Genomic DNA, 107,345 nt, shown 5'->3' with positions numbered 1-107,345 from the left:
ACATTGAGGTGTTTTGTAGTGGCTAATACATAATTCATTAAGGTTTGAAGGGGATTTAATCCAAATGTTTGTAAAAAAAAAAAAAAAAAAGCGTATTTTCTAGGCATGTGCTAAAATATTTGTCAAAAAAATGTGTTTTCAGTCGTAAAATAAATAAATATAGAATACTACTAAGAAGCAGAAAACACCTTATGCATAGCAATCACTCTACATGTCCTAAAAAATTGCCGACTATTACCGAAAGATTAAAAATATAGATTGAAGTAGAGTCGTAATTTGCAATATAGCAATAGCAAATCCTTTCATGTATCTTTTCAAAATCTTCGAGGTCTGCGAACCGAAATCCTCCGTAACCAAGCTCTGCCTGATACCTGCATGAATAGTGCCCCCATTAAAATTAAGGGACAAGGATTGTCTGCCCTCCACTTCCGGTGCCCTTTCCGTGCCCTCCTTTTTGTGTGGTTACGATTAAGCCACGTTAACATTTTATATTACTATTCATTTTTGTCTTATTATATCTATAAAAAAAACAATATAAAATGTTGACGTGGCTTAACCGTGATCACACAAAACAGGAGGTCACAGAAAAAGCACCGGAAGTGGAGGGCAGATAATCCTGGTCCAAAATTAAGAGACTAATGTTAGATCAAACTAATTGTAGAATTTGCCAGAAAAAAGAAAACAATTTTTCTGGTCAAACAACTGTTTGAACAAATTAATTATTCTTGAATTTTTAAACCACACACATATAGGACCAGCTTTGTAGCAGGTACAGCGTTTTTTCAATTTATTATTATTATGGTGAATTTTACTCAACAATCTCAAGTAGTATAATAATCATCATCTTATTTATTATTATTAAATAAATTTAAAATTTGAGATTTGGATTTATTTACTGCACAAATATCTTAATTTAAACTCATCCAATATGAATATATATATGGTAGCAAACATCATTATCATCGAAAGGTAATGAGCAAGAATATCGTTTATTGAAAACAAAAAAAATCATTTGGTTTAGGAGTTTTGATATGGGTGGGTGTGTTGAAATAATGTAAGAGAGGGTGGGCGGGTTGAAATAATGTAAGAGAGGGTGGGTTGAAATAATGTTTTGGACGTGTTTAAAAATAGAGAAAATAATATTTAAGAAATAACTGATCGAATCACATTATTGTTAATCCAATATGAGGCTAAACCCATCTCATCCTCCTTAGTATAGATAATATCGTGTATTGAAAAAAAATAATCATTTGACAACTAATTGAATCACATTATTATGCGCATACGAAAGACCTTTTTTTATAACCGGCACTCTGTGCCTCTTAAGATGTTTTGAACGTGTTTAAAAGTAGAGAAAATAATAATAAACAACTGATTGTATCACATTATTGCTAGCTTATTGTGAGGTACTAATTAAAAAAAAGTACAAAAAAAAAAAACTGTACAAAAAAATTAATTATTAAAAAAACACTATTTATATGACAAAAATACCCCTACGTTATTTGGTGCATCATTTTGGATTGCTTTTGAAGTTTTTCGCTTGAGGGGTATTTTTGTCCAATTATTTTTGGTGAAGCTTGTGACACAAAAAATACTGTTCATTGGGCTGTTTAGGGCTGGAAAAAAATACCGAAAATCCCAAACCAAACTGAAAAAATCCCGAAAATTTTGGTACCTAATACCGAACCGATCCCGAAAATTTGGTACGGGAATCGATCTCACTTTTCATTTTGTTCGTTATTCCCGAATCGAACCGAAAAAAAATATATATATATATTATTTAATTTTAAATATATATTTGAAATTATAACAACCGTTCGATTTGGTTGAGATTTAATCTCAACCGTTGAATCCAAATAAATCCCTCACTGTCACTCTCTCGACCTCTCATCGACCTTTCCTCGACCACACTCCTCAATGTCCACCCTCACTCAGGCACTCTCTCCACACCTCACCTCACACTCCTCGATCTCACCCTCACTCAGTTACACTCCTCACCGATTTCTCTCCTCCTCCCACATCAGACAAGTGACTCACCCCTCACTGTGGAGCCTTCCTTCTCATCCCTCACCTCACTGTGCACCGATTCTCCCCCAAATTAGGTAAATTTTGGAATTAATTTAGGGTTGGAATTCTAGATTAGGGTTTGTGAAATTTAGCACTTGGAAGATAAAGTATACTGTATAATGAGGGTTTAGAGGTTGAAATTTAATTTAAGGCTTGAAATTTAGGGGTTGAAATCTAATTGCATCCGGAATTGGATTCCAGCTTTTGTTGCTTCATTACCTTATGTTGCTGTTGAAGACTGTTTATCTATTAGTTAGGCTATGAATAACCAAGTTGCATGCAATAATCACCCTGTTGAGAGCTTTACGGATCTTGCAATTTAACATTTGCATCTGGATGTGGAAAGACATTCTTTTGTGTTTTTCTTGGTAAATTATGAAACATTAGCATATATCTAGAATTTTTAGTGAAGGCTTAGACCCATAGCAAGCCTAGAATTGTAATTTACGAGAGAAAAAAAAAGCATATGTAGTCGAAATAGCAATGACCTATTGTGCTGTAATCTTGCAGTATCTTATGTCCCTTTATGACCAGTTTTATAAGCTTGTCTGATGTACAGCCGAATCAGACTTTAATTTAACATTGATATACCCATATATCACAGTTAGAATTTTTTCAGGTCAACCTTCGTTTTGTTCAATAACTCCGCCTGTGTAAGTTTATCTTACATTGTCGGTCCCAAGCCCGGGTAAAGGAGGAAGGGGAGGGCGTCAGGTAGTCGACATCCGGCACTCCTCAGTTACGTTGAATCTTTATGAAAATGAATCCAGAATGAAATCGCGCCAAAGCTAGGGCGTCACCAGTAAGTGGCGCGTTATGTGGCTCGAGCACAGTGATAAGTGTGCAAGGGTCGCTGTATCTCCAACGGCACCTCGATGCAGTGTTAAATGAGCAAGGGGGCCATAGAAACTTCTTTTCGAACGACTCCACTCAAAGTTGTTTGGGAGCATATGCTCCTATCAACTTTACACAGGACACACAAAAGAAGTACTTTGATCCTATTGGACGGAGGAGGGTGAAGAAGCTAGGACAGAAGGGTAGAGTTCAAGAGAGTAGAATGCGTTTAGGAACGTGGAATATAGGAATCTTAACGGGAAAATCTATGGAAGTAGTGGAAGTTATGGTGAGGAGAAGGATAAATATTATGTGCCTACAAGAAACTAAGTGGGTTGGTCTTAAGGCAAAGGATCTAGAAAACTCAGGGTTTAAACTTTGGTATTCGGGCACAAATAGAACGAGAAACGGTGTTGGCATCATCGTGGACAAGACCTTGACATAAGATGTTGTAGATGTCAAGAGGGTATGAGATAGAATCATGGCAATCAAGATTGTAATAGGACAATAACTCATCAATCTGATTAGTGTGTACGCACCTCAAGTAAGGTTGGATACGAGTTCGAAGGAGAAATTTTGGAAAAACCTTGGAGACTTGGTGCAAGGAATTGCCTAGACGGAGAAGTTATTTATAGGAGGAGATTTAAATGGACACGTGGGCAGGGAGACAGGCAACTATGGAGGTTTTCATGGTGGCCATGGTTTTGGGGAGAGAAACGAGGATGGGGAAGCTATCTTGGATTTTGCAATGGCATATGATCTCTTCTTAGCCAACACCTTCTTTAAGAAAAGAGAAAAACATGTGATCACCTACAAGAGTGGGTCGTCAAAAACACAAATAGATTTTCTTCTAATGAGGAAAGGGGATCGTATAACTTGTAAGGATTGCAAAGTTATACCGGGAGAGAGCTTGGCTAATCAACATCGCTTGTTGGTGATGGATGTACATATCAAAAGAGTGAGAAAAAAGAACAAGACTTGGAAGTGCCCAAGGACTAGATTGTGGAATCTAAAAGGAGAAAAACAAGCCTTTTTCAAAGAGAAAGTAATCACCCAGTGTGTGTGGGATAGAGAGGGGGAAACTAGCCAAAGGTGGGATTCCATGGCTAGTTGTATCCGAAAAGTAGCAAAAGAGGTATTAGGAGAGTCCAAGGGCTTTGCTCCACACCAAAAGGAATCTTGGTGGTGGAATGAGGAGGTACAAACAAAGGTGAAGGCTAAGAAGGAATGTTGTAAAGCCTTATACAAGGACATGACCAATGAAAATGGTGAAAGGTATAGAAGAGCGAAGCAAGAGGCGAAGAAAGCGGTGAGAGAAGCTAAGTTAGCGGCTTATGACGATATATATAAGCGACTAGATACCAAAGAAGGAGAGTTGGATATCTATAAACTAGCTAGAGCAAGGGAAAAGAAGACAATGGACCTAAACCAAGTGAGGTGCATCAAGGATGAGGATGGAAATGTTCTTGCTACAGAGAACGCGGTCAAAGACAGATGGAGAGGTTATTTTCATAATCTTTTCAATGAAGGACATGAAAGGAGTACTTCTTTAGGGGAGTTGAGTAACTCAGAAGAGTGTAGAAACTACTCATTTTATCGTCGAATTAGGAAGGAAGAAGTGGTTAGAGCTTTGAAGAAGATGATGCATAGAAAAATAGTGGGCCCAGACGATATACCGATCGAAGTGTGGAAAGTCTTGGGAGAGACAGGTATAGCATGGCTCACTGACCTTTTCAATAGGATTTTGAAAACGAAAAAGATGCCAAATAAGTGGCGAAAGAGCACTTTGGTGCCTATTTACAAGAATAAGGGCGACGTACAAAATTGCATGAATTATAGGGGTATTAAGCTAATGAGTCATACAATGAAGCTCTGGGAGAGGGTCATTGAGCATAGATTGAGGCAAGAGACACGGGTTTCGGACAACCAATTCGGGTTCATACCAGGGCGCTTAACCATGTAGGCAATCTATCTCTTACGAAGATTGATGGAAAGATATAGAGATGGGAAAAAGGATTTACACATGGTCTTTATAGATTTGGAAAAAGCGTATGATAGGGTCCTAAGAGACATTTTTGGGAGGATTTTAGAGAAGAAATGAGTACGAGTAGCATATATCCAAGCTATAAAGGATATGTATGAAGGAGCAAAGACTGCCGTAAGAACTCATGAAGGACAAACAGAAAGCTTCCCCATAACGATAGGATTACATCAAGGCTCATCCTTAAGTCCTTACCTTTTTGCGTTGGTAATAGATGAGTTAACAGGACATATTCAAGATGATATTCCTTGGTGTATGCTTTTCGCATACGATGTAGTGTTGATAGATGAAACTCAGGAAGGGGTAAATGTGAAGCTTAACCTTTAGAGAGAAGTGTTGGAATCTAAAGGTCTTCGCCTAAGCCGATCAAAGACAGAATATATGGAATGCAAGTTCAGTGCAAATGGAGGCCAAAATGAGTTAGGGGTGAGGATCAGAGATCAGGAAATACCAAAGAGCAATCGTTTTCGCTACTTATGATCTATCTTGCAAAAGAACGGAGAATTAGATGGAGATCTCAACCATAGAATATAAGCTGGATGAATGAAGTGGAAGAGTGCATCCGGCGTGTTGTGTGACCGCCGTATGCCACTGAAGCTCAAGGGAAAATTTTATAGGACGGCAATAAGGCCAGCGATGCTGTATGGCACAGAATGTTGGGCGGTGAAGCATCAACACGTACACAAAATGGGTGTAGCGGAGATGAGGATGCTTCGTTGGATGTGTGGGCACATGAGAAAGGATAAGATTAGGAATGAGGATATCCGAGGTAAAGTAGGAGTAGCCGAAATTGTAGGAAAGCTGAGAGAAAATCGGTTACGGTGGTTTGGACATGTGCAAAGAAGGCCTACTGACGCTCCGGTTAGAAGATGCGACTACAGGATAGAGGTTCAGGGCCGAAGGGGTAGAGGAAGACCTAGGAAAACTTTGGAAGAGACTCTAAGAAAAGACTTAGAGTACTTGGATCTAACGGAGGACATGACACAGGATCGAGCACAATGGCGTTCTAAGATTCATATAGCCGACCCTACTCAGTGAAGAAGGCTTTGGTATTTAACACAATACGTTGAAATAAAGCAAAGCTTATTTATTGATATCTCCGATAAGTTACAAATATGTACATATACATGAGTCAAAATAAACAAACAAGAGGAAGCCTTCATAAAGGTTGCTTAGGAGAAGTCTCAGCAGTCAGTAGAGCCCTAGAAAGAGAAGGCACCGGAAGGGGATCATTCAGAGCCTCAGTACTGGACAGAACCCTAGAAGGAGGATGCATCAGAGGTTGATCATTTGGAGCTTCATTACGCGGTACAGCCCTAGAAGACAAAGGCAATAAATGCCTTTGGAACAAACCCACAAACCGCTGATGATCAAGTAAAACCTGACCATCAGATTCCTTCATCTGGTCAAGCTTCATCTTCATGTTTGTAGCATAGTCATGTGCGAGCCGGTGCAACTGTTTATTCTCATGCTTGAGCCCTCTAATCTCCTGTTTGAGACTCATCACTTCAGCCGCCAATGATTCAACTTGGCGGGTTCGAGCAAATAGGCGTTGGGCCATATTAGACACAGAACCTGCACACTGAACACTCAGAGCCAGAGAATCCTTAACAGCCAACTCATCAGACCGTTTGGAAAGTAGTCTGTTATCTTTGGGAGTGAGAATGTTCCTGGCCACCACCGCAGCGGTCATATCATTCTTCATCACGGAATCCCCAATAGTAAGAGAACGAGTAGGGGATAAGAAGGATGGGCACCATATGTTGTCTGGATAAGGCGTGGCTGCCTCTTCAACAAGGTTCAAGTCAAAACGACGGTCGGAGGGGCCAGACATTTTCAAAGGTGTTGAAGAGAGAAGAGGTCGGACAAATCAAGATCTTAAAAGTGCAAGAAAAGAGCTTCTACTGTGGAGATTCAAGTGTTCTTTGGAACTTAATGCCAGCCTCTATAAAAATCTGCACTCAACGAAGCTTCAGAAATCGAAAAGGCGCCTGCCCAGAAATCGAAGAGGCGTTTGCTTTCTCAAAAGCTGGGCTGCTCAGAGACCATGAGGGCCGATCTCAGAAATCGAAGAGGCGTTTGCTTTCTCAAAAGTTGGGCTGCAAAGACCACGAATGCCGATCTCAGAAATCGAAGAGGTGTTTGCTTTCTCAAAAGTTGGGCTGCTCAGAGACCACGAGGGCCGATCTCAGAAATCGAAGAGGCACCTGCTCTTTTCAGCCTTGTCAGCACCTGTCACATGCACACTCAGCTTTACTGAAATTACGGGCATTCTATTGAAGTAGAAAGCACGTGAATCTTACTGTTCAATCATTCACTTTCCACACGCACCATCAGCTCATGGGTACCACAGATAAGTTTGCCAAAGATCTCTGACAAAGTTTAGACACGTGAAGCTTGCAGCTCCCACTACATCGCTATGACCAAGAAGGGTAAAAGAATAGCAAAGAAACAGCACTAACAAAGTTTAGACACATAAATTTTGAAGGTCTAGCTACCATATTATTACCCACAAGGGTAAAGGAACAACACCACTGCTGGATAATTGGAAAGTCCCTGTGAGTCAACCTCTGTGCTATGTGGTAAGATAGACTAGCAAACATGCCCAACCTTTACTCACATTCGAGAAAACACTCCCAACAAGATTGCTTGCTCCAAAATCGAAGAGGCATCGCCCTCCGAATCTCGAGAGCCAGACTCCCAACATGATTACTTTCTCAAAAATCGAAGAGACACCGCTATCTGAATCTCGAGAGCCAGACTCCCAGCAGGATTGCTTTCTCAAAAATCGAAGAGGCACTGTTCTCCGAATCTCGAGAGCCAGATCCTCGACATGATTGCTTGTTCGAAAACCGAAGTAGCACCGCTTTCTCAACTTCGAGAACCAAATCTTCTTGGATAAAGCTTGTCTGTAATCTTCACACGCAACATCAGATTTCCAGATACCATATACCACTTTTTCAAAGTGCTCTGACACACGTGAAGCTGGCAGCTCCTACTACCGTGCTATGACCAAGCAGGGTAAAGGAATAGCATTACTACTTGTTTTTAGGGAAACTCCTATATATGTCGACCTCCATCCTCAACGGATAGGCAGACCCGCAAAAATGCTCAACCCTTCTTCATATCTGAGAGGGCACTCCCAACGAAGCCTTTCGAAATACTCAACTTTCTTTCCTCCCGATAATACCTCTGCAAACAAGCTACACCAGAGCAAGAATATCTCATATCATCAGGGTTAAAAGTAAGAGTATCCCATATCATGCTTTTTCCTTGTCTTTTCCTTTGGCCTTGTTCTTACCTGCAAGACAAGGAGAAAGAGAGCAATCAGTCAGCACTTGGAATCAATCTTCCAGTCAGAAACTGACTGCCTGAAACCCTTTACCTGATTACTTACCTGGCATTGCTCTTGAGTACTCATCTTCAACATCTTATGCTTCCAGAGAAGATACCACATCTACCTGAGGAACAGATAGGGAAAGTGAGAAGGATACAAGGAAGCATGTGGAGACAAGCGTAACAGAACACGTGCCGATACATCCACTACTTTGTCAACAACAAAAGTATCCCATATCAGCAAGGTCGAACGTACTCTAGATTTGATGGACTTGTTTTGACCCTCAAGTTCTTTAGTCGGCCTTATACTCTAGAGGAAACCAGAAAACCTTCCAGCCCAGTTCAAGAATAAGCCTGTGGAAAGTTACTTCTTCAAAAGAAAAAGTATCTCATATCATCTATTCTCCTTTTTCTTCTCTTTATCCTTCATGTTGCCTGCAAGATAGGGAGAATGAGAATAATCAGTCGGAACTCGAAATCAAACTTCTGATCTGGGACTGATTGCTTGGAGCTCTGATTGCTTACCTTGTCTGTCACCTCTTTCAGCAGATCCCCTAGCTCGGCGACTTGGGGGACTCCTACTACATGGTTTGTATCGCGCTTGACCAAGCCTGAAACTACAAGTAAGCTTCAAGTGAAATTGATACATTACCTTGTGCATCTCCACCAGTTAATGATACAACCATTGGATGGAGGAAGAGTACTTCCAGAGAAGATGCCACATCTACCTATGAGACAAATAAGACAAGTGAAGACGATACCACACTTCGGTACTTAGAAGTTTCATGATTACGAGATCATTCTCCCACACTATTTCCAAATGTCATTTGTACTAAATCATTCACTTGTACTCACTAAAGGAGAGCTTGAACCTATGTATTGTGTAAACCCTTCACAATTAATGAGAACTCCTTTACTCCGTGGACGTAGCCAATCTGGGTGAACCACGTACATCTTGTGTTTGCTTTCCTGTCTCTATCCATTTGCATACTTAACCACACTAATGACCAGAGCAATCTAGCAAAGATCACAAACTTATTATTTTCTGTTGTACCAAAGTCCTCACTGATTTTGTGCATCAACAATCCTTAAGTCCTTACCGTTTTGCGTTGGTAATGGATGAGTTAACATGACATATTCAAGATGATATTCCTTGGTGTATGCTTTTCGCAAACGATATAGTGTGATAAATGAAACTCAGGAGGGGTAAATGCGAAGCTTAACCTTTGGAGAGAAGTGTTGGAATCTAAAGGTCTTCGCCTAAGCCGATCAAAGACAGAATATATGGAGTGCAAGTTCAGTGCAAATGGAGGCCAAAATGAGTTTGGGGTGAGGATCGGAGATCAGGAAATACCAAAGAGCGACCGTTTTTGCTACCTAGGATCTATTTTGCAAAAGAACGGAGAATTAGATAGAGATCTCAACCATAGAATACAAGCTGGATGGATGAAGTGGAAGAGTGCATCCAGCGTGTTGTGTGACCGTCGTAGGCCACTAAAGCTCAAGGAAAAATTTTATAGGACGACAATAAGGTCGGCGATGCTGTATGGCACAGAATGTTGGGCGGTGAAGCATCAACACGTACACAAAATGGGTTTGGACATGTGCAAAGAAGGCCTCCTGACGCTTCGGTTCGAAGATGTGACTACGTGATAGAGGTTCAGGGCCGAAGAGGTAGAGGAAGACCTAGGAAAACTTGGGAAGAGACCCTAAGAAAAGACTTAGAGTACTTGGATCTAATGGAGGACATGACACAAAACCGAGCGCAATGGCGTTCTAGGATTCATATAGCCGACCCCATTTAGCGGGAAAAGGCTTTGTTGTTGTTGTTGTTGTTGTAACCTTCGTTTTGTTCAATGATGTTCTGCCAGTGTGGTTTCTGTGTTTGGTTCTTAGAACTTAGGAATAGCTTGTGGCTGACTGCTTACCTCTAGATTCGTCTATTACTTGTCTAGATTTGTGGATAAATTATAGTCTTTGCGCCTTCTCGTGTCTGTCTGTTATCAGTCTTCGATAATTTCCTTAATTCTAGTCATAGATGTGAGAAATAAAAATGCTAATATCGAACAAAATTCTGGTCAATATAGTTTTAATTTTCAACCCCAGATAAATGCATTGGTGCTTATACATCAATTGCCATCCATGTGGTTTTGGGATTCCCGAATTGTCCCGAAATTCTGAAACTATTTTGGAATTCCCGAAAATTGGGACTTCCGAAAGTTTGGTTTGGGATCGGTCTTGAAATTGGAATTCTCGAAAACTTTGATTTGGGAATTGGGACAAAGGTTTCGGTTCGGTATCCCATACCGAACCAGCCATAGAAATTACGTGTTGTTTGTGCCCTCTCTCATTTTTCTTCCCTTGCGTGCGTGCGTGTTGTTTGGTTCCAGCAGCTTCCACTTTTCACTTTCTTCTTTTCTTCTCTTTCCGTTTCTCTCATCCTAGAATGGAAGAAAGATGGAAAAACCAAAATTCATCCAGATCGTTCCAATCGTCAACCTCAAATCGAAATCATAGAGTATTGTGCATGGCTCGCCTTCTCTATCTCAAAAACGAAAACATCTCATAAACTTAGCCTTCCCTCTCACAGCTCCCGTTCGGATTCGAAGAAAAATTTGAAACCCAGAAAAAGCTTGGGTTTCTTGGTGAGTTCTCCGATTTTAGGAAAGATTGATGGGTTTGGTTTCTGGGTTCTCTTTTATTTGTTGGAATTTTTTATGATTTTAAAATTTGAAATCTGGGTTTTGTTTGTTGATTGGGATAAATTCTGATCGGGGTGTTAAGGATAGTAATCCAATGGTAGAATATGAAGACACTTGTCAAAAGATTAGAAAGGTTGTTAGAGAGGTTGTTAGAGTTAGTTAGCAGTTTCATATAGTATATAGTCTTGATATTGTAAGATTGATGTAAAGGAAAAAAAAACATTACAAATGAAAGTATCAACTTCTCTCTCTAAATCTCTATCTCTCTCTTTCTAAATCTCTCTCTCTCTCTTTCTCTTTCTCTCTTTCTCTCGTACTGCATATTCTTCTGCTATTACAGTGTAGTTTACATGGTATCTTCGCCGAAGTAGCTAATCGCTCGGTTGAAGTTCTTTGATCTTGGACTGCTTCCGCTCATCATTTCTGATCTTTGTGTGCTCTGTTTGATTTTCTGGGGCTCGTCATCTTCTACATTTCACTGTTCTTGGCGTTGGTCTTTTGTGCACACCAAGTGTTCGATACAAGTTCTCACTCATAGTTCTTGAACAAGTTTTCTAATTTCTTGCACCAATGGTTACTGCTTCCCAATTACAGATTCTCCAGTCGCCAATTACTTCTCTCATCTCTACTGTTTCTACGTCTGTGACAGTAAAGCTTGATGAGACAAACTACTTGGTTTGGCATTTTCAGATGCAGCTTCTTCTCGAAGGGCATGGTATTTTGGGTTTTGTGGATGGATCTACCCCATGTCCTATTTGATTTACAAGGCCTACCTCTAGTGGGTCTGAGGAAGATTCTCAAGGAACTCTGTCTCACACAGAATCTGATGACTACAAGATTTGGAAGTTGCATAATCGTGCCTTAATGCAGTTGATCACTGCGACTCTTTCGCCATCTGCTATTTCTTGTGTGATCGGTAGCATTAGTGCTCAGGATATCTGGACAAGACTCAAGGAACAATTCTCGACGGTGACAAGAACCAGTATCTTTCAAATGAAGTCAGAATTGCAGAATGTCAAAAAGGGTAATGATTCTATTTCTTTGTATTTGCAAAGAATCAAGGAGGCTAGGGACTATCTTTCTGCAGCTGGGGTTAAATTTGATGATGATGATATAGTCATTCTTACGCTTAATGGCTTATCATCGGAGTATAATACCATTCGATCCATCATTCGAGGACGGGAACATGTTATTTCTATTAAAGATTTGAGATCTCAATTGCTTGCTGAAGAACCAATGATTGAGAGTGTTTCTGCCACTCCTTTTCTTACTGCAATGACTGCTGAAAATAGTAGTTCTCAGGCACGGTTCAATGGGAAATTTGGGCAAAATTCTTCTTCTATTAATCAAAGTGCTGAAGGCTCCTATGGTAATCAATATGGTTCCCAGTATAAACCATTCTACAACAAGGCTAAAGGGAAAGGGAAGTTCCAGTATGGTTCCAAATTTGGGAACACCAAGCCTTTTTATCCAAATTCGGCTCGTGGGATTCTTGGTAATTCACCAAATCAAGGTGCTTCTGGACATTGTTGTCAGATATGTGGCAAGTATGGTCATCTTGCTGATACATGTCGATTTCGGAATACTGACTGTGCAATAGCTGAAGGGTGTCAAATATGTGGTCGAAAGAACCACAGTGCTCAATTTTGTCATTTCAGGAATGCCAATACTAACTCTCCTTCTGGATCAATGACAGCTATGCATGTCAATGCATCTGCTCCTCCGATGGATTCCAATTTTTCTCAGCAAGTTTGGCTTACGGATTCGGGTGCGACAAACCACATGACTGCAGATTTGAAGAACTTGTCATTGGCAACCCCTTTTCCTTCCACTGAGATGATTCAAACTGCTAGTGGTGAAGGTTTGCACGTCTCTCATAAGGGATCTTCAATATTGCAGACTCCATTTCATAATCTCAAGTTAAATTCAGTTTTATATGTGCCCCGAATCTCTCAAAATTTACTCTCTGTGCATAAAATCTGTCTTGACAATAACTGCTGGCTGATATTTGATGCTTGGTGTTTTTGGATTCAGGACAAAGCCACAGGGAGAATATTGTTCAAAGGTCTCTGCAATGATGGATTGTATCCTATTCCCTTCACATCCTCTGCTTCTCATACACCAAAAGCCTTCTCTGCTGCTGCTTATATTGGCAAACCAGTTACCTCTAGTCTATGGCACCATAGGTTAGGCCACCCTTCCAACAAAGTTGTGTCACTCATGCTTAAGAAATCCAATGTATCTAGTATTTCTGATTCCATACCTGTGCTGTGTTCAAGTTGTATTCAGGGCAAAATTAGTAAGCTACCTTTTGATTCAGTCACATCCAAATCTGTCCAACCTTTTGATATTGTACACAGTGATGTATGGGGCCCTGCTCCATGTCTGTCTATAGAAGGTTTTAAGTACTATGTTACCTTCATAGATCAATGTACTCGATTTTGTTGGATTTTTCCCCTTGTCAATAAAGCTGATGTTTGTCCTACATTTCTTACATTCTATCAGTTTGTACTTACTCATTTCTCAGTGTCTATTAAAACACTTCAGAGTGATGGAGGGGGTGAGTATATAGGGCGCCAGTTACAAACTTTTCTTGCTGCCAAAGGCATTAGTCATCATTTATCTTGTCCATACACACCAGAACAAAATGGGTTGGCCGAGAGGAAACATCGTCACATTATTGAAACTACAATTACCTTACTTCAAACATCTCACCTACCTGCACCATTTTGGTCTTATGCCAGTCAAACATCAGTCTATCTTATTAATCGGATGCCATCTCAAACACTGAATCAGAAATCACCTTTTGAAATGTTATATGGTTCTGTCCCTGATGTCAGTCACCTTAAAGTCTTTGGTTGCTCTTGTTATCCCCTCTTACGACCTTTAACCACCACAAAGTTACAACCTAGAACAATTAAGTGCATTTTTCTGGGATATGCATCAAAGTACAAGGGCTATATTTGTTATGAAGCTAATAAACAGAAAGTTTATATTTCCAGGCATGTTTTGTTTGATGAATCTGAATTTCCCTATTCCGGTTTTGCTTCAACACATGCACCATGTCTCCATACATCGCAAGTGTTCCAACCAAGTATCCAACCATCAGTCCCAAATCTTCATAATGTCCTTGTCTCACCTCCTATTACACCATCACCATTGTCTAGTGATTCTCCTATCCATCCATCAATCCATCAATCCATTAATGCAAGTGATCAATCTTTCTCTCCACATGTCCCTGTGGCTCCTGAGGTTCCAATTGAGAATTCTGTGGTTTCTGAGTTTCAACCTGAAAGTATCCAAGCAGTGTTATCTGTTCCTCCATTCAATTTGCATCCAATGCAAACTAGATCCAAGAATGGTATTTTCAAAAAGAAGGCATTTCTTACTACAGTTCAGGACAATGGGACTGTGGATCTCTCTCTTATTGAACCTGCAACATACAAGTCGGCATTGAAGTGTAAGGTTTGGGTTGATGCCATGAAAGAAGAATTAGATGCCCTTCATTCTCAGTCTACATGGAGTTTAGTCCCTCTCCCTGCACGAAAAAAACCTTGTTGGTTGTAAATGGGTGTTTAAAATTAAAAGGAATGCTGATGGGTCTATAGGGAGATATAAGGCTCGATTGGTGGCTAAAGGATTCAATCAAGAGGAAGGCATTGATTATGGGGAAACCTTCAGTCCGGTTGTTAAGCCAACAACTGTGAGGCTTGTGTTGGCTATGGCAGCTCATTTTGCGTGGCCTTTGCGACAACTTGATGTTAAGAATGCATTTCTGCATGGAGTATTGCAGGAAGAAGTGTACATGTCCCAACCTCCAGGTTTTGGTGATCTTCATCATTCTGATTTTGTTTGCAAACTGCACAAGTCTTTATATGGTCTAAAACAGGCCCCTCGAGCCTGGAATGACATATTTACAAGCTTTCTCCCCTCACTTGGTTTTACAACAACTCCTGCAGATCCATCCTTATTTGTGAAGCACTTTGGTTCTAATGTTGTGATATTGCTTCTTTATGTGGATGACATCATTCTCACTGGTAATGATCCAAGTTTGATACATGATGTGATTGTTGCTTTGACAAAGGAGTTTGATATAAAAGATTTAGGTCCCCTGCATTTCTTTTTGGGCATTCAGGTTCTTTCCCAGGCAGATGGTTTGGTATTATCACAGGCTAAGTATGTTAAGGATCTCCTCATAAAGACTGAAATGCTTGATTCCAAGCCGTGTTCAACCCCTTGTCTGCCTTATAACCGTTTAGTTCTTGATGATGGAAAGCCTTATAACAATCCAGCGCTTTATCGCAGTGTGGTTGGTGCTTTGCAGTATCTGACTTTTACTCGGCCAGATATCGCCTTTGCCGTGCACCAAGTATGCCAGTTCATGCAATCTCCTATGGAATCCCATTTTAGTGCAGTCAAGAGGATACTAAGATATCTCAAAGGTACTGTCTCTTTGGGTATTCGGTATATTCGAGGAGGGTTGGAAGTTAATTCAGACACTGTCAGAGCATTTTCTGATGCTGATTGGGCCGGAGACCCTAATGATCGACGGTCTACTACTGGTTTTGTCGTGTTTTTGGGTTCTAATCCGATTTCCTGGTCCTCTAAGAAGCAACAAACAGTCTCCCGGTCATCAACTGAGGCCGAGTATCGTGCACTTGCTGCTACAGCAGCTGAACTGGATTGGATTAAGCAATTACTGACCTTTGTGCATCTTACTATTCCTACTTCACCAGTTTTGTTTTGTGATAATATGTCAGCAATTGCATTAACGTCAAATCCGGTTCTACATCAACGCACAAAGCACATTGAGGTTGATATTCATTTTGTTCGCGAACGAGTTGCAAAGAAGCAGTTGCTTGTTCAGTTTGTGTCTTCCAGTGAGCAATATGCAGACATACTGACCAAGGGATTATCTGCTCCTCTCTTTCAGACTCATTGTCGCAATCTCAGTTTGGATTCTACCTCTCCTGAGCTTGAGGGGGGATGTTAAGGATAGTAATCCAATGGTAGAATATGAAGACACTTGTCAAAAGATTAGAAAGGTTGTTAGAGAGGTTGTTAGAGTTAGTTAGCAGTTTCATATAGTATATAGTCTTGATATTGTAAGATTGATGTAAAGGAAAAAAAAACATTACAAATGAAAGTATCAACTTCTCTCTCTAAATCTCTATCTCTCTCTTTCTAAATCTCTCTCTCTCTCTTTCTCTTTCTCTCTTTCTCTCGTACTGCATATTCTTCTGCTATTACAATGTAGTTTACACGGGGAAGCCCCTCTGCGTTTCTCGCTTCTCATCTCTCAAATCACTTTTCTCTCTCTTCCAGAAATAGATCCTACTTGCATATTCAGAGTCCCTAATAAACTTGGCAGGGACAATGAAAATGCTTTTGTCCCACAAGTGGTTTCAATCGGGCCGTATCACCACGGAGGAAAAAAAGTTGCAAGCCATGGAACAAATTAAGCTAAGGAATTTGCAACGCCTGCTCAGTCGCAAACTAACTCCAGGCACCAGTTTGGTGAAGTTTGTCAAAGAAGTTAGAAGCAGAGAAAAGTTTCTTCGTAGCTGCTATGACGAAGAGATTGATCATCTGAGTAGCGATCAGTTTGTAAAAATGATGGTGGTCGTTGGTTGCTTTATTATACAACTTATCCGCGAATACCGTCGGGAAGACGAGGATGATGATAATGTTTTCAGTATGCCAAAGATGTGATGAATTGAATTGCAGCTGAGGCACCAATAGTCTCCAGCCATATAAAGTAATGGACACGGTGAAACAAAGTAACTATCTGTGGGATTTTCTCTCACCTTTGTGTCTGTAGGATTTCAAAATCCAATCTTTCACTTCCTTTAGTAATTATTTGTCAAATCCCCTATTGGTTTCTGATATTTTTACTCACTTGGTAATTCACGGCTTCAATAAATCCACCTTTTTTTCTTACCCCTTTGCTTATTGTGGAATCTGGGTTCTGTTTTTTTGGGTTGATTTTTTTATTGATTAATTGGTTTGTTGCAGGTTAAGAGTGGCCGAGCTTCGGAAAATAATGGTAGAACTCCGACTGGTGCGTTATGCTTATTGCTTCTCTCTGTTTCACTTACAATTTTAATAAGCTTCTTATGCTGAATTTACTTTGATTATCCTTTTACGAACTTCAAAATTGAAATTAATCTTCCTTTAAATACTAAATTTTACTAACAGAATTAAATTACATTAATATCAGATTCTAATGTACAGAGTAATCTGATGTGAAAAAGAATATCAATCTGTATAATCATTATAGTGATTTTTAATGTACAAACATAATATCAAATATATGACACTTAATATCTCACCTTTATGTGAATAGTTTTCAATTTTCAAACCATAAGATTACACAGCAATTATATTCTTTGGAAGAATAGCACCTTTGAAGGTATTCAGTGTCATATGTTGTGAGGTATTAACTTTCCATTGATTTTCATGTCGTGAGCATATATTTTTAGTTGGAGTTAGAAATTCCTTTCAGTCAGGTATTTAATTTTCTATTTTCAGACCAGATCATTTGTTCATATTTATTGTATTGTCAATGCAGTGTTTTATGTTTATAAATTTGCATGTCATTTTTTTTGTTTTTTTGTTTTTTGGTTTTTCCAGGAAAAGAAATGCAGAAATGGAAGGTTCTCCCCATCTTAAAATGAAATGAAAACGTGTGATTGAACTTGGAGCAGGGTGTGGAGTAGTTGTGTTAGGTCAGTTCCTTCTGTTTATCACAAATTATGTCAAATTTAATCTACATGGCTTTTTATGCTGTTCGTCCTTATCGATTTTTCTCTCAGGCATGGCATTACCGGAGGTGTGACGTGGTTACGACAGATCAAGTGGGGCGGGTAATATAAACTTTTATCAAAAGTTGATTTGTTATTTTTTTTTGGATGCTTAATTTCATCCGGAAACAAATAATGTTATCATCACCAAGTGGTACAAAGAGTATTTTAAAGTGTTTTTTAACCAATCTATTGTCGAGTTTTCTGGCGGGTTTCTTATTTTATTCTCTGTTGTTTTGCAAGAAACTAGAGCCTTTCCATGCTCGAGAGTTCCACAGGTATGTCACCGCTCTTTTACATATTTTTGCTTTGATTTCCAATACGAGGTTAAGGCCTTTGATTTCTAACAAATTTTAGTTAGGTAATTTGATTTCCCTCAAAAGACATAAATTATGTGTTTTCTTTTATCATTTTGTTATAATATTCAACCCATTTCAATTTAATACCAACCGAATCCTAATTTGTTCAATTTCTTTTCGTCAAGCTATTGAGTGTGGTTGTTTGCCGTTCTCTTCGAGGTGAGATAAAGTTTATATTTGTAGATATATGTATCTTATCTTAACAACAACCATGGGGTTGCTAATGACTTTTTTTTTCTCTAAATTTTTTGTTTTTTTTCAAGTGCTTCTCAAGAATTTAATCCTTTTTGTCACTATTTATATTGCAGAAATTACAAGTTATTTTTTTAAGTTGTTAACTTACTATTTAAACTTCAATTTTCCAGCCCATTACAAAAATTTGCTAGGCTTTTCAGTGTTCCTGGTGCTGTACGTCCATTGACGACCAGGGTGGACTGTGCATCAAAGATATGTATCTTTGTGTGTCCATCTACTTACCCTTTTCGAACTTTATACTTCTCGAGTGAAATGGTAATTTAATACCATTTAATTTCTTAAACTTACCGTTTATCGTTGTAAAAGACGATCTATTTTCTGAGCATTATAATGTCTGCGTTTACACATTATCCAACTTGCTTCCAAGAAATTAAGATAATTAAATGCATGTATAGAATTTTATTTAAGGGGAGAAAGAATTTTGAATTTTAGTCTTTATTTGATTCTTCGTAAATATATGTATAATTCAAGGAAAGAACATGTATGCTTCTTTGGTGGATTTGATTCAAATTGGTGGATTTCAGTAAGAAAGAAACTTTAATCTTTTCTTTCGGTTTTAAGAACTGAAATGGACATACAAGAGTATTTTTCTTTCCAAATATAGAAAGTTTGGAGTGTAGAATGAGATTTTTAAAATGTCATTAGGTTTAGGACTTGAAGATTTCTAATCATTTGACTTAATTTTGTTTTCACTTTTATAAGTTTTTCCTGTAATTTTTTGTAATAAAATGATTGTTTTGTTGCAAAAAGCAGGGCCACTCTGTTTAGGACTTGAAGATTTCTATACTAACCAGGTTTATCTTCAACTTCAGGTATTTTGTTCCATTGATGACTTACAGTCAACTATAACTACACGGTTTGGTTATGATTGTTCAAAGTTTCAAGTCATTGTACCTAAATTGAAACAATTTACTACAACACAACCTTTTTTATATTTTAAACATAATTTTTCATGCATTTTTAATCCCACAGCAACGCGCTGGTAGTACTTTCTAGTATAGGCATAAACATGCTCCAATGGCAACATTATAAACAAATCGGGCCTCACGTCTCTGTTTATAATAAGGTAATCTATGTAGAGGAAAAGAACAAAAATAAAAGATAAAAATAGATGTTAAAGATGAAATAAAATAAAAAATGTGCCTACTTGGTTTGCTTATTCCATTAAAGTGAGACACTCTTGGTACGTAGGAGGAGAAATCTGTATTTTTAGAGAAGGGCCTCACTGCCACAATTGGTACAGAGATAACTTTGAAATACTGTTCACGTGGTAATGTGATTCCGTTCGTGCTGCATGCATCCCTCACGTTTTTTATTTTTATTTTTATTTTTATTTTTAATAATAGTGAAGCCAAAGCTAGCTGCATCATGAGAGCGTGACCCTTTTTTCTTGTTCTTTTCTTAAGGGACATTTCAGACTTTTCCTTTTGGTCGACATCCCTTCTCTGCTCATGGGATTATAAATACGCATTACCTCTGATAGAAATGCTTTAGAGGAAAATCAAGAGAGACAGAGCGACAGAGAGAGAATTAATCAAGTTCAATGTAAAGATGGCGTATAACGTTTTTGGCAACCCCATCACGGATGAAACTTTGAAGGGAATGCCAGAGTATGTCAACAAGCAAATAAGAAAAGTAGACAGGGCACACGTGGCGTTGACTATGAAAAATGCCGCGGAGAAGGACTTCAACGCTCGAACATATGTGGAGAAACTGAAGGAGCAGTATGGTGGCGGAGTCTCCACACTCTGCCTTGTTTACAATGCAACTGGGGACACCATTAGCTATGCTGATAAGAAAGATTGGTATGGGCACATCGGGAAGGCACCATACCCACCACTGATTGCAAATGGTCAGTGGGGTGCGTTTCTGCACGTCAAAACTGCCATAGATTTTTATGGATCCACTGCTGCTGTTGTGTACCGAGGCCTAAATAATGTTGGCGACGAATGCGACTGGATGTTGTCTTGGAGCAACCCATTGGACAGAACTCGCTCGACCAACACGGTGAGTATGTATTAATGACTTTTTTTTATTTTTTATATATTAACGATATTATATTATTTACACTAACAACAACAACAACAACAACAAAGCCTTTTCCCACTAAGTGGGGTCGGCTATATGAATCCTAGAACGCCATTGCGCTCGGTTTTGTGTCATGTCCTCCGTTAGATCCAAGTACTCTAAGTCTTTTCTTAGAGTCTCTTCCAAAGTTTTCCTAGGTCTTCCTCTACCCCTTCGGCCCTGAACCTCTGTCCCGTAGTCACATCTTCGAACCGGAGCGTCAGTCGGCCTTCTTTGCACATGTCCAAATCACCAGAGCCGATTTTCTCTCATCTTTCCTACAATTTCGGCTACTCCTACTTTACCTCGGATATCCTCATTCCCAATCTTATCCTTTCTCGTGTGCCCACACATCCCATGAAGCATCCTCATCTCCGCTACACCCATTTTGTGTACGTGTTGATGCTTCACCACCCAACATTCTCTGCCATACACCATCGCTGGCCTTATTGTCGTCCTATAAAATTTTCCCTTGAGCTTCAGTGGCCTACGACGGTCACACAACACGCCGGATGCACTCTTTCCATCCAGCTCGTATTCTATGGTTGAGATCTCCATCTAATTCTCCGTTCTCTTGCAAGATAGATCCTAGGTAACGAAAACGGTCGCTTTTTGTGATCTTCGCTAGATTGCTCCGGTCATTAGTGTGGATAAGTATATAAATGGATAGAGATAGGAAAGCAAATACAAGATGTACGTGGTTCACCCAGATTGGCTACGTCCACGGAATAGAAGAGTTCTCATTAATTGTGAAGGGTTTACACAAGTACATAGGTTCAAGCTCTCCTTTAGTGAGTACGAGTGAATGATTTAGTACAAATGACATTAGGAAATATTGTGGGAGAATGATCTCGTAATCACGAAACTTCTAAGTATCGGAGTGTGGTGTCGTCTTGACTTGCCTTATCTGTCTCATAGGTAGATGTGGCATCTTCTCTGGAAGTACTCTTCCTCCATCCAGGGGTGGTATCTTTAACTGGTGGAGATGCACAAGGTAATGTATCAATTTCACTTGAAGCTTACTTGTAGTTTCAGGCTTGGTCAAGCGCGATACAAACCATGTAGTAGGAGTCCCCCAAGTCGCCGAGCTAGGGGGTCTGCTGAAAGAGGTGACAGACAAGGTAAGCAATCAGAGCTCCGACTGATTGTTCACCTTCTCCCCATCTTGCAGCAGCATGAAGGATAAAGAGAAGAAAAATGAGAAGAGATGATATGAGATACTTTTGCTTTTGAAGAAGTAACTTTCCACAGGCTTATTCTTGAACTGAGCTGGAGGGTTTTCTGGTTTCCTCCAGAGTATAAGGCCGACTGAAGAATTTGAGGGTCAAAACAAGTCCATCAAATCTAGAGTACGTTCCACCCTGCTGATATGGGATACTTTTGCTTTTGACAGAGTAATGGATGTATCGGCACGTGTGCTGTTACGCTTGTCTCCACATGCTTCCTTGTATCCTTCGCACTTGCCCTATCTGTTCCTCAAGCAGATGCGGAATCTTCCCTGGAAACATAAGATGTTGAAGATGAGTACTCGAGAGCAATGCCAGGTAAGTAATCAGGTAAGGGGTTCCAGGTAGTCAGTTCCTGGCTGGAAGCTTGATTCCAAGTGCTGACTGATTGCTCTCTTTCTCCTTGTCTTGCAGGTAAAAACAAGGCCAAAAGAAAAAACAGGGAAAAAGCATGATATGGGATACTCTTGCTTTTAACCCTGATGATATGAGATATTCTTGCTCTAGTATAGCTTGTTTGCAGAGGTATTATCGGGGGGAAAGAAAGCTGAATATTTCGAAAGGCTTTGTTGGGAGTGCCCTCTCAGATATGATGAAGGGTTGAGCATTTTTGCAGGTCTGCCTGTCCGTTGGGGATGGAGGTCGACATATATAGGAGTCTCCCTAACAACAAGTAGTAATGCTATTCCTTTACCCTGCTTGGTCATAGCACGGTAGTGGGAGCTGCCAGTTTCACATGTTTTAACTCTGTCAGAGCACTTTGAAAAAATGGTCTGTGGTATCTGGCTCTCGAGATTCGGAGAACAATGCCTCTTCGATTTTTGAGAAAGCAATCATGCTGGGGGTCTGACTCTCGAGATTCGGAGAGCAGTGTCTCTTCGATTTTTGAGGAAGTAATCATGTTGGGAGTCTGGCTCTCGAGATTCGGAGGGCGGTGCCTCTTCGATTTTGGAGCAAGCAATCTTGTTGGGAGTGTTGTCTCGAATGTGAGTAAAGGTTGGACATGTTTGCTAGTCTACCTTGCCACGAAGCACAAAGGTTGACACACAGGGACTTTCCAATTATCCAGCAATGGTACTGTTCCTTTACCCTCTCTTCGATTTTGAGAAAGTAGTCATGTTGGGAGTCTGGCTCTCGAGATTCGGAGGACGGTGCCTCTTCGATTTTGGAGCAAGCAATCTTGTTGGGACTGTTTTCTCGAATGTGAGTAAAGGTTGGGCATGTTTGCTAGTCTACCTTGCCACGAAGCACAGAGGTTGACACACAGGGACTTTCCAATTATCCAGCAGTGGTACTGTTCCTTTACCCTTGTGGGTAATAATATGGTAGCTAGACCTTCAAAATTTATGTGTCTAAACTTTGTTAGTGCTGTTTCTTTGCTATTCTTTTACCTTTTTTGGTCAGAGCGATGTAGTGGGAGCTGCAAGCTTCACGTGCTCAACTTTGGCAGAGAACTTTGGCAAAGTGATTTGTGGTACCCATGAGTTATTGTTGCGTGTGGGAAGTGGGTGATTGAACAGTAAGATTCATGTGCTTTCTACTTCACCAGAAGTCTTCGACAGAATGCCCATAATTTCTGCAAAGCTGAGTGTGCGTGTGACAGGTGCTGACAAGGCTAGAAAAGTAGGTGCCTCTTCGATTTCTGAGATCGGCCCTCGTGGTCTCTGAGCAGCCCAGCTTTTGAGAAAGCGAGCGTCTCTTCGATTGATTCGGAGAACGGTGCCTCACCGATTTTTGAGAAAGCAATCATGCTAGGGGTCTGGCTCTCGAGATTCGGGGAGCAGTGTCTCTTCGATTTTTGAGAAAGTAATCATGTTGGGAGAGTGGCTCTCGAGATTCGGAGGGCGGTGCCTCTTCGATTTTGGAGCAAGCAATCTTGTTGGGAGTGTTTTCTCGAATGTGAGTAAAGGTTGGGCATGTTTGCTAGTCTACCTTGCCACGAAGCACAGAGGTTGACACACAGAGACTTTCCAATTATCCAGCAATGGTACTGTTCCTTTACCCTCTCTTCGATTTTTAAGAAAGTAGTCATGTTGGGAGTCTGGCTCTTTAGATTCGGAGGACGGTGCCTCTTCGATTTTGGAGCAAGCAATCTTATTGGGAGTGTTTTCTCGAATGTGAGTAAAGGTTGGGCATGTTTGCTAGTCTACCTTGCCACGAAGCACAGAGGTTGACATACATGGACTTTCCAATTATCCAGCAGTGGTACTGTTCCTTTACCCTTGTGGGTAATAATATGGTAGCTAGACCTTCAAAATTTATGGGTCTAAACTTTGTTAGTGCTGTTTCTTTGCTATTCTTTTACACTTCTTGGTCAGAGCGATGTAGTGGGAGCTGCAAGCTTCACGTGCTCAACTTTGGCAGAGAACTTTGGCAAAGTTATCTGTGGTACCCATGAGCTATTGTTGCGTGTGGGAAGTGGGTGATTGAACAGTAAGATTCATGTGTTTTCTACTTCCCCAAAAGTCTTTGACAGAATGCCCATAATTTCCGCAAAGCTGAGTGTGCGTGTGACAGGTGCTGACAAGGCTGGAAAAGTAGGTGCCTCTTCGATTTCTGAGATCGGCCCTCGTGGTCTCTAGGGAGCCCAGCTTTTGAGAAAGCGAGCGCCTCTTCGATTTCTGAGATCGGCCTTCGTGGTCTTTGAGCAGCCCAACTTTTGAGAAAGCAAACGGCTCTTCGATTTCTGAGATCAACCCTCGTGATCTCTAAGCAGCCCAACTTTTGAGAAAGCAAACGCCTCTTCGATTTCTGAGCAGGCGCCTCTTTGATTTCTGAAGCTCCGTCGAGTGCAGATTTTTATAGGGGCTGGCATTAAGTTCCAAAGCACACTTGAATCTCCACCAGTAGAAGCTTCATTCTTGCACTTCTAAGATCTTGATTTGTCCGACCTCTTCTCTCTTCAACACCTTTGAAAATGTCTGGCCCCTCCGACCGTCGTTTTGACTTGAACCTTGTTGAAGAGGCAGCCCCGCCTTCTCCAGACAACATATGGCGCCCATCCTTCGTCTCCCCAACTGGTCCTCTTACCGTTGGGGATTCCGTGATGAAGAATGATATGACCGCTGCGGTGGTGGCCAGGAACCTTCTCACTCCCAAAGATAACAGACTACTTTCCAAACGGTCTGATGAGTTAGCTGTTAAGGATTCGCTGGCTCTCAGTGTTCAGTGTGCAGGTTCTGTGTCTAATATGGCCCAACGCCTATTTGCTCGAACCCGCCAAGTTGAATCATTGGCGGCTGAAGTGATGAGTCTCAAACAGGAGATTAGAGGGCTCAAGCATGAGAATAAACAGTTGCACCGGCTCGCACATGACTATGCTACAAACATGAAGAGGAAGCTTGACCAGATGAAGGAAACTGATGGTCAGGTTTTACTTGATCATCAGAGATTTGTGGGTTTGTTCCAAAGGCATTTATTGCCTTCGTCTTCTGGGGCTGTACCGCGTAATGAAGCTCCAAATGATCAACCTCTGATGCCTCCTCCTTCTAGGGTTCTGTCCAGTACTGAGGCTCCAAATGATCCCCCTCCGGTGCCTTCTCTTTCTGGGGCTCTACCGACTGCTGAGACTTCTCCTAAGCAACCTTTGTGAAGGCTCCCTCTTGTGTGTTTATTTTGACTCATGTATATGTACATATTTGTAGCTTATCGGGGATATCAATAAATAAGCTTTCCTTCATTTCAACGTATTGTGTTAAATACACCAAAGCCTTCTTCGCTAAGTTCTTTGAATTTTCTTTTGTTGAAGCTTGTATGTTGAAGCTTTCTGAGTGGAGCATGTAGGTTGGGGTAGTGTTCCCTTAATTTCCCGAGTGAGGAAAACTTCTTGGTTGGAGACTTGGAAAATCCAAGTCACTGAGTGGGATCGGCTATATGAATCTTAGAACGCCATTGTGCTCGATCCTGTGTCATGTCCTTCGTTAGATCCAAGTACTCTAAGTCTTTTCTTAGAGTCTCTTCCAAAGTTTTCCTAGGTCTTCCTCTACCCCTTCGGCCCTGAACCTCTGTCCCATAGTCGCATCTTCTAATCGGAGCGTCAGTAGGCCTTCTTTGCACATGTCCAAACCACCGTAACCGATTTTCTCTCATCTTTCCTTCAATTTCGGCTACTCCTACTTTACCCCGGATATCCTCATTCCTAATCTTATCCTTTCTCGTGTGCCCACACATCCAACGAAGCATCCTCATCTCCGCTACACCCATTTTGTGTACGTGTTGATGTTTCACCGCCCAACATTCTGTGCCATACAGCATCGCCGGCCTTATTGACGTCCTATAAAATTTTCCCTTGAGCTTCAGTGGCATACGGCGGTCACACAACACGCCGGATGCACTCTTCCACTTCATCCATCCAGCTTGTATTCTATGGTTGAGATCTCCATCTAATTCTCCGTTCTTTTGCAAGATAGATCCTAGGTAACGAAAACGGTCGCTCTTTGGTATTTCTTGATCTCCGATCCTCACCCCTAACTCGTTTTGGCCTCCATTTGCACTGAACTTGCACTCCATATATTCTGTCTTTGATCGGCTTAGGCGAAGACCTTTAGATTCCAACACTTCTCTCCAAAGGTTAAGCTTTGCATTTACCCCTTCCTGAGTTTCATCTATCAACACTATATCGTCTGCGAAAAGCATACACCAAGGAATATCATCTTGAATATGTCCTGTTAACTCATCCATTACCAACGCAAAAAGGTAAGGACTTAAGGATGAGCCTTGATGTAATCCTACAGTTATGGGAAAGCTTTCGGTTTGTCCTTCATGAGTTCTTACGGCAGTCTTTGCTCCTTCATACATATCCTTTATAGCTTGGATATATGCTACTCGTACTCCTTTCTTCTCTAAAATCCTCCAAAGAATGTCTCTTGGGACCCTATCATACGCTTTTTCCAAATCTATAAAGACCATGTGTAAATCCTTTTTCCCATCTCTATATCTTTCCATCAATCTTCGTAAGAGATAGATTGCCTCCATGGTTGAGCGCCCTGGCATGAACCCGAATTGGTTGTCCGAAACCCGTGTCTCTTGCCTCAATCTATGCTCAATGACTCTCTCCCAGAGCTTCATTGTATGACTCATTAGCTTAATACCCCTATAGTTCATGCAATTTTGTACGTCGCCCTTATTCTTGTAGATAGGCACCAAAGTGCTCGTTCGCCACTCATTTGGCATCTTCTTCGTTTTCAAAATCCTATTGAAAAGGTCAGTGAGCCATGTTATACCTGTCTCTCCCAAAACTTTCCACACTTCGATTGGTATATCGTCTGGGCCTATTGCTTTTCTATGCTTCATCTTCTTCAAAGCTACAACCACTTCTTCCTTCCGGATTCGACGATAAAAGGAGTAGTTTCTACACTCTTCTGAGTTACTCAACTCCCCTAAAGAAGCACTCATTTCATGTCCTTCATTGAAAAGATTATGAAAATAACCTCTCCATCTGTCTTTAACCGCGTTCTCTGTAGCAAGAACCTTTCCATCCTCATCCTTGATGCACCTCACTTGGTTTAGGTCCCTTGTCTTCTTTTCCCTTGCTCTAGCTAGTTTATAGATATCCAACTCTCCTTCTTTGGTATCTAGTCGTTTATACATATCGTCGTAAGCCGCTAACTTAGCTTCTCTGACAGCTTTCTTCGCCTCTTGCTTCGCTTTTCTATACCTTTCACCATTTTCATCGGTCCTCTCCTTGTATAAGGCTTTACAACATTCCTTCTTAGCCTTCACCTTTGTTTGTACCTCCTCATTCCACCACCAAGATTCCTTTTGGTGTGGGGCAAAGCCCTTGGACTCTCCTAATACCTCTTTTGCTACTTTTCGGATACAACTAGCCATGGAATCCCACATTTGGCTAGCTTCCCCCTCTCTATCCCACACATATTGGATGATTACCTTCTCTTTGAAAATGGCTTGTTTTTCTTCTTTTAGATTCCACCATCTAGTTCTTGGGCACTTCCAAGTCTTGTTCTTTTGTCTTACTCTTTTGATATGTACATCCATCACCAACAAGCGATGTTGATTAGCCACGCTCTCTCCTGGTATAACTTTGCAATCCTTACAAGTTATACGATCCCCTTTCCTCATTAGAAGAAAATCTATTTGTGTTTTTGACGACCCACTCTTGTAGGTGATCACATGTTCTTCTCTCTTCTTAAAGAAGGTGTTGGCTAAGAAGAGATCATATGCCATTGCAAAATCCAAGATAGCTTCCCCATCCTCGTTTCTCTCCCCAAAACCATGGCCACCATGAAAACCTCCATAGTTGCCTGTCTCCCTGCCCACGTGTCCATTTAAATCTCCTCCTATAAATAACTTCTCCGTCTGAGCAATTCCTTGCACCAAGTCTCCAAGATCTTCCCAAAATTTCTCCTTCGAACTCGTATCCAACCCTACTTGAGGTGCGTACGCACTAATCACATTGATAAGTTCTTGTCCTATTACAATCTTGATTGCCATGATTCTATCTCCTACCCTCTTGACATCTACAACATCTTGTACCAAGGTCTTGTCCACGATGATGCCAACACCGTTTCTCGTTCTATTTGTGCCCGAATACCAAAGTTTAAACCCTGAGTTTTCTAGATCCTTTGCCTTACTACCAACCCACTTAGTTTCTTGTAGGCACATAATATTTATCCTTCTCCTCACCATAACTTCCACTACTTCCATAGATTTTCCCGTTAAGGTTCCTATATTCCACGTTCCTAAACGCATTTTGCTCTCTTGAACTCTACCCTTCTGTCCTAGCTTCTTCACCCTCCCCCGTCTAATAGGATCAAAGTACTTCTTTTGTGTGTCCCGGGTAAAGTTGATAGGAGCATATGCTCCCAAACAACTTTGAGTGGAGTCGTTCGAAAAGAAGTTTCTATGGCCCCCTTGCTCATTTAACACTGCATCCGGGTGCCGATGGAGATACAGCGACCCTTGCTCACTTATCACTGTGCTCGGGCCACACAGCGCGCCACTTACGGGTGACGCCCTAGCTTTATTAAACACATTTGACATCTCTTGAATACCTGCGATATGCGTGTAAGTGCAGGTCTACACACAGGTTCGAGAGCATGATCACTTTAAATATTTGTGGAGCTTAAACCAGGATTACTTGGCGCGAGGTCAAACGTACGGCAAGGACACATGGAATGGATGCGTGTCAATCATGTCAACTCAACTCACCCAATTGTTGAAGCAATACTCACTTTTAAAAATCCCTGGGATGCATAATAAAATGGTGTCCACCAAATACTATCCCATGTTAATTCTATTACAATAATACGCCTGTGGTTTGAATTTGAATCTTATTATGCATGATACTAAGCTTAATATTGTAATATTTCAGAATAACGGAATGGATTTCGAGTGTGTATATTTACCATTCGTGCATTTACGTATATTTAGACAAGTTTTGATCATTTGGTTAATCTAAAGCAATTTAATCTTATTATGCACAATAAGATTCATGCATTTAATCTTATTTAGAATTCTCATGCATAATAAGATTCAAATTCACATCACATTTAGTTTGAGATTACCTTCGCACCATATCACTCTGCCTCACTGCCATTCTCCCCACCCTTCTCTCTTGCCGTCTTCTCCCCTCTTGTGTAAAGTCACGAAAAACAAGAACTTCACATGGATGCTGTGTGGTTTCTTATGAATTTTTTTTAGGCAACATGTGGATTCTTACTATGGATGCCTGAAAGGATGACTAATATCGGTTAATCCTACTAATTGTGCCTTTCTCTGGGATGCAATTGAAGAACATGCAGTGCACAACAATATAACAGAAATAAAGTTTTCTTAAAAACTTAAAATGACAAAATTGTCTTTTCATATAAATGGGTTATTGCGAAGGCCTCTCTCGCTACTCAATCTCTCTACATCTATCACAATTCTCAAACAAGGAAACAAGAAGTTCCATTAAAGCAAATTAAGAAACAAGCGACTTCCATCTTCAGGAAAAGCTGAAAAGTGTGGATTGACGTTTCGAATTGGACCTGAACAAATTCACGAAGCCAAGTTCTTAACATTAGAAGTACAGACACAGTGATATTAACAACAGGCATGACCAACAGAAAGCTGGTAATATGCGTATATGAATTTGGTAGTACACGAAAAACGGCTTTTGATTTAGTGATCCTAAAGTGAACCTGCAACCGTAGAAGAGACATTTGGATAGACACAAGTGATTTGGGATTACTTGGAATTTTTCTGGGTTTTTGTTCTCTTTTCCCCAATCTTTGTTGTGGTTGGACTTCGAGATTTCAGAGGTGTTGGGAGTTACCAAGTCCTGGCGGCAGGGGAGATTAGGCTGGGGAAGGAGGTGCCGGGGAGACATGGGGCTGGGTTACTAGTGGGATTGAATTTCAGCTTGTATGGGATCCGGGGCATGCATTTTGCAAATTAAGCTATGTAGCTGTTGCGTTAGTTTTCTCCTTCCATTCCAAGTGGATGACGTTAGACCATGATGAGTTTGAGGTATTTGCACTGTCAGACGAACAGGGGTTTACCTTCAGTTCTGAAATATCCCTTGTTGAGTTCTTAGATGATGCTAATGTATATGTGGTGACAGGATCATTGACAAGTTTTGGGTTACCTATTTTAGTAGCTTCAGAACTTGTCAAGGAAAAATATTCTTGTTATTTTCGCAAGTTTCTTTCTATGGCTCTTTCTCTAGCAGTGGGATATTTGACAACATGTTGGTATCTTGGGTAACACAACCTACTGCTCGATTTTTACTAGATGGCATGCATTACCATGGTGTGCTGAACATGGATGGCATTTCTATCGGCTTCACAGAGGCTTTTGCAAGTTATAGAGGTTATTTCTAAGTACATGAGTCTATTTGTAGCTTCCTATGTTGCTTATGTAAATCAAATCCATGTGGTTCTTGCCTTCTATATTGACACCATTGGTATAATAACGGATTTTGGCAAGCATTTTGATGGTGAGGAGTATGTATCTTGGTGCCACTTCAATGCTACATGCACTGTCGACCTTATGGCAGCCTTGTTTGTGGATCATACGGCTCATATTCATGTAATGGAGAGGTTCTTGCCTGGTCCTACTACTTCCGTGGCTCCTGCTCAGGTTCTACCTCCAATACCCATACTTGTTCATTGTTTGGTTTTACACTTTCATAAGCTGGAATCAGATCATATCTCTTTGGGGAGGAGAAATCAAGTTGCTGCAACATATATTAATTGCAAGCAAAATTGGTTGACTGAATATTTTGTTTGCTGCCACATGGTTCATGTCATTGATCACATGGAGTGAAGTGTTGAGCAGAATTTGTTTTGTAGCTGATCTTTTTCGTCATCATGCCAAGGTGAGAGTCACCTTCGCAAATATGAGAGCCATACTAGAATTTGGAAGATGGTTCCCTATGGTGTACAAGGAAATTATTACTAATGGCTGGAAATTGTATTATGTTCGACATAAATGTGACCATAACACTCTTCTGTTTTCTCTAGCTCTGGTGAACATTGTTCATATTCTAAATGGCGAGGGAATGCATATATTACTTTCATGGGGAGGATACCAGGGATCAACAGAAACAGTGGATGAGAACTGTTAATCTGTTTCATTTCTTCACCTTTCCAAATAGCGAGTCTGTAATATGGTTTTTTATGGATGATATTTCTTGTACGGCTTGGATCAGACCTCATTTGTTGCACTACTTGAAGAACTATCAAGTTGTTCAAGTGAGAAACGTCTCAAATGGAAGTTCTAAACTTGGTTCAGATGTCAATGATTCCATAAGTCATCCATGGAACTCCTCAATTGGTGGGAGATTTCTTTTTTGCTACCAGTTGGGCCGTTGTTGCTCACACTACCTGTCACCAAAAGGCTACGACAATCTTTTCTTTTGCCTGATGTTGTGCAATCTCGTGCACTTTCCCTCCTATCTTCCATTGTTTGTTTCAGAAAATCATTTGGACATACATTTTTATTCTTCTGGGATACTAGACGGGATACTAGACTACAATGGGGTATTGTTCATCATGGTGAAACTGCAGCAATCCATTGTACCGCACCATCTTTGATCGCAGTGAAATTAAATTTGTAGTTCAAGATGGGCGATTGTACCGCATCATCTTTGAGTGCAGTAAAATAAACATAAATAAACACTGGGTTAGTAATCAGGAATACACCAAACAAGAAATCAAAGATATAAGTAATTGTTAAATTGAGAATGAGAAGCAGGCATGGTGCTAGCAGTTCTTTGCGAGGGTACATCATGCAAGTGAGGCAGAGGATGAAGAAGAACAGGAAAATACTTGGAGGAAGCTTTTTTTTTTCTTTTCGATGAAGGGAGATGGGAACTAGTTAAGGTTAGAGAGTCGCGCTGATAACGTGTTATAAATTGACAAAAGTTAGAGAGATAACCTTTGCTAGGGATATGAGTGAAGCAGATACAAAATATCACACTGTAATTTTAGTAGTTATAACATAAAAGGATGGCAGATAAAGAGAGGGAGGGAGAGATACTGATATTATTTCTTTAGTTCTTTCTTTCGCAGTCTCTATTTTGATAACACACGGAGTGCTCTATTTATAAAGCCACATCCATGATATACAAATGAGGGAAATCATTGCTCCTTTTGACAATATCACACTTCCACTATTAATTCACTATTCTAAAGTCTTCTCATCTTTTGCCAAATGCATGTGGGCAATCATCCCACTAATTTTATAACATATATCATATTTTTTCAATGCTTACATTTGTTTGTCCATCTCGACATGCTGGAGAAAGTTAAACCCGTCTTATTGGTATATAAATTTTTTAATTGCTCGATATTCAATTGGGTACTTCACGTGTTATAAAATAAGTATAGTGTCATAAAGAAAGGGGTACATTTTCTCTACTTGTATCATGATACGTCGGATTTCCCTTGAATAAAAGCATTGGTTAAGATTGATTCTGGGGCTAGGATGGTTTTCTATGGATGATATTTCTTGTACGGCTTGGATCAGACCTCATTTGTTGCACTACTTGAAGAACTATAAAGTTGTTCAAGTGAGAAACGTCTCAATTGGAAGTTCTAAACTTGGTTCAGATGTCAATGGATTCCACAAGTCATCCATGGAATTCCTCAATTGGTGGAAGATTTCTTTTTAGCTACCAGTTGGGCCGTTGTTGCTCACACTACCTGTCACCAAAAGGCTACGACAATCTTTTCTTTTGCCTGATGTTGTGCAATCCGGTGCACTTTCCCTCCTATCTTCCATTGTTTGTTTCAGAAAATCATTGGGACATACATTTTTATTCTTCTGGGGTACTAGACTACAATGGGGTATTGTTCATCATGGTGAAACTGCAGCAATCCATTGTGGAGTTGTTCTTTCATGTCACAATGGGACCTTTCTTCTTATTTTCAGATGGCTACATGTAGTGGCGAAGCTAGGAATTGATGGGGGGAGGGGCAAAGTTAAAAGAGTGCAAGTTCAAAAGAATAGCAACAACCAAATCCTTTATATAGTAATGTCTTCCATAATTTATCAATACAAACACATTACAATTGTTGCCGACGAGGTTTCATATCATGAAAACGCAGCATAATAGGCCCATTATCAATAAAAGCAAATACATCTCTCTCAATGTAAAAAAGCATGCTATCACTCAATCATTGATCTCTCATTTTGTTAAGTGTTTTCACAATCTTCATAGCAGAAAAAACTCTCTCTACCGAAGCGGTTGCAACTAGTAACACCAAAGTCAATGTAAGGAGCTTATACACTAATATATAGCTTGCATACCTCCCGGTCTTCACTAACTCATTTGCAAGATCACCAATTCCTCTCAATGATGAAAACTCACTATGCATCTTCATATCGTGAATGTAATTGTCAAGTTGAATTGAAAGATTCATGAGGTCCATACAATCAAAATCTTGAGGATAAAGTTGGGCTAGACGAACAATTTTTGCTTTGTCAAAAGATGCAAAATTATTCAACGGACTCAAACATGCCATACAAAGAAGCAATTCGGTGTTTACCTTATTGAAGCGATCATTCAATTCCTTTAATTACGTATCAAGGACTTGAAAATAGAGGTCCACACGATAGTAATGGAAGTTTGTGAGTCTTGGAGCTTTATGCCTTGACTTTCCGGGTACAAAACGCAAATCCTCCATATTAGGAACAACAATATCTTGCTCTTGACAAAACTTTTGTACATCATCAAGCAAGTCCCCAAAGTTATCATCTCTCAAGGATTGTAGTATTTGCTTGCATACTTCCACTAACACCATCGCATTTACACTATCTTGATCTTTCTTTTGTAATGCTTGTGATAACTCATTTGTAATTCCCAATATGAGTCTCATAAAAAAAAAGGTGAAACACAAAATCAAAAGTTTGTATGTCATGGAATAACTCACTTACATCACCAAAATTGTCTTGGTTGGTATCATACTTAATCCATTCAACCACCTCCACCACGGCTTCAAACATGACAATAATACTAACTATAGTACCATAATGTGAGTTCTAACGTGTATCACAAGGACGCATGAGACTAATCTCTTGATTTAACCCTCTACCTGTTTGAAGATCACCAATATCAAGAGCTTTCTTAATTTGTTCTAGTTGTTTCTCTCTAAATGCGTCACGACACGTACACGATGATTCAATAGTATTGACCAAAATACTAGCATTGTTGAAGAAAATGGCGACATCCTCAATTCCTTTTGCAACGGCTACAAGAGCTAGTTAAAGTTGGTGTGCAAAACAATGAACATAAAATGCTTGAGGATACTTGTTCAAAATCCTTGCTTTAAGGCCATTTAGTTCTCCTTTCATATTACTAGCTCCATCATAGCCTTATCCCCGTAACTTGAGTATACTGAAATTTGTTGAAGCAAATAATCTCTCAATGGCCTCTTCAAGTGAGCTACTAGTTGTAGAGGAGACATGTTGCACACCCAAAAACCTTTCAATTACTTCTCCTTCCTTGTTCACATAACGCAATACCACCGCCATTTTCTCTTTAGTTGAAGAATCATGTGATCCATCAACCAAAAGAGAAAAAAAATGTACCTTCCATATCTTTAGTAATTGCACCAATAGTTTCAATGGCACAAGCACGGCCAAGATCTTTTAGAATATCGGAAGAAGTATACATGAGATTCTTGGGAGCATTCTCAAACACAACCTTCCTAACTTTATCATTATGATCGGCAAGAAATTGCATAAGCTCCAAATAATTATCCCTATTGCTTGATTTGAACGATTCATCATGGCCACGAAAAGGCAAACCTTGTTGCAACAACCATCTTGTGCAATCAAGTGCGCCACGCAATAAAGTGTGATAATTAATGCGAGCTTCATCGGTTTGCTTAATCACAAATGTTTCAATATGTTGCTTTTGCGTCATCAAATCTCTAGCTTGTTGTAAAGCTTTATTATGAAGACTTCCAACACCTCCCTTATGATCTCAAAAATTTTCGAGTCATTTCCTTCAATTTGTAAACCCAATCTCAGTGAAGACATCACTTCTGGCATTTCCCTCTTTATCAAAATCACACTTGAATAGATAGCAATAACGGCAAAATGCGGCATCTTTTACTATACTATACTCCAACCACTTAAAATTATCAAACCAACGAGTGACAAAACATCGATTGTTGCTAACTTTTCTGGGCATGATGTGGTCTTTAGGCTGACAAGGATTATTTTGGAGATAGTGTTGACGAATTGCTTCACGATAATTAGGTGGATAATCAAGCATTCGACGTGTATGTCCAGGGTCTGCAGGAAGATTAGCCAGTATTTCATCCAATTCAGTGACCTCATTTTGTTGGGAACTACCCGGAATACTAGAAGAAGGAATATTTGGAATATTCGAATGAGGACTACTCGGAATATTCAAAGAAGGACTAGCCGGAATATTTGAAGGAGGATTTAAGCACTGTTTCTTATAGTATCGTTCCATTATGTAACTGTATATGGAAAAGAAAAGAAAAAAGTTTTAGACTCTTAGTCTTAGACTAAACTATACTATAGTCAATATGAGTACTAACTAATTAAACCAACAATTCAATTAATCAATACCAATATTCATATAAATTATTTAATACACAAAAATTCAATTCATAAATTAATATCAATAATCAATTAATCAATAATCAAGAATTCAATTTTTACTCTAGACAATAATTTCATAATTTTCATTGATCAATAATCATTCATAGGATTCATATTTATACGCAAAAATCAAAAATCAATAATTAATTAGTGTATTACTCTATGATTCTATATTAATTAACTAAAATTTCGTATTAATTAATCAATTAGGGTTAGGGATAATACAAATTAGAAAGTTAAAAATTTTACCTAAGACTGAGAGAGAAGTGGAAAACCAACCAACAGTTGGCTGCTAGAGGTTGGCAGTGGCGGCTGGCTCGGCTTGAAGGACAAATATGGGACAACGGAACAGAACGGAAGAAGGAGGGCACTGAAAACTGTTGCTGGGATTTTGGGGGGGGGGGGGCACACACGGGCCTTCTGATTGGTTTTAAAAAAGGGATTGGCTTTCAAAAGGTTAGGACTCATTTGATAATGGAAGGCACGGGACAATGGTCCCCTTTAAATTTTTGATTTATTTTTTAATTAATTAAACGAAACGGCGTCGTTTGATTAAGGAGGTTTTGTTTTTTTTTTTTTAATACAAAATGAAACAAACCGTTTCATTTAAGAGATTTGAAAAGAAAAATAACTTAAGCTACTGTTGTGCCCAGAAACCGATCTGCAATGCAAATGTATCCATTAATTTCGACGAGACTAGAGGGACGGAACCACGCTCCTGGGCTTAATTTCTGGAGAGGGAAGGGGTGGCCGCCTCTCCCAGTCCCTCTGTAGCTTCGCCACTGGCTACATGCATGGTCCAAACTTACACTATTTTGCTCCATCTGGAAATTTTTGGCACCACCATACAAAAGCTAATATTTGACATGTTTATGGCACACGGTTTGAAAAATTGGCTGCTTTCTTTCCTAAACTGCTCCATTCTTCTTTCATAGTTTGAGAGGCTTGAGGACAAACCTCATGTTAGGGGGGGATGGATTGATGCGGCTCTATGCTATTGGGCTTCGGTTATGACTAGTTAGACCCCCTATTGTTATTACTATCCACTAGGCCCATTACATAGGTAATACCATTAGACCCGTCGACACCTCAAACCCAACTATCCTTGAATCTATTTAAACTTCTTTTCTTATATAAAAGAGTACTATGAATGAATATATGAATTTACTTTGATTTCTATTCCATTTCTACATTTACTTTCTTGCAATTTCCCTTTTATCATGTCTAATCCTATCAGGTATATAGGCATGATTGCTTTTGCGCCACCCGCATTGCCTTCATGTTCAATTAAAAGAAAGTATCGATAATTATTGCATGGCATTACTGTTGGAGTAAAATCCGGTTCTCACAAGGTTTTGTGGTCTCACAATCATTGTACGTTACTTGAGGATCAAGTTATAGGATTAGGGAATTAACTTGGACTTTACCGGTTGCAAAAGGAATGTAATATTAAGTTGTTATTCTTGCTAAAGGGGTTCCTAATCCTGATTGGTTAAGGAGATATAGACATATTCAGTTACCTATTAGGTCTCAATGATGGGCTAAGCCTATTAGGTTAATATGTCTATATAAGTGAAGGTCCCTGCGTTTGCTGAGATACGCAATATTCACAAACTCCCCATATGGTTTGATTGCTAAGGATCAGTACAACGTAGAAGACTCTTTGCACACCAAGGTTTCACGCATGGCGTCTCCAGGTTAGTTACTTATATGTGTTTTAATCTATATAGGCTAATAAAGTTTTACATGTGGTATCAGAGCGTAGCTTTTATGATTAAGACCTTAAAAGAAAATTAAATTAGAAAACTCGGTAAAGTTCCTTTTCTGTCGTTCATCATGTTATAGTTTATAGTTTTCTGGTTCAGTTTTTTGCCTTAAAATAATTACGCATGATGGCTGCTATGTTTTTCAATTATCTGGCATTCAAAGTGGATGATGGGTTTACATTATTATATTGTTGTGCATGGATGCCGTGTTAATTAACGTATTGCCAATATAAGGACTAATTGAAAGACATTGAAACTGGACATATATTTGCATGATGGATTGTTTCCAGGTTCTAGAAAGACATGTCTGATATAAAGATTAATAATCTGACATGCATAAAGTAATATATGATCAAGCTTTTAGGTATCACTTGGTTGATATCGATTAAGCAAGCCGTAGCGGCTTAATTGATTTGAGTGGTCTCTAAATCCAAAGTCCTATTGATCAAATTGTGTTGTTTTAATTATAACGATTACGATAATCTTCTTGCTCGTAAGTGTGGATTATTTTAATTGGTTCAATTAGACAATAGCATGGTATGGAATATATACTGTAAGAATTTGTGGAAGGTTTTCTTCTTGCTCGTAAGTGTGGAAAATTTTTCATGAAAGTAATTCTTATAACTATGTATTTTAGTGCCACATACATATTAACTTTCTTGCCCATAGGTGTAAGTTAATTATGTTTTGAAGTTTATGGGGATTAAGTATGTATTGTTTGTTTAAATCTTCAGCTGTCAATGCTTCTTTGAATTTCAATTCAATCCAAGCTTTAACTGGGACCAACTATAAAAAGTGGAAGCAAGACATAGAGATTATTCTAGGTCTCATGGACTTAGATGTTGTTTTGAGAGAGGAAGAACCAGATGTTCCTGAAGAGGACGACTCGACTAAGATTAAAAACAAGTATGAAAAGTGGCATAAGGCAAATAGGATGGCAATTCTCATTATGAAAAGGGCAATGTCTGACACTGTGAGAGGTGGTATTGCTGATACGGATAGTGCTAAGGAATTTTTGGCATCAATTGAAGCTAAGTTCAAGGAATCCGACAAAGCTGAAACCGGAAACCTTATGAACTTATTGATGACAACCAAGTTTGTTGATGGAAGTGTGAGGGAGCACATATTGGGGCTAATTGATATTGCTACTAAGTTAAATGCTTTGGATGTTGCAATTAGTGATCCATTCCTGGTTCATGTGGCCCTCAACTCTTTGCCTTCGGAGTACTCTCAACTAAAAAGCACCTACAATGCTCAAAAGGAAAAGTGGGATCTCAATGAGCTTATAGCTATTTGTGTTCACGAAGAGCAGAACATAAGACATGACAAGAGCAAGGTCGCTAATTTAGTCCACACCCATGCTAAGAATTTAGTCAAGGAGATTTCCAAAAACCCCTCCTACAAACCTAAAGGGTCTAACAAGTTCAAGGCAGCAACCAAGCCAAATGGTTTGAAGTGTTTTTTCTGTAAGAAGTTTGCTGGACATTTGAAAAAGGATTGCCCAAAGTATAGGCGTTGGTTGGAGAAACAAAAGGCTAAAGGTAAGAACATTGTGTTTGTTTGCTTTGAAACTAGTTTGGTTGATGTTCCTTCTGATACATGGTGGCTTGATAGTGGTGCTTCTGTGCATATTACAAATACCTTGCAGGGGTTCATAAGCAAGAGGGTGCCAAACAAGGATGAAGTAAGCGTGTTCGTAGGCAATGGAGAAAGAGTACCGGTGGAGTTCATTGGAGTAGTTCGACTTGTTTTGGATTCTGGTTTTGTTTTAGATTTAGAAGATGTTATTTATGTACCTTCAATGAGAAGGAATTTGGTTTCCGTTGGCGAACTCATCAAGAATAAATTTTTTCCTAGTTTTAATGAAGATGGCTTCGATATTAATCACAAGTTGAATTTCGTTGGAAGTGGTCTATTTGTTGATGGTTTATTTAAACTAAATTGCAAGGTTCCATTTGTCTCCATGAACACCGTAGGAGTTAAGAGAAGGATTTCAACCAATGAAACTTCATCCAAGTTATGGCACAAACGGTTAGGACATATATCAAAGGAACGAATGCAAACTTTAACAAAAACTGAAATTTTGCCACCACTTGATTATCAAGACATGGATGTTTGTGTTGAATGTATAAAAGGAAAAATGGTTAACACCAAAAAGAAGGGTGCAATTAGAAGCCAAAATCTGCTGGAACTTATTCACACCAACATTTGCGGTCCGTTTCCCACACCAACACATGATGGTTTTAAATATTTCATCACCTTCATTGATGGCTATTCAAGGTATGGCTACATATATCTTTTGGCTGAAAAATCTGCTGCTTTTGAAGCTTTTAAAATATATAAAGCTGAAGTGGAAAACAAATTGGACTTAAAGATCAAAGTTGTTAGATCCGATAGAGGCGGGGAATACTATGGCAAGTATGATGAAGCTGGCCGTCATCCTGGACCTTTTGCACTGTTTTTGGAAAAGAATGGCATTGTAGCACAGTACACTAATCCTGGAACACCTGAACAGAACGGAGTTTCAGAAAGACGAAATAGAACTCTTAAAGATATGGTGAGGAGTATGATGTGCTGCACAAAGTTGCCAATGTTTTTGTGGGGTGATGCTATAAAGACAGCGAACTACATCTTAAATAGAGCTCCTAGCAAATATATTCCAAGCACTCCATATGAATTATGGTACAAGAAGAAACCGAGTGTATTTCATCTAAAAGTTTGGGGTTGCAAGGCAGAAGCAAGAGCTTATAATCCATTGGAGAAAAAGTTAGACCCAAGAACCATTAGTTGTTTTTTCATTGGATATCCCGAAAGGAGCAAAGGTTATCGGTTTTATTGTCCAAATCACACCACAAGAATTATTGAAACTGGGAGAGCTAAGTTTATAGAAGAGTCGGTTGGTGATTTAGAGGTTGAAAGCTTTAGCTTTGAAGAGGAAAAGGAATTAAATAATGAACAAGGACCTGTTGTACAAGAAGATGTTGTGGTTAACTCTACCATGGCAGCAAGTGATGAAAGTCCATCTCTTAATGCTCACGTGGAAAGTGAGCAGCAAGAAATTGTACATGATCACCATGATATACCAATCCAAGTGAGTGAGCCCATAGTCCCTGCTAGTAATACCGATGACCAAAACCAAGTCCTTTTAAGAAAATCCCAAAGAATTAGAAGGCATGCAATATCAGATGATTTTATTTGTTATCTACAAGAATCTGAATTTAATCTAGGAGAGGTTGATGATCCAATTACATTCAAGGAGGCCGTGACTAGTTCTCAAAATGAAGAGTGGTTGAAAGCCATGAAGTCTGAGCTTGAATCAATGAGTAAGAATGGAGTTTGGGAGCTAGTACAATTACCAAAGGGGTGCAAGGCTATAGGATGTAAGTGGGTATTCAAAACCAAAAGAGATTCTAAGGGAGATATAGAGCAATATAAGGCTAGATTAGTAGCTAAAGGGTTCACTCAAAAGGAAGGAATTGACTACAATGAGACATTTTCTCCCGTTTCTACCAAAGATTCATTTAGGGTCATAATGGCACTTGTAGCTCACTTCGACTTGTTTCTACACCAAATGGATGTAAAAACTGCATTCTTGAATGGTGATTTGGATGAAGAAATTTTCATGAAGCAACCGGAAGGGTTCATTCAAGAAGGGAGAGAGAATTTAGTGTGTAAGCTCAAGAAATCCATTTATGGTTTGAAACAAGCCTCAAGACAATGGTACTTGAAGTTTGATCAAGTTATACAAGATTATGGTTTCATTGAGAACCCGTCTGATGAGTGCATATATCTAAAATTCAGTGGGAGGCATTTTGTAATCTTGGTACTTTATGTAGATGATATCTTGCTAGCTAGCACAAATCTTACCCTACTCCATGAGACAAAACTTTTCTTGTCTAATAGATTTGAGATGAAGGATATGGGAGAGGCTTCTTACGTCTTGGGGATAGAAATTACTAGAGATAGGAAGAATAAAATACTTGGCTTATCTCAAAAGGCTTATGTTGAACGAGTTTTGAAAAGGTTCGAGATGCAGGATTGCAATGGTTGTGACATTCCCATGGCAAAGGCAGATAAGCTAAGTAAATCCCAATGCCCTAAAACTGAAACTGAAAGGGTAGAGATGGCTGGAAGACCCTATGCTTCTCTTATTGGCAGCCTCATGTACGCACAAGTGTGCACTAGACCCGACATCGCTCAAGCAATTGGTGTTTTGTCTAGATATCAATCTAATCCAGGTTTTGCTCATTGGATGGCTGCAAAGAGAGTCATGAGATATTTGAAAATGACTAAGACTTATAAACTTTGCTATAGAAGGACCAATAATCTCGAGTTGATTGGCTACTCGGATTCGGATTTTGCAGGGTGTGCAGATTCTCTCAAGTCTACTTCCAGCTACGTTTTCATGCTCGCTGGGGGAGCAGTGTCTTGGAAAAGTGCAAAACAAGGGGAAGTTGCAACGTCTACAATGCAGGCTGAATATGTAGCTTGTTATGAAGCCACTTCACAAGCTGTGTGGTTGAAGAACTTCATATCTAGCATGAATGTTGTCGAATCGATTGCTAGGCCAATTCAGTTATGGTGCGATAACAAAGCTGCTGTTTTCCATGCTCGGAACAACAAAAGGTCTAATGGAACTAGACATTTGGATCTCAAGTATAAGATGATTCGCAAGGAAGTCAAGAAGCAGCAAATTAAAATTGATTACATTGATACTAAGTCAATGTTGGCGGATCCACTTAACAAAGCTCTTCCTAATGCAGCGTTCCATGTGCATGTGAAAAACATGGGCTTAGTTTTCGATTTTGATGCACTGAATTAGTGGGAGATTCATTTATTTTAGTTAGTTCCCTTGCATTGATTCTGGAGTTAAGTCACTAAAACTATTAGTTTTGGTTGGTTCGTGAGTTTGGATTATAAAGTTTGAAGCATTTTCAGTTATTTTATTATGAACTTGTTGATTGTTTTATATATTTGTGTGGCTGTTTGAATGCAGCTATGAAGTAAAAAGTAAAGTCAATGCTTTAAAGTCACAAGCATTTACAAGATGATATGAAGAATGTTTTCAGATACTGTTTTCATTAAGAGTAGAAAACTAAGGTGTTCTGATACAGTTACACCAGTCATCATGCTAGAACTGACTGGGTTTTGGACATAAGGTTTCAGTCGTTATTCTTCATTCTTTTAATAGTTTTGGAGGGCTTCGGTTGAAGCATTAAGCAGACTTTCATGGTCTGATCAAGGAGGACCTTAGAAATTAAAATATCAATATATTACATCAAGTCTGATATTTATATTTCGATTTTCTCACTTATTGATGTTTCATGTGATTAACCATGCTCACATATGTGATTATGAAGACTATGGACGTTGCTCTTGTCCAATAGACTTGTTAGTTCTATGTGATTGTGCTAATTGACAGAAGCTATAAGGAACTTTGAGTTTAAGTGATTTCCATGGCCACTAAAGTAATCCTGATTTGTTTTCTCTTAAGTTAAGTTTCATACAATGCTTGTTTCGACCAAGTGGGAGAATGTTGGAGTAAAATCCGGTTCTCACAAGGTTTTGTGGTCTCACAATCATTGTACGTTACTTGAGGATCAAGTTATAGGATTAGGGAATTAACTTGGACTTTACCGGTTGCAAAAGGAATGTAATATTAAGTTGTTATTCTTGCTAAAGGGGTTCCTAATCCTGATTGGTTAAGGAGATATAGACATATTCAGTTACCTATTAGGTCTCAATGATGGGCTAAGCCTATTAGGTTAATATGTCTATATAAGTGAAGGTCCCTGCGTTTGCTGAGATACACAATATTCACAAACTCCCCATATGGTTTGATTGCTAAGGATCAGTACAACGTAGAAGACTCTTTGCACACCAAGGTTTCACGCATGGCGTCTCCAGGTTAGTTACTTATATGTGTTTTAATCTATATAGGCTAATAAAGTTTTACAATTATCTCTCATATTGACTGTACAAATTAAAAGTAGTATAACATAAAATAGGCCTCAAATTATTCAGTACGGATAATATGTAGACTTGGGTGCACTAGTGCTCATAACCGCTAAGGAGTAAATAATACTAATATAGAAACAAGGCATTACCAGTGACCATGGATGCGAGGGCAACTCCAACAAGGCATTACCGGTGTACGGCACAATTATTCTTAACTTGTTATTCCCGCCATGAGTACTAACAAGGCATTACCAGTGACCATGGATGCGAGGGCAACTCCAACAACTTCTCCTATCATTGCACCACCAATTGCTGCTGCAGTCGTTACAGCGTCACGTGCTGCGGTTTGAAGTGGATTGTCTGCTGAATATATGTCCCATACTAAAATTCCTACAGCAAGAATAAGAACAGCGATGCCAGCAGCCCCAAAAATCTTTGAATACGCAGTTACATCAATATTTGCCCGTCCGGATTTAGATATGATTGTGCCGTACACCTACGTACATAGGAGCAAGTAAAGTATATAATATAGAAACAAGTTAAGAATGTTGAAAATCACACATCGATAAGTTGACCAAACAAATTACAATATATAGTAGTAAATAATACTAATAGATGGTTTCATTTTTATGTACGTACGTACCCTGAGGTTTTTTGTAGTGGCTAATACAAAATTTCATGCTCATAGAAAATTAATTAAGGTTTGAAGTGGATTAATCCAAACGTCTGTAAAAAAAAAAATGCATGTTTTCTATACGTTTTGTCAAAAAATGTGTTGTCCGTCCTGAACCTATAGATGTAGAATATAATTACTAGAAAGTAGAAAGCCCCTAATGCATAGCAATTACTCTACGAGTGAGGACTATTATCGAAAAATTTAAAAAAAAAAAAATTGAAGTAGAGTCATAAATTTGCAATAGGGTAATGTTAGTGAAACTAAATTTGTAGACAAAATGTTGTAAAATAAATGTTATGAAAGTTGATGATTAGACTATTACTTAACCGTTGATATACATGTTCATTCATGTTGGTGACACATCATTTAATTTGAAATTTTTTTTTACAAATTTAGTTTTCTTAGTATTAATTATCCTAAAAATAGCAATACCAATCCTTACCTTTATCTTTTCAAAATCTTCAAAGTCTGCGAAACGACGTCTTCCCTATCCAAGCTCTGTCTGATACCTGCATGAATGGTGAACCCATTAAAATTATTAAGAGACTAATGTTAGATCAAAGAAATATAAACGTAAAAGTTATTAAAGAAGGGTTGTCGATTTACTTGTGTTTGTATTCAGAGAGTTGTGGAATCTCTGGATTGAAAACACAAACGGTTGATTATGTGCTTCAGAGAACAAGTTTTCTGTAAATATGAGATAACAATCAACAAATTGAAACTTTAAGTAGTTAGATAAAGTATGGCAGGGTATAACCTTGGTATTGTTTTATTTTCGGGCTTGTGAAAGCAACAAATACAGGTGGCAAAGTCGCTTGTATTCCACTGTTCTCAAAACCTGTTGCAGTCTCTACCCATAAGGTTATTCTCACTGTTTTGTCTCTGTAAGTAATACAAAAGATGATGGTTTGGTATATGTCATAAATAGGGTGCCATATAAAGAATATTTAGAGTTTAACGTAAATAGAAATTACCTAATATTTTGCCGGTTAAAATTTCTCTTCTTTGCAACTCTTGTGTTCTGGATAGTGATCTTTTCAGTTAGCTGTACAGCCGTCAGGCAACCAAACACATCTACATATAATATTTGATGGCAGGAATGAGTGCACACCGAAGCCAACAAAAAAATATAATTGATCATCTTAGATGTTCGAGCAGCACTTGAAACTAAATTTGTTACCTGTAAGCTCAACATCATTGTCGATTCTCCGATGAAGTTGATTAAGCTCAATTAAATTGAACCAGTGCCTTGGGAGCTCTTGACTTGTGTTGTGAACAGGAAAGATTGTGATTTTCCTATTCAATTCAATCATGGCTGCATGAGGGAAAACCTTGCTTGATCTCTTGTTGTGGACGACACGAAATTTACTAATTTCGTATGCATTGTCGACAGTTAGATGGTCCAAAAAAAATTGGATGTCTCGACCGTTCATGGTTCTGTGAACCACATCTCCCTTTTAGAAGGAGAAATTTAAAATCAAACATAATACTAAATGTGTGGGATAATATTTAACGCATATAGTTTAAGAATCATGTAAACAGGCAGTATAGTATAGTTGTGGCTACTTAGATAACATTTAAGATCATATGCAAGATAACAATGGAGATTACTCCAAGAATCAAATCGTTAGCAGTTGAAGCAACCTTGCAAAATCACATTTAGTTTGATTTGTATAGGTTAAAAAACAATGAAGAAAAATTAAGAAAAAGAAGAATTGATAGTTCATACTTAGTTTTATTTCTACAATTATAAAAGCTTCCTCAAACAGAACAAAATATAATATCTGCAGTGAAATGCAAAGATAGGAAAAGTGTGCATGGTTCACTGTGATTTTTTTTTTTTTTTAAGAACGAAATTTATTGAAAGCCATGCCATCATATGAAGAAAATGAGTTTTTCATTTGGGGTTGTAATATCCACACACCTCTTTTTATTTCTTCCACACTTTTTTGGTTTTCGGCCGTCGGAACGGATGAATTGAAGAAAATCAACGGATAGAAATTAATAAGGGGTGTGTGAGAAGTAAAAAAGGGTGTGTGGATAGCACACCTCTTCATTTGTTGTCTATCTGCATGAATTTGTTAACCCAGTATAAAAATTAATGTCAAGGCCCAAGATTGTGTCTAGCAAAACAATTAACCAAACAAATGGTAATTATGTAAAAGATGCATAATCGGGTAGCGAAGTGTATAAAGCAGTTTCTTCGTGAAATTTAGTATATGTTTGATTACAAAGTTTATTATACTAAGAATATGGCGTGCACATTTGGATACGTAAAAATGCTAGCATTCAACGATAAGTAAAAAGGTGTAAAAATCTTACATCTTTATCAACGAAGACGCAATCAAGACTTATAGCTTGAGGATTATCTCCGATGCTTTTCGTGACCCATATTCTGCATACCCTGATGTGGAGTTTGTTTGCTGGCTGGTATGGCGTCAGAAAACGAATTGGTTGCTTCTTCATTAATCTAGATATATAAACAATTTAGGAGCAAATTAAATTCAAAATTGAATAAGGTGATTTAATAAAGAAATGGTGGAGTCATGTTTACAAAAATAAACAAACGGACAAAATAATAACGCAAAGTTATACCTTTATGTAAATGTTTTTAAAACATTTTTATAAACTATGTTTTTTGTATAATCGTAGGGCATGTCGCTATCGTGAGCAATAACGATTTTGAGACCTTTTTTTGAGGTGACTCTAGATAGCGCAATATATAGTTGTCCATGTGAAAAAACAGTTTGCGACAGATATAGGCCAACAATTTTTAAGGATTGTCCTTGGCTTTTGTGGATTGTCATCGCATAAAAAAAAATTTAGAGGGAATTGTCACCTTCACAGAGTAAAAGGATATTTATGCTGAGATGATTCAGTAATTATCCTGGGGATATAAATTTTTTCACCGATGTTGCTTCCCGTTATAATTGTTGCTTGTATAATTATGTCGTTCAATTGCATCACAACCGATCGTGTTCCATTACACAATCCACCGCTTTGGTTTAAATTTCTAAGCAACATCATTGGGGTGCCAACTTTCAAATCTAACTTGTGGTGTTGTAAACCAGGTAAATCAAGTTAGTTTAGATATTCATTTGGATAAAGCACATCTAAATTTTCTCAATTTTCCATTGAAGAAGACATCGAATCAAAACTGAGATAGGTACAATTTTCGCCAAGCACCATACCCAATATAAAAGCTTTTATTTCAGTTGTTGTATCATTTCGTGGTGTGACAACAACTCTTTCTTTCAAATGTGGCACATCTCAAAAATTAGTTTTGAAATTCGTATACACAGCTGAAACCATGGCTTTGATGGAATCTTCATCAAAATGGATAAGGAATTGTTCTGGAATTTGAACTTAAGAGCTTTCTTCATTAGTTGAAGGTAAAGAGTTGGCAGCAGTACCGTTTCCAATGTCTAATATCGACTTTGTAAAATGAGCGAGTTCTTGTTTTTCTCTTTCGTCCAAACTAGTTTTTGAAAGCCTCATGTTTTGCTTTAAATTTTTTTTTTTTTGTTAAATATGGCCAAAGGTATGAACTCGTTAATGAAGCTTCGACAATGTTAGCAACACTTCCATTTGGAACAACAGGAAGAATTTTCCTAAAATCACCTCCAAAAAGAATCGACTTACCTCTAAACGGCAAATGGTCAAAACCTAGTTTTGACCCTTTAAGAACATCACAAATTGACCTATCTAGGGTTTCAAAACATCGTTTAGGATTCATGGGGGCTTCATCCCAAATAATGAGAGTAGCTTTAGTGATTAGTTTTACAAGATGAGTCCCTTTTTTAATTTCACAAACTGATCAATCTGTGATGTTGATAGGAATTTTAAATCTAGAGTGAGCTATTCTTCCACCAGGAAGCAAGAAGGAGGCAATTCTAGATGAAGCCACTACTAAAACAATTTGATTTTGGGATCTAATTCTAGCCATGATGGTGGTTCACAAAAAAGTTTTGTTTGTTCCACCATGACCATGTACAAAAAATAGGCCAGATCTGTTGTTGTGAATTGTTTGTATGACACTGTCGTAAACATATTTTTGCTCTCTATTTAACTTCATAAATAGGTTTGAGTGCTCATGTTTTAGTGAGTCAACATCATAATCTAACTCTTCCCTCAAACTCCTATTTGTAACTCTATTCATCATCAACTTGTTTGGTTGTGGTAGGTGATGCTTTGACAAAGAACTATTCGAAGCAACAAACAATTTTTCTATGAATTTCTAAGTTGCTCTTGGTATTTAGAGACATCTTGTAGGCCAAAAGCATTGATCATGTTTTTCGAAATGTCATCGCACATCGTCTTGCAATGAGTTTCAAAAAGAGTTGATGGATCAGCAACATCACAAAAGAGAACCAATGTGACAAACAATTGCCTCAATTGAAAGGATGACGCAGTGACAACCGCTTCTAACATAACGCTATTTCATTCCTTATCATCCCCCAATAAGCCAAGCAAGGTGCATGCAGCTTGGAATGTGGGTTCAAGAATGCCTTTGATGGTCCTTAAATTAGCAAAACTAAAGCTGCCTTTTTGGTAATTAGCAGCAACCTCAAATAGTATAATTCACCCGCAGCAGGGTGAATATAGGCAACCCTTCCTAGAGATCTACCTCTTTTTCTATGGGTCCATTGTTTCTCATCATTTTTCCAAACATAATTAGTAGGAAACTCAACGTAAGCCAACATACGTGCATCAGGGTCTTAGACATTGGTTTGAAACCACTGTGTTCACATATTGCTTTCAAGATTAGGGTGGTTAAGAACATGGTTTAGATCATCAGTCTCTCTAAAAAGAACATTTTGGTCAGATGGAAGGTCTACAGACAACCTCTCAACTGATGGTTATCTAAAAGGAATGTGAAACTGTAACAATCTCCACACTGCTTCATATGGGCATAAGTATCTACTATTTAGATAAGCCATAACCTCATCAAACTCGTCATCTAGTTCGATCAACACCTTTAGTTATGTACTTAAAAAATACTTAATGAGTGTTGATTGACAGCATGATTTAACGTTTATATATGCTTGATACTTCAATAATACCTAACGGTTGTAAGGGACAACAAATGTAGTATCTAGCTTGATTCCATTTTTTAGAACAAACAGATTTTCTAGGCCCATTACATAGGTAATACCATTAGGCCCGTCGACACCTCCAACCCTACTATCCTTGAATGTATTTAAACTTCTTTTCTTATGTAAAGAGGACTATGAATGAATATATGAATTTACTTTGATTTCTTTTCCATTTCTACATTTACTTTCTTGCAATTTCCCTTTTATCATGTCTAATCCTATCAGGTATATAAACATGATTGCTTTAGCGCCACCTGCATTGCCTTCATGTTCAATTAAATGAAGGTATCGATACTTATTGCATGGCATTACCTTTATTTATGGATTTGGTTTCTTATTTAGATAAGATTTACATTATCTCTCATATTGACAGTACAAATTAAAAGTAGTATAGCACAAGATAGGCCTCAAATTATTCAGTACGGATAATATGTAGACTTGGGGTGTAGTAGTGCTCATAACCGCTAAGGATATGTAGATCCTCACCCTCTTAAGATTGCTGATGTGCAATTTGGCGTGCCAGAACTGAGCCCTCGGGCAACTGTGTGACGTAACAATGATGCCCCATCGTGCTCAATGGGGCACTGCCTCCAGACCCAAAAATCACATTAATCAACCAGATGGCGAATTCTCCGATGAGAAAAGCGCCGGCGATGCCGGCTGTTATTCCCGCCATGAGTACTAACAAAGCATTGCCAGTGACCATGGATGCGAGGGCAACTCCAACAACTTCTCCTATCATCGCACCACCAATTGCTGCTGCAGTCGATACAGCGTCACGCGCCGCGGTTTGAAGTGGATTGTCTGCTGAATATATGTCCCATACTAAAATTCCTGCAGCGAGAATAAGAACAGCTATACCAGCAGCCCCAAAAATCTTTGAATACGCAGTTACATCAATATTTGCCCGTCCGGATTTAGATATGATTGTGCCGTACACCTACGTACATAGGAGCAAGTAAAGTATATAATATAGAAACAAGTTAAGAATGTTGAAAATCACACATCGATAAGTTGACCAAACAAATTACAATATATAGTAGTAAATAATACTAATAGATGGTTTCAGTTTTATGTACGTACGTACCCTGAGATCTTTTCTAGTGGCTAATACAAAATTTCATGCTCATAGAAAATTAATTAAGGTTTGAAGTGGATTAATCCAAACGTCTGTAAAAAAAAATGCATGTTTTCCATACGTTTTGTAAAAAAATATGTGTTGTCCGTCCTGAACCTATAGATGTAGAATATAATTACTAGAAAGTAGAAAGCCCCTAATGCATAGCAATTACTCTACGAGTGAGGACTATAATCGAATTTTTTTTAAAAAAAAATTGAAGTAGAGACGTAAATTTGCAATAAGGTAATGTTAGGAAAACTAAATTTGTAGACAAAATGTTGTAAACTAAATGTTATGAAAGTTGATGATTGGACTATTACTTAACCGTTGATATACATGTTCATTCATGTTGGTGACAAGTCATTTAATTTGAAAATTTTATTTACAAATTTAGTCTCCTTAATATTAATTATCCTAAAAATAGCAATAGCAATCCTTACCTTTATCTTTTCAAAATCTTCAAGGTCTGCGAAACGACGTCTTCCGTATCCAAGCTCTGTCTGATACCTGCATGAATGGTGAACCCATTAAAATTATTAAGAGACTAATGTTAGATCAAAGTAATTGTAGAATTTGTCAGAAAAAAAGAAAGCAAAACTAGAAATTGTTTAAGCAATTTTTTTGGTCAAACAACTATTTGAACAAAATTAATTATTCTTGAATTTTGAAACTACACACATATGGGATTCCTGCTAAGAAGGGGTCCGGATGTGTTTGTGATTATATATATAGCTAATACACACACACACACACACACAACATACACACATACATACTTCTGCACTAGTTCTTCAAACGTCTTGCCGGTTTCCTTGATCCATCTGGAGTATTGGCGTGATGCGGGACTTTGACTACCCCTGGCGATCTCCAACGAGTCGTTCCTGAATTTGTGAGCTTCTTTTGCCAGCTCTTCCATATTGGTCACTTGATCATCCAGTTTACCACTGAGTTCATTGACATGCTTTTTAATCTTGTTTACGTAATCCATTCGCACATGAAAGTTTTTCACGAACTGGATTGCATGGTTGGCAGCGTTTTCAATGTAACCGTAGATGTCGTGAGCAATAGAAGCCCGAACCTTGTCGTCGTGATCAAACCAAGGCTCCAACTTAGTAGCACTATCCAAAAGCCTTATCGCCGATTCATAACAAGCTTTGGAATCCTGGAGGTATTTCGCTAGTTTGGCTTCGTATTCGAACTGGATATTCTTAATGGCTTCAGCTTCTTGGTGGTAAAGTATACGAGCAAGCTTGCGCAGCTGTTCAGGACTGAGATAGGTAAAGTGATTAAATTCCGCTTGAGCCATATGACGGAGGAGGAGGAGGAGGAGGAGTATAACAAAGATGGTAGTAGGAGTACTAGTAGTAGTGTAAGTCTTTCTAGGTAGGTGGATGCTTAGATTAGTTCAAAGTGACAAGCTAGCCTATGCCTATTTATAGTGAAGAAGTGGTCGGTACATACTTTTTTGCCTCTCACAAGTACATTCTTGTTTAATGATGTTTGTTGTTTTGGTTTGATTTATTCGATCTAACGATCATATATAAAGAGTAATTCGTGAGACACTAAAAATGATGTATGTTTCTTGCTTTCGTGGATAACAATTTTAAGGAGGCTTAATTACCTATATTTGGAGATCCCGAGTCTCTACATTACTTGTCGTGCATGCTATATTTAGATCATTTTAATACTCTAAAAATTATAATTTAATTAATTAATTGTATTACTTATTTTTCTACATTGACATTGGCCAACGTTAGGTTATATATTAGATGAACAATGGTTGTGTTTCCTCCATGGAAGAGCCTACTTGTTCCTCTACTTAGATTAATGAATTTTTACCATCCAAACTTCATGATTGGAACCGTTCACTATTGAGGGAGATTCTCAAAGTGTGATACACGAAGTGAGCTGTTTCCATGTGGTTTGGACTTGTCTTCTTTCTTCTTGTTTAGTAGTTTCGGCCTTGTGGTTCTCTGTATCTCTGCCCCTTGTGGCCTGTGGTCCTCTGTATCTCTGCCCCTTGTTGCCCGTGGTCTTCCAGATCATCAAATCAAGCAGCCCATGTGGGCTAATTCAAAATGAATTAAATTAATGGAAAACTAATGAAAATGGCTTGAAAACTTTGAGTTTTAATGATAAGGACAAAATAAAGGGTAAAGTGAATAGTATCAGGATTGACTTTTTAGTGTAAAAATGTGGTTTTTCGTTAAAGTGAACAGTACCGGGTGTTTTTCGTTAAAATTCCCTAAAATTAAACTATTTGAAAGAAAACTATATCTAATGAGTTCATGAATAAGGTTGTGACTGTTGAATTAACGAGAAAAAGTGCAGCGACGCTACTTAGTACTACCGTCTAGTGATATTCTTCTTTACTTGTAAGTGAAAGGCCTTAGGTTTGACTTTTAGTAAATACGACTTTGAATCACATGAGATCTTTAAGCGATTTATACACATACAATAAATCGACGGTTTGTCTTGAGAATCCTACTTGTTACCAAGACTATTGATTGGTTTAATACATATAGATGACTAAACGACAATATCAACGAACTTTCGCAATGACAATATTAACAAACTTTCTTACTCTAGAATCCGCTTGAATGTCAATATCAACCGTTGATGTAAAACCAAAACATTGTTCACGTGATAGAAATTCCGTGAATGAGAAGGAAAATTGAAGATTGTGAAAGATTAATTCAGCTTTACTGGCGATTCGTGGCCGGCCTCATTTTGCTTCTGTAAACTGGGTCAGTTGAGGGAGATTTTCAAAGTTTGATGCACTGGTTTTTTCAGTTTTAGCCTTGTAAACGGGTCATTGAGGGAGATTCTCAAAGTGTGATAAACGAAGTGAGCTTTTTCCATGTGGTTTGGACTTGTCTTCTTTCTTCTTGTTTAGCTGTTTCGGCCTTGTGGTTCTCTGTATCTCTGCCCTTTGTGGCCCGTGGTCCTCTGTATCTCTGCCCTTTGTGGCCCGTGGTCCTTCAGATCATCAAATCAAGCAGCCCATGTGGGCTAATTCAAAATGACTTAAATTAAACTATTTGAACGAAAATTATATCTAATGAGTTCATGAATGATGCAATGAAAAAGGAGTTTATTCAACGGGGATTTTGGTATTTTGGTGTTCATCCATTCCGTTAATTATTAATTTGAGATTCATGTATCTTAGGTTGTGATATAATGTTTTGTAGTAATTTTGATGCATTGTAAGTTATGTTTTAAATTAAGTGGCTAGCTGGAACAATTGTCATTTAATATATTTCGGTGGCTTAGGGAGTTGTATTTGCATTGATGAAGATGTTTTGGCACACTAGTATATTAGGGAGGGAGTTTGATATGCTAAAGGACAATTTGGACCTATAATTTTATGGTAATGAAGAATTGAGCATTGCTCTTCTATCATTTTTCTATCAAGCCTTGTGTGTTTTTTGACATCTCCTCTATCTCTTTGTCGTTCTGCATTAATGAATAAGGTTGTTGAATTAACGGGAAAAGGTGTAACGACGCCACCCATTTAGTACTACGGTCTAGTATTATTCATCTTCAGTTGTAAGTGAGATGTCTTAGGTTTGACTCTTAGCAAAGATGACTTTGAATCACATGAGATCTTGAAGCGATTTATACACGTAAAACAAATTGACGGTTCGTCATAAAAATGTTACTTGTTACCAAGACTATTGATTGGTTTAATACATATAGATGACTAAACGACAATATCAACGAACTTCTCAATCACAATATCAACAAACTTTCTTTCTCTACAATTCATCTCAATGTCAATATCAACCGTTGATGTGAAACCAAAACGTTGTTCACGTGATAGAGATTCTGTGAATGAGAAGAAAAATTCAAGATTGTGGAAGATTATTTCAGCTTTACTGGCGATTTGCGGCCGGGCTCGTTTTGCTTATGTAAAATGGGTCAATTGAGGGAGATTTTCAAAGTTTGATGCACCGGTTTTTTTAAGTTTTAGCCTCGTAAACGGGTCATTGAGGGAGATTCTCAAAGTGTGATACACGAAGTGAGTTTTTTCCATGTGGTTTGGACTTGTCTTCTTTCTTCTTGTTTAGCTGTTTCGGCCTTGTGGTTCTCTGCATCTCTGCCCTTTGTGGCCTGTGGTCCTCTGTATCTCTGCCCTTTGTGGCCCGTGGTCCTTCAGATCATCAAATCAAGCAGCCCATGTGGGCTAATTCAAAATGAATTAAATTAAACTATTTGAATGAAAATTATATCTAATGAGTTCATGAATGATGCAATGAATAAAGAGTTTATTCAACGGGGATTTTGGTATTTTGGTGTTCATCCATTCTGTCAATTATTAATTTGAGATTCATGTATCTTAGGTTGTGATGTAATGTTTTGTAGTAATTTTGATGCATCGTAAGTTATGTTTTAAATTAAGTGGCTAGGTGGAACAATTGTCATTTAATATGTTTCGGTGGCTTAGGGAGTTGTATTTGCATTGATGAAGATGTTTTGGCACACTAGTATATTAGGAATGGAGTTTGATATGCTAAAGGACAATTTGGACTTATAATTTTATGGTAATGAAGAATTGAGCATTGCTCTTCTATCATTTTTCTGTCAAGCCTTGTGTGTTTTTTGACATCTCCTCTATCTCTTTGTCGTTCTGCATTAATGAATAAGGTTGTTGAATTAACGGGAAAAGGTGTAACGACGCCACCCACTTAATTCTACGGTCTAGTATTATTCTTTTTCACTTGTAAATGAGAGGTCTTAGGTTTGACTTTCAGCAAAGACGACTTTGAATCACATGAGATCTTCAAGCAATTTATACACATAAAACAAATCGACGGTTCGTCATGAGAATGCTACATGTTATCAAGACTATTGACTGGTTTAATACATATAGATGACTAAACGACAATAACTTCTCAATGACAATATCAACAAACTTTCTTTCTCTACAATCCGTCTTAATGTTAATATCAACCGTTGATGTAAAACCAAAACATTGTTCACGTGATAGAGATTTTGTGAATGACAAGAAAAATTCAAGATTGTGGAAGATTATTTCAGCTTTACTGCCTCGGTTTGCTTATGTAAAATGGGTCAATTGAGGGAGATTCTCAAAGTTTGATGCACTGGTATGGGCTTCATAAAAAAAGGGGTCTCGGCATACCATCAAGTTCTTGTGAGATATATCATCACTTCCAAAACATGATGGGATTGCTTCCAGCCACACATTCCTTCCAAAGCTAGCTGCATCATGAGAACGTGACCATTTTTTCTTTTTATTTTCTCTAGGGACATTTCAGACTTTTCCTTTTGGTCGACATCCCTGCTCTGCTCAAGGGATTATAAATATGGATTGCCTCTGATAGAAATGCTTTAGAGGAAAATCAAGAGAGACAGACAGACAGAGAGAGAATTAATCAAGTTCAGTGTAAAGATGGCGTATAATGTTTTTGGCAACCCCATCACGGATGAAACTTTGAAGGGGATGCCAGAGTATGCCGACAAGCAAATAGAAAGATTAGACAGGGCACACGTGGCGTTGAATATGAAAAATGCCGCGGAGAAGGACTTCAACGCTCGAACATATGTGGAGAAACTGAAGGAGCAGTATGGCGACGGAGTCTCCACACTCTGCCTTGTTTACAATGCAACTGGGGACACCATAAGCTATGCTAATAAGAAAGATTGGTATGGGCACATCGGGAAGGCACCATACCCACCACTGATTGCAAATGGTCAGTGGGGTGCGTTTCTGCACGTCAAAACTGCAGGAGCGTCTTCTGGATCCACGGCTGCTGTTGTGTACCAAGGACTAAATCATGTTAGCAACGAATGCGACTGGATGTTGTCTTGGAGCAACCCATGGGACAGGACTAGCTCGGACAACAAGGTGAGTATTAATAACTCTTTTTTGACATATTAACGATATTATATCATTTACACTAACGACTAAAGAAAATTAAACACATTTGACATCTCTTAAATACTTGCGATATTCACGTAAGTGCAGGTCTATACAGATATTCAAGTCGCTGATAACTTTGAAACTCAATGGACCTTAATCTATGGTTTCTTGGCGAGAGGTCAAGCGTACATGAAGAAGACATGGCATGGATGCGTGTCAATCATGTCAACTGGCAGTGACAATTCCCCAATTGTTGAAGCAATACTCACTTTAGAAAATGCCTAAGTTTGTTTGTGCATTTGTAATACTTTATTTTCTCATATGTGCGGGGCCTTTCAATTAACCTGGGATGCATAATAAAATGGTGTCAACCAAATATTATCCCATGTTAATTCTATTACAATAATAGGCCTATAGTTTGAATTTGAATCTTATGCATGATACTAAGCTTAATATTGTAATATTTCAGAATAACGGAATGAATTCTTAGTCTTTATATTTACAATCTGTGTATTAACGTGCATTTAGACAAATTTTGATCATTTACTAACGTAATTTAATCCATCCACATCAGATTTAGTTTGAGATTGCTTTCGTACGATATCACTCTGTCTCGCTGCCATTCTCCCCACCTTTTCTCTTACCGTCTCCTCCCCTCTTCGGTAAAGTCGCGAAAAAAAGAGGTGTGATATCCACACAACCCATTTTACTTATCACACACCTTTTAAATTTTTAGTCGTCGGATCGGATGAATTGAAGAAGATCAACGGATAGAAATTATCAAGGAGTTTGTGAGAAGTAAAATAAGATGTGTGGATAGCACACTCTAAAAAAAAAAAAAAAGAACTTTCACAAGGACGCTGTGTGGTTTCTTATGAATATTTTTTGGGCAACATGTGGATTCTTACAATGGATGCCTGAAATGGGTGCTTTAGATTTAGCCTCCTACAACTGTTAATCTCTAGATATAAACTCATGTATATTAAAATAGGCTAAATTACACAAAACTACCGTATGAGTCTAATCACAATCTCATACCTCATATTTTAAACATTGCAATGTCATACCTCAACTGATAAATTCATTGCAATATCAAACCTTCATTAAGTTTTCTATCAATTTGGTTATTAAATGATAACGTGACAAGACAACGTGGCATATTTTTGTTGACGTGGCGTGTATGGGTATTAAATTTGTGTTATGCGAATAAAAAATAAATAAATAGGCTAAATAATTTAAAAATATCATCCCCTTTCAAATTGGGATAATTAGAATCCCCTACAAATTTTTTTACAACTTTTAGACCAAACATTTGTTTCTTTTTAAGATTTGATTAAGACGCTTTAACCAACAACATTTGTTGTTTATTTAAATTACATATTTTTTTAAGCTAAAATTCTAATTATCGATTTCCAAATAGTCCTTTTAAGAGTTATTTTTTATTTTTTACTTTTATGTGGCTTTTTTTAGGTGAATATTTTCTGCTTGTTGATAATGTTTGGAAATTAATCTTCACGTTTGAAATTTGTGATCTCCCATGTTTGAAATTCGAATGGAATTTTTCATTTTAATTAGTGGTTGTTTTTACAAATTTATCTTGTTCCTGTTTGGCAACAAGAGTGGATCTTGTGTTTGCTTGGCTTCACATCGGTGTTATTGGAGCTTGATTTAAAGAGTGCAATTAATATGAATAATGCGCATGGAGAATGTTTTTCTGCAGCAAGCTATATTTTGGAAGAGATTGGTTTCGAAGTTTTAATTGTGCTTGGCAGCGATTAGATAGCAACCAAGCAACTCATCAGGTCGTGAAGAAAGGAACTGTGACTTTCTTTCATGGATTGAGGATCCTCCAGTATGGCTGGTATATTTTCTTGATACATATATGGTTTTTCTTAATGATTGTTTGAGAATGGAGTGCGAACTTGGTTCGTGTGCTACAAAAAACACAAACAATATTCGGTACATTCCAAACTCACAATTCACAAACAATAGTTAGTACGTTTTTAATTACAATAACAAACACATTTGTTACGGTAATTACTTTACGTACCAAATGACTAGTACGTTCAAAATTAAATATTACTTTACGCACCAAATGACTAGTACATTCAAAATTAAATATTACTTTACGTACCAAATGACTGGTACGTTCAAACTAATATTATTTTATGTACTAAATGACTGGTACGTTCAAAATTAATATTACTTTACCTACCAAATAAGTGGTACGTTCAAAATTAACATCATTTTATGTACCAAATGACGGGTAGGTTCAAAATTAATATTATTTACGTACCAAATTAATGACTGGTACGTTTAAAATTAATATTACTTTATGTATCAAATGACTGGTACGTTCAAAATAAATATTACTTTAAGTACAAGATAAGTGTTACGGACTAAATTATCATTACATATTATGCAAAAAAACTGCAACGTTACAAACTCGCTTTACATGCCGTACCAAATATATATACATACCAAAATGTACGTTAAATAACGTACCAAAGCACAAGACAAAGCGTACCTATATTATGCGCTCATGTTTAAGCAATAGTTCAATTGCTACGACAAATTAAGAGGGTTAGAAGAAGAGTGGAAGACCTTTTTTTTTTTCATAAGAAAAACAAAATCATGCACGAGGGACATAAATTGTCATGGAGGTGGAAAATTTTTCTGGTAGGAAATAATTATGATTAATATATATTATGAAATTCAAATTCTTCTTATCTGCAAGGAGGATATGCATTATGCAGTATTTGTTTTGATTCAAACTCTGAGATATAAGTTAGGCAATAATTTAGGAAACTTTTTTATTTGTTATCATGAAGAATTTAGGATTCTGGGCATCAGTGTTTTGCTTTGATAAAATCTATGGCAGATTTTGTAATATAAGTACTATAAAATGGGCAAATAAAAATCATGTGGCACCAAAATTGTAGAAAAATGTTTAATCAAATTTCTAAATTGAACAGATGTTTAGTCTAAAAAATTATAAAAGCCGACGCCTATATCAAAATGTCCCTTTCAAATTATTAGAAAAATAAAAAAGGAATCCAATATTTATTCATCATGACCCGCCCTAGATCATCCCTTCCCCCAATCCCTTAGCGCCACATCCTATCCCCACCATCTCTTCCAAAATCCCGTCCCTCTCAGTCCCCCAATCCCGCAACCACTTTCTCTGCCATCCACCCACTGCATCAACATCTCTCTTTTCTGTGAAATTAACATATTTAAGCAGTGAAACCAAATTCCAAGAACAAATCAAACAAGACTACAGCGACACGGACCGGGGCTGCAGCAGGCGGTTGGCTTCGTCTTCGTTGACCTCGTCTCCCAACTTCGGCGACTCGAGTCGTCGTGTTCTCATAATTGGGCGTTCACGATTTTTGTTTGTTAGTGTAGACATCGAAATTTCGGTGAAATAAATGTTGATCAATAATTAAAATTCCAACGTTCATCAGTCACATAAATTTTACACGTAGCATGTGACTCAACGAAAAATCGAAAATCATCGGAAAAGTCATCAAATAGGACACGTGTCAACACATGGAAGAAATGATTTATTTCATCTGATTATTTAAATCCAAAAATCAAGTTTTGGAATTCTATAAATAGGAAGCCAAGACATTCATTTTCATTCACGAATTCACCTCACACCAAAACCTTGAAGCTTTGAAACTCTAAAGCTCCCAAGCAAATCCTAGAGGATCAAGAAAGCTCTCTTCGTTCTTCATTAAATCCTCCTTCAAGATCAAGGCCCAACGACCCTTGAGGAACTTCCACCAAATCCTCGTTCAAGATCAAGCCCCAACGACCCTTGAGGAACTTCCTTGAGGAACTTCCACCAAATCCTCGTTCAAGATCAAGCCCCAACGACCCTTGAAGAACTTCCACCAATTCAAGATCAAGCATCGACGGCCCCTTGAAGAAAGCGTTCATTGTTCATCACCTGTTGATCCTAAGATCAAGCCTCGAAGGCCCTGGGATCAACATCACAATCCATAAATCTACACCTTATGAAGATCGAATCAGAGGCTAAATTTGTAGAAGAGATTGTAACCCCAAAATCATTAATACAAATATTATTTTGTACACGTGTTCTTGTCTCGTTTCATCGCAGGAATATTCGTGTTTACAAATTTGGCACGCCCAGGGGACAATCTCTACCTCTCATCTCTATCTTCAAATCCGCAAAAAAGCACAAATGGCATTAAGGAAGGTTCAAGCGATTCCCGCAACCAATTCGAAAAACAAAAGCATCCTCATTGCAAGTGGTGTCACTTCGGGCATCATAACTCGAAGCAAGGCAAAAGCTCTTTCTACCGCTTCTTCCACCCCTACATCGCTTCTTCCACCCCTACATCAACTCTGCCGATGGAGCAAGAGCACCAGAGGCGCGAGCCCGTGATCACCCTAGCCTCGCTAAGAGCACTAAAGAAGGAAAGTTCGAATAAGTACTCTGATTCCATGCTTTCCGATGCCTACTCAAGCAGCAGCTCAGACATGCAAGTCATGACCACCGGAGCGACTTCAATCGATGAGCAGCTGGCTCAAATGAATGAAGCGATTGCAAGGCTAACACAGAATGTGGAAGAAAAAGATTTGCAAATCGCTGCGCTCGTCAACCGACTGGAGGCACAGAACGGTGAGAACCCTGACCCAAAGGTTGATCCACTAAAGAAAGGAGCCAGCGAAGAAGAGGAGCCTCCGGTGGAGAAAGTCAATGCGAAGCCAGAACCAGACCAAGCAGCGGAACTCATGGGATCTCTTTCTATCCAGCAGTTGCAGGAGATGATCACCAGCACCATCAAGGCGCAGTACGAAGGAAGCTCACATGACTCCGTACTATACTCAAATCCTTACTCCATGAAGATTGACGCTTTGAAGATGCCGAGGGGTTATCAGCCACCAAAATTCATGTAGTTCTTATAGGATTAAAAGCACACCACAAAGTAGCACACAAATGTCCTATTGATTTTCCTTATTAAAGCTAAGATTTGTCAATTGTAGCATATGAAAATAAGGGTCTTTCTTGCAGAAGATTATTTTATCTAACTACTTAAAATGTCACAAAAATTGGGCTGCTGTCCCTACTGACCAGCCACCAAAACATAATTATTAGACTGACTTACGTTTATCTAAAGTCTACGAAATTTTATATGAAAACAGTAGACACACAGAGCTACACTTACACAAATTTTTGGGATTTTTGGAGTTGATTTTCTATTTAAATTAAATTGAACAAAAACAGGATAGAAACAGATTTTAAGTAGTTCACAAATTAAGAAAAACGAGTTAGGGGAATTGCTATCCACCACCAAATAATCATGCAAACATGTTATGTTTCAATCAAATTCCTTTTATTTCCGGATGAAGATGCTCAAGTTGGCTCAATGTTAGAACTCAACCTATTACTCTTTCTTATGTAGTATGTTAAGAGAATGTCGTTTTCAACTTAACTTAGTCTCTAGCATGCAATTTAGAATAGCGTGTTCATAGATTTCACAAGTAGAAATCATTAAGAACGAAAAGAGTTTGAGTCATCACAAGGCATCGTAAGTACTGGCGTTGTCTTACTTATCCTAGAAATTGGTTCACATGTTAATCGTAATTAACAAGTACTACTCGAGAACATATGTAGGTCCTCATTCGACAAGGGCAAGCACACACATATTCATAGCATTAGAATCCTAGATATGCTTACTAAGTATGCATCCGTAGAAAACACATAAAGAATTCATCAATGAGATAAGTAGTGAACCAATTTTCATCCATTCATATAAGTAATTCAAACAAAATGTCATAACAAACTTGCAATCATATTCGGGGCTTCAAAACAGCCCCTAACTACCAAAAATTTAGTTACACACAATCCTTAAGTTAAAACAAAAGATAGACATGAGTTTGAGAAGATAGAACCGACAGAAATCGACTGAGGCCTCCTCCTCCTTCCTTCCTTCCCAATGGTGCTTTTAAACCAATTTTTGCTGCATCATTTTCTTCTCTTTAACTCACCCACTAATAGCCATTTAATGATGACAATAAGTGAGAGGAAATGTTAAAACAATTGTAACTCTTTGGGTAGCCTTTATGCCAATTACTCCCTCTTAATCCTCATCTTTAATTCCATTCCCCTTTATATTTTTTTTTTCCAAACATTCCCCTTTATATTTGAATAAGTGTCAGCTGACTTGTTCTTGGCTGCATGATTTATTGGGTTTATTGCTTTCATTGCTTTCTTGTCAGTTACAAACTGCTCAGCCTTTTGGGAACCTTTCAGTGTTAAAATTGTCATAACTTCTTCTAGACAAATGATATTAACAATCCGCGAAATGCTTCAGAAAATAGACATCCGAAGCTTTCCAAGAATATAAGGCTCATTCTCTAATTCATTCTGAGCTGTTCGCAACTTGCTTCCAAAGTCAGCTAATCTGCACAGGCAGTTTTGACGAATTTGTTACTTAAAATTCCACTTGTGCTATTTTTCTTTTCTTTGCTTGACAAATCCTAGAAAACACAAAAACAAAGTAAATAGCTCAAAAATATAAAGAACTAACTAAGAAAAGACAAGTGAATTTGATGTAAAATATATATAAATATGAGCTTATCAAGTTCGATGGAAAAGGAAACCCAAAGCAACATGTCGCCCATTTCATTGAAACCTGCAACAATGATGGAACGGAGGGAGACTACCTCGTTAAGCAGTTTGTGCGCTCGTTGAAAGGTAACGCCTTTGACAGGTACACCGACCTCGAGCCCGAATCTATCAACAATTGGGATCAGCTAGAGAGGGAGTTCCTCAACCGCTTCTACAGCACTCGTCGCACCGTAAGCATGCTGGAGCTGACCAGTACGAAACAGTGGAAGGATGAACCTATCGTCGACTACATTAATAGATGGCATTCATTAAGTCTGGATTGCAAAGATCGGCTTTCTGAAACCTCTACCATTGAGATGTGCGTTCAAGGCATGCATTGGGAGTTACATTACATCCTTCAAGGCATAAAACCAAGAACATTTGAGGAGCTGGCAACTCGTTCCCATGACATGGAGCTCAGTATCGCCAATCATGGGAAGAATGAGCCAATCACCGACTTCAAGAAAGATAAGGTGTTTGCCCCGAATGTAGACAAGACTGGGAAGAAGCCCACCAAGGAAGCTTTTACCGTCAACACTACCCCCATCAAGACCTCATATGCGCCTATCAAGATCTCCTCTAAGAACAAAGCAAAGGAGATAAAGAGAGGTGAGCCTCCTCTCACCCAAGACAGGTACAAAAATACCTTGAGGGAACTGGAGCAGAAGGTGTACCCTTTTCCTTACTCAGATATGGCCGCAATGTTAGATGACTTGCTAGAAAAGAAGGTAATCGAGCTACCCGAATGCAAGTGTCCCGAGGAGATGAATCGCGTAAACGATCCTAAGTACTGCAAGTACCATCATATCGTGAGCCATATTGTTGGTAAGTGCTTTGTCCTTAAAGAACTCATCATGAAGTTAGCATAACAAGGGAAAATCGAGCTTCACCTTGAAGACACAACTGCAACACATACTACTACAATTGCGTTTGGATCCTTCGATCCCGTGCCTCTCCAAGTGACACCTAACCATTCTCGTCAATACTCAAGCTGCACGACACCTTCTGCACAACCATCATTGGGGGCAAGCAACCAAGATGCACTTACCAACGATGACGAAGGATGGACCTTGGTGACCTACAAAAAAACAAGGAAGCCAAAACCACAAGCCACAAGGCCAAAGGCGGAACAAGGGAGAAAGCACCGTCGCCGCAACAATAGGAAACCCAAAGGAAACGTAAGGGCTGTTAAGCCAACATACGCTAGGGAACCTATGGAGCAAGAGCCACGAATTCCCTTCTCCTTGCACGAGTACTTCCTAAATGACTTCTTCCAACAGTGCACTACCGTTGCCTGTCACATGGTGGATGTGGAGATAGAAGAGCCCTTTAAAGGCAATACTATCACAGTAGAGGAAGATAGGACCCTCACACCTAAAGAAGGTCTACCAACACACGTCAGCATCAAGGAAGTGTTACGGTTGCCCAAGGGGATGCGAAAAGCACTAATAGCGGTCTTGGCAAGTCCTGACGACCATAGAGTGTAAGACAGCAAGAATGAAGGCTTGAAGCTTCGGCCACACGAATATGCCACATGCTGTGCCACCCATGATGTAATCAACTTCACTGACGAAGACTTACTACTAGGATCAAGGCCTCACAACCGCCCTCTCTTCATCTCTGGGTACATAAGGGAGCACAAAGTCAACCGCATGCTTGTGGATGGTGGATCAGCCATAAACATCATGCCAACGTCAACAATGACCACAATCGGCATCAAGGTGGATGAATTATCCTTAAGTCGTCTGCTAATCCAGGGTTTTAACCAAGGAGGACAAAGAACGATGGGCATGATCCTAGTGGAAATGACTATTGGTGAACTCAAATCAAGCATGATATTCCACGTGATTGATGCAAAAACTTCCTACAGCTTGCTCCTAGGAAGGCCTTCGATCCACGAGAATGGAGTAGTGCCATCCACCCTCCACCAATGCTTAAAATTCTACCGGGAAGGAGTAGAGGTGATCCAAGGTGATACCAAGCCATTCACAGAAGCCGAATCACACTTCGCAGACGCTAAGTTCTACATGGATGAAGACATGGTGCCCAAAGCTCTTCCAGAATACATCAAATCTACATGCAAAGCAAAGCAGGAATGGCAAGCCATGCCCAGGAAGCAAGAAGGGCAAGCCGTGCCATCTTTAAGCAAAAATGATGACGAGCCTGCTAAACTTGCAACAACCAAATGGAGTAAGACGCCTTCAGAAGGATCGAACACACCCATATTCTGATACATCCCGATGTCAAGAAGAAAGAATGGTCAATCCCCGTTCAAAACCGAAGCAAGTAAAGCCGACACATAGTGGCACAAGGATAATGTGAAGTTGCTCAAGACGAATGCAGCTCTGACATAGCTAGGCGATGCTAAGGTTGCAAGACTACCACAAAGCTTCATAAAAGCTCTACCAAAAGGGGTGGAATCAAGCTTTCTTCTAACCAAGAGGACAGAAGAAGGTTTTGATCCAAACGCCTACAAGCTCATGTCGAAAGCTGGGTACGACTTCGTTTCCTCTTCAAAGCCTGGAAAGAAGGTTTCAAACACCGTCAATGAAAAAGAACATAACCTCACCAAGACTCAAAAGAAGTTGAAGGAGCATGGTTACGGAGTTGATAACAACAAAGGTGGGCTCGGCTTCACACCAAATGCACCCGTGAAGATTTCAAGCAAAGCGAAAAACGCTAGCACTCAACACATCAGTGTGAGCGTTGAACAAAATCAAGAGGAGCCTAAGTCCGCTCTTCGGACGCCAGTCTTCGATAGGATGAATCGTTCAAGGTCGAGAATTTCGGCACTTGATCGTATTAGTGGTCAAGACCAAACCTCTATTTTTAAGAGGCTTAACACACCAACATCCCAAAGCTCTGTTTTTGAAAGGTTGTCAAAACCCAAGAAACGAAGCAACACGGCCAGCTCTCCTCCGCGATGGTCAGCTTTGGAAAGACTTGAAGACAATAATAAGTTTTCTAGAAAGAGGGAAATGATGCCAAAAGAAGAAAAGCTCGATGATCTGGCAAGAAAAGATGATGTTCGAAGCTTTATTCCTTCAAGGATGAAACGCCAAGCAATCTTGGAGGTTGACACAATTGGATCACTGAAAGTGAGAAGGCGCACCATCATTCACACCAGCCAATCTTTACACCAACAAGCCCAAAAAGACGGCACTGAAGAGGTAGTCCAAGACGTCTTCCACATCACGATCCAAGAAGGCAAAGAAGATGAAATCCCCGAGGCAGACGTCATTGCTGCACCACCACAACTTGAGGATGGGGGGCAAGCCACGGTTGATGATCTCAAGGAGCTCAACTTAGGCACAAAAGATGAGTCGAAGCATATCTTTGTAAGTGCGCTGCTAAGTGCGGATGAGATAGAAGAGTATTACCAACTACTACTAGAGTACAAAGATGTCTTTGCTTGGACCTACAAGGAAATGCCCGGCCTTGACCCTGTCATCGCTCTGCATCATCTTGTAGTCAAGCCTAGAACGCGACCGATAAAGCAAACTCAAAGGCGATATCGATCGGAGCTCATCCCACAAATTGAGGCTGAGATTGACAAGCTAATTGAAGTAGGCTTCATTCGAGAGGTGCAATACCCTAAGTGGATCTCCAACATCATCATCATCCTTAAGAAATCTGGACAAATACGTGTTTGCGTAGACTTCCGGGACCTCAACGATGCTTGCCTGAAGGACGACTTCCCCTTGCCAATCATTGAAATCATGGTGGATGCAACCACTGGCCATGAAGCACTGTCATTCATAGACGATCTTCTGGATACAATCAAATTCGCATGGCTTTCGAAGACGAGGAACTAACAGCCTTCCGCACTCCAGAAGGCTCGAAGCTCAGCAGCACTAGGACTGTTATCAGGCACGACTCTCCAAGGCTTTCAACAAGAAAGTTCGCCCTCGTTCTTTTCAAGTGGGAGATCTCGTCCTTGCATTGCGTAGGCCTATCATCATAACTCACAAAACAAAAAGCAAGTTCACATCAAAGTGGGATGAACCTTACGTAATGCAAGAAGTCTACACCAATGGAGTCTACTTAATCATGGCAGAAGACGGCTTGAAGATCGGCCCCATCAATGGTAGATTCTTGAAACGCTACTACCCCTAAAACAAACAGACCATGCTCCCGACCCGCAAGAGCATAAACTGTGTACGGCACAAAAAAAAAAGTGTTTGAACTACGTTATGACTTAATCCCTCCTCAACCGATGGTACGTAGGAAACTTGAAACTTCAAAACTTCAAGTACAGTCACACCATCAGCAATAAAAAAAAAAGAAAAAAAAAGAACACAAACACTTGGAAGAATAAAGAGCAAATTCAAGAGTGTGAATACTTTATTTCTTTAAAGGAAGAAGTCGGCTCTAAAGCCTGATTACAAACGGAAAACACTACTCGAAAACTATGTCCCTAAAACTACGGAGGCGATCTTCAAGCAAGCCTTCCAAAGTCTTCAAAGTCTCTACCTCGGTGGGAGACATGATCGGAAACTCAATATCCATGCATTTCTCTTATTCTAGGCGTGAAATCTTATCTTAGTATTGAGAAAGTGTAGCTCTCTGCTCCGCGAGAACACCTTCAAGTTGTGACGCTTCGATTCCTGACTGCTTTCGTTCTCGTACCAACGCATCTAGACGTGCTTGGACGGAAACTAAAGAAGTCTTTGTGACTTGATAATCTCCCGAAGCAGCAAGCTGAGAAGACCAGACTTGGGCCAGCGACAAGTCTATTGTTGTGAGTTGATGAGCTCTAACAGCTGGACTCAACTTCTTCGAGGAAATAACACGCAAGGAAGAATACTCAGTCGAGGTGCTATAAGTTCGGCAATCTTGATCTTTAAGAACGAAGAATCAAAGTTAAGGTTGTCAATCGAAGAAACAAGCTTCAACAAATCCTCCTCGAGCAATGCAAGGTCTTCAAACGGGCACTTTGAAATCCTCCCCTTAATATGGCTCTTGATATCCATTGCCGTACCAAGATGGATGCGATGGATAAGCTACTCAGTGCCACTAAGGTTCGGCCCTCTCAGAGAGATCTCAGAGCTAGCTGGTAAAGGTGTTGAACGCATGACGGGGATCTTGCATACTTCCACCTACACACGACAAACTTGTGAAATTGGCGGATTTGGAACAAGCTCTACACCAGGCGGATCCCCGATCTCCCCATCTGTAGGTAGGTTGCCTCCAAATAGCATCCTCATATAGAAATAAGTGTCTGCGGCTGCCAAATCAAAAGAACAAAAAGGCCCAACCTAAAGAAGACAGAGAAAGATGTTATAAATGAAAGCTAAAATGATGAAAGCAGAAGAAATCACGAGAGAAAATGAAATACATACATCTCTCTCAAATGGCACACAACCATCAAATTGAGAAGGCCTAAACACTTTCAAGTGGCCTAAACACTTTCAAATGGCACACTCTCAAATTGAGAAGGCCTAAACACTCTCAAATGGCACACAACCATAAAATGACGAAAATTGACATCGCTGTCAACCTGAGCACCTTCAAGTGGCCTCTTGTTTAAGACTTGTTGATGCTGTTGCAAAACAAATCCATCTTCGTGTGAATCAACTTCCTCTCCCGCCTCTTCAGAAGCATCTGGATGTTGAGGAGACAAGCACATGCGTTGAAAGGTTAAAACTACAAGTCTATCTTACAAGGGAGCTGCACTCGCGCAATCAAAGGTACCAGTTGCATAGGGACCACATAACAACCCTTTCTCGACATATCATCGCGTGAGTGAGAATAATTGGTACCACTTGCCATCCCCAAGTTCTTATAATGTACCTTTGACCACCAACGTACATAGACGCAGGTCACCGGATTACTCTTGAACTCGTCATTGGTCGGCAGGGTGATAGCAGCATTTGTACATGCATGAGTACAAGACTCCCAATACATATACATGGCTTGCAAGGATTCTAATTGAGTTTTTTCCTTCAGCTTGCCTGGCCATTTTGGACAAAACCAAATTGCCTGCTGAAATGGTGAGGATTATACGACTGAACGATGCATCGATTTTCTTGCCGTAAAGAAACATACCCCGAGCGAAGACTTATAAGGTAAGACAAGTCTGAGAAGCGAAGATGTGAATCATCTATGATGCCTCGCCGCACCAAGCCAACTCTCGCTAGGAGGTCCATCATCAAGCCTTCGCAACTTCTAAACAGCGCTTGCGACTGCAAATCATTAAGGCTCTTCGTGGAGAACACACCAGAATACTTCGTCATCAAAGGCCCCAGCCTGACTACAGTCGACGAAGAAGGCCTTGACTTGTCTAAAGTTGACAAAGAAAAATGAGTGCCAAAGTATTCACCTAACTAACCATACACATAGTGGTAAGGAAATACCGCAACACGATCTTCAGTGCTTGCCGAGTTTGAAACAATGCTCAAGCCATTGTAAATATTCGCTAAGACTGGAATAGCAAGGCTAAAAGACTTACTTGCAACCATCTTGCTAGCAACTTTGAAGACTCCAGGTCGAACAAAGTCGACGTCGCCTATTGGGAAAATGAACTTACAAAGCCAACAAGCTAAGAAAGCAGTTAGGTAAGACTCTTCCACATGCTCTGATGCTATGCCAAGATCCTCAAATGCTCTCAACTCAACAGAGGAGCGGCGCCCGGTTGAGCCAATAGCACCGGACGAGTCTGAGTCTCCATTTGGCCTAGTGGTCTTGTTACGGCCACTTTTCTTCAAAGACTTCTTATACCTCATGGCCTCCCAATACCAAAATCAGATCTATAAAGAAATCCTCACATCTAATTTACCTTGAGCATCCTGGGAAAGCTTGTGATACGCCCATAACAAACAGCGGCAACTCGCAGGCAATCTTCGACTATTGCAAAAAGAAAGTTCCTCCGCGCTAGGAACGACCTCGTCATAAAACTTACCTTGGATTGGCAAGCCTCCTATCCTGTGGAGATCCCAAAGTGAAATTGACATCTCCCCTTGCACCGTGTGAAGTGTGTTGGTCGCTAAACACCAATGCTCAAAAAATGCATGAAGGACTGAAGAATGGCGATCATAATTAAACAAATAAAACTCATCTTTAGATCGGCTCAAGACATCTTCAAGCCACTCCCAATAAAACTCAGCAAAGACGGCTTCTTCAGTAGTCGATAGGGTATCATTCCAAGACATTGCTCCGATGCAAATGTGATCACCAAGAAGCTTAAACAAAGCCGGATGATTGTCACAAGCATGGTGCGAAGGATTCAAGATAAGAACCCTCGATGTACACTCCTTCTTCTTCGTATCTGGTCGAACAAAGTTTACCACCTCCCAAGATATTTCAAAAGACCACGACTTAATATGCATGGAGTTGTCTTTTACGGGAAGAGCAAGCGCCTTGGGACCAGTCAGTGGCGAATCGCCTTTCTTCGCAAGAATGGTGATGGTGTTGCTCTTAAAGCGCTTAAAAAATACCATGACTGTAAAAAAAAAATCAATCGCAACACTTGAGCAGCACGACAAATAGAGCAGCTACAGGACGGTCCTTCAAGGCACGCTACGGTAGCAAAGAAAACCAAAATGCTACGCAACCCCGCATCGATTACGTTGCAATCTCTTGCACAGCACCACACGGCAGCGCACCACCGAAGGAAAACTATTATCAAAAGGCACTACACAGTGAAACCCCGCTGCAGTCTCTTGCACAGCACCACACGTCAGTGCACCACCGAGGAAAAACTGTGATAAAAAGGCACTACACACGAAACCTCGTTGCAATCTTTTGCACAACACCATACGATAAAAAGTGACGCACTGCAACAAGCCCTAGGCAGTAAGAATGCAGTGGCTATGAAATGGTTGTGCAATGATGGTGCAATCCTCCAGCACTACATAAAAAATTTTAAAAAAAATCCGTCAGAGGGGTACACATATTATATATAGATAGACATTATATTATATTATATATATATATATATGTATGTATGTATATATGAACATGGTGATGGTGCCGTGCACCTTCCAAATATATATATAATATATATATATATATATATATGAACATGGTGATAGTGCCGTGCAAATATATATGCGAATAGGCCTCACAGAGTAGAAGCTTCACAAAGGGGTCTGTTTTTTTTTTTTTTCCTTCTCCCCCGATCACCGCCAAGGCAGTGCAACAAGGACATGAGGTAGTGCAGCAAGGATGACAAGGCAGTGCAACTAGGACGGCAGGCAATGCAGATGGTTGTGCAGTGGCAGTGCAAAGCAACAAGAATGCAGTGGCTGTGCAATGGTTGTGCGGTGACGGTTCGATCCCATACATGTACATTATATATATATATATAAGAACCTATAGAAGCAAAAGAAGTGCGGACTATGCAAATAATGGTGCAGTGACCGAGCAAACAGCAATCCGCATGCAGTGAAGAATGGAATAAGGTGATTGTGCAAGTAAAAAGATGGTCCGCGTGCGAGAAGAATGCGGTGTAGCAAGGAACCCAGCAGTGTCAGTCTACCATACTCGTCGTCAAAACATGGACACACACACAAAAAAAAGGTGCAAGCTATTATTAGTAAGTCAAGAAGGAAAAGGAAAAGAGGTGGTGGCGACATAATTATTGAAAAGAAGAAAATAAGGGAAGGATGGTGCATGGCACCACCTTGGAAAAGTATGATTAAATATATATATATAGACACACACACACACACGCACGCACACACACACATATATATTTATATAAAAAATTAAAAAATTAAAAAATTAAAAAAAATAAAAAAAGAAGTAAAAGGAAGAGAAGGAAAAAAAAAGGGAAGTAACACGTCTTAGTGAGGTATGTGTTTTAGCACAATACACCGAATAAAATAAAGCATGTTTATTGATATTTCTGGGAAATTACAATTTTATATAAAATAAAATAAAAAGAGAAAGAAAGAAAAAAATAGGGAGCATTCACAAAGGTTGCTCATGTGAAGCCTCAGCACCCGGCGGAACCCTAAAAGAAGGAGGCACTGAAGATTGATCATGTGGCACCTCAATACTTGGTCGAACTCCAAATGGTGAAGGCAAAAAGTGCCTCTTGAATGTATCCATAAACTTCTGATGGTCACTTTGAATCCGACCTTTGGAGTCCTGCAACTGATCAAGCTTCATTTTCATGCTCATCTAATTATTATTTGCAAGCATGTGCAAATCTCTATTCTCGCGCTTGAGCTGTCTAATCTCTTGTTTAAGATTTTCCACCTTGACCGTCAATGATTCAACTTGGCGAGCTCGAGCAAGTAGGCGTTGGCCCATATTAGACACATAGCCCGCACATTGAACACTGAAAGCCCGGGAGTCTTGAACAGCCAACTCATCAGACCGCCTTGAAAGTAGCATATTATCTCTAGGAGTAAGAAGGTTCCTAGCTACAACCGTAGCCGTTGTTACATCCCTCATCACAGAGTCTTCAACTGTAAGAGGGCCATTAGAAGATAAGAAGGATGGGCGCCATATATTACCCTGATGTGGCGCACTTGTATCGCTTCTAAGACTCAAATCTAAGCAAATGTTAGACGGGTTAGCCATTTTCAAAAATGGTAAAAGAAAAAGGTTAGACGGAGTGCAATCTCAGAAATACACCAGAGACAATTTTCACGAGCGGGCAATCTTCAAAGTGTGCATGTTGGATGTGATCGATACCTCTATAAAAGGGGAGGCAACACACCCACCAGTTCAAAAAAATCGAAGAGACACCACTCTCCAAATTTCAAAAGCCGGATTTTCCTGCGTAAAGTCCGTCAACACACCCACCAGATGCAATCTTAGCTTGTTGGATATCACGTGCAACTTTCTCAAAGATCTCTGACAGAGTTGAAAACGCGTGAAATTCACTATCCCAACTACCACACTTTTACCGACAAGCGTGGTTGACAAGGCCACATCTGCACCACTACCAGCTATTGAGAAATCCCTATATAGGTCAACCTTCATCCTCTATGGCAAGGCACACATCCAAAATGCTTGACTCTTCTTCCTTACTAAGAATACATCTGCAACCAAACCTCTTAACATACTCAGTTTTCTTCCTCCTTGAAAATACCTCTTTAACCAAGCCACACCAGAGCAAACGTATCTCATATCATTAAGGTTGAAAACAAGAGTATCTCATAGCATGTTTTCTTCTTATCCTTTTCTTTGTTCTTGTTCTTCCTATCCTTTTCTTTGTTCTTGGAATCAAGCTTCCAGTCAGGAACCGACTGCTTGGAATCTCTTCCCTGATTGCTTACCTAGCACTGCTCTCAAGTACTTATCTTCAACTGTTGATGTACTTCTGAAGAAGATACCAGATGCCTGGAGAACATATAAGGCAAGTGAAAATGAGACATCGAAGCATGTGGAGACAAGCACAACAAATACATGTGTTGATTCATCCGCTACTTCTTCAAAACCAAAAGTATCTCATATCATTAGAGCCGAAAGCAAAGGTATCTCATATCATGTTTTTTCCCTGTCTTTCCCTTTGCCCTTGCTCTTACCTGCAAGACAAGGAGAAAGAAAGCAATCAGTCAGAACCCGAAATCAAACTTCCGATCTGGAACTGATTGCCCGGAACCTTTGCCTGGTCGCTTACCTAACATTGCTTTCGAGTATTCATCGTCACTGAGAAGTAATGTTCTGAAGGACCACTTAAATGCAAAGGTTGCATTCCACTCCTGCATCGGGGACAAATACCGCAAGAGATTGAAGCAGAAGGATCAATGATGAGCTGAAACATATCACTATAGCACGACACCCTTCTCTGCAGAACTGCATAATCCAGACAGATGAATCTAAGGCAAATCCAAGCTCGGCGTCGTAACTCTAATCGAAGAGCTCGAGAAACTTCAACAACTTTTCGTTGGTACCGTCGCCAAAGAGCAAAGCTTCGCCATGCAACGCCGTTAAATCACCCCGGCTTCTTCAATCTCATATCATGTTTTCTCTCTGTCTTTTTCTTTGTCATTGTTCTTACCTGCAGGACAATAAGAATGAGAGCAATCAGTCAGCACTTTGAATCAAGCTTCCAGTCAGGAACCGACTGCCTGGAACCCCTTCCCTGATTGCTTACCTAGCATCGCTCTTGAGTACTCATCTTCAACTGCTGATGTGCATCTAGAGAATATACCACATCTGCCTAGAGAACAAATAAGACGAGGGACGATGAAACATCAAGCTTGGGGATAATCAACAAACACAACAACTACACGTGCTGGTTCATCCCTAACAAAGCTGAATCTCACTTGCGAGGTGAAGCCGCTCGTGATCCTATTTAAATTCAAGATCAAGCCTCGATGACCCTTGAAGAAATCACAAGTCTGATTCAAGATCAAGTGTCCGCCACCCATAAAGATCATACCGTTAACCAAATTGCTCGGGTATGAATTGGAAAGATTGAACAAAGAAACAGACCATCACCTCCACCTTGTGCCTGTTTGCCATGTGTCTGAATCTTGAAAACCGCTTGTGGTCCTATTTAACTTCAAGATTAAGCCCCAACGGCCCTTAAAGAAATCACAAGTCCAATTCAAAATCGAGTGTCCACCACCCTTGAATCAAATTCAGCTCCAGATAAAAGGAGTAAGTTCAAACCCTTGGAGGAAACCAAAAAACCCTCCAGCCCAATTCAAGATAAAGCCTGTGGAAAATCAACCTTTGGAGGAAACCAGAAAACCCTCCAACCCAGTTCAAGATTAAGCCTATGGAAAATCAACAGTTGGAGGAAACCAGAAAATCTTCCAGCCAAATTCAAGATCAAGCCCCGACGGCCCTTGAAGAAACTTCCAGCCCAATTCAAGATCAAGCCTCGACGGCCCTTGGATCGACATCTACATTAAAGGACTTCAAAACACATATTCTATACGTGACAAGCACATGTATACGACGCGCCTTGAAGTGGGGGCATTTGTAGACATTGAAATTTCGGTGAAATAAATGTTGATCAATAATTAAATTCCAACGTTCATCTGTCACATAAATTTTACACGTAGCATGTGACTCAACGAAAAATCGAATATCATCGGAAAAGTCATCAAATAGGACACGTGTCAACACCTGGCAGAAATGATTTATTTCATCTGATTATTTAAATCCAAAAATCAAGTTTTGGAATTCTATAAGTAGGAAGCCAATGCATTCATTTTCATTCACGAATTCACATCACACCAAAACCTTGAAGCTTTGAAACTCTAAAGCTCCCAAGTAAATCCCGGAGGATCAAGAAAGCTCTCTTTGTTCTTCGTTAAATCCTCCTTCAAGATCAAGCCCCAACAGCCCTTGAGGAACTTCCACCAAATCCTCCTTCAAGATCAAGCTCCAACGACCCTTGAAGAACTTCCACCAATTGAAGATCAAGCCCCGACGGCCCCTTGAAGAAAGCGTTCATCGTTCATCACCTGTTCATCCTAAGATCAAGCCTCGAATGCCCTGGGATCAACATCACAATCCACAAATCTACACCTTACGAAGATCGAATCAGAGGCTAAATTTGTAGAAGAGATTGTAACCCCAAAATCATTAATATAAATATTATTTTGTACACGTGTTCTTATCTCGTTTCATCACAGGAATATTCGTGTTTACAGTTAGTCGTCAAGAAAAACGCACTACAATTCCAGGCCACTGAAACTTCCTCGTACCCAGAAATTCCAGGGGCTCTGAAGCTTCTTCTGGATCCGCTTCATCAGGTGGGTGAAGAATCCCACGGGTATAGTTAGGAGGGACTGGATCAGGTCTGGATTGGGATGGTGGTGGTAGGGGTAGGGCAGCGCGGTGAGGGAGATAGGAAAGGGATGTTGGGGTTTTGAGGAAGGGCGGGGCATAAGAATGAATTGGATTTTTTAAAAATATTTTGGAGTGATATTTATAAATAATTAAATTTTTTTGTTTATTTTTTTCACATAACAAATTTGATAGCCATACATGCCACGTCAGCAAATACATGGTCTTGCCACATCATTACTTAACGGTAAATTTAACAGATTGACTAGCGGAGGTCTAACATTGCAACGAATTCGTAAGTTGATGTATGACATTGCAATGTATAAAAGATGAAGTATGAGTTTGTTATGCGATCAAAAGTTGACAGTGAAAATTGTGATTTAACCATTAAAATATCTAAATAAAGCCCAAATTTTAAAGAGTGATGTTATTCTCACCCCAATGTCTTATCTTCCCACCCATCTTTTAATGAAATTTTTAATTACAAATTTGTTTATTTACAAAAAGACTGGTAAGGACATTAATTATCTTGTTTTGCTTAATTTAAAAAAAAAAAAAGGTTGGGCATGGGAGATGAATTGTCTACCTTAAACTCTAACTCATATTTTCATCTCCTTTCATTCAGAGAAAGTACAAAAATAACAATGGACTTAGAAGATGACTTTTTCATTGAAGAGATGGAAGATGACTTCTACGGAAGAGGGAGAAGATTATGTTTTCATTGAAAAGGTCGAAGAATAATTTGTGTGTAGGCCATTTGTGTAACGACCCGTACCCAATTTTACGGTTTATATAATTTTAATAAGCGAATTTACCAAAATGCCCTTTTGAGGCAAAGTGTTGACTTTTGTTGACTGTCGTGTCGTGTCGTGTCACGCAAGACTCACTTTCTTGGTGGAGAAATTTTTTCAAGCACCCGATATTCAAGTGGGTACTCCACGTTGGGACAGAGAAAAATATACCATTTTCTACACTTGTATCATTACAGGTCGAGTTCTACTTGAATGCTAGAACTTAGAAAAAAATCTCTCCTATTGGTGCATTTTGTCTATCAGATTTACTATAATTATAGTAATTTGAGTTTTATTATTTAAATGTGGTGCGGTCTGGATTGCTTGATGTTAATTTGAAATGCATTTGGCTTGATGTTACTTGATGTTGTAATAAATCTGCGCCTTCATGTTCAATTTTTGTAGTAGAGCGACAATGTTAGTAGGTTAAATGGTTCGTTGTTAGGCGAGTAGAATCAGTGAAAATTGAACCCGCACCATGATTTTTGCACTGTTTGCGACTGCTTCATGTTCAATTTAAAGAAAGTTTCGGTAATCATAGCATGTCATTAACTTTATTTATGGATTTGACTTCTTATTTGGATAACATTTCCCTCCGGATCCTCTTTGTGAGGATCTCCGAGATCATTGAATCGTGTCCGTTTATCGTACATCGTGTGGTTAGAAATCTTTTTAAATTTTTTATTTAAAATTGAACACAAACCGTACCTGACGAAAACTGATGACAGGATGTACAATGAACGGATACAATTCACCATTTTCAGGGATGATCCGGATTCTTCCCACACCTCTCACATAGACGGTAAAAGTTAAAAGTAGTATATAACATAAAATAGGCCGAAGTTATTCAGTAGGGATAATATGTAGACTTGTTACCAGAAAAAAAGAAGAAGATAATATGTAGACTTGAGGTGCGGTAGTGCTCAAAACCGGTAAAGATCTGTAGATCATCACCATCTTAAGATTGTTGATGCGCAGTTTGGCGTGCCAGAACTGAGCCGTCAGGCAACTGTGCGACATAACATCGATGCCTCGTTGTGCTCAACAGGGCACTGCCTCCGGACCCAAAAATTTCATTAATCAACCAGATGGTGATTTCTCTAATAAGAAAACATATGCCAATGCCGGCTATTACGGGCCCTAACAAAGCTTGGTCAGTGACCACGGATAGGACAACTCCAATAACATCTCCCATCGCACTCCCATCTGATGCTATATTCGATAAAGCATTACGCGCCGCTGTTTGAAGCCGGTTGTCTGCCGGCAGTACCTGTATCAAAACCCCTAAACCAAAAACAAGAACGGCCTTGCCAACAACCCCATAATCCATTGCATGCGCGGTTACAGCAATACTTACCCGCCCAGATTTAGATACCATTGTGCCATACATCTATTAGGGGTGGGTTCAAAAAACCGAAAACTGAAAAAAACCGAAAACCGAACTAGACCGAGGCCGAAAAAAACCCAACCAAAACTGTCAAATCGAACCAAACCGAATCTAACCAATTCGGTTTCGGTTTTTGAGGTTCGGAAACTGAACCAAACCAATATATATATTTAATTTTTTTTTCAATATGTATAAATAGTTTAGTCATACAATCATAACAAAATAGAATATGTTGCTAAGTTGTTTTTAGTGAAATTTTTAAGAGTAAATTGTAGCTATGGTCCCTGAACTTTACTCAAATTGGAGCAATGGTCCTTCAACTAAAAATCCATTACCATTGGTCCTTCAACTCATTAAAACGTGCAGCTATGGTCCCTCAACTAAAAATCCATTACCTTTGGTCCCTTAATTTTAATTCAACTGGAGAAATGGTCCCTTAACTTTATCCCAATTGTAGCTATGGTCCTTCAAACATAACTCGGTTTGACAAAAAATTTTAAGTAGTTGACGAAAATGACCATAATTACACACTTTGATGAGTTGAGGGACCCTAATTAAATAAATGGTTATTCCAACATAACATATTTTGACAAAATTTTGAAGAAATTAATGAAAATGACTATAGCTACATATTTTGATAAGTTGAGGGACCAATGGTAATGGATTTTTAGTTGAGGGACTATTGCTCCAATTTGAGTAAAGTTCAAGGATTATTGCTATAATTTACTCAATTTTTAAAGCTGGAGCGCATGGGTTCGAACCCTCATGCCTCCAGGATTTCAGAGAATTTTTTTTATTTTTTATGAGAAATCAACAAAACCCTTTAACCCTAGCCACTAGTTGTAGCAGCCGCACCTTTTCAATTTTTCATTCCCTTATCCCTCTCATCTGTACTCTGGACGACTGGACCCTCTCCTTCCCACTCCCAGCTTCACCGCTCTTCGTCTTCTTCCTTCCCACTCCCAGCGACCTGCGACCCGTCTCATATCTCGTCGATTTGCAAGTGTCGCCGACTCGCCGTCTCAGTCTCAGTCTCAGTCTCTCACCCCCGTGACCCGCGACTTCCTCTCGCCTTTTCGAGTCTCGACCCACGACTTCCTTCGTTTGCAAGGTAATTTCTCTCATGTTCTACATATTTTGTTTTTAATTTCATGGGTTTTGCAGATTTTATTTTCAATTTCATGGGTTCTGTAATTTCATGGTTTTGCGATTTGTTTTGGGTATGCTATTTCTGAACACTATTAGTTGAAGCTAATTTTGGGGTTCTAAAGTAGGTAGGTGTAGAGAAAATTTCAATATTTAAGTCCATTTGTTGAATTTGCATGCTAAATTTGAGTTGGGAACTTTGCTTACTTGTTACCCAGTTGGATTTTTGAGCTACTTTTGCAGTTTCTTCATCTTAATTTGCGAACAATTTGATCATGTTTGACTTATCATTTTGTTTTTGGGGTAATCTGTCAAGCTGGTAATATTTTTACCCCATCAATTCGAAAAGTTTTTGATAGATCCTTTTGATATTGGTGCAGAAATCGTAGTTATATCAGTCAATCCGATCGTCGGTAATTCTGGTGGATGCTTGATTTTAGTGCTGCTGGTGCTGGATACTTAGTCCCTTGATAATATTCTTCTCTGCATGTATCTAAATTTGTCGGTATACGTTTTCGTATATTTTTTATTTATAAATTTGTGAGTGTACTAAAGAGATCAAATGTATTATTTACCTCTTCAAGTTTGATAGTTCTGATGTATATGTGTATATATTATGATGCTCTTCTGGCTTTCCTTGGTTAAAATGAAGATCAATTATTGATGCTTTCCAATTTATGTATGTGTTGAGTCACATTATGTTGATTGCTCTATTGAGTCAACAAATAGAGCAACACTGTGGAACTTAGCTAAAGTCAGCTATAAATTTTGTTAAAGTCCTAATGAAACATACAGAGCACGGCAATGAAATATACGGAGCAACATGATTCGGATTCAGGACTACCTTTATTTTCCTTGTGTTAGAATGCTTATGTTATAATTGTGTTGGACATGTTAAAATTTTAGATTTCAATTTTGTTTTCATTTTTCCAAAAAAAAAAAAAAAAAAAAAAAAACCGAACCGGAAAAAACCGAACTGAAACAAATTGAACCGAATCGAACCAAAATTTCGGTTTGATTTCGATTTTGGCAAAAAACCGAACCGTTTCAAACCGAACCCAGCCCTAACATCTATATATTTAGATACCAAAGCCCACCTTTTGATATTAATTATCAATTAATTAGTACACTCTAAAACCTAACTTCAAGGTTGAACCTAATTTTATTCTCTATAATCCATCACTCCAATAACTTTTTATAAGTGATAAAGCCTTATAGAGTGAGGTAATCTTTTAAAAGTGATCAATGTGAGACAATGAAATTTCTACTCAAAATTTCCAACAGGAACACGATAAAATTTCATGCTAAGAACAATTGGCATGGGCACATCGGAAAAGCACCATACCCAGCAGAGATTTTAAATGGTCAGTGGGGTGGGTTTCTGCACGTCCACACGTCTTTATTAGCGATGGCTGGATCCAATGAGGCTGTTGTGTACCGAGGCCTGAATAACGCCCGTAGCGAATGCGACTGGTTGTTGTCTCGGAGCAACCCATTTAACAGGGAAGGATATAAAAACACAGTGAGTATTAATGACTTCTTTTCTAGTGATTTAGGGCTTGTTTGGATATGCTTTTAAAATTTCATGCTAAGAACAATTGGCATGGGCACATCGGAAAAGCACCATACCCAGCAGAGATTTTAAATGGTCAGTGGGGTGGGTTGCTGCACGTCCACACGTCTTTATTAGCGATGGCTAGATCCAATGAGGCTGTTGTGTACCGAGGCCTGAATAACGCCGGTAGCGAATGCGACTGGTTGTTGTCTCGGAGCAACCCATTTAACAGGGATGGATATAAAAACACAGTTAGTATTAATGACTTCTTTTCTAATGATTTAGGGCTTGTTTGGATGTGCTTTTAAAATGATTGAAAGCGCTTTTAGAGAAAATATTTTTGGATTCTAAAAGCATTTAAGGACTTTTTGCAAGAAGCACCAATTATGTGTTTCTTTCAGGAAGCACTTTAAGTGCTTTTCTAGAATTTATTTGCATTTTTACTAAGAATTGGTTCTAAAAGCATTTTCATCAAAAGTACTTTCAATTATTTTAAAAGCACATCCAGACGAGCTTTTAAAAAATGATCATTAACCGTCATATCACATAATATATAAAATGTTGCCTAAAAATAATCTCACTCTTTTTTATATAATATATATATATATATTATGTACAGTAACGATTAAGGGAAGCTAAACACGTTTGATATCTCTTAAATACTTGCAATATGTAAGTGCAGGCCTATACAGAGGTTCGCAAAGCTGGCCACTTTGATACTTCTTGGGACGAAATCTCTAAAGACTTGGACAAAGTTCAAGAGAACATAAAGCACACATCGAATGGATGCGTATCAATCATGTAAACTGGCGACACTTCCCCAATTGTTGAAGCAATACTCACTCTAGAACATGCCGAAGAAGCAAAACCCACTTCAGAACATGCCCAAGCTTCCCCAACTGTTGGAGCAATACATGCTTAGGTACACACTGATGAGTCCATATTATACCATATATTTTACCCTATTTTTAGTATTAATTTATTGGTTATTTTGGTAGATTTTTTATACTTTGTTATATATTTCCAATGTAGAACATTCGACTTTCTCTGGAGCAAAAAGTGATCAAACGGATGAATTTCGGAGTGATTCTAATTGGAGGATGTTCGTGAGTTTTTCAAGATGATTGTATCAAAATTCCAGATTTTTCTACCAAGCCGTTTGACTGTGGCGATGAAAAGAAGGCCCAGCGTGAAGCTTTCCCAGATTGACGTTTCTGGACATTTTGGGCATTTTGGAGGTCAATATGGGATATTTTTAGGAAGATTCCTTCTGAGGATTTGTAGGGGACGTCTTAAGCTTTCAAAAAGACATTTTGGGACCAAATCAGAGTTGATTTGGTTGGTCAAAAGTGTGATTTTCTGAGAAGTCCGAATTTTAGTTTAAATAGGAAACCTTTTATTTTCTGTTTTATTATTTTATTATGTTTCCTAATTTTATTTTAAGACCTTTTCTAGGAAAGATTTTATTTTATAGTAGTATAAATAAGGCTTTTTAGCCATTAGGTTAAAGGGGAGAGAACGCATGCATTTTGGCTTTAGAGAGCTTTTGACAATTCAAGTTGATTTTCAAGGTGTTTTCTATTTATGTTTTTAATACTATTTTGTTTTATGATTGTTCGTAACTAGTTTCGTTTGTAGGGCGAGGCCACGAGCCTTAGCAATAATATGTAGTTTCTTTTTAATCTATTTATGATATTACGCATGCAGGTTTTGAATTATTAATCATTGTGCTTTAAACTATCTATTTGTCTTAATGATTCGCGACCATTAGGATATTTAGAAAAGTAATTCGATGCAATTTTGGCGAAGGGTTGTCCCTGGAATTGGCGCTGACTTCTTGTGGTTAATATGTGTAGCTACTTAGGATGAACGACACGTCTTAGGAGTTATATGGTTTTTCAAATGGTTTTCACAAAACTTAATGAGTTTGGCATGTTCATATTCGATCTGGATGCCACGGACGGATTGCATGTTAGATATACGTTCTATGTTGAAGGTTCCAAGTAGGACATACTTTAGGAAAACCTAACCTTCAATATATGCATGTGTAATTCATAAGTAATTGGAAAAATTATGTAGGATTGTTAAGGTGACGGCGGAACCCTAGTGCTCAAATTTATTTTCAAAACTATTTTCTTTTGTTTTATTTACGTTGCTAATTTATTTAATTATTTTTAATTAAATTCGTTTTTAATATTTTAGGTCATAAAATCACCTTTTTCCAAACTTTGTTTTCAAATAATTAATTAAGATTTGGTTTTAACATAAATTATTCATTCAATGGCTATGGAAAACGACCTTGCTTGAGCTATTATACTACAACAACCTTGTACTCTTGTAAGTATTTTTAAGTGTTTTTATCCCTACTTTTGCAGGTGGTAAAATTCATATCAAATTGGCGCCGTTACCCGGGATTGTTTTAAATAATTTGTGTTTATCATATTCTTAGTTAATTATTATTGTACATACATATATTTTTTATTTAATTGCTGATTTTATTTTTTTGGGTTGGTTTGTTGATTTTTGAGAGCAATTCAACGATGGGTTGGGAACCACCACCACCAACCTTTATGGGTTTCTTTCGCAAAATAGGGCTTCTATGGATTTAAACCTAAAGTTTGTGCCCTTTGTTGTTCAAATACCCATGAAATTTTGCAATGCCCTGAAAGGAAATATTTTCCAGATTATGTGAAGGAGCATATTAATATGAGGAGTGACTCACAATGGCGTTGGAACGATCCCACTTTTGATTACTACGATCCAGGTTTGAAAAAGCATCCTAGTTTTAGATGGGTAGGTACTCAACAACCTTTTGAGCAACCTAATGTGCCACAAGATTCAGAGGAATGGTGTGTCATTCAAACACCCCAATGTGCAACGAGTTATGAGTACATGCAGGAAAACGCCATAATTGAAGAGCAATCTGCTAGTTACTTGTGCCCAATGGAGGAAAAAGCACATGCTGATCCTAAAATTCCCACGGAACCATTTACTGCCCAAGTTTATATGCCACACATACCACATCAAGAGGCTGCAATGCAACCCACAAAGCTGTAGGAAAGCTTTGAAACTGCTAGCACACACGAAAATCCAATCATAATTGCAGAAATAAAGTGCAGGAGAAGAAGAAGACGTTTTATGGTAGCCAAATTCCTCATAGACAAATTCGGCCAATGCACAAATTATGGGTATTAAATACAAGGTGGAAGTCAGTTCGTCAAAGACGCAAGCCTCGCTTGAAGGGACTCTCTTTGATTACAAGAATTCATTCAGATAGAAGAGCAGACATTAAGGACTCAACCACATTTAAACACTCGGTCAATAAACATCAAGTCACTCATTACCTAATATTGTTCGATGATGCTGTTAAAGATTGGTTGACTCTACACGAACAAGTGACATGATCACCAACCTTCCACTTCGTATAGCTATAGACATTAACTAAAGCGCTAATTGGGAGGCAACCTAATTTTTCTCAACTCTTTTCTTTTTAATTTCATTCAATTTAGTTTTCTTGCTTTTATTTCAATTACAAAAATCACAACAACAAATTGAAAAACACAAAAACAGCAATTGTTTTTAGTTACTCAATATTTTATTTTGGGTTTTACTCTAATTATATTTTTAATGCATTTTTGTAGGTTGCATTTGGATTTAAACGACCCTAAATATCCACTAAGCGTGCACAATTGACTGAATCATGCATTCAATAGCATTCATATGTTCATCACAACAAATTCATCATCACATTCATAAGAATATTCACATGAGTCAAATTCAGCACAAATGCAAGCACATGATACAGAACGAGCATAGGATGAGGTCCAGGGATACTCACAATAGGAATGCTGAGAAGATCTCTATGCTAATGGACCCCTTTCAGTCTCTCACACTTCATTTCAAATATAATTACATTGAAGTTTGGGGGTGGGGATCCAAGCAGCACAAAGAAGAATAGTAGTCAGGACCATCCATATGCATGGACGGAGCCAATGAAGGCTCACTGGGGGCAGATGCCCCCAATCAAGTAGTTCATTTGTTTAGTTGCAGACTACAATTATATAATATACACGGGTTATCTTCGAAGAAAATATATGTATCCAATATCCAACATACATTCATTCAACTTATACTCCATATCAAATATTATATAAGCAAAAGTGCTCTTGTTCTGTCTTTCAAACTGAAAAAAAACCCTCTCCCGCCTATCATGAACTTATATTTTTCTCATCACTTTGCTACTTTCCACTACTATATTGAAATTTTTGTAACACTGAAATTGTGATACATCATCATTTGAAACCATCCTTAATATCATATTATGCATAACCATACTGTAATAAGATTTTCTTAGTTGTTTTCGGTTGTCCCCACTAGAAGAAATTTCTAGCTCCGTCCCTGTCCATATGCATATATTTTTGCTCAACCAACATCATCAGGAGACATGCAAGCACATACAAGTACATATCCATGGATGCATGCACGGACAAAATTCACAAAGGCAAATTACAGACAATTATCAGAGTTTCATGTGAGCCATCATCCTAATGCTATGAGGAAATTCTAGCCAACACAATGATTGGAGTATGTTTTATACCTTTTTAGTTCCGAAACTAAGGATCTTGTGAAATCCACCGATTTCTTGTTCACCGGATGTCCAGTTTGATGTGCTTCGTATTCTTCATCTTTGCTATCACCATCACTTTTAGGACTCTGGCACATAGAGCAAGCATGCATGAGAAATCATGGCATACATTTTTACCTAATCTATGCTCTGGGGATGAAATCGTAGGACGATGGAGTGGAGTTTTACCTTGTGGGTTTTGGCTCTGAGTACTAGATTTCTGATTTGGGAGCCAACCTAAGACTATGACGAATTTGCAGCAAGGATGGCTTGAATGTGGGTAGTGATTGATGGCAACAAGCTATATCTTGTTTTGGCTAAAGACAGAGGGCTTAGATGCAGATCGATGGATATGCATCGAGACAAAGTTTGGGGGTGGATCTATCAATTTTTGGGCTTCTGCATCACTTTTGGGTTGAACCTGCAAGCACAGCATACACAAGTATCAGATCAGGGAATTTCGTCATATCAATGAGCCCATGCATCAAGTTCCGAATGGTGTTCATACAACTTCTGGTCGTGACATCCGTAAGAAAAATGAGATATTTACCTTGGTGTGCACTGGGACGTTGATTCGACGGAATAGAGCTTCGATTTGCAGAGACGTGGAGATTTGGGAAAAAATGATAGAAATCCAGCTGTAGAGGCATGGCTGGGTATTTGTTTTGGGTTCGACAAATCCAGGACCATTGGAATATTTTGAAAGGCTAGAGAGCTAGGTAGAGATGGTTTTGGTTTTTGGTTACAGAGAAATGAGAGACATGAGAACTACGGCTCCATATTCTTTGAGACAAGCGGCGGAGAGTTTCCAAGCTTAAAACGAGAAATGGGAAATGAAACGGGTGCGTTATAGGTTTTTTATGGTGCACTTGCAGCCAAAGCCCGTTGGGTTGATCTATCTTTCCTTAGAGTGGGCTCACTCATGGCCCACTACATTACCTCAGATTGTTAAGCACCATGTCGAACCTAGGGTGCTGGATTTCTGAGGTTCGAAGGCTGCGAGATGATGAAGGAGGACATTGCAGAAGAGTGGTAGATGCACTTGGATGGTCCTGGTTCAGAGATTAAGTTTGGAGGTATAATGCGGCTCTGTGGTATGGTTTTGGATTTTGAGAGAGACATGGCTCGCTTTGAGAGAGAAATGAGAAATGGGAGCACGGCACTAGGGTATTCTAAATAGCTAAATGAGCATCCGAGTAAGACAAGCTGGCTGGGACGTTTTGGATTTGAGCTTGTTAATCACATGGGTTGTTTCATCTTTTGCTGGAATAAGCCACATCATGGCCCCCAGTCATTCAGGCTCACATTTAGGCCACATTTGCTCCTAGTCCAGACGTGCAACAACTTCATTTCTTTCTTTTTCTTTGGTTTTGTTAATCATTTTCACTTTTATAATTATTATATTTTACTTTAAGTTTATTTCATTTTTGTTCCTTTTCGTTTAATTTATTTTTTACACCTTGAGGACAATATGTGATTTAAGTTTGGGGGTGGGAAATAGAATTTTAGATTTTTAATTTTTGAGTCAATAAAAAAAAATTCATTATTTTTAAGTTAATATCCATAGATTATTTTAAATGTTAGAACAAATAGACATGGTGAAGGTTAATCCCATAGTAGCGTCTTTTCTATTTATCGTTGCTTAGACACTAATTCATGAGTTATACTTTGCAAATTTGCACATTCACACCAACATGGTTTGTGGGGAGTGAGATTGAAACACTTACTCTTAGTCTAAAGTGTATTTTAATTTTTTTTCTTAGTTAAGTAAAGTTTAGTATGTGTTACAAATAAAGTAATAATTGTTCCACCCGAGGCTTTACCTAGTAACTGGGCCAGTCCTGCCTGATTAACAATGATTCTCACATCAAACAGTATAGTCTTGGCATGGGGCAAAGGTGGTTAGTTGGTTTCGTAGCCTTTTCAGCTCGAGTTAGTAAGTCCTTAGGGGTGTTCTACACCTAGTGCCCTAAAGCCTTTGTTGTTTGGGAGTCATTGACCTAAAGCTTGTTACATGGGTTGGATTGAAAGCTTAAGGGAATTGACATTGCACGACCACTATTGTTACTGAAAAAATGTGTGAAAAAGAAAAAAAAAGAAAAAAAAATATGATAGTTATGTTTCAAGTTAGTTTGTGTGAAGTGTTCAATAAAAAGGACGAGAATTAGAGGTTTTAGTCGAGTCTCCTTAACAATGTTGGTTCACTTTACACTAAAGGAAGTTCATGAATTCTTTTCTAATTGATTCTAAATGACTTAGACTTTGTGGTGGGATTAGTTGGAACTTTTGAAAAGATGTTCTGATTTTTAATGTTTTCTATGGATTGCAACTTGGAGATGAAAATTTTGTCTTAGTTGAGTTTTAATAAAGTTTTTAAGTTTGCTAGTTTTTATCTTTGTTTTTGAGTTTTGTTTTTCTTGAGGACAAGAAAAAAGCTAAGTTTGGGGTATTTGATGAGTCCATATTATACCATATATTTTACCATATTCTTAGTATTAATTTATTGGTTATTTTGGTAGATTTTTGATACTTTGTTATATATTTCCAATGTAGGACATTCGACTTGCTCTGGAGCAAAAAATGACCAAGCGGATGAATTTTGGAGTGATTCAAATTGGAGGATGTTCGTGAGTTTTTCAAGATGATTGTATCGAAATTCCAGATTTTCCTACCAAGCCGTTTGACTGTGGCGATGAAAAGAAGGCCTAGCGTGCAACTTTCCTAGATTGACGTTTCTGGACATTTTGGGCATTTTGGAGGTCAAGATGGCATATTTTAAGGAAGATTCCTTTTGAGGATTTGTACGGGACGTCTTCGGCTTTCAAAAGAGACCATTTAGGACCAAATCGGAGTTGATTTGGTTGGTCAAAAGTGTGATTTTCTGAGAAGTCCGAATTTTAGTTTAAATAGAAAACCTTTTATTTTCTGTTTTATTATTTTATTATGTTTCCTAGTTTTATTCTAAGACATTTTCTAGGAAGGATTTTATTTTGTAGTAGTATAAATAAGGCTTTTTAGCCATTAGGTTTAAGGGGAGAGAACACATGCATTTTGACTTTAGAGAGCTTTTGACGATCCAAGTTTATTTTCAAGGTGTTTTCTATTCATGTTTTTAATAATATTTTGTTTTATGATTGTTCATAACTAGTTTCGTTTGCTAGGGCAAGGCCACAAGCCTTAGCAAGAATATGTAGTTTCTTTTCAATTTGCTGATGATATTATGCATGCATGTTTTGAATTATTAATCATTGTGCTTTAAATTATCTATTTGTCTTAGTGATTCGCGACCATTAGGATATTTAGAAAAGTAATTTGATGCAATTTTGGCTGAGGGTTGTCCCTGGAATTGGCGCTGACTTCTTGTGGTTAATATGTGTAGCTACATAGGATGGACGACACGTCTTAAGAGTTATATGGTTTTTCAAAAGGTTTTCACAAAACTTAATGAGTTTGGCATGTTCACATTCAATCTGGATGTCATGGACGGGTTGCACGTTAGATATACGTTCTATGTTGGAGGTTCCAAGTAGGACATACTTTAGGAAAACCTAACCTTCAAAATATGCATATGTAATTCATAAATAATTGAAAGAACTACGTAGGATTGTTAATGTGATGGCGGAACCCTAGTGCTCAAATTTATTTTCAAAACTATTTTCTTTTGTTTTATTTACATTTCTAATTTATTTAATTATTTTTAATTTAATTCGTTTTTAATATTTTAGGTCATAAAATCACCTTTTTCCAAACTTTGTTTTCAAATAATTAATTAAGATTTGGTTTTAATATAAATTATTCATTCAATTCCTATGGAAAATGACCTTATTTGAGCTGCTATACTACAACAACCTTGTACTCTTGTAAGCATTTTTAAGTGTTTTTATCCCTACTTTTACAGGTGGTAAAATCCCTATCACACACTACTGAGTATTTTATGCACTTACTTTTTAGATTTCGCCTAATAATATTTCAACACATGTTTTATTGTTTTAGAAACAAAAAACATGTGTCATCTTTTAATTAGGCCAAATCAACAAATGAGAATATGTAGTCCTGACTAGGGACTTTCTAAGTACTATGTTTATTTGTGCATTTGTAATACTTAACTTTCTGGTATGTGTGGGGCCCTTCAATTAACATGGGATGTATAATAAAATGGTGTCAACCAAGTACTATCCATGTTAATTCTATTACAATAATAGGCCTGTAGTTTGAATTTGAATCTTATGCATGATACTAAGCTTAATATTGTAATATTTCAGAATAACAAAATGGATTCCGAGTCTCTATATTTACAATTTGTGTAATTACGTGTATTTAGACAAATTTTAATCATTTGATTAATCTAATGCAATTTAATTCATCCACATCAAATTTAGTTTGAGATCGCCTTTGCACCATATCACTTTGCCTCGCTGCCATTCTATGCCGAGAAGGAATGGTCCAGGGAAGACATTGCCAAGAAGGCGAAAAACTTCTTGAACTATAGCACCCTCATCGCCAACTTCGCTGGGAAAGACAACGAACCTGTTTGGCGGGGTGAACAAGAGGCCTTCCTGTTTTACTAGTACAGTAAATTCATCTTCTGTTCTCGGTCGAACAAATATTTGATCAAAAACATGTCTGTTGGCGAAGCTCTTGTCAGCGGCCAGCTCTTGGCCCTAAGCCCCTGTATCCTGGCTAACCTCTACCGATGTTTGCATGACATTGTGACCGGTGGAATAGATCCTAACCAAAACGATCCTCTCTGGGTATGCCAATTGTGGCCTCAGGCGTAATTCACACCCCACTGAGGCCTGATTGTATACCCTTGAGAGACACCGAGGCTATGGGCCTCCAACTGGCCCCCGTGCCGTTCCATCGACATCTAGTACTTCTTTGGTCTTAAGAGCTTGACCGAACTGAGATGAAGCAACAGAGGCTAAAATCCGGCTGATTTGGGGGTCGTTCTTGCTTATCCGCGACATCCCATTCGGCTGTGAATCTCGCTTAGCGGGTTTCAAAGTTTACCATCCAAACTTCTTTGCTCGCCAGCTAAGCTTTTACCCAGGCTTTTTCGGTTGCTTTGAAGACTTCGTTCTCTCAGCTTGATAGGACAAGGGAAGATGGCGTCTCAGAGCAGGACTGTGATGCCGCCAAAAATAAACATGTTGAACAGTGTACCCAGTTTCAATTTCGGCCATACACTGTCGTGACATCCCATTCATGGTCTCCTTCTCGAGTATTTTTAGGACTTTGAGTAATGCTTAGCTTATCCCATTTTCCAATAGGTAGTTCACCATGAGAGCATTTGTCCAAATTGAACCTTTTCGCAACCCTATCAAAGTACTACTCTCACATGTGATAATCTCACATAGAGCACATGTGATACTCTCACGTTAGGCATCACAAGCAAGACAAGCTGCTTTGATACTTGAGATTCTAACATAAAACCAATTGACAATTTACAGACTTAACTTTTTATGTATGTTGTTTCGGCAATATGTTTGTCCCCTCTATTTTTAATTATTATTATTATTATTATTAAGATTTATCATCATCGATGTTGGCGATGATGGTACGAGTAAATAAGTTATGTTCGTAACAAAGTAAGATGTGGGCAGATGCAGATCCAATTATGGACCTGAGACCACTGGAAGTCGAAAGAAACGCTTGTGAGGACCTCCGAGGACCACCCAACGGTTTGTGTAGATGGTTGAAGAGGGAAGACCACGATGAATGTGTAGATGTTGTGCAACAGAAGGTTTGCCAAGAAGAAAGATCTAATTTCAGACGAAAAGGATAACAGAGAAGACCACCAAGGCTTTGCTATTCTTGGACCGTGGTTCCAATGAAGAAGAAACACTTTCTTTATCAATTTCCCACGTGACCAACTCCCTATTTTACTTTTTCTTTTTTTTAATTATTATCTAATCGGGTTGTGCCACCTACCATTTTAATTAATAAAGGAATAGTGTATTATTCAACCAATACATTTTATATTATATGTTTGACACTGTTATTTCTTTTTAAAATTCACTATAAATTCATACGACCTCTGAAAAATATTTTGTAAAAATCAACGAAGTCGTAATCACTTGAACTTTCACCTCATACCATCAAATTCACTAAAATACTAAAGCATAAATTATGATATTTATGTATGTTAAAATAATAATTCTAATTAGAATAATAAAACTCAAACTCTCAATACAAGTATAGTGTTTTTAAGTGTAAATATGCAAGTATTTATTTGATATATAATAAATTTATTCAAATCCATCTAGGTTCCATCTAGGCACATGGGTGATAGCTACAACCCACCGCCTGACTAGTGCCTAACATACATTGATTAGGACCACTTAATGTTAGAATTCCGGATTGGCCAGGTGGCTGTGTTTTTTTTTTCTTTTAACATGGTGTATAGTTTTTCCAGGTTTTGTTTCCCTTTAATTGTTTTCATTCTATGGTTTGAAAGCTTTTGTAATGGTGGTGGCTTTGATGAAGCATGGAATTTACATATTTAATCCTATTAAATTAATGAATGTGAAATATGAAGAAAGAAACAATTGAGTTGTTTGTAGATCATTTTTACCCAATGTTTGCATTTGTTTATAGGGAGTTTTAATGAAAATGGCTTCTCTAAACTTTTTATTAACTAAAAATCATCTACCAACTTTATTTAATAAAGAGGGCTTAAATTTTAATAAAAAAAAGACTTAAACTTTAATAAAAATAACAAAATTTAACATAATAATAAAAAATAAAAACAAAAACAAAAACAAAAGCAAAAGTTGACTTACTAGTCCAGCGCATCATATCACACAAACACACTTACCTTTCCTCCCTCTCTTCATCGTTCGTATCTCCTCTCTCCCTCTCCCTCCTTTCACATATTCCATCAAATTTCTCTCTCTTCTCACCTCACCCATCCACATCAACTTTTTTTTTCTTTTCTCTCCTCTCTCATTTCACCTCTCCTCACTCTCTCCTATCACACTACTCTCGAGTCTCACTCCATAAACAATATTGTTTGTTTGTTTATTTGACCATTGTCTCATAATTTTTTTAGAACAAACTAAGTAATAATATTACAAGACCAAAAATAAAAGAAAATTTTCATTTCTCAGTTTTATAAACAATGCTTATTTTAATTTCGAAATAGTGATTTTATCTTTGGTTTGGACAAATTTTTAAGTTTGTATTATGTCATATGAACATTGATTATTTTTATAACTAAACATTGTTTATGTCTAGAATTGAACATTGATTATATTTAGAACTTAACACTAACTATTTCTAAAACTGCACCATGTTACTACTATTATTTTTTAAATTAAACACTGACCATTTCTATAAATGAACACTGGTTATTTTTTAAACGGATTACTAGTACTCTCACTATTTCTTAAACTGAACATTGACTACTTTTTAAACTGAACATTATTTCTTAAACTAAACACTAGTACTATCACTATTTCTTAAACTGAACACTGACTATTTCTTAAACCAAACACTAATTATTTATTAAACTAAACTCTAATACTATCACTAGCTATTTCTTAAACTGAACACTGACTACTTCTTAAACCAAACACTAATTATTTATTAAACTAAACACTAATACTATCATTATTTCTTAAACTGAACACTGACTACTTTTTAAACTGAACATTATTTATTAAACTATACACTAACTATTTAGTAAACTAAATACTAGTACTATCACTATTTCTTAAACCGAATACTGACTATTTCTTAAACCAAACACTAATTATTTATTAAACTAAACACTAGTACTATCATTATTTCTTAAACTAAACATTGACTACTTCTTAAACTGAATACTATTTCTTAAACTAAACAATGACTATATCTTATACCGAACACTAGTACTATCACAGTTTCCTAAATTGGACATTGACTATTTCGTAAACTAAAACTGATTATTTCTTAAATTGAACACTAGTATTATTACTGTTTCGTAAACTAAACAATGACTAATTCTTATACGAATACTAGTACTATCACTATTTCGTAAATTAAACACTGATTATTTCTTAAACCGAACACTAGTAGTATTACTATTTCCTAAACTAAACACTAACTATTTCTTAAACTGAATACTAGTATTACCACTATTTCATTGCATGATATTTAATGGCGTTGACAATCTTTGTGTACACTACCAGTTAATTAAAATTTACATGACAGATATTACCTGTCTATCTATAAAATTAAAAATTTACATGACAGGTATTACTAATTTGGAAATTGCTACTTCTGTTTTTTTTCTTTGGTAGTAAAATTGCTACTTTTTTTTCCTTACATAAACTGTACTCTCTCCCTCTCTCTGAAAGGAAAAAAAGCGATTGAAGCTTCTCTCTCTTTCTAACGTTTTCCTTCCCAATGAAACTCCTTTTCTTTCTCTTTCTCTTTCTCTTTCTCTCTCTCTATGGGCCTTGACACTCTTATCCCCTCCTATTTGTGCGGTCACGGTTAAACCATGTCAACATTTTATATTACTATTATTTTTTGTCTTATTGTTCAGATGTGATGATGTATCTTTCTACCCAGCATCGAGGGTCATGTGTGTGTTCAAATGTGATGATGTATCTTTCTACCCAGCCTCGAGGGTTATATGTTCAGATGTGATGATGTATCGTTCTACCTTGGTGTTCAGATGTGATGATGTATTTTTCTAACCAGCCTCGAGGGTCATGTGTGTGTTCAGATGTGATGATCTATCTTTCTAACCAACCTCGAGGGTCATGTGTTCAGAAGTGATGATGTATCTTTATACCCAGCCTCGAAGGTCATGTGTGTGTTCAGATGTGATGATGTATCTTTCTATCCAGCCTCAAGGGTCATGAGTTCAGATGTGATGATGTATCGTTTTACCCAACCTCAAATGTGATGTGTGTGTTCAGATCTGATGATGTATCTTTCTACCCAGCCTCGAGGGTCCTGTGTTCAAATGTGATGATGTATCTTTCTACCCAGCCTCGAGGGTCATGTGTGTGTTCAGATGTGATGATGTATCTTTCTACCAAGCCTCGAGGGTCATGTGTTCAGATGTGATGATGCATCAAAGAATGATGTCATCCCAGTTTAGCAATAAAGTAAATTATGTGCTTGCCCTTTTTGGTATTGCTCCTTCGGCAGTATATTCCTTCCCTTTGTTGTTGTTGTTCTCTTGTTGTTGTTGTTGTTCCCTTGTTGTAGTTGTTGTTCTTATTATTGTTATTCTTCTTCTTCTTATTATTATTCATCATCTTTATTTTTATCATCATCATCATCATCATTATCATTGTTGGCGAAGATTGTAGGAGTGAAGTAGTGCCGCTCTTGAGATTTTTAAGGCCCCGGGTGGTGCCAAAAAATGTGTTGGAACTTTATATAAGAAATACGAAAAAAAAACACTTCAAACTCAATAATTTAGAAATACGGAAAAACTAATTTATTTTGTATCAAGAGAAGGGAACCAAAAAACTCTAGGTCTACAAGTAGATTGATGATGAGTTTCGTTTTCCTTCTATCTAAACTTTTAAAGTACTTTCATATAAATAGTGAGGTTTTTTCGTTATTTATTAACCTTGTCAGTATGAGACTGAAAAAATAATGATATTTCCGAGTCTTTAATTGATATGTATAAGCAATGAATGAGCATTTAAATTAAACATATTGGTGACACGTCATATGATTTGTAAATTTGATCTTAAAATTTGGTCTGCACATTACTTTTTCTTGAAGGTTAGATGTTTGTGTTCGTTGCGCAAGACTTGGAAAAATTTATGTTTTCAATGTTAAATGTGGTTATGATAGTTATTTTCTCAATGTTAAATGTGGTTATGATAATTATGGTCTCAATGTTCAAATGTGCCTCAAATTTTTTAGGTAAGCGAATTTATGCGGGAATCCACAGGGCTTGGTGGGTGGGTTGGGGTTGGGGTTGGGGGAGGGGGAGGGGGAAACTGGTTGCCTGATGTTCTGCCTAATTAAAATAACTAAAATTATAATTTTGATGTTCTGCCTAACTAAAATAACTAAAATTATAATTTTGAAGATGTTGCATTTGAAAATTACTTCTGATTCCGCTGCGAAGTTATATTTTTCGTTGCGCAAATTTTTGCATCTCGAATTTTGCCCGAGTACATAAGGGTTTTAGGTGATGATTTGTATTTCATCGAGAAAACACTTTTTAGTAGTAGTGGCTTGATTAAAAAAACAATTGTAATATACGGAGTAACTCTACTACTTATTAGCACATGCAAGGTCCTTCATTTCTCCGATGTGGGACTAATAATCTCAACACGTCTCCTCACGTGTGGTGAATTTTCAAGTCTAGCACGTGTACATCACAAATCAAGTGACGTAGAGCACATGACAACTTGCTTTGTTACCATGAAGAAACTTGAGGTTCCACCATAAAACCAATTAGTAATATAAGGAATAGCCCAATTACTTATAAACATATGCAAAGTCCCCCTTATCTAAAATTGATACTCTCTACTATGATAAGGACGTGGTTGTAGTATCCTAGGAAACAAGTGTTATCGGGAAAACACTTTTCTATAGTAGTCGTTCTATCGTAAAACTAATTGGCAATATGGGGGGTAGAATCCTTCATTTTCTCAATGTAGGTTTGATACTCTAATACGCCCCCTCACGTATGACGAATTTTCAAGTCTAGTATGTAGACAACACAAATCAGGTGTGAAGTTTAATCAAACTTCACACTGTATTATTTTCATTTGGTGATAAGTTTTATAAAATTTGCCCATCGTCGTGCGCGGTTTGTGATTTTTTACGTAGTTTTATAATCTTTAAACATCATTTCATCACATTTTGGGAAATGATGTACCAATTTGTCTCTTCATTGTCTTAAATTGTATAATTAACCCTTTATGTTGTTCATGAAAGTACAGCGGTGAACTGACATTATGTAAATTATCAATCCAAGTAAGTCCTCAATTTCATATATATATATATATTTTTTTTTTACTTTTGTTCACATTAATCAATATTATATTGCAGTTTGAAATCTATGATGTACATTTATTTACTTTCAAACCTAAATTCTACATCTATTAGATCAAATTTAAAAACCCATACAAGCTTAGACATATATTTATTTAGCTCTCTGTATTAATAATTTATTGGTGTTCTTCTATTCATTTAAAAAAAATTAAATTTAATATATTCATGTACTATGTTTGGATACTTTGAAAGTATGAACACAACAATAAATATTTAAGTCTATGACATCAGGCAATTTTTTTTTTGGAAAAGTGACATCAGGCAATTTGGCATGGTTACTTGTTGTTCTCTTCACGCTTAGACATATATTTATTTAGCTCTCTGTATTAAGAATTTATTGGTGTTCTTCTATTCATTTAAAAAAAATTAAATTTAATATCTTCATGTACTATGTTTGGATACTTTGAAAGTATGAACACAACAATAAATATTTAAGTCTATGACATCAGGCAATTTTTTTTTGGAAAAGTGACATCAGGCGATTTGGCATGGTTACTTGTTGTTCTCTTCACGCTTAGACATATATTTATTTAGCTCTCTGTATTAAGAATTTATTGGTGTTCTTCTATTCGTTTTAAAAAAATTAAATTTAATATCTTCATGTACTCTGTTTGGATACTTTGAAAGTATGAACACAACAATAAATATTTAAGTCTATGACATCAGGCAATTATTTTTTTGGAAAAGTGACATCAGGCAATTTGGCATGGTTACTTGTTGTTCTCTTCAAGGTGAGACAAAGTTTATCAGGTTGTTCAAAAAAAAAAAAAAAATTTATCTTTGTAAATATATGTATCTTAACCATAAATGATACTACAGATTTTCTTCTATTTTTTTATTTTTTTATTTTTTACAAATGTTTCTCAACAATTGAGCCCTTTTTGTCACTATTCATATTTCAGGTGTTGAGCTTCCACAAATTTTAGGGCGTTCAAACTTTATACTCTTGAATGAAATGGTAATTAAATTTCTTAAAATTATAGTTTATTCTATAAAAGATAGACTTATTTTCTCAGCATGATAATCTATGTATGTTTACACATTATCCAACTTGCTTCTACAAAATCAAAATACCTATATCCACCTACAAAATTCTGTTGAAGAAGAGAGATTTTTAAACTGCAGTTTTTCTTTAATTATTCACAAATGTATGTACAAGTCAACGAAAAAGCATACATACTTTTTTGATGAATTTGATTCGAATTGGTAAATTTTGGTAACAAAAAAACCTATGATAAATTAAAACACTGTCATTAAATAAGATTATCTGCTCAATGTACCTATATGAGCCCCAAAATTGGGACATGAGCCCCAAAATTGGGACATGAGCCCCAAAATTGGGACATGAGCGTTTCCTGAAACCAAATAAGCGCACATATCAAACCCCCAAAATGAAAAAAAAAGAAAATTTAAAGAAAAAATCCATCTGCAAATCGAAAACCACCGAAAAAAATTAAATCAGATACACTGGAAAAAACGCAAAACTCAATGGAACAACACTGGCGTGGAAAAGAAAAAAAGCAGAAGGTGAGAATGGAGAGAGAGAAGCGAACGGAAAGAAAAAGCTAAGAAGAGGTTGGAAACGGAACAATAGAAGAGCAGAAATGGGTATGGGAAACGGAACAACGAAACAAAAAGCAAGCTGTGTATAGAGCGAGAAAAGCAAACCTCACGATGACCAACACGTGGTAAGAGAGGCCCAACTTTTCCAGCCTCCTTCTGTTAAATTCATTGTGTATCACATTTTTTAATGTTTTTTTGGTCTTCCCGCCGGCTATACATGGGATTCAAAAATTAAGAAGATATAAATTTTTATTGTTTCTTGTGCCACAAACCATGTGGCCCGGTCTTAATCACATTTTAAAAATATTTTTTTGCTCTTCCCATCAGCTATGCATGGGTTTAAAAAATTAGGAAGGTATAGATTTTTATTGTTTGTTGTGCAACAAACTACATGGTCCGATTTTAATCACATTTTTTTAATATTTTTTGTCTGCCCACCAGCTAGGTTTAAAGAATTAAAAAAAGACTAAAAGAAAGACTCCACAGATGGAGGAACGGGTGAATAGAAAGGCAAATTCGGGATTTTACTGTACAACAAAGACAAAAAGTAACTGCTGAAGACTAACTTGAGGGGCATTTTAGTCCGCACACTGCCCTAGAACAGTAACCATCGGTTTGGGTTTTAGTGGGTTTAAAAAATTAGGAAGGTATAGATTTTTATTCTTTGTTGTGCCACAAACCACATGGTCCGATTTTAATCACATTTTTTTAATATTTTTTGTCTGCCCACCAGCTAGGTTTAAAGAATTAAAAAAAGACTAAAAGAAAGACTCCACAGATGGAGGAACGGGTGAATAGAAAGGGCAAATTCGAGATTTTACTGTACAACAAATGATACTACAGATTTTCTTCTATTTTTTTATTTTTTTATTTTTTACAAATGTTTCTCAACAATTGAGCCCTTTTTGTCACTATTCATATTTCAGGTGTTGAGCTTCCACAAATTTTAGGGCGTTCAAACTTTATACTCTTGAATGAAATGGTAATTAAATTTCTTAAAATTATAGTTTATTCTATAAAAGATAGACTTATTTTCTCAGCATGATAATCTATGTATGTTTACACATTATCCAACTTGCTTCTACAAAATCAAAATACCTATATCCACCTACAAAATTCTGTTGAAGAAGAGAGATTTTTAAACTGCAGTTTTTCTTTAATTATTCACAAATGTATGTACAAGTTAACGAAAAAGCATACATACTTTTTTGATGAATTTGATTCGAATTGGTAAATTTTGGTAACAAAAAAACCTATGATAAATTAAAACACTGTCATTAAATAAGATTATCTGCTCAATGTACCTATATATAGTTCTATTTGAACTCACTTTTTTTTTAATTTAAATTTTATTTCTTCGCATAGTCTAGAAAAATTATGCTTTCCTAATCATTTCACACAATTTTGTTTGGTTTTAAAAGTTTTGCTATAATTTTCTCTGATGAAAGGACATTCTGTGACAAAAACCAGGATCAATTTGTTTGCAGCTTGAAGATTTCTTCTTTCACCAAGTTTATCTCCAACTCCAGGTATTTTCTTCCATTGACAACTTAAAATCAACTGCACCTGTATACTTTGGTTATCATTAGGTAAAATAGGCTTACTATATGCATTTTTCATCATACTCTGACAACAATCACAACAAAATTAGCAATCCATACAGTCATAAATAGATTTCTATGTGTATATAAATACTACTCCATACCTGCAGCATCGCTACTAGTTCTCAACTATATGAGAATTGTTTCTCCACCTCGGCCGATCAAGACAGGATACTAGTGGGCCAAATGTAGTTCTCCAGCCAGCCTCGAGGGTAATGTGTTGAGACGGGATGATGCATCAAAGGATGATGTCATCCGAGTTTTATCATGTTGAGTTAGGTACCGTTGGTACGTGGGACGGGACGGGACGGAACGGGACGAGTCGTTCCGTCCCACGTTTGGTGCGCCTAAAAACTGTGGAACGAGTTGTTCCATAGGACGAAATTTGGCTGATTTTTTGTTCCACCTCTTCCTCCTGGAACGACCCGTTCCACATCCGTGGAACACAAATTTATAACATTTTATGACAAAATTTCTCCTTATCTTTTTCAATATTTACGTCATTTGTTCCGTCCTGTTCCGTCTCGTCCCGTCTCGTCCCGTCCCGTTCCGTCCCGTCCCGTCCCGTCCCGTCCCGCTCCGTCCCGTCTGCGTACCAAACAGTACCTTAATGAACGTGAAATAGAAAAAAATAAATACTCGAGTTATTTGTCTATCATCTTTTACCAATGCTAACATTTGTTTGTCCATCTGAACATGCTGGGAAAAGTTCAATCCGTCTTATTGGTGGACAAAATATTTCCAAGTGACTAGTATTCAAGTGGGTACTTCGCATGTCATAAAATAAGTGTAGTGACAAAGAAAAAATAAAGGAAAAATAATGAAAATGACTTGAAAACTTTGAGTTTTAACGATAAGGACAGAATAAAGGGTAAAGTGAATAGTACCAGGATTGACTTTTTAGTGTAAAAATATGGTTTTTCGTTAAAGTTCCCGAACAATAAACCATTCCCTCCACTTGGTTTGCCTATTCTATTCGAGTGAGATACTTTTTCTATGAGGCAATTGAGTAAGCAACACGGTTTGGTACACCAAATTTTATAATACAAGTAGTTGGATACTTCCAAAAAAATTATATATAACCACTTTTATTATGACATTTGGTGTATTGGACCGTGTTCCCGATATATTGAAAAAAAAATTCCACTAAGTGTAATAATGAAAGTGGTTAAACACATAAACAATTAAACTTTTCTCAAATTATGTTATGACACTTAGTGTACTGGTCTCTTCCCTATTATATTGAAAATTTCTCCATCATGAGAGCGTGACCTTTATTTCTTTTTCTTTTCTCAAGGGACATTTCAGACTTTTCCTTTTGATCAACATCCTTGTTCATGAGATTATATAAATATGCATTACCTCTTATAAAAATGCACCAGAGAAAAATCGAGAGAGAGAGAGAGAGAGAGAGAGAGAGAGAGAGAGAATTAATCAAGTTCAGTGTAGAGATGGCCGATAACGTTTTTGGCGACGCCATCAACAATGAAACTTTGAGTAGGATGCCGGAGTATCAAAGAACAAGATTAAACAGGGCACGCATGGCATTGAGTATGAAAGATGTCGGTGAGAAGAGCCTCAACGCTCGAACATATGTGGAGAAACTGAAGGAGCAGTCTGGCGACGGAGTCGCCACACTCTGCCTTGTTTACAATGCAACTGGGGACACCATAAGATATGCTTATAAGAAAGATTGGTTTGGGGAGATCTGGAAGACGTGCCAATACCCACCACAGATTGCAAATGGTCAGTGGGGTGCGTTTCTGCACGTCAAAATTGCCGGAGATCCTTCTGGGTCCAATGCTGCTGTTGTGTATCGAGGCCTAAATAATGTTAGCGACGACTGCGACTGGATGTTGTCTTGGAGCAACCCATGGAACACGATTCGCTATGACAACACGGTGAGTATTAATGCCTCTTTTTTGATATATTAACGATAATATATTATTTAAATATAAATATGACTTTAACCTCTCAAACTTAATTTCTTTCGTATAAAACCCGACATAACTTTTTTACTCGAATAAAATCCAATGACTAGACTCCACGCAAATAAATTCATTAATTATGTTTAACTTTGCACATTTTAAATTTTTTGAATGCCTAAAATACCCTTTTGCATGCTTAATGTGCACAATTAAACATATGCAGATTTTCAGGAGGATTAATGATTTTACAAAAATAAAAAAATAAAAAAGGCACTAATATTCTAAATGCATTGCATGTTATATGAGAATTCAGGATTTCCACGTTTTGTAATTAATTTGGTTGATTCATGTTTCTCTCACTCCATAAAATTTGCTTCTAATTTGACAGGGGAATTAATTTGGAAAGTTTTCTTAATCTTAACAACATTTTTCAATTTAAATATATCTTTTTAGTGAAATAGTCTATCTTTTAAAATATTTATCAATAAAATAATGTACCTATAATTTTTTTTTTGGCCAACTATAAATTTTTACCATAATTTATCTATCGTATCAAATTTGTGGAGTCATAATGTACCTACTATTTAATTTTGTTTTTGTATCTACAATTTTGTTTTTGTATGAATATAATTTACCTACTATTTATGTTTTACTATTATATATATGTTTCCTTGTTCGCAAAGTAATTTATCTAAAGTTATATAGTTAAGAGATACGGTAATGAATTATATTAGTTTATTATTAGACTGATAAAAGAAATTGCTAAAAACGTTAGCCATAATGGTTGGCTAAAAACGTTAGCCATAATGGTTGTATGAGAACAGTTATAGAAAGTTGTGGCATAAATTGTACATAACTTATATTAATAGGTTACTTATTTTCTTATGTGGCAAGTTATTTAAATTTTGAGTTTTTACTGGATGTTAATTTATAGGGTAAAAGACTGTTTACTACCCTTATGTTTCATGGTTTTCAACATTTAGTACATCAAGTTTTTTTCGTCTCAGATTCATACCTAAAGTGTAAATTTTGGAACAGTCTCATACATCCGTTAGTCAAACTGTTAAGTCTTCCGTTAACTGTGACGTGGCGCCCATGTGGACACTGACTGGGCGCCACGTGTCATCCACGTTTTTTTTTTTTCCTTCTTCTTTCTTCTTCCTTCTTCTTCTTCTTCCTCCGACTGCAACTTTTTTTTTTCTTCCTCCTTCTCCTTCTTCCTTCTTCCCCTTCTTCCTTCTCTTTCTCCTTCTTCTTCTTCTTCCTCCGAATCTGGAGAAGTTTTTTTTTTTTTTTTTTTCTTCTTCTTCCTTCTCCTTCCTCCTTCTTCCTTCCTCTTCTTCTTCTTCCTCTGAATCTGCCCAGATTCAGTTTTTTCTTTTTTTCTTTTTTTCGTTTTTTCGTTTTTTCGTTTTTCTTTTTTCTTCTTTCTTCTTCCTCCTCCTTCTTCTTCCTTCTTCTTCTTCTTCTTCCTCCGACTACAACTTTTTTTTTTTCTTCCTCCTTCTCCTTCTTCCTTCCCCCTTCTTCCTTCCTCCTTCTTCCTTCCCCTTCTTCCCATTCTTCCTTCTTCTTCCTTCTCCTTCTCATTCTTCTTCTCCTTCCTCCAAATCTGGGGAAGTTTTTTTTTTTTTCTTCTTCTTCTTCCTCCTTCTTCCTCCTTCTTCCTTCTCCTTCCTCCTTCCTCTTCTTCTTCTTCTTCTTCTTATTCCTCCGAATCTTCCCAGATTCAGTTTTTTTTTTCTTCTTCTTTCTTCTTCTTCGTCCTTCCTCCTTCTTTTTCCTTCTTCTTCTTCTTCTTCCTCCGACTACAACTTTTTTTTTTCTTCCTCCTTCTCCTTCTTCCTTCCTCCTTCTTCCTTCCCCTTTTTCCCCTTCCTCCGAATCTGGGGAAGATGAAGGTTTTTTTTTTTTTTTTTTTTTTTGAGGAAGATGAAGAAGAAGAAGAAGAAGAAGGAGAAGAAGGGAAAGGAAGAAGGAGAAGAAGAGGAAGAAAAAAAAAAGGGCTACTTTGATATGGGTCCAATTTTATAAGTCTCTTTTGATATAGGTCCAAAATTGGAGCTAAATCAAAAGTAAGTACAAAATTGGACCCATATCAAAAGAGACTTGTAAAATTGGACCTATTTCAAGTTTCTCCAAAAAAAAAAAGTTGCAGTCGGAGGAAGAAGAGGAAGAAGAAGAAGAAGGAGGAAAAAGAAGAAAGAAGAAGAAAGAAGAAAGAAAAAAACTGAATCCGGGCAGATTTCGAAGGAAGAAGGAGGAAGAAGAAGAAAAAAAAAAAAAACTTCTTCAGATTCGGAGGAAGAAGAAGAAGAAGGAGAAGGAGAAGGAAGAAGAAGGAAGAAGGGGAAGGAAGAAGGAGGAAGGAAGAAGGAGAAAGAGGAAAAAAAAAGTTGCAGTCGGAGGAAGAAGAAGAAGAAGAAGGAAGAAGGAAGAAAAAAGAAAAAAGAAAAAAAAACGTGGATGACATGTGGCGCCCAGTCAGTGTTCACATGGGCGTTACGTCACAGTTAACGGGAGACTTAACAATTTGACTAACGGATGTATGAGACTGTCCCAAAATTTACACTTTAGGTATGAATATGAGACAAAAAAAAACTTGATGTACTAAATGTTGAAAACCACGAAACTTGAGGGTAGTAAACAATCTTTTACCCTTATTTATAGGTGGGTTTTTATATGAGGTATGTATGAGTTGTATGGACTTATATCTAAACAACCTTAACAATAATATATATTATGTACAATAACGATCAAGGGAAGCTAAACACATTTGATATCTCTTAAATACTTGCAATATGTACGTAATTGCAGGTCTATACAGAGGTTCGCAAAGCTGGCGGCTTTGATACTGCTTGGGACGAAATCTATAAAGAATTTAGGACAGTTCGTGCGAAGCTAAAGCACAAATCGAATGGATGCGTGTCAATCATGGAAACTGGCAAGGACACTTCCCCAATTGTTAAGGCAATACTCACTTTAGAACATGCCGAAGAAGCAAAACCCACTTGAGGACATGCCCAAGTTTCCCCAACTGTTGGAGCAATACCCACTTCAGAACATGCCTAAGTTTGTTAGATAATGTTTGGGTACTCACTACTGAGTATTTTACATGCTCACTTTTCAGATTTGGCCTAATAACAATTCAGCACATGTTTTATTGTTTTAAAAACAAGAAACATATGTCATCTTTTAATTGGGCCAAATCAAAAAATGAGTATATGTAATTCTCACTAGTGAGTACCTACCTAAGTATTATCTCAGTTTGTTTGTGCATTTGTAATGCTTTATTTTCTCGTATGTGTGGGGCCTTTCAATTAACTTGGGATGCATAATAAAATGGTGTCAGCCAAATACTATATCCCATGTTAATGCTATTACAATAATAGGCCTGTAGTTTGAATTTGAATCTTATGCATGATACTAAGCTTAATATTGTAATATTTCAAAATAACGGAATGGATTCCGAGTCTCTATATTTACCATTTGTGCATTTACGTACATTTAAACAAAATTTAATCATTTGGTTAATCTAACATAATTTAATCCATCCAAATCAGATTTAGTTTGAGATTGCCTTCGCACCATATCACTATGTGCCTCGCTGCCGTTCTCCCCACCCTTCTCTCTTGCCGTCTTCTCTCCTCTTCTGTGAAGTCACGAAAAAAAAAAGAACTTCACATGGATGCTGTGTGGTTTCTTATGATTTTTTTTTTTGGGCACCGTGTGGATTCGTTTGATGGATGCCTGAATGGATGACTAATATCAGTTAATCCTACTAATTGTGTCTTTCTCTGGAATCCAATAGAAGAACAAGACTGATTAAAAAAATTGAAGAACAAAGGCACCTATTTTCTTAATTTATTATATCTGTGTACGAAGAACGCCCTTTTTCTCCATATATTTCTCATGCCAAGGCAAATTTAATATTAATTTTGGGAAAATTGAAAGTCTCAATACAATTGAAGTTTTCGATCAATTTGGCATTGTGCGGTGGAAAGAAGTTGGGAAGACAGCGAGAAAGTATACTCCTAGACATATAGATCACTGCAAAGGCGCAAACGTGTATTATGTTATAGGGTAATTGCCTATTTAGTCTATGAATTATCACTTGAGTGAAAATTAGGTTCCTAAACCATTTTTTAGAAGAATCAGCCCTTGAATTATAAAATCTGCCAATTACATCCCTAATATTAGATTCGAAGTTACTATATTCAATTTTCCATCAATTTAAGTCACGTTACTTGCATGTGATACACATTGGAGGGTATATCGGTAATTTTTCATTAAAAAATAGTGTATGGAGTTAACTTTAGAGGGTAAATTAGAGTTAGATTCACAACCTATGTGAAATGTTAAGGGTTTACAGGTGAGAAACTAAAGGTCGGTATTACATTTTAAAGCGTGTCAAGTGATTTAAGTTGACGAAAAATTGGATAAACTAGCTTTCAATATAATAGTAGGGATGAAATTAGCAATTTTTAATGAATTTAGGAACTTATTTTACCGAAAAATAATTCAGATACCTAATTTTCACTGAGATGATAGTTCAAGGGCTAAATCGGCACTTTACGCTATGTTATAATATGACGTGACTCATACAGTTCATTTTATTAAAGGGAAATTGGCAGAAATGAGCCATTTTCTTAAGGGAAATTTTATTTGGACTTATGTTTCATCTTTCTACACCCAACTTACTCTCTACACTCATATTATTTTTTATTAAAAAATTAATATATCTTTAAACCCAAATTTATTACCTAAACTACCCTCACAAATCCAATTCAAAATGTAAGATCTTCACACCCATTTATAAAATAAAATCTCTAATTGAATAGTTTTGTTTTCAAAGAGATTCATGATGACCAGAAAGAAATGTGAGTTGTTCGGGTTCCTAGCGGTCAGAGTTTTGTAATGCTAATTCCCTTAATACCTTTTGTAAAATTAAACAAAAATCCTCTTGTTGTGCAGAGTGCAACGTGGTAGTAACATTGAAAGATCATTATGCCATTAAAGCGCTTGTGAATATGGTGGATCATTTGGGTTCTTTTTTCTTTTCTTTTCTTTTCTTTTTTTTTTTTTTTTTTTTTTTTTGTCAAGAGGAATTCCATTAACAAAGCAGCATAGAGAAGAAAATACAAAGAGACTCCTAACAAAAGGAGAAGATAAGTACAGTCCTGAATCGCCAACAATGCAGCCGCATGAGCTGCTTTGTTTGCAGACCTAGGAATCTAATTCCAATGAAGAGAAGTGAACAAGCAAGCATGTCTCCCCACTTCTTCCACTATTCGAATGATTGTCCACAAACCTTTCAAAGTTTCTTTTCTAAATTATTTCCATAACATTTTCGAAAAGAGTAATACTAGAGAGCCTTAATTTGTAAACTAAATGACATGGAGGAAGTTAGTGATTAGATTATTACTTAATCATTGATAAATAACCGCGATTATTTATCCATAACCGTTTATGCTCAAACTTGCATTACCGTTTACCCGTTGGGTAATTGCCTAAACGGTTATACCCATATCCATAACTGTTTTTAAACGGTTAACCATACTCATAACTACGTACACATTTAACCATAATTGTTTACTCATTTACCCTTTTTAAACCCGTTAATCATTTCTCTTTTACCCTTTACCCCTTTTTCACCCTTCTACATGTTTTTTTAACAACTTGAAAATTAAAAAAGAAAAGTTTGTCATAATTTTCTTTTTCTGACAATTAAACACCGTTATAGGTACATTCATCATACATTTCCGTATTTTAATTTTTGAAGTCCTTGTACCATTCCAATAATTGAAATAATAGTTTACTAACAATATTTTTAATTGTTATCAATGAAGGTAATATAAAATTTGCTAAGTATTATTGGGTTACGAAAACTGTTAAGAAGACATTATTCTTGGATTATTTAAACCAGAATGCAAAGTATTAACATAATATATATATAATGGACCATGAAATTTAAAATGGTTAAGGAAAACTATATTATAGTAGCTACAAAAATCATGCACTATAGTCAATAGCAGTGATCTAAGTTTTGTCCGATAGGGAACATGGTTTGTGTTAATTTTACATATATAAAATAAACGGATAAACGGTTACCCG

General features: G+C 37.9%; 4 protein-coding genes, 1 long non-coding RNA gene and 2 pseudogenes across 7 annotated transcripts; 5 read left to right on the top strand and 2 right to left on the bottom strand.

The window, feature by feature from the left end:
* The first annotated feature begins 19,838 nt into the window (after positions 1 to 19,838).
* LOC126582787 (23 kDa jasmonate-induced protein-like) lies at positions 19,839 to 28,920 on the top strand (annotated as a pseudogene).
* Positions 28,921 to 30,036: 1,116 nt separating this feature from the next.
* On the top strand, positions 30,037 to 31,153 carry LOC126582794 (uncharacterized). The gene is made up of 2 exons (XR_007609592.1): positions 30,037 to 30,771; positions 30,984 to 31,153. It is a non-coding gene; the product is annotated as an uncharacterized LOC126582794 (long non-coding RNA).
* Positions 31,154 to 43,501: 12,348 nt separating this feature from the next.
* Positions 43,502 to 51,882, bottom strand: LOC126582784 (uncharacterized). 2 transcript variants are annotated; one of them, XR_007609589.1, is made up of 4 exons: positions 51,165 to 51,882; positions 50,829 to 50,895; positions 49,707 to 50,208; positions 43,502 to 43,579 (listed from the first exon to the last, which is right to left on the bottom strand). XR_007609589.1 is itself a non-coding variant. In XM_050246979.1 (3 exons), the coding sequence occupies exons 1-3, from the start codon at positions 51,692 to 51,694 to the stop codon at positions 49,759 to 49,761; spliced, it is 1,047 nt and encodes a 348-aa protein (XP_050102936.1). In that variant the 5' UTR covers positions 51,695 to 51,882; the 3' UTR covers positions 49,564 to 49,758. The 2 variants fall into 2 exon arrangements, 1 of the variants encoding a protein (XP_050102936.1); XM_050246979.1 differs by lacking the exon at positions 43,502 to 43,579 and having other exon boundaries at positions 49,564 to 50,208.
* LOC126633809 (uncharacterized) lies at positions 43,708 to 46,638 on the bottom strand. The gene is made up of 5 exons (XM_050304361.1): positions 46,495 to 46,638; positions 45,353 to 45,626; positions 45,147 to 45,246; positions 44,973 to 45,054; positions 43,708 to 43,992 (listed from the first exon to the last, which is right to left on the bottom strand). The coding sequence occupies exons 1-5, from the start codon at positions 46,636 to 46,638 to the stop codon at positions 43,708 to 43,710; spliced, it is 885 nt and encodes a 294-aa protein (XP_050160318.1).
* A 3,852-nt stretch (positions 51,883 to 55,734) lies between the features above and the next one.
* LOC126582789 (23 kDa jasmonate-induced protein-like) lies at positions 55,735 to 104,716 on the top strand. 2 transcript variants are annotated; one of them, XM_050246983.1, is made up of 3 exons: positions 55,735 to 56,257; positions 56,378 to 56,561; positions 104,278 to 104,716. In XM_050246983.1, the coding sequence occupies exons 1-2, from the start codon at positions 55,802 to 55,804 to the stop codon at positions 56,555 to 56,557; spliced, it is 636 nt and encodes a 211-aa protein (XP_050102940.1). In that variant the 5' UTR covers positions 55,735 to 55,801; the 3' UTR covers positions 56,558 to 56,561; positions 104,278 to 104,716. The 2 variants fall into 2 exon arrangements, with proteins under 2 accessions (XP_050102940.1, XP_050102939.1); XM_050246982.1 differs by lacking the exon at positions 104,278 to 104,716 and having other exon boundaries at positions 56,378 to 56,777.
* LOC126633808 (23 kDa jasmonate-induced protein-like) lies at positions 80,197 to 81,418 on the top strand (annotated as a pseudogene).
* On the top strand, positions 100,686 to 104,716 carry LOC126582785 (23 kDa jasmonate-induced protein-like). Its single transcript, XM_050246980.1, has 2 exons — positions 100,686 to 101,204; positions 104,049 to 104,716. The coding sequence occupies exons 1-2, from the start codon at positions 100,755 to 100,757 to the stop codon at positions 104,244 to 104,246; spliced, it is 648 nt and encodes a 215-aa protein (XP_050102937.1). The 5' UTR covers positions 100,686 to 100,754; the 3' UTR covers positions 104,247 to 104,716.
* Positions 104,717 to 107,345: the final 2,629 nt, after the last annotated feature.

This window comes from Malus sylvestris, chromosome 9, assembly GCF_916048215.2.
Source record: "Malus sylvestris chromosome 9, drMalSylv7.2, whole genome shotgun sequence".
Classification (NCBI taxonomy): domain Eukaryota; kingdom Viridiplantae; phylum Streptophyta; class Magnoliopsida; order Rosales; family Rosaceae; genus Malus; species Malus sylvestris.
Note: the sequence above shows the minus strand (reverse complement) of the source record. Positions and strands in the feature narration are given on the sequence as shown.

Coding starts and splice junctions, on each gene's coding strand:
- LOC126633809 (XM_050304361.1), bottom strand. CDS start 46,638: ATGAAGAAGCAACCAATTCGTTTTCTGACGCCATACCAGCCAGCAAAC. Junction 45,055..45,146: donor TTTAACCGGCAAAATATTAG/GTAATTTCTATT, acceptor TATTACTTACAG/AGACAAAACAGTGAGAATAA. Junction 43,993..44,972: donor TACAAGCGACTTTGCCACCT/GTATTTGTTGCT, acceptor CTATGTACGTAG/GTGTACGGCACAATCATATC.
- LOC126582784 (XM_050246979.1), bottom strand. CDS start 51,694: ATGGCTCAAGCGGAATTTAATCACTTTACCTATCTCAGTCCTGAACAG. Junction 50,896..51,164: donor TTTGAAGAACTAGTGCAGAA/GTATGTATGTGT, acceptor CCATTCATGCAG/GTATCAGACAGAGCTTGGAT. Junction 50,209..50,828: donor AAGATTTTGAAAAGATAAAG/GTAAGGATTGCT, acceptor CTATGTACGTAG/GTGTACGGCACAATCATATC.
- LOC126582789 (XM_050246983.1), top strand. CDS start 55,802: ATGGCGTATAATGTTTTTGGCAACCCCATCACGGATGAAACTTTGAAG. Junction 56,258..56,377: donor GGACTAGCTCGGACAACAAG/GTGAGTATTAAT, acceptor ACGTAAGTGCAG/GTCTATACAGATATTCAAGT.
- LOC126582785 (XM_050246980.1), top strand. CDS start 100,755: ATGGCCGATAACGTTTTTGGCGACGCCATCAACAATGAAACTTTGAGT. Junction 101,205..104,048: donor CGATTCGCTATGACAACACG/GTGAGTATTAAT, acceptor ACGTAATTGCAG/GTCTATACAGAGGTTCGCAA.